The sequence below is a fragment of the Hyla sarda genome, chromosome 4, assembly GCF_029499605.1.
Source record: "Hyla sarda isolate aHylSar1 chromosome 4, aHylSar1.hap1, whole genome shotgun sequence".
Classification (NCBI taxonomy): Eukaryota; Metazoa; Chordata; class Amphibia; order Anura; family Hylidae; genus Hyla; species Hyla sarda.
Window position 1 is genome coordinate 57,109,837 of NC_079192.1, and position 122,513 is coordinate 57,232,349.

The window sequence follows — 122,513 nt, forward strand, 5'->3', positions numbered from 1 at the left end:
CTGTTACGCCGAGCGCTCCGGTTCCCTGCTCCTCCCCGGAGCGCTCGCGGCGTTCCTCTCTCTGCAGCGCCCCGGTCAGACCCGCTGACCGAGAGCACTGCACTGACACTGCACTGACATTGCCGGCGGGGATGCGATTCGCATAGCGGGACGCGTCCGCTCGCGAATCGCATCCCAAGTCACTTACCTGTCCCGGCCCCCGGCTGTCATGTCCTGGCGTGCGCGGCTCCGCTCCTTAGGGCGCGCGCACGCCAGCTCTCTAAGATTTAAAGGGCCGGTGCACCAATGATTGGTGCCTGGCCCAATCAGCCTAATTAGCTTCCACCTGCTCCCTGGTTATATTACCTCACTTCCCCTGCACTCCCTTGCCGGATCTTGTTGCCTTGTGCCAGTGAAAGCGTTTAGTGTTGTCCAAAGCCTGTGTTTCCAGATCTTCTGCTATCCATATTGACTACGAACCTTGCCGCCTGCCCCGACCTTCTGCTACGTCTGACCTTGTCTCTGCCTAGTCCTTTTGTCCCACGCCTTCTCAGCAGTCAGCAAAGTTGAGCAGTTGCCAGTGGATACGACCTGGTTGCTACCGCCGCAGCAAGACCATCCCGCTTTGCGGCGGGCTCTGGTGAATACCTGTAGCATCTTAGAACCGGTCCACTGGCACGGTCCACGCCAATCCCTCGCTGACACAGAGGATCCACAACCAGCAAGCCGAATCGTGACAATAGCCTTATACCTATCTCTATCTTATATGAAGGATAGCCTTATGCCTATCCCTATCTTATATGAAGGATAGTCTTATATCTAGCTCTATCTTATATGATGGATAACCGTATACCTATCTCTATCTTATATGAAGGATAGCCTTATGCCTATCTCTTTCTTATATGAAGGATAGCCTTATGCCTATCTCTATCTTATATGAAGTATAGCTGTTTACCTATCCCTATCTTATATGAAGGATAGCCTTATACCTATCTCTTTCTTATATGAAGGATAGCCTTATACGTATCCCTATCTTATATGAAAGATAGCCTTATACCTATCCCTATCTTATATGAAGGATAGCCTTATACCTATCCCTATTTTATATGAAGGATAGCCTTATACCTATCTCTATCTTATATAAAGGATAGCCTTATACGTATCACTATCTTATATGATGGATAGCCTTAGGCCGATCTCTATCTTATATGAAAGATAGCCTTATACCCATCTCTATCTTATATAAAGGGTAGCCTTATACCTATCTCTATCTTATATAAAGGATAGCCTTATACCTATCTCTATCTTATCTGTAGGATAGCCTTATACCTATCTCTATCTTATATGAAGGATAACCTTATACCTATCTCTATCTTATATGAAGGATAGCCTTATACCTATCTCTGTCTTATATGAAGGATAGCCTTATGTCTATCCCTATCTTATATGAAGGATAGCCTTATACCAATCCTTCATAGCATTTGCAGCAACCACTTCATTAGAAGGCTATGCCATTCATCTGCTAATACATCTGTTTGATATTAAAAGACCCCATCACCAACCGGCTCTCACCACCGGTCTCCTGCAAATAGTATTTTACAAAAAAATAAATACATTTACAGAAGTATTTCGTACTGTGTTTGCAAATTCCCTTATAATAGCACCCTTTATTTTACCATATAATAACTTGCCCAAAAAAATAAATATATTTGCAGATGTTTTTTTTACTGTGTTTGCACATTCTCTTATAATAGCATCTTTTATTTTACCATATAATATATTGCAAATAAATACATACATAAATTTACAGATGTTTTTTTTACAGTGTTTGCACATTCTCTTATAATAGCACTCTTTATTTTACCATATTATACATTTCCAAAAAATACATTTACAGATGTATCTCTTTTTTTTATTTTTGCTGTGTTTGCTCATTCTCTTACAATAGCACCCTTTATTTTCGTATATAATATATTGCAAATAAATAAATACATACATTTACAGATGTATTTTTTATTGTGTTCTATTAAAAACCCTTCTTTTTTTACCATATAATATATTGCAAATAAATAAATAATGAATTAATTCTGAACTGGCACTACATTATTTCTTCCATGTCAAAACTCAGTGTAAAGATAATGGATCATGGTAGGCACGATAAAGTAAGACCTATGTGGAGGTGCTAAAGGCTGCAGTAGGAATACTCCAAACATGACGATGCACATACCATCAGTGCTTTATTTGAATGTCCATCCATGGGGGTACATACAACAAGTGCTTCAGACATGAGCGAGCAACACGTTTCACGCTAATAGCACATGTCGCTCACTCATGTCTGAAGCACTCGTTGTATGTACCCCCATGGATGGACATTCAAATAAAACGCTGATGGACTATGGTGGTGAGTGCGGCCTTATTTTTTCTCTGTGTGCATTGAAATAAATAAATATATGTACAGATGTATATTTTTTACTGTGTTTGTACATTCTCTTATAATAGCACCCTTTATTTTACCATATAATATATTGCAAAAAATTATAATAACAATAAATTATTAGGGTTTCATTATGTTTTCTGACATTATATTACATGTATTTCCTTTCCTTTATTTTGTGAGTCAGTACAATTACCGGAATACCAAATTTATATAATATTTTTAGTGTATTACTACGTTTAAAAAACAAAGTCCATTCAGCTCTTATTTATTTTATTTTTTTGTGGTGATCCGACCCAGGACGGATCGGAGCACAGCTGACACTGCCCGGTCCTGACGGGTCCCATTGACGTGAAAAGGGGTTGTGGGTGTGCGGTATTTCACAGGAGCGACAAAGCTACCTTTAGCAGAGCATACTGTTAATGTAAATCAGCCCTTAAGCTGCAGTTTTTTATTGATACCATTTTGGGGTACATATGACTTTTTCTTTTTTTTGGTAGGTGATGTGACCAAAAAACTGCAATTGTGGCAATGTTTTTTTTGTTGTTTCTTCACCGTGCATGATATACAACTTTACATTTTAATAGTTTGGACATTTCCACATATATATTTTGTAGTTTACATGTTTTTATTTGAAAAAAACAGGAAAAAGTGAATGCTTTAAAATTGTGAATATAAGGAATTTTTGGGGTGTAATAGGAGCACAATCATGGGAGACCTGGAAGTCTTCCAGAAGCCCTGGCTTGCATGGCAACTTAATGGTACCCCTTGATCATGTCACTGGGGGATTTTTGTGTGGTGCACAGGGCCCCCTCTAACCATTCAGATGCTGGAATGGCTATTCAATAGCCAAGAGTTATCTTTGATTCCAGCTGCTAACTCTGGGTGTTCACCGTTACATGCACGCCTCGCCTTGCCACGACTCCAGCACTGTCTCTGTCCCATTGTCTCTCATGAGTTACATAACCAGCCAGGCAATTAGGAGGTGGTGGTGCCAGGCTCATTAGGTTTGGCAATGGAAATCACATCTCCCGGAGGTGGGATGTCATGAATGTGTCACATAGGGCATGGAAGAGTGAGCCATGAGCCTCCCCAGAACCCATTTCCCTGCCTATACCCTAGCCACCCTGACCTGTGGCTCTACAATTTAGAGACAGTCCATGCACTAATTAAGGGGCAGGGGCATCATGGTCAAAGCAATAAACAGAACAGTACAAGGTCAAGGACAAGTCAGGATACAAGAGGTTAAAAAACTATAACCAACTTACAGGGAACCAGAATACTAAATAACGACAGGAATGCAAAGTAGTATAAAAACAGATATCAGGGTAACAAAGCAGCAGGTATATAGCGTACAGACAACAGAACAAGAACCAAAGCAAGATTAAATGGAAATATAGATCAAGGATATGTAAATACTGGATAACAAGTATAGATACAAAAATGCACAAAGACCAAAAGGTCTGAACACGCGTCAAGATACTAAACCGATCATGATTCACTAGAACTTTATACACACTAGAAACAAAAACTAAACTGCTTGTTTGTTGCTAACCTGGATTGTCTGACTATTCTGATTAATCTGATGCCCTTGCACGTAGTCCAGTGTAGGGACCGTCGTCCAGTTGGTGACTGCCATTTTGGGGCAGATCCTCCTAGTAGGTAGAGACAGGGGTTTGGGCAAGTGTCAGTCTGCACTCCTCCCTAGCCCAGATGTGACATTAAAGGGGTACTCCGCTGCTCAACAATCTGTTCCGAACGCTGGAGCGGGCACTGGAAGCTTGTGATGTCATAGCCCCGCCCCTCATGACATCACGCCCCCTCAATGCAAGTTTATGGGAGGGAGGTCCGCAGGTTGAAGACCACTGGCATAGGAGGTAATACTCCCGTGGCCCCGCCGCTCCGGACCCGTCACCGCTCATCACCACTGCCCTGGATGTCGCCCTCCATCGCTGTAGCCGCGTCCCTGGGGTGTCCCCCGTCGCACCGGAACGTCTCTGATCCTCGCTCTCCGTCGCCGCCATCACATCGCTACGCACGCTGCTCCTAGTGGATGACGGGACGGCGTCCGCGACGACGTGATGACGACGAAGGAGAGTGCCGGCCATGCAAGGAGCAATCATTCGCCGATCGGACACCGAGGAGGCAGGTAAGGACCCTCTTAGTGTCCTGTAAGCTGTTCGGGACGCCGCGGTGAAAACTGAGCAGCCGGGTTAGTGTCACTTTTGCTTCAGACGCGGCGGTCAGCTTTGATCGCCGCGTCTAAAGGGTTAATACAGGGCATCACCGCGATCGGTGATGTCCTGTATTAGCCACGGGTCCCGGCCGTTGATAGGACAGGGTTTTAATGTGTATTCGCCATAGAAGACGCACCAACTCTTCCCCCCCATGTTTTGGGGAAGAAAAAGTGCGTCTTATACAACGAAAAATACGGTATATATATATGTCACGCCCCATCCCATAGACTTGCATTGAGGGGGCATGACATCATGTGGGGGTGGGGCTATAGCATCACGAGCTCCCGGCGCGGCTCCAGTTCGGAACAGTTTGTTCCAAACGCGGAGCAACGGAGTACCCCCTTTAACTTTAGTAAATAGCCAGCAACCGCCACCGTCGGTCAAAGCTAAGCACCTAAGCCTGCTGCATACTCCTTTCCCAACATCTTGACATAATAGTACTCCATAGTACAAATGTCCCTTGGGTTATGTTTTCACAGATCAGGGATGTTACAGACAATAATGAAGAGATCTTAAATGAAGCATGTGACAGTCTTGGAGTAAAGAACTCATCCCACACGTGTTTACAATTACTCACATTGTTATTGTTGCCTTTTTTGCTTCATCGCGACCTCCGCACCAGAATTTCAGATCAGTATCTATGTTATGATGGTTTCGATGGTATAATAAGCCTTTAGAGAGATTCAACCACTTACATGGTAATCATTTACATGTCTCTACCCACAATCCCTTGCTGCTTGCCCTTCGTCCTATTTTATCTGGATCCGTGCGGATGGACTGATCTTGGCGCTGTCTCAGAACGTACTAAATATATTCTTTACTTGCGAAGATTTTGTAAACAAAACTAATTATTTATGCTATAAAACACAGAAATTGGCAAACAAATGGACTTTCTGTCATTGCGAAATACAATGAAGTCTGTTAATGGAAGAAGATAAATACGGTGATTGTACTTTCAGGGACACAACATGGAAAATATATTACAAATGAAAAGCCAAATATTGGGAGAAAACTTGACATTGTTATTAGAGGTTCTCATGGATGTGGTTGGGTAAAAGTCAACGGTTGATAGAACCATGGATGTGTTCAGACCATGTCGACATCAATATTAAAAGAACATAATGTAGGTTAACCTCTTAAGGACCCAGGACGTATGGTGACCCCGCATCATATTCGCGGCGGGCCCGGCGCCATAGTGAAGCCGAGACCCGCCTCTAATAGCGCTCGGCACTGATCGCGGTGCCGCATGCTATTAACCCTTTAGCCGCGCGCTCAAAGCTGAGCCACGCAAAATAAAAGTGCCCGGCTAGCTCAGGGAGCTGTTCGGGATCGCCGCGGTATAATCGCGGCATCCCGAACAGCTGTAGCATAGGAGGAGGTCTTCTTACCTTCTCCTGCGCTGTCTGATCGCCGAATGAATGCTTCAAGCCTGAGATCCAGGCTTGAGAATTCAATCGCCGAAAACACTGATTGATCCATTCCTATGGAGATGGATCAATCAGTCTAAAAGATCAGTTAACGCAATGTTATAGCCCCCTATAGGAGCTATAATATTGCCTAAGAAAAGTGTAAAAAAATCATTAACCCTTTCAATTATCCCTTGCCCTAATTAAAGTTTGAATCACCCGGCATTTCCAAGAATAAAAAAAACATTATGTAAATAATAATAAACATATGTGGTATTGCCCCGTGCAGAAATGTCTGAATTATAAAAATATACTGCTTTTTAAACCGCACGTTCAATGGCATATGCGCAAAAAAATAAAAAAATAAAAAGTGATCAAAAAGTCTGATCAGAACAAAAGTAGTACCGTTAAAAACTTCAGATCACGGCGCAAAAAATGAGTCCTCATAGCGCCCTGAACAGAGAAAAATTAAAAAGTTATAGGGGTCAGAAGATGACCATTTTAAACGTATACATTTTCCTGCATGTATTTATGATTTTTTTCTGAAGTGATACAAAATCAAACCTATACAAGTAGGGTATCATTTTAACCGTATGGACCTACAGAATAAAGATAAGGTATCATTTTTGCCGAAAAATGTACTGCATTAAAACGGAAGCCCTCAAAACTTACAAAATAGTGTTTTTTCATCAATTTTGTCGCACATTGATTTTTTTTCCCGTTTCACCGTAAATTTTTGGATAAAATTACTAATGTCATTACAAAGTAGAATTAGTGAAGCAAAAAATAATCCATCATATAGAATTGTAGGTGAAAATTTTAAAGAGTTATGATTTTTTAAAAGTAAGGAGGAAAAATTGAAAATGAAAAAACGGAAAAAGCCCGGGTCCTTAAGGGGTTAAAGAGAAATAGGGGAAATAGAAAAGAGTATTACTGATGAATCAGACTACAAAGGGTTTGTTTGTAGTCTGTAACCATGGAAAAATATAGAGGTGCATACAAGCTACAGACACTAAATTGTTGGAGATTTTTAATAAAAACTATTTGCAAAGTTGCCTTATTTATTTATTTATTTTTATTCACAGACAAATATTTTACCATGCAATTAGAAATATTCACAGGAGGGCACAACCTTAAAATATAAAATTTTAATAGAAACACATTAAAAAGGAAACTCTGGAATTCAAACAAAGTCAAGACGACAACAAGCAAGACCTCGTGATAATCAGGGCCTACAGGTAACTGGCAAAATAAAGTGCCATAAGACGAAATAAATGTACCGTATTTTTCGCCATATAAGACGCTCCGGCATATAAGACGCACCCAATTTTAAAGGAGGAAAATCTAGAAAAAAAAAAGATTCTGAACCAAATGCAATGTAAAGTATAGGACAGTGACCTTCAACCTGCGGACCTTCAGATGTTGCAAAACTACAACTCCTGGCATGCCCGGACAGCCGTTGGCTGTCCGGGCATGCCAGGAGTTGTAGTTTTGCAACATCTGGAGGTCCGCAGGTTGAAGACCACTTGCATGGGAGGTAATACTCACGTGTCCCCACCGCTCCGGACCCGTCACCGCTCGTCACCGCTGCCCTGGATGTCGCCCTCCATCGCTGTAGCCGCGTCCCCGGGGTGTCTCCGTCTGATCCTCACTCTCCGTCGCCGCCATCACATCACTACGCACGCTGCTCCTAGTGGATGACGGGACGGCGTCCGTGACGACGTGATGACGACGAAGGAGAGCGCCGACCATGCAGGGGATCCCGGCAAGGAGCAATCATTCGCCGATCGGACACCGAGGAGGCAGGTAAGGTCCCTCCCAGTGTCCTGTAAGCTGTTCGGGACGCCGTGGTGAAAACTGAGCAGCCGGATTAATGTCACTTTCGCTTCAGACGCGGCGGTCAGCTTTGATCGCCGCGTCTGAAGGGTTAATACAGGGCATGACCGCGATCGGTGATGTCCTGTATTAGCCGCGGGTCCCGGCCATTGATAGGACAGGGTTTTAATGTGTATTCGCCATAGAAGACGCACCAACTTTCCCCCCCAAGTTTTGGGGAAGAAAAAGTGCGTCTTATACGGCGAAAAATACGGTCTATATTGCACTTCCGGTCTGTAGGCCTGGGTTATTTACATTACATATTCTCCCAGGCTTACAGACCGGAAGTGCAATATATACATTTATTTCATCTTATGGCACTTTATTTTGCCAGCTACCTGTAGGTCCTGATTATCACTAGGTCTTACTTGTTGTCGTCTTTGTTTGAATTCCAGAGTGGGGAATTGTTCCCTTTTTAAGGTGTTTCTATTAAAAGATATATTTTAAGGTTGTACCCTCCTGAAAAATACATATATATATATATATATATATATATATATATATATTTAGATGCATCAAAACTATTCAAAGTAAAACTGAAATAGGACAATAATTCAAGGACTAGTCTTGACTTCTAAATAGCCTTGTCCCAGTACTGCCTTATTGTATCGTGGGTTTGAAGTAAGCTGCCTGTGGTCAATGACTTCTTAAAGAGGTACTCCGGTGAATTTTATTTATTTATTTATTTTTTTTAAACTGGTGCCAGAAAGTTAAACAGATTTGTAAATGAAAAAAAAAATCTATATGTATCTATACAACTATTTACACTATTCTTGAAGGTCCGGGCAAATTTTTTGTTTGTATTTTATATTTTTGCAACTGGGGTATAGTTGCATGCCCTGTGTTGATCTCGGTTAGTGATATATAATAATTGTGAGCTGCACTTGCACATTTTTTTTCCTCTTTAGATTTGTAAATGACTTCTATGTAAAAATCTTAATCCTTCCAGTACTTATCAGCTGCAATTTGCTCCACAGGGAGTTCTTTTATTTATGAATTTATTTTCTGTCTGACCACAGTGCTCTCTGCTGGCACCTCTGTCCATGTCAGGAATTGTCCAGAGCAGGAGCAAATCCCCATAGCAAACCTGTGCCGCTTTGGACAGTTCCTGAGACAGACAGAGGTGTCAGCAGAGAGCACTGTGGTCAGACAGAAAATAAATTAAAAAAGAAAAGAACTTCCTCTGGAGCATACAGTAGCTGATAAGTACTGGAAGTATTAAGATTTTTAAATAGAAGTAATTTACAAATCTGTTTAATGTTCTGGCACCGGCTGATTTAAAAAAAAAATTGTTTTTCACAGAAGTACCCCTTTAATAAGGTATAACAACAATATGAAATCCACATTACCCATGACAGCTCTCCCTAGAGCTCTGCTGGGCTTTGTCTGGATGTTACATTGTTGGCCAATGACGGACGCACCATACAGTCACCAATTGGACATGTCTTAAAGGGGTGCTCCGCTGCTCAGTGTTTGGAACAAACTGTTCCGAACACTGGAGCCGTCGCCGGGTAATTGTGACGTCATAGTCTTGCCCCCCTCATGACGTCACGTCCTGCCCCCCTCAATGCAAGTCTATGGGAGGGGGCGTGACAGCCGCCATACCCCCTTCCATAGACTTGCATTGAGGGGGCGGGGCATGACATCAGGAGGGGGCGGGGCTATAATGTCACGAGCTTCCGACACCGGTTCCAGCGTTTGGATTCTTATAATGCAAATGATCATCATATCTTCTCCTTTTTTCTAGGTCTTTCTAGCCCCTTAACTACGAAGGACGTATATGTACGTCCTCCACCGGCTCCCGCGATATACCACAGGGCCACACGGTGTCCCCGCGGCATATCGGGTCGGTCCTGGCGGCCATCAACGGCCGTGACCCGCGACTAATACAGGACATCACCGATCGCGGTGATGCCCTGTATTAACCCTTCAGAAGCGGCGATCAAAGCTGACCGCCGCGTCTAAAGTGAAAGTAACCCGGCTGCTCAGTCGGGCTGTTCGGGACCGCCGCGGTGAAATCGCGGCATCCCGAACTGCTTGCCGGACACCGGGAGGGCCCTTACCTGCCTCCTCGGTGTCCGATCAACGAATGACTGCTCCGTTCCTGAGATCCAGGCAGGAGCAGACAAGCGCCGATAACACTGATCACAGGTGTGTTAATACACGCCAGTGATCAGCATAGGAGATCAGTGTGTGCAGTGTTATAGGTCCCTATGGGACCTATGACACTGCAAAAAAAAAAAGTTACAAAAAAGTGTTAATAAAGGTCATTTAACCCCTTCCCTAATAAAAGTTTGAATCACCCCGCTTTTCCCATAAAAAAAAATAAAACAGTGTAAATAAAAATAAACATATGTGGTATCACCGCGTGCGTAAATGTCCGAACTATAAAATATATCGTTAATTAAACCGCTCGGTCAATGGCGTACACGTAAAAAAGTTCCAAAGTCCAAAAAAACGTATTTTTGGTCACTTTTTATACCATAAAAAAATTTATCAAAAAGTCCAATCAAAACAAAAATGGTACAGATAAAAATAGTCCACTCTTAGTCAATTGTGTTTGGTCCCTATTGTACATGAACCTGTCATTGCGATTGTAAGATCAAAGAATAGTGCAATGTTCTATACAGAAGTGTGGAGATGGTGTTCGTCCATTCAGATGATTTTGATTGACAATGGCTTATGGGCCTCATTTCCTCCCATGGAGGACGGGACCCCCAGGAGCAATATAAATACAGAACAGTAAAACAATTCACGTTGGATGGTAGTGTTATGAAGAGTTGGCCACGTGGATACCACAAATGATCTGTAGCAAAAGTGGAAATAGTTTATAGTTATTTAACCCTTTGGTGCCACATGCCATAAATACATGGTGCTGGGAGCCAGTACTTAGTGTCCAGTTTTGAACATTTACAGTGCTGTCATTGTGGGCCAAACCATCAGGAATCATACACAGGGGGTCCTATGATTGACAGCCAATCCATGACAATGGCTGGGATTTGAGAAATTTCTGATCCTGGCTGTTTAACCTTTGTGATGCCATAATCAATGTTTTTGGAGTCCTTCCCCTGCAGTTTTTTTAGCCAAAGCCAGAAGTGTATTCATGAGTAAGGAGAAGTTTAAAGGGGTACTCCACCTCTAGACATCTAAGATGTCTGATCGTGGAGGTCCCGCCGCTGGGGACCCCCGCAATCTCCGTGCTGCACCCGGCGTTCGTTTAGTGCGTCAGGGTCCTGCGCCGCACTCCGCTCGTGATGTCATGGCCATGCCCCCTCAAAGCAAGTCTATGGGAGGGGGAGTGATGGTGGTCATAAGCCTCAGCCCCGCATCGCCAGTCATCCGGCATGGAGCGAAGTTCGCTCCGTACACTGGATGTCTGGGGTGCCGCAGCCGAGATCGCAGGGGTCCCCAGCGGCAGGACTCCCGCGATCAGACATCTTATCTCCTATCCAGGGGTGGACATATTGCCTGTGCAACCAGTTCAGCTGCACAGTGGCCCAGCACGACAGGGGGGGCCGCCGCCCTTTCCAGGGCTGGCCCCAGAGGTGGCTCCAGCATTAGGCCACATACCACCACATACGCCCCGACCACCGCAAGTTTGACAGCACCCAGACGGACGCTGCGTCCTACTAGCCCCTGTAGCACCTGCTATGGCAGTTTGCATTCTGCGCCGGCACGTCTGTTATGTTGCTGCTATTTAAAATCATGATTTATTTCTTCACATTAACAACATCTGGCTGACGGCAGCGAAGGATGAAAAAAACGCATCATCCGAGGCTGAGCAGGGTGAAGAAATAAAGAATGATTTTAAGTAGGTGAGTGCCAGCAACTATTTCTATTTTTTTACAGTACAGGGATAGTATATGCTCAGTGATGTCACAGTACAGGAATAATACACAGTGATGATGCTAGATGTAACTGTAATCAGTTATATGCTCTGCAGATCGCTTGAGTACCGCTGATATATACCATTATATGGTCAGTGTATGTGGGAATATTGGTGTTTGAATAGTAAATTTTATACAATAACGGTGTTGGTCATTAGTCAGTCAGTAGTCAGTTGCTATGGTCATGGTGTGACAGTATTATTTGTTCCTTGCTGGTAACACAACTAGCAGTGTGCACCTGTGCATGTATTTAATTTTGTCTGGAGTTGCAGACCATTTTTCTTTTTTTGTACTGGTATTATTGGTAATATCAGTCTCAGTATACAGGATTTGATCAGTAACAGTATGATGGTAATAAATGCGGTGATAATGGTGATAATATTCCTCCTTGTATACTGGTATAATTGGTAGTATTGGTATTCGTATACAGGATTTGGTCAGTAACAGTACGATGGTAATATGTAAGGTGTTAATATTCCTCTTTGTATACTGGTATTTTTGGTGACTGTGGTCTTGGTGTACTGTACAGAATTTGCCATGGGGCCCATGGGACACAAGATACATCCCTGATCCTACAGTGGGGATCAAAAGTTTACCCCAGGTAAAAGTTTGTATTAATGTGCATAAAGAAGCCAAGGAAAGATGGAAAAATCTCCAAAAGGCATCAAATTACAGATTAGACATTCTTATAATATGTCAACAAATGTTAGATTTTATTTCCATCATTTACACTTTCAAAATAACAGAAAACAAAAAAATGGCATCTGCAAAACTTTGGGCTCCCTGCAGAGTTCATATCTTGTACTGCCCCCTTTGGCAAGTATCACAGCTTGTAAACGCTTTTTGTAGCCAGCCAAGAGTCTTTCAATTCTTGTTTGAGGTATCTTTGCCCATTCTTCCTTACAAAAGTCTTCCAGTTCTTTGAGATTTCTGGGCTGTCTGTCACGCACTGCTCTTTTAAGGTCTATCCATAGATTTTCAATTATGTTGCGGTCAGGAGATTGTGAAGGCCATGGCAAAACCTTCAGCTTACGCCTCTTGATGTAATCCCCTGTGGATTTCGAGGTGTGTTTAGCATCATTATCCATTTGTAGAAGCCATCCTCTCTTTAACTTCTGCTTTTTGACAGATGACATCGAGTTAGCTTCCAAAATTTGCTGAAATTTTATTGAATCCATTTTTCCTTCTACTCGTGAGATGTTCCCTGTGCCACTGGCTGCAATACAAACCCAAAGCATGATTGATCCACCCCTATTCTTAACAGTTGGACAGAGGTTCTTTTCATTAAATTCTGCCCCCCCTTCTTCTCCAAACGTACCTTTGCTCATTCTTGCCAAAAAGTTCAATTTTAACCTCATCGGTCCACAGAACTTGTTCCTAAAATGCATCAGGCTTGTCTATATGTTCATTTGCAAAGTTCAAACGCTGATTTTTGTGGTGAGGACGTAGAAGAGGTTTTCTTCTGATGACTCTTCCATGAAGACCATATTTGTACAAGTATCTCTATATAGTGGAATAGTGTACCACTTCTCCAGTGTCTGCCAGATCTTTCTGGAGGGATTGTGCAGTCAAACGTGGGTTTTGAATTATTTTTCTCACAATCCTGCAAGCTGTTCTGTCTGATATTTTTCTTGGTCTTCCAGATCTTGCTTTAACTTCCACTGTTCCTGATGACTGCCATTTCTTAATTACATTCCGAACAGAGGATATTGACATCTGAAAATGTTTTGCTATCTTCTTATAGCCTTCTCCAGCTTTGTGAGCGTCAACTATTTTCAGTTTCAGATTTCTAGACAACTGCTTAGAAGAACCCATGGTGCTGATTGTTGAGGCAAGGTCAGATGAGTCTGGGCATTTAAAACCTTTGAGATTGACATCACCTGGTCTTCCCAGATGATGATTGAGAACAATCCATGACACTGGCAGGTCTCAGCTTTGCAAAGGGGACAGTGCATGCAATAAATTCTGCATGGTGCCCAAACTTTTGCAGACGCCATTTTTTTGTTTTCTGTTCATTTGAAAGTGTAATTGATGGAAATAAAATCTAACTTTTGTTGACATATTATAAGAATGTCTAATCTGTAATTTGATGCCTTTTGGAGATTTTTCCATCTTTCCTTGGCTTCTTTATGCACACGAATACAAATTTTTACCTGGGGTGCCCAAACTTTTGATCCCCACTGTATATATCTGCCCTTTTTCCACTTGAGATTGGTGTTGCCGTGATGTACCACCATGTAAATCAGGCAGAAAATCAGGGCCTCATGTTCAAGTTTTGCCTAAGGCCTCACAAAATTTAGACCTTTGGCCGGCCCTACCATGGGACCCAGTGGGAGCATTGGTCCAGACGGCACTTTTTTTGTGTCTAGTAGGTTCATGGTAGGGCCGGCCCTGCCGCTGCGCTGCTGCTTCTCACTGTTCTAAAGCGGCTGTGGCACATAACAGCGCAGCAGGCAGTTTAGATAGTGAGTCTGCCGCCAACCGGGGTCTGACAAGGGATGTCAAGGGATATCGGTGACATTACTCCTCAGACCGCCGCCGGAGAGAAGTGCTGTGCAGGCCAGGTAAGTGTCTCGGTGCGTGTGTGTCTGTCTGTGTGTTTGGGGGGGGGGGGGGCTATGCTACCTAATGTGGGGAAACTATGCTATCTAATTTGAGGAAACTATGCTACTTAATGTGGGGGGGCCTGAGTGAGCTGCGGAATATGGGGGGCCTTAATAAATAATTAACAACTGAATTAGGGAGGTCCTCCTGAGCAACTGATATGGGTGGGTGGGGCCCCCCTGAGCAAGTGACATATGGGGGTCCACCTGAGTAAGTGACATATGAAGGGGAGGGGGGTTCCTGAACAATTAATGTATGGGGGGGGGGGGAGGGGGCAGGCATATTCTTTGCACAGGGTCCCTCTGCTTTCTATGTCATCCCCTGCCCCTATCCTTAGGATAGGGGATAAGATGTCTAGGGGTGGAGTACCCCTTTAACTCCTTTCTTTATATTTCCCATTCCTTTTAGATCCACTTCTGGATTTGACTCAATAACTGCTGTGGTAGTTTTCCAAAACACTGCCAAGTGGAAAAATAGCTTTACAGAGATCTTACCATTGAGTACCCATATTGCAGACCTTGACCAATACTACCATCTACTTAGAAGATATGAAAGATTTTTGGGGTGTTCTTTAGGGCCTCAACGCTAGTGGCAATTTTCTTGGCTCTGTATAGACTAATTCCTTCAGTGGGTCTCAAAATCCAGGGTATGCAAACCCCCAGAGACAAAACTTGTAGCTTTTGGACCCAGTGCAAAACAGGAGCCCATCTGTAACAGGAGCCCCCTGTCTACCATGTGCCATTCATAATACTGGTGTTTTCTTATGGAGCAGAGATGTCTTCTGGCACCCTTAGGCACGAAGGCCCCAATGTGACTGTTTCCTCTGCACCCCCTATAGATACGCCCCTACGCATTTCCCTATCTACTCCATCTATATAATGCTACTTTTGCTATTGCCGTGAAATGGAACCAAAACAAAGCATATTTGGGCTTATCTGACCCCATCCATCGTATGCAAGGCCGCCATGCTACATTGGTGCAACGTTAACCATAACTTAACAAAAGGCTCCACAACCAAAAAAGAAGCACTAAATTGAAAATGGCGAACAAGAGCACCGCCCCGCGAAAACCAAGACTGGGGCAGCAGCACGGCTAATACCAGCAGTCCACAACCCATCGGAGGGCACGAGCCCCAACGAGTAACCAGACTAACAAACAAACAAATTCCTGACATAACATAATGTAACAGCAGTATGCATGAATACACACAGCCCGGAGGGCAAAGTACGTCACCACAGTGCATCGTCTTACAGAGACATCTTGTATACTGTATTCTAGAAATTATGTAAGTAAGATCAGATCTGAATCTGGCTCATATCCAGGGGATGTAAAACGTAGTGAAGTGTATACGGCAGACAAGACCGTATTGTTTAAGTAGTAATATTACAGTGTCATCGTGTGTTACATGTTCAGTATTATGCGGCATGAATCATGTGTCATGTTATGAGAGAAAAATGCCCTAACTGTAAGTAATAGCGTATGTGTCTATGTATAGGTGGATCCACATGCATTATATATACATATAGAGGGATCGGAGAGCACAGAGTATGCAAGAAAGCCGGATGTTACACGTAGACATAAAAGATTTATTACTCAGAAACAAACAGTTCAATAGACAGATGAATATTGTACATTATCCTCCCTGGAGATGGGGGAGAGATGAAGGCAATGCCTGGCAGCAGTGTGGTGGGGGTGAAGACATAACAGGTTGCCACAATGGAGAAATTATTTAGCATTAACCTCTCCCATAATCCCTCACCTGTCAAATAGTACCGAGCAGTGACTTCATCTCTGCAGCACATCGCTGTAGTGAACATTGCTCTGCAGAAGAAGTATCATACACTGCAAATGTAACCACACATGTATAGGACGCTTCTATAGGGGGTGCAGGATAGGGCATAGGTGTCTCATTGCAGGAGGTAGGACCACTAAGACCCCCAGCAATCTCCAGAACAGGACCCTGACTCTCACCGCTCCATGGAGCAATGGGGTCGGCACATGCTTCATGCACTGTCTATGTTGGCTATGGGAGATAGACAAGTAAAGCACTGCATGTTGACCCTACTGCCCCATGCACAGAGAGAGCCAGGGTTTTGTTTTTGGGATTGCTGTGGGTCAGGTCTCAGTGGTCGGACCCCCTGCGATTTCCAGAATGGGGCCCTGTTGAACAAGGCGGGCTTCTGGTTCAGGAATTCATCGGCGCTGACCGGAAGAAGGACACCAGACAGGTAAGATACCTTCACAGAGGGTTTTATTGTGGATAATGCAACGCGTTTCACCACGCATGCGTTGCTTCATCAGGCATGATGAAGCCACGCATGCGTGGTGAAACGCGTTGCATTATCAACAATAAAACCCTCTGTGAAGGTATCTTACCTGTCTGGTGTCCTTCTCCCGGTCAGCGCAGATGAATTCCTGAACCAGAAGCCCGCCTTATTCACTGTTGTCCTACATCAGGAAGGCTGCAGATCCGGATTATTTATCTACGTGATCACTATTGTTGTGTATGGGCTACACAACTATGTCAGGTGAGTGGTGATTTTCCCCCCTACCCTCCCCCTACATTTTAGTGATTTTACTCCACAAGGAGCGCCTCCGTCTCTTTTCTTTCCTCTACAGAATGGGACCGTGACTCACTCGGTGCATGGAGCGGTGGAGCGCTGTACTCCTGATAACCTGACCTGATAATAAGTGGATATGCCCACCCAAAACACATAGGCTCTGATTTACTATTGTAAACCCAACATGTTTTGTCGGGTTGTGCGCCAGATTCTGTCGTATTGCGCCAGAAATTCTGTCTGTGCCAGAATTTGCACCAGAATTGAAAAAACCCGACAAACTCTCCATTTTATGCAGAAAAGGGGCGTGGTCGTTGGGAAAAGGGGGTGTGGCATCAGAAAAGGGGCTTGTCCCAGACATTTTTACAAAATGAACCCCTTAAGGACCAGGGTTTTTCCAGTTTTTGCACTTTCGTTTTTTTCTCATCACCTTCTAAAATCATAACGCTTTCAATTTTGCACCTACAGACTCATATTAGGGCTTATTTTTTGAGTCACCAATTGTACTTTGTAATGACATCAGTCATTTCACCACACAATTTACAGCAAACCCAGAAAAAAATATATTTGTGGGGCAAAGTTGGGAAAAAAATGTAATTTTGTGACTTTTGGGGTCTTCCAATTCTACACAGTGCACTTTTTGGTAAAAAAAATGACACCATATATTTATTCTGTAGGCCCATACGGTTACCCAATTGATGATACCCAATTTATATAGGTTTTTGTTTATTTCACTCCTTTAAAAAAAATGATAACTACATGCACCAAAATTAGTATGTTTAAAATTGTCCTCTTCTGACAGCGGCGATCTAAAGGGTTAATAGCCGCCCACGGCGATTGCCGCATGTCGGCTATTAACGCCGGCCCTCAGCTACAAGAATCAGCTGGGGGCCTGCCAGTATGATGCGGGCTCGAGTCGGGAGCCCACGTCATACAACGGTTAACAGCACATGGACGGGTATACACGTCCATGGTCGTTAACCAGTTAAAACCCACTAAGAGAACTACACTCCACTCTTAGTAAATCAGGGCTATAGTCTGTAACATAAATAGAGCTAACATGTTTTTCATCCTCCTGGGGCCGTTCCTTTACTTCTGATGTGCTGCTGATAGGCACCTCTACAAGTATCCATTTTCCAGTCTCCATCGGCACCCCCTGGATGTACATATTTTCTACATACAAGTGTTGCTTTTAGTGTGTAACACTTCCATTCCAGGTGAGTGCATAATACACCTTACACACTGGCCCTGATTTAAGAGTGTTGTGTAGTTTTCGTTGTGAGTTTTAATTCCCTACAATTTTTCCCCCACAGTATTTACTAAGGTTTCCCAACATTTTGCACTTTTCCCTACATTTTGCTTTTTTTTTTACACATGCTCTGATCTGTCGGGTTTTCCTCAGCTCAAATCTACATTTTCTGTGGAAACCTTAGTAACTTTGTTGGGCTTTTGTGAAAATGTTGGGGACACGCCCCCTTTTGGTGACCACACCCCCTCCCCCCCCCCCCCAGCGGCCATGCCCCTTTTTGGGGTTTTCTCACTAAAATGAAGAGTTAGTTGGGTGTTTTTCAATTCTGACGCAAATTCTGGCACAGACAGAATTTCTGGCGCAATGCGCCCGAATCTGGCACACTCCCCAACAAAACATGTCGGGTTTACAATAGTAAATCAAGGTCATTATCTGCCATGGGATAACTGCACTTAGAGCGCCGATATGTTCCTTTTCTTTATCTCCACAAATATATATACATATATATATATATATATATATAAATATCAGGATTAATGCCAAGCCAGAACTCTTTCCTTCTGGAGAGAGAGTTCTGGCTTGGCATTAATCCCGATTAGCTTTTTATATTCCGTAACTGGAGCTAAGCTGATACCAGGGAACATCGCCTGAAAACGTGATGTAATGAGCTGATTTGCATATTCCCCAAACCAGAATGCCTGCGGAGTGCTTAGTGGCCCTTGAAAGCTCTGTCACACCAGGAGTGGTGAACTCTCCCTGAATTAAATACTCATCCCATTTAGTCTAAGGCCCCTCATCTCAGCCAAGCCAGATTACCCTGCTCTGTACTGACGAGGGGCAAGTACCCCGAAACAGCAGTCTGCAGATGGGTGCTCTTTCCTTCTGGAGAGAGAGTTCTGGCTTGGCATTAATCCCGATTAGCTTTTTATATTCCGTAACTGGAGATAAGCTGATACCAGGGAACATCGCCTGAAAAGGTGATGTAATGAGCTGATTTGCATATTCCCATATATATATATATACACACATATAAATAAATAAATATATATATAGACTACTTTCACACAGCACTAGTTTAGCTTTAGTATTTGTAAGGGGGAAACTAGGAAAAACTATGATGGAAAGGTTTCTACCTTGTATGTGTTTTGGACCCACTCCTGGCTTACAAATACTGTGTATTACTTTTTACAGTATTTTTGGGGGGAGAATTTATGGTATCATATATGTTTGGTGTTGTGCTCTCACAAAATATTTTCTTGCATTACATCATGAAATCGACATTGAGCCCCCTTTTTTTTTACAATGCCCATCTTTTTTTGTATACTTTTTGGGCAATGTTAGGTTGCAACTCCTACACAGTTACTGATTTAGTATACAGTGGTCCCTCAAGTTACAGTATTAATTGGTTCCAGGACGACCATTGTATGTTGAAACCATTGTATGTTGAGACCATGGGGGGTATTTATCAAAGGATTTATGTGTCTTTTTTAACGTAACTTTGGCGCAATACTTTGGCGCAGTGTCTTTTTGCCCCAAAGTTTGGCGCATCTTCTCCACTGTCATTTTTAGAACTTTCTCAAGATCACACGGTCCTGTGTGTGATTTTAACTTTAGTCAGCAATTCATCATTTGCGCCAATCGATCTTTGGTGCAATTTTGGCGCAAATCCCGTTTTTTTTGGCGCCAAATCACCGCCAAGAAATTTTGCACATGGAAAACACACACATACCAATGTCTGTAAATGTAAAGGCATCAAAATACATTAAAAAGGGCTGCTCATAGTTGTCTCTGAGGAACCTTCACATTCCGTTGAGCCAGCATTGGACATGGCCACACAGGTTCAGGAAAGGTAAAGCACTAAAGTAGTGGTCTCCAACCTGCGGACCTCCAGATGTTGCAAAACTACAACTCCCAGCATGCCCGGACAGCCAACGGCTGTCCGGGCATGCTGGGAATTGTAGTTTTGCAACATCTGGAGGTCCGCAGGTTGAAGACCACTGCATTATAGTAACTAATAAATAAAAAAAAAGACTCAAGTTGAAAATAAAATCCATTTCACATGGTGGCTATAAACCCCACAAAAGAAAATAACTCACGTCGCTTGCTGATATACTGCAGGAGGGACTCCGAAATGGCTGCGCTACAGGGTAAAATACGCGTCCTCTGTGGGGGTCAGTTCTGTGTAAAAGGCAATGTGAACAGCTGATTTCAACATTTGAGCAAAAATTACCAACAACTTGCACCAAATCATAAATTTGGAACATGTCCATGAAAACCAAAGTGAAAAAAAAAAGGGTAAAAAGAAACTGTCAACAGGCAAAATTGATAAATACCCCCCCATAACTCTATGGAAACCTGGTAATTGGTTCTGAAGCCCCAAAATGTCATCCAAAAATAGGAAAAAGTGAGGATTAAAGAAAAATAAGTAGATAACTAATATAGATAAAGTAAATCCTTACATATAAAAGTAAGAAAGATCTGCAGAGAGCTGTAATCACTGTCTATGTAGAGGACAGGAGCTTCTTCAGGGTCCTGTATAGTACACAGTGTCCTATAAAAGTAACATGGAGCCGCCCTCACCTGGTGTCCAGGAGCAGCTAATCCTGGTACAGGTAAAGAGCAGTACAGAACATGTAATACCTCCCTGTACTGTAGGGGGCGCTACCAGACACCAGTCAGTGCATACACTTCAGTAATACAGATGTTTTACCAGTGAATGTCCATTCTGATTGGTCAGTTCTTTCATCCATTGACACGTTTCACAGATCTGGACTGTCTGTACATTGTATGTTGAGTTTGGTTTCATGTTACAATGTTCCAGAAAAGACCATTGTATGATGAAACTATTGTATGTTGAGGCCATTGTTAGTTGAGGGATCACTGTATTGGGTGATACCTCCAAGTAATGTATACATTTTAAATCAGGGGATAGAGAATAAAGGTCTGACAGCTTTAAAGGGTACCTTTCATCAACAAAAACTTTTGATATATTATAGATTAATGTATGCAGAATAACTTTCCAATAGCATGTTATTAAAAAATATGCTTCTTTCTTTTTAATTTTTCACTTTGAAAAAATGACCACTAGGGGTCTCCCTACCAGTCCTTTTTTTTTTATTTATTTTTTTATAGATTTCAGACTCATGCAAGAGTCCTAAATCTCAGACTGCATCCGGGACACAGACAAGCTCAGCACTGCTCCCTGGCAGTGAGCAGGTGAGTTTGTCTGTGTCCCGGATGCAGTCTGAGATTTAGGACTCCTGCATGAGTCTGAAATCTATAAAAAAAAAAAGGACTGGTAGGGAGACCCCTAGTGGTCATTTTTTCAAAGTGGAAAATTAAAAAGAAAGAAGCATATTTTTTAATAACATGCTATTGGAAAGTTATTCTGCATACATTAATCTATAATATATCAAAAAAAATTTTTGATGAAAGGTACCCTTTAAAAAAAAATCAATAGAGATGAGTAAAGAGATGAAGGCTGCCCAAAACCGGTACTAACAGATCGGTTGTCAATTGGTTTAGTCTACAAAAATAAATGCCACTTTCAAAGTGCTCTGGATGCCTGGAAAGATGGATAAATCCTCAGACTGTCATCATTTGAGTACATGTGTTCTGTACTATATTTCCATTTGGGGAGACAAACCTTCTGTGGGGCTGTTATAAAGTATCTGGTGACACATGCTACATAAAGATAATGGGGGAGATTTATCAAAACCTGTCCAGAGGGAAAGTTGCTGAGTTGCCCATAGCAACCAATCAGATCACTTCTTTCATTTTGCAGAGGCGTTGTTAAAAATGAAAGAAGCGATCTGATTGGTTGCTATGGGCAACTCAGCAACTTTTCCTCTGGACAGGTTTTGATAAATCTCCCTCAATACGAGCTATAAACACCTCTGTCACGTCACATTGGCTTTGTATTCTTCACCTACTCCACATGGACATAATGTGCAGCCGAGAATGAGGGCTCACAGGAGCAGCTGGTTTATAAAGCAAACATTGAATTTATCGTATTCCGAATTCTTTTTGTAATCTGACTTCTTTTCATGAAGGAAAAACCTTTTTCTTGGCTTATGGAGTACAGTGGTCCCTCAAGTTACAATATTAATTGGTTCCGGGACGACCATTGTATGGTGAAACCATTGTATGTTGAGACCATCACTCTATGGAAACCTGGTAATTGGTTCTGAAGCCACCAAAATGTCATCCAAAAATTGGAAAAAGTGAGGATTAAAGAAAAATAAGTAGAAAACTAATATAGATAAAGCAAATCCTTACATATAAAAGTAAGAAAGATCTGCTGGGAGATGTAAATCACTGTCTATGTCAGTGTTTTCCAAGCAGGGAGCCTCCAGCTGTTGCAAAACTACAACTCCCAGCATGCCCGGACAGCCAAAGGCTGTCCGGGCATGCTGGGAGTTGTAGTTTTGCAACAGCTGGGGGCACCCTGCTTGGGAAACACTGGTCTATGTAGAGGACAAGAGCTTCTTCAGGGTCCTGTACAGTACACAGTGTCCTAAAAAGTAACATGGAGCCGCCCTCACCTGGTGTCCAAAGGAGCAGCTAACCCTAGTACAGATAAAGAGTACAGAACATGTAATACCTCCCTGTACTGTAGGGGGCGCTACCAGGCATCAGTCAGTGCATACGCTTCAGTAATACAGGGGTTTTACCAGTGAATGCCCATTCTAATTGGTCAGTTCTTCCAGCCATTGACACGTTTCACAGATCTGGACTGTCTGTAGCATTGTATGTTGAGTCTGGTTTCAACTTACAATGGTCCAGAAAAGACCATTGTATGTTGAAAATATTGTATGTTGAGGCCATTGTAAGTTGAGGGATGACTGTACTTGAGATTTTACTTGTTTTTATGCAGTTGGATTGTTAGTTCCTCTATTATGATGTGACCTTTGTAGAAGAAAAATTCTGTCTGCGTTCTGAATTTCTTGTTACTGAAGGAGAACAATCCTGGGATGAAGGAAATTAGAGTTACACCCCATTGCGGGTATCAGAACAGATTGATTTTGTCTCAGACAGATTGATAAATCTGGGCCTTTGTGTCAACAGGTAAAGGGAACAGTCGGTTGGTTTTCTTAGCTATTTTATGGATGAAGATGCCCCTGCTGAAGGGACACTGTATGTTGGGATTTATTGAGCGCCATGTGGTGGTACTAATTTAGGAATTGTCATGGTAGATTATTCTTGCACTGTACAGCATTATTATAATGGTGAACTGGCTTCAGAAATAACAGTCTTGATCAATTGAAATTCTATACTGATCCTTGGCCAGTACAGCGATGCAAAACACAATTTGATGCAACAGAGTGGTCTGACCCTTGGTTTGGGAGAGTGGTCTGACCCTTGGTTTGGGAGAGTGGTTTGACCCTTGGTTTGGGAGAGTGGTCTGACCCTTGGTTTGGGAGAGTGGTCTGACCCTTGGTTTGGGAGAGTGGTCTGACCATTGGTTTGGGAGAGTGGTCTGACCCTTGGTTTGGGAGAGTGGTCTGACCCTTGGTTTGGGAGAGTGGTCTGACCCTTGGTTTGGGAGAGTGGTCTGACCCTTGGTTTGGGAGAGTGGTCTGACCCTTGGTTTGGGAGAGTGGTCTGACCCTTGGTTTGGGAGAGTGGTTTGACCCTTGGTTTGGGAGAGTGGTCTGACCCTTGGTTTGGGAGAGTGGTCTGACCCTTGGTTTGGGAGAGTGGTCTGACCATTGGTTTGGGAGAGTGGTCTGACCCTTGGTTTGGGAGAGTGGTCTGACCCTTGGTTTGGGAGAGTGGTCTGACCCTTGGTTTGGGAGAGTGGTCTGACCCTTGGTTTGGGAGAGTGGTCTGACCCTTGGTTTGGGAGAGTGGTCTGACCCTTGGTTTGGGAATCCCTCCTAGGAAGTAAATGTACCTGACCTGGCATGGAAGGTCACTAGGGTTGCCACCTTTCTTGCCCAAAAATATTGGTCATACTAATTTGCATAATCCATTATATTTGCATGACATTACTGGATACACATATGCAGGGGAAATTTTGCCCTTTTCTGACCCCTCTAACTTTTTTTTATTTCTCCTTATAGGGGTCTGTATAAGGGCTAATTTTTTGCGCCTCGATCTGTAGTTTTTAACAGTACCTTTTTTTTGTTTTGATGTGAATTTTTCATCACTTTTTATTAACCCCTTAACGATCCATGACATAAATGTACGTCCTGGTGCGGTGGTACTTAACACACCAGGACGTACATTTAAGTTCTGTATATGACCGCAAGCATCGGAGCGATGCTCGGGTCATGCGCAGCAGGTCCCGGCTGCTGATAGCAGCCAGGGACCCGCCGATAATGGGTGACATCAGTGATAGCGCGGATGTCCACCATTAACCCCTCAGATGCCATGATCAATACAGATCACGGCATCTGCAGCACTGCGGTCACTAAAATGGATGATCGGATCACCCGCAGCACTGCCGCTGGGATCCACTCATCCATAATGGCAGACAGAGGTCCCCTCACCAGCCTCCGTCCGTTTCCTGCTCTGGTCTGAGATTGAGCAGACCAGAGCAGAAGATCACCGATAATACTGATCAGTGCTATGCCTTAAGCATAGCAGTGAACAGTATTAGCAATCAAATGATTGCTATAAATAGTCCCCTATGGGGACTATTAAAGTGTAAAAATAAAAGTAAAAAAATAAAAAAAAATTAAAATTCCCTCCCCCCCAATAAAAATAAAAATTGTCCCTTTTTCACCATTTTACCTCCCCCACCCCAAAAAAAAATTGATAAAAAGTGTATAAAAAGTTTTAGATATGCAAATGTGGTATCAATAAAAAGTACAGATCACAACGCAAAAAAATGAGCCCTCATACCACCCCTTATACGGAAAAATGAAAAAGTTATTAAAAAGCAAAATTTTTAACGTACTAATTTGGTTAAAAAGTTTGCGATTTTTTTTAAAGCGGTACAATAATAGAAAAGTATATTATCATGGGTATCATTTTAATCATAGTGACCCACAGAATAAAGAACACATGTAATTTTTACCATAAATTGTACAGAATGAAAACAAAACCTTACAAAATTTGCTAAATTGCTATTTTCTTATCAATTTCCCCACAAAAATAAATAAATAAATAAATAAAATATCGGCCAGGTGGCAACCCTAAAGGTCACCAAGTGGCCACCTCCTAGGGACACAGTGGGTTGCTTCCCACTACCTATCGTGAAATCCCCAAAACTTGGCTGCAGCAAGAGGTCAGAATTATAGGATGTTGGTAGCTATTTCTTCTTTCATCAACAGGCGTTGACCTAGGGTTCAGCTGGCTTGCCTAGCATCACTTGTTTGAGAAGCATATTGGAACAAGAAGTATTTCAGTCCAAAGTCTTTATAGTCGCTGTCACACCATTAAGGATACATTCACATCTGCTTTAAGGCATGGTCAAGGCCTCCGTCACAGAATGTGTTCAAATAACTGGACAAAAATAAACCCTGCATGCAGTAGTATTACAGGCATCAGCGCAAAATTTGAAGGACCCCATTGAGCTCTATTGATATGCATCATGCAGCAGAACGGCCGCCTCTGTTTTTTGGCCCTAAACAGAGACCCTGAAGAGTGCCTCCACGGCTCCGCCACAGATGTGAACCTGGCTTAAGACCACTTGGTCTTGGCAGCATGTACAAAGTTTGCACAGCTGGCTTTACAGATTTTAACTTTACAACTCTCTTGTCAGTAGACACTTATTAAAAAAGGTTTACACCATGACCATATGTTGGACAGCCAGAAAGCAGACAGATAAAAATGTGCAGGAAAACTACTCCCCGCCACACTGGTGTAAAGTTCTCTCTCTACTCTCTAAATGCTCTTTCTAGTTGTCAGAAGGCTTCTCTATAGGGGTCCCATGGGAAATAGCACTTTCTTATACATAACTGGCCACAAGTAAGACCATAATGGACCCTTTCCTGGCACTACAATCGGTCTCTGCCACATACTCCTAACTTCCTTTTTCACAGCTCTATTTATAGTCTATATATTGAGACGTCTAGTGGCACCAACACTTCAAGTATAAATTCACTGCACAGAATCACATACAAATTATGTAAACCATATTACAAGTCATTGATAACCAGTGCAATGTCATCACGAACAGTCTTTCTCAGTCCACACATGACAATAAAGATTGAAATGTTGCTGGTGCAGGTACCTACAGTTCACATATATCAAAGAGTTATTTGGTTACCATAAGGGACTGTTACTTGGGTCATGCAGTATATTATACTGTTTAACGCCCATACACCTTCAATACCTGTTAAAGAGAACCAAATTTGATGCCAAAAAGCTAAAATAGGTTTACAATAGTAACATTAAAAAACGTGACCTATAAACTTCCAGAATTACACATCCGACTGATTTTATAGCTACCACTCTTCTAATGACCTATTGGTCTCTATTATAACAACAACAAAATAAAGTTTGTGTAGTCTGATCCTGCAGTCATATTCCCCTCTATATCGCTCTACTTCTTTCTCCACTACATTCAGTCGAAAAGCAAAAATGAGCAAATACATAAAAGGGTTCACTGCAGTATCCGACCACACAGGGTTTGTTTGTTGTCTGTTACCATAGAGACACATAGGTCTCTTTTTTCCATGCATTAGAGCAATGCAAAAAAATACTTGCATAGGTGCACATAGCCTTTAGGTCAACAAATCAGTTAATACTGTACTTGTTTGTAGGGAATTATAGGAGTTTTTTGGCTCTATCTTTTCCAGAATACCAAAAGTTCCACCCTTCCTATCCAAAAATTGAAACGGAAGTACCTTCGCATACCAGTAGCATATACAGTAGATTTTTTGCTATACATTTGTTTCCAGACTCCCAGAGGTGTCTGTCTGGCCCTATATTCATCTCCTATCTCTACATTATGCAGTATGGTGAGGTTTAGTGCTCTGTGGTATTTGTGGTCTTGTGTTTTAAGTTAATATGTGTTTTTGGACGACTGCCAATAGGAGCGCTTGAATAAAAAATGTAAAAGTGCATGAGCTTACTAACCTTACTGGGAAAACACCCTCTTAGAGGTGTCTGTTATTTATTTATATTAAGTTCATGTTAAGTGATGCATTTAACATGAGTATCTCTCCATTGCTGTGATCTGCTGCATTTAGGCCTTGTTCACACTTGTGTTTTCTTAGCCAAAAAAAAAAAGTTCCAGTAAAAGCTCATTCATTTGTCAAATTTTGGATCACTCTAATATTGCCATGTATTTAGCATTTTTCCATAGACTTTAAAAGGGTAGTAGTTCATAATATAGTGTCTGTACCTGTGTTTGATTGATGGTCTTACAATTCTTATGTGATCTTTGCCCTGATATTTATTTTTAACAGCATACAAAATGAGTGTCGTCTCAGGTTTTCCCAGGTTTCTCTGAAGCCGTGACATTACATCACTAGTAAGGTGTTCAAAGGGAGCCTGTCTGCTTCAATGGGTGGAGCAATGGGTGGAAGGCTGCATGGAATTGTCCCCAGGTGTGCTTAAATTGGTGGTGGGGTGGCTGATGTGTGGAAGGGAGAAAAGTGAGGGAGGGAAGTTCAAAAAAAAATTTTTTTCACACAAAGTAATCAGCAGCATTATGGTAGACTGACAACACAGCCATTTAGCCCCAAGACAAGCACGGATCGTTCCTAAGCATGTCCATTACTGTCTGGCAGGTACACACTAAAATCACCTTATGGTGGAGAAACCCTTTAAATGGTTGTTTTCTTTCTTTCAATTTATCTTTGAATTTTATGCAATTCACTATGCAATATAAATACATTGTAATCTTTATACTACAGCCAATTACAATTCCATATAGGGACATACATGCCAAAATTGGGACATATAAGCCCTGCCCGGTAAAACCTGACAATGTTGTTGCCCCCACCCATTGAGGTAGAGTTTGCTGGGTTGTCTAGTTTTACTAAATCATTTGGTATTTGGTTTTCTAGCTTCACTGAAGAAAAGAGGTTTATTTTATTACTTTGGGGAATTGAAGCTGCACACACACCTAGTTTTCCTTAATTGCCCCACTGACCCCCAATGGATCCGCCACTGAAAGCCGTCCCACTCGTCTGTTTTGAAAATCTGGGCCACCTACGGTTGCTGTATCCAGATAGGGTGGGAACTGGGAGCCCTCTCTTAAGGTAGTACAATCAACAATGTAGCATGAAGACTGTAAATAACAGCTCTCCATTACTGCACCAAAATAATCCACAAAATGTCCCAGGTGTTCAGTAGGTCCTTTGGTGCTTCATTGATGCACTATGTTGTCACGTTGCTTCAAAGGGAATGTATTTTAATAATATATCATACAAAAGATCATGTTACCATCTTTGACCCTTTATGGACGGACTATTGTAGCCAGTTTATGGTTCCACATATCCTATAATATAATGACAGAGCTCAGTAAAACTAAGAATACTTCAAAGAAGCTATAAAAAAAATTCCCAGACTCTGAATATTATTCATTTGGCACATTATCAAGATGCTAAGATGAAAAGAAAGTGGAGGAGATTGTGGTTGGTGTTGGGCTAGGGTCAATGCCACAATGAGCTGGCACCAGGTCTATTCCTTTAGTAATTGAGTGCTGTTAACTTTGGGTGACCCAACTATAATCACATGTTGTATCCTGAAATTCTTGGCTTTTGACAGGTTAAGACAAGAAAACCTTAAAGCTGAGCCAAAATTCATTGATAACCCAAAGTGTGAGGGTAAAGGTTCAGCTGAGGAGTGTTATTTAGGGCATGTGGGTTCTTAATGGAGCAATCCAGTATAAATGATCTTCTCTAAAGAATCTGATGATCTCTTATAATTCTGGGAATGTTCTAAGAACATTCTTTGCTAAGAGATTGTTCATGAACGAAAGATCTTTTGTCCAACTTATCGCAGACGTCCGACTTCTTTCCACATGAAGACAGTCTGCCATCAGTTCTTTGTTGAATTTCACTTGTGGTGGCCCAGTACAGCATTTCCAGCTGCTACCCATAGGAGTGGTCGGGTGGCTAAGAAATAAAGGTTTGCTGGATGCCTAAGGCGTCTATTAAGGGCCAGATAGAATTGCAAAAGTGTTTATCAGCATTGCACAGATGACTGTCTGCATTGGGAATCTTGCACCACAAGTCTAATGCATACACTGAGTTTTACAGTGGGCAGAGGATTAACTTTTTTGTCATTGCTATGCATAGCATGCACAGTTGATAGGTTGATTTGGTCACCTAAATCAGTTCTACAGTAGTCTATGTCTGGATTTTGGTCAAACATACTTTAGCTAGCTCCAATCAGTACTACATGTATACAAAAGTCACTGTCCATAATTCTAGTTCAGTCTACCTTGTGAGGATTCATCATCTTCATTGTCCTCAGTCTCCAGGGGAGAATTGCCCAGGAAGGAGAAGTTGTGCAAGGACTTTTCTGAATTTCATTTACTTATCTTGAGCATATGGTCGGACTAGTGCCCGCCTGTCTGCCAAGTCAGGGAGGACCTCTATGAGTATTGTTTCACAGATTGCCACCTAAAAACAGTAAATAAGGCAGAGTTCCTAAATCAATAAAACCATGGTTTACATTCCATAAAGATCCTCGTCCAGTAGTTTTTGTAATTTTGGACTTAAATACTGTAGAGTCAGAAAATCTTAGAATCTTGCACAACCATACTTGCAGAAGAATTTTTTTTTTTTTATTAAGGAACAGGTACGAAAGCACTCAAAGATCTCTAACATCCAGCCAAGCTGCTAAGAAAGCACCATTTTAGGAGCAGCGACTGAATCTAAATTCTTTTCACCAAGCAGTACTATCCAAAGTAATTTTCAAAAGAATGTATTTTTTCTAAAATGGCAAAAAAAGTTCTGTAAAGTTTACAAGCTGTTTACCAGAATTTTTAGATGACTTATCCTGGGCTTTGTATGTGGGAACAGCTTTATGTAAAAAAAATAAAAAAGAGATTTGCGAAGTCTGCAATCTCAGCCGGACACTGATTTTCTGAATTAGAGGACTTTGTTCATGATATTTTATCCAAATTCTAAGCACCCCCTCAATGAGTTGAATGACCCTTTTCTTCTAGTTAGACTGAACATACATAGATTAATGTGTATAGGGACTTCCGTACTCTTTTCTGATAGCAGGTGTTGGAGAATAGAAAGACTCGAAAATGTGTCTGGTAGCTGCACAAGGCCCCTGTACACATAAAAAGTCAGCCCAACTCTCCCAAGACAGGTGATGTCTGGGGAACGAAGGATTGGCCATGTTGATTTTCAACTTTCTATTTTGTTCTTGGTCGCGCTAATCATTCATGTCTATGGTGGGATCGGAGAGATAGCTTTTGGCCACACAGCTAATGCATTTGCAAGGCTACCTTTACTTCTCTCTTCCTAATCAGGACATATGAATCGCCAAGTGATCACCTATAAATGTTGGCCGAACCTATCAATTTTGGCAGGACAGGCTGACCTAATGTGTATGGCAGCTACCAGACCTCACATAACAGCAGGTGTATGGGAAATAAGGATCAGCTAGTTGTATTTCACCTGTTTGATTCAATTGTTCTCTCGCCATATTGCAGTGGCTTACTCCTTATCTTTCTATTGAAAACAACTTGACCAAGAACGCATGTTTATGGGGTTATTGGCTGAGTCAATGAGGTCATCCAGCTATCCATAGGATAAGGCATAATTGTCTGAACGCGGGGCGTTCGACCTTTAGGATCCCCTGCAATCTCCAGAACAAGGCTCAACTCTTCACACTAAGCGCTCCTGCCCCCACTTTCTGAGACGTACTGGTCTCGACAGTGACAGCTCAATCAGCCAATCACAGACTGAAGCAGGACACCGCTGCGGCCAGAGATTGACTAACAGAGTGGACCCCCGATCAGACACCGATCCCCTATCCTATGGATAGGTGATACATTTTTTTAAAGCTGGATAACCCTTTAACTGTCAGTCAAACTGCTATCTAAAGTGTGCGGCCAGCTTTGGTCAGCTGAATTATTTGTCCCAAAGCCCATCGGCACCCTACAACCCATAAGGTTGGAATCCTTAACCACTTTACCATAAAAAAAGTTGTGCAATGTTTTACGCCTGCTGGGGAAGTCCTGCAACTATCCTATGCTTACTGTAAGGCCATGTTCACACAATCAAACTTTCGAGTGGAATCTGGTGAAAAAAATTCAGCTCAGCATCCCATTGTTTTCAAAAATCTACCAAGGAAATCCAGATTGCAGCCGCTCCCGAAACAATTAACGTGTCAATTCTTTTGGTGGAATCCACTCGGAAATGCATTACCGAGCGGTCCCAGCTCTGGCATATTCTGCCGGGGCCCGCTATTTGCGGAATGTCTGCACCGCGTAAACATAGCCTAAGGGTACGTTCACACGTGCGGATTTTCAGCGGATTTTACGCTGCAGATCCGCTGGCGAAGACCCGCTCTATGCTGGCTTTACATGTGCCTGCTCGTAGTGGCAATACACCGCTACCAGCAGACACACTGCGATGTGCGAGTCGCAGTATACTCGCACATCGCGGGAGCTCTCTGCCTAGCTCAGAGCTGCAGTGTGTCTGCACCAGTGGATGCGCAGCTAAATCCGCTGCGAAAATCAGCGCGTGCGAACGTATCCTAATAGAGACAGCTTTTGGAGTTTCTGCCCTGTCTAACCAGTCATGGAAGCCAGGTTGGGAAATACTTTTATGAGGTTTTTGTTTTTTTATCGTGTTTGAAAAAAAAATTTTTAGGGACTGTCCCTTTAAATCTCTGGCTGCAGGCGGTTATAATATAAGGAGTAAAGTAGATAATGTCAATGTGTGGGATGTTAGGCAAGGACCAAGAAGAAAGGCTGAACATCGACTGAAGTGCTAAGCCGAAATGGCCATTTGATGTAAGTAATTGCTTTCTCTCATTCATTACAGTTACAGGCAGGTTTGCAGAAATCCGTACACTAAGCGAATAAATAAATCTGCTATATTTGGTCGACAGCTAATATTCTATTAATTACCTGTCACCATGTGAGTCACAATAAGACACATGGAGGTCAATTTCACATATGGAAAGAAAACAAACATTCGATAAGATTTAGAGGGAGAAAGTATTCAGTATAATATTGATACCTACCTCCAGGAAAATCCTTTGAGGATACCCCTTAATGCAGTGTTTCCCAACCAGGGTGCCTCCAGCTGTTGCAAAACTACAACTCCTAGCATGCCTGGACAGCCATCGGCATAGGGCATAAAACAGTGCAGTACGAATGTGTACTGCATTGTTTTATGTGTGGGCAGATCCGAACTATTCGTCTGATCTAGTCTGCCCAATATGAATACTATCAATAGTCCCTGGTCCTACCATATACCTATCTCTATCTTATATGAAGGATAGTCTTATACCTATCTCTATCTTATATGAAGGATAACCTTATACCTATCCCTATCTTATATGAAGGATAGCCTTATACCTATCTCTATCTTATATAAAGGATAGCCTTATACCTATCTCTATCTTATATGAAGGATAGCCTTATACCTATCTCTATCTTATATAAAGGATAGTCTTATACCTATCTCTATCTTATATGAAGGATAGCCTTATACCTATCTCTATCTTATATGAAGGATAGCCTTATACCTATCCCTATCTTATATGAAGGATAGCCTTATACCTATCTCTATCTTATATGAAGGATAGCATTATACCTATCTCTATCTTATATGAAGGATAACCTTATACCTATCTCTATCTTATATGAAGGATAGCCTTATGCCTATCCCTATCTTATATAAAGGATAGCGTTATACCTATCTCTATCTTATATGAAGGACAGCCTTATACCTATACCTATCTTATATGAAGGATAGCCTTATACCTATCTCTATCTTATATGAAGGATAGCCTTATACCTATCCCTATCTTATATGAAGGATAGCCTTATACCTATCTCTATCTTATATGAAGGATAGCATTATACCTATCTCTATCTTATATGAAGGATAGCCTTATGCCTATCCCTATCTTATATAAAGGATAGCCTTATGCTTATCCCTATCTTATATGAAGGATAGCCTTATGCTTATCCCATACATGCTTAAACTCCTTCACTTTATTTGCAGCGACCTTTTCTGAAGGAAGGCTATTCCATGCATCCACTACTCTCTCAGTAAAGTAATACTTCCTTATATTACTGCAGAAACCTTTGCCCCTCTGATATAAAACTATGTCCTCTTGTGGTAGTTTTTCTTCTGTTAAATCTCCTCTCCTCCTTTACCGTGTTGATTCCCTTTATGTATATAAAAGTTGCTATTATATCCCCTCTGTCTCATCTTTCTTCTATACATGTTAAGGTCCTTAAACCTTTCCTGGTAAGTTTTATTTAGTAGCTCTTCTCTGAACTCTTTCCAAAGTATCTATATCCTTCTGGAGATACTGTCTCTCTGCAAAATACTCCAAGTACTGCACATAATACTCCATGTGAGGTCTCACCAGTGTTCTGTACAGCCACATGAGCACTTCCCTTTCTCTACCGCTAATAGCTCTCCCTATACACCCATGAGCACTTCCCTCTCTCTACTGCTAATAACTCTCCCTATACACCCATGAGCACTTCCCTCTCTCTTCTGCTAATACCTCTCCCTATACACCCATGAGCACTTCCCTCTTTCTACTGCTAATACATCTCCCCGTACACCCTTAAGCACTTCCCTCTCTACTGCCAATACCTCTCCCTATACATCCAAGCATTCTGCTAGCATTTTTTTTTTTGCTGCTTCAGGAAATTATATGCCTACCTTTAAGTCTTCTGAAATAACGACCCCTAAATCCTTTTCCTCAGATACTGGGGTATATACAGTTCATATACAAATTTATGGGGGAGATTTATCAAAGCATTTAGGCTAAGTTTCCACTTTTTCCACGTTTTTTTTTCTGGCAGTTTTTGGAGTCCTGCCACTGCAATTTTTGAGCCAAAGTCAGAAGTGGATCCATAAGGGAGGAGAAGTTTAAGTAATTCCTTTATATGTCCTATTTCTTTCGAATACACTTCTGGCTTTGGCTCAAAAACTGCCAGAAAAAAAAAAACAAGTGGAAACTTTCTGTCTAAATTTGTCGCACAGAAAGTCGCAGTCTAAATATGTGCGACTTTTTTGCGACTTTTGCTTTAGAGGATTTTCAGAACATGATGCATTCTAGTCTATTTTTGATGGGAAAAGCATTGGTGCTGAAGTTATCAAAAGCGACTTTCAGCGACAAGTCACATCGGCTGAAAGCTGAAATGTCAGACCATGCTGGAGCAGGTTTAAATACAGTCTAAAGCATAGATCACGAAGTCCATGCGCAGAATTTATCAAGAGCCGTGCACCTTTTGATAAATTAGGCGCACAATAGACCGGCCTAACCCCCTATAGTTTGGTCTATATTTATGCGGGACATTGACAACTTTGATAAATCTGCCCCTATGTGTCTCTCTAGTAACAGACTACAAACAAACCTTGTGTCGTCTGATCCTGCTGTCATATTGTATTCAATCAAACCCCTACTTCTTGGTCCTTTACCATATTTAAGTACAGTAGGGGGTGATGTAGGAAATTATTACTACAGGATCAGACAGCACAGTAATAATGGGTCACAATGCTACCACCTATTATGGAAACCCATGACACTTGCCAGTACCTCCTACTACTACTGCAAGCTGCCATCCATGAGACTCCTTTTGCTCTAGAGAACCCATACATTTCATAAAAAGCCCATTGATTTAATGGAAATTGTGGAGAAATTGAACATTTCAGTTTGTCAGGTATTATAATGGATTACTAAAGGTCCCAGCAATGGGATATGATGACCATCTGGGTAGGCTTCAACAGAGGAAACAATTCTTGCAACAATCGCAAAAATGCCAACACCAGACGATAGGAAACATATGTGAGCTCAATTCACACAGCGGTAAAAACGAATATGGAAAGATTAGGCAGATAATTGTTTCCATTCATTTTAAAGCTGCATCTTCTTCATGTCATCCTACTGGACCAACTTTCTAGCTTTTTAACATGGAGTTTCCAAATGTCACCATTTCTTCGAACAGCTGTAGAGGTTAGATGATAATATTCTGTCTGTCTGCAACCACCACTAGGGGGAGCTTACTGAATACTTATTTATAAAACTCCCATTCAACTCCTTGTTTTAAAACTTTTGTGGTGCTGGGGTGTTGCAATGGTGTAGCAGGGTCTGGTGGTATTAACCCAGTGGGGTAAGGTGTTATTAACCTGATTATTCGTGACGCCAGGATGTGGTTGTTTCGGTATAAGGCCCTGCCGACAACCAACCCAGAAACGGCAGGCAATAAAGGAATGTCCACTGCAGGAATTGTGAAAATAACTGGAACTTTTACTTTGAATTCTTATTAAACAGTCTTTACAGTTATGCAGTTTGTCTAGAGGCAACCGGAATGCAGGATACCTCATAGGCTTGCTGGGACTTGTAGTATTGAGATGATTTATGCAGGCCACTGTGCTACTAATTATATGCTTGAGTTGAGTAGTAGTCACTAGAATTGTAGATAGAGCTTGATAACTTACATTTTGAAATGGCTGCAGGTTCTTTAGGCTTTGGCCTAGCGGAGATGAATTTAGATAGTACAGGTATTGTGTTTGGCTGAAATCCAGGAATCAAGAGAGAGAGCTAAGCCTGTGGTTCCTGTGCCCATGGCACTCTAGGTAGTGTCACATGACAGTGGTTCACATGGCTAACTTCTATTTGTACAACTTTATGTATAATGAACAATATGTACACAACAAATTTACAATGCATTAACAGAAGGTGAGCAAGGGGTGAGCCCTGCAGGAGAGCCCTATGGACTGCAGGGACTCTTCCGGAGGGGACCTAGAGATGGTACAGGACCAAGTCCTGTACAGGGACACCACACTTTGTATAAGGAACAAGGAACTGTGACCATGCATAAAAGTATATGGTGAAGTGGAGGTCTGTGGGTACCAAATGCTTTGGTCCGTCTAAACCATCTACAGCTTTGCACCAAAATAAACGTTATGGGGGTACTAGCCTCTATAATCCCTAAACTGATTTACTATTAAACACACAGACTACCAACTTGGATGATAAAAGGCCACAGTTCTTTATGAAGAATGAGAATAAATAAATAAATATTTCCCTCACAAAAACATTTAATAATAAATAGCTTTCAAACCTGTCCCCCAGCATAGCTAGATGACACCCCCTCTATTAAAGGATCTTGATAGAGTATAAGGGAGGGGGTGGGTAACTCTTCTTTAGCGCTTGATCCCTCTGTATAGTGAAGGGCTTTTACCAACCATTTTCCGCCACTGGACACATCCACCAATCAGAGCCCAGATACCTGCAGAATAACTAACCCATCCTAATCCCACTTATAGGAGTGAGGACTAAACTGAATAGCAACAATACATACATTAAATTGACCCTAACTAGACCAGCCCTATGAAAAGTAGAGTAGAACCCTCAAAACTTTGGAACAAACTGTTCAGAATGCTGGAGCCGGCACCGAGAGCTCGTGACATCATAGCCCCACCCTCTCATGACATCACGTCACGCCCCCTCAATGCAAGTCTATGGGAGGGGGCGTGACAGCCGTCACGCTCCCCTCACAGACTTGCATTGAGGGGGCGCAGCGAGACATCATGAGGGGGGCGGGGCTATGACGTCACGAACTCCCGTTGCTGGCTCCAGCGTTCTGAACAGTTTGTTCCAAACGCTGGGCAGTGGAGTACCCCTTTAAGGCATTTCCTGATGCGCTCTATGAAACTCAATGCCTTGGACACCCATAACATCCTAGGGATGGTTTCCAAAAAACAATCAGTTCAGGAGGGAAAAAACACATTTAAAAGTGGCAAAGAAAAACTTGAATTCTGCAAAAAAAAAAGACTAAAGTATTAAAAGGGTACTCCGGATAACATAAATTATTCATATTTTCTTTCCTCATGGCCAGACCAACTGTATTGTAATATACACTTAGGGGAGATTTATCAAAACCTGTGCAGATGAAAAGTTACCCAGTTACCTATAGCAACCAATCAGATCACTTCTTTCATTTTGCAGAGGCCTTGTTAAAAATGAAAGAAGCAATCTGATTGGTTGCTATAGGCAACTTTTCCTCTGCATTGGTTTTGATAAATCTTCCCCTTAGTACCTGTACAGGGCCATTTTCCCAGTTGAATATACTGTGACAGGCAGGAACTGAAGGAAAACCTGCCATCCTCTGTCCACTTTGTCTCCTCTGTCCCCCCCCAACAGAGACAGAGATCATGTGACCCTTTGTACTGGCTTTCAGTGTCCTTGCCTTGTAAGCCATGCCCTTTCTGTCATCATACTGACAAACCACGCCTATTTCTAAACTTATCCAACCAAGCCACCCCCTCTCTATCATAGCTCATGAAGCCACGCCTCCTTCTGACATCATCCTTTTCCAATGGTCTTAGCAGTGAGGACTGCTGGGAAATGTAGTTTTAATAGGGTGTGCTGGACGAAGGAGCAGAGAGAAAATGGAGCATTGGGCAGAGGAGGACGGTACTCAAGATCTCCCAGGGAAACAGTGATAGAAACTAAACATATCATTAATCTGATTGGATAGAGGATAAGTAGCTGATAAGTAGCTGACCACTGGGGGTGTGACCATTAGGGCCCCCCGCGATCACTAGGATGGGACCCCGGCGTTCCCAGTGAGGAGCCCTTGTTGTCTACCGGTAGACGGCACGCGCTTCATTCATGGGAGCGCCAATGATGTCCAAGAGCTGGTCTTTTCGGCACTCCCATAGGAATATGGTCCCGTCCCGGTGGTCGCGGGGAGCCCCAGTGGTCGCACCCCCAGCAATCAGCTACTTACTATCCTGTGCATAGGGAATAAGCTATTTTTCCCCGGAGATCTTCTTTAAACCTAAGCTCCATGTATATACCCTTCTAGAAGCATGTCCTTCTGCCCAGCCCACAAGTGACTGGCCCGGTATCCAGACCACTCGGCAAACGGCACCTGAAATAAATCCGAAATTCAAGAGGTTAGGATGAACATAACTCAGATACCTGGCGGAAGCCCACCTGCCCACCCCTATTATTGTTCTGGATTTAACCCCCTTAATGAAGCCTTGGTGGCTGCACCTATTCTAAATGAATGTGAACTAATGTAATACATACATTTAATTAACCAGCCCCAATGAAAGAGAAGGGGGAGTTTTGGGATTCGGAGGTGGCTCTCATGTGGCCCCCACTAAGGCTTTAGGCCTGGGGGATTCTTCATACAACTAATAAAAAGTAATGTCAGAGGAAAAGAAATATAAAAGTACAACATGACAATGAGAAGAGCGGGTGACACTTTTACTGACATGTGAAGCTTAGTAATGGAGAATAAGTCACAGTGTGACACCCGTAGGGTGAGGAAAGGTCGCCCAGACACACAGTGGTGACACAGGTCTTACAGACAGAAGAACCTGTGTTTGTTCCAGATCATTCCTCCTCCTTCTTCTTCCATCTCACAGGAAGATGCGGATCAGTCAAACCACAAAGTACCATGGAGCCCGCTGTGATTCACTATGGACGTCAAAGAGCCCTTTGTGTCACTTGTCCCCAGAGAGGCAGCCGTCCTGCCAGCATGAGGGATTCCTTCAAGAACAATCCAGATATGTTTTAGTTTATGTGCTGGACCCCTACTTTAATGTAGTCATACAACTTACATCTGTCTATTTATCTCTCTCCTCCATCTTGCTATCACATATCTATCTATATGTCTATTTTATCTATCTATACATCTGTCTCATCTATCAGTCATCTACAAATCTTATTCTATCTATCTATCTATCTACAGGAGAATACAGCAGCACACTGCTAGCACAAAGATATAGATAAAACATGAGTATATAGATAGAACATGAAAAGCTATACAGCTGTAATGCAATAAATGAAGATATGAAACTATGAAATTATGAGGTACTTAGCTTGCATGCTAAGTACCTCACAATTTCATAGTTTCATATCTTCATTTATTGCATTACAGCTGTATAGCTTTTCATGTTCTATCTATATACTCATGTATACTCATGTTTTATCTATATCTTTGTGCTAGCAGTGAGCTGCTGTATTCTCCTGTTGCTGTATATTTAGCCCAGCAGCCTGCACCTGTAAGCCAGGTCTTTACAATAGTTTGGAATTAATAGTGCTGGCCAACTTATTCTTTGGTTGTATCTATCTATCTATCTATCTATCTATCTATCTATCTATCTCATATCTATCTATTTCATATCTATCTATCTATCATATATCTATCTCATATCTATCTATCTCATTTCTATCTCATATCTATGTATCTATCTCTCTCATATATATCTATCTATCTATCTATCTATCTATCTATCTATCTATCTCATATCTATCTATCTATCTATCTATCTATCTATCTGTCTATCTCATATCTATCTATCTATCTATCTATCTATCTATCTATCTATCTCATATCTATCTATTATCTATCTATCTCATATCTATCTATCTATCTATCTCATATCTATATCGATCTATCTCATATCTATCTATCTATCTATCTATCTATCTCATATCTATCTATCTATCTATCTATCTCATATCTATCTATCTATCTATCTCATATCTATCTATCTATCTATCTATCTGTCTATCTCATATCTATCTATTATCTATCTATCTCATATCTATCTATCTATCTATCTATCTATCTATCTATCTATCTCATATCTATATCTATCTATCTCATATCTATCTATCTATCTATCTATCTCATATCTTTATCTATCTATCTATCTATCTATCTATCTCATATCTATCTCATATCTATCTATCTATCATATATCTATCTCATATCTATCTATCTCATTTCTATCTCATATCTATGTATCTATCTCTCTCATATCTATCTATCTATCTATCTATCTATCTCATATCTATCTATCTATCTATCTATCTATTTATCTATCTGTCTATCTCATATCTATCTATCTATCTATCTCATATCTATCTATTATCTATCTATCTCATATCTATCTATCTATCTATCTCATATCTATATCGATCTATCTCATATCTATCTATCTATCTATCTATCTATCTCATATCTATCTATCTATCTATCTATCTATCTATCTATCTCATATCTATCTATCTATCTATCTATCTCATATCTATCTATCTATCTATCTGTCTATCTCATATCTATCTATTATCTATCTATCTCATATCTATCTATCTATCTATCTATCTATCTCATATCTATCTATCTATCTATCTATCTATCTATCTCATATCTTTATCTATCTATCTGATATGGGTGGAATATAATACCCGGGTGAAATGTATTGTCTGATGAGATCATTTTATCTTTAATAGGAGTCAGACCAGCTATTGGAAATGCCAATCATTGGCAGAGACCTGTCCCAGTTGTGCCCACAGTCGGCATTTACTTCCATTTCTTGTGAGTCAAGATGGGACCGGGAAGTGGAGATCAGCGGAGATCTAGTGATCCTCAGAATGGCGGCGGCCAGGGATCTGTGTGATCAGTCTGTTTTTTTTTTTCTAATTTGTTTCCTTTTTTTTTCCATATTAAAAATAAAATGATCCCCCAAATAACCCTGTTTACTGCAGTGATGCCTGAAATCTAGTTGTCCTACCCCCTCCTCACTTTCTCCTTTAGCCCCTTTCATCTTCTTATTTAACAGCCCCCGTCTCCATACAACAGTGTTTCCCAATCAGGGTGCCTCCAGCTGTGGCAAAACTACAACTCCCAGCATGCCCGGACAGCCGAAGGCTGTCCGGGCATGCTGGGAGTTGTAGTTTTGCCACAGCTGGAGGCACCCTGATTGGGAAACACTGCCATACAACGTTCTCCTCCCTCTGCTATATCTTCTCCTGGAAAGAACAATAGAACATTGAGTTGTTTTCCTTCACTTTCCCATTGTTCTCAATGAGGGCACAGAGCGGCGGTGTTAGTGTACAGCGCACGTAAATGCTGCTGATCCGCTGAGAGCGGCGTGTCAGCGCGCTCTTACCCATCAATCTCCTGTGTACTTCTTCCCTATCCGCATTGTTATTCTCCATCCTCCCCTGGACCCTCATTCATGCTCTGTGAACAGCGCCCTACAGTGATGCACCTGGTAGCCACTTTTGAGCTCCAATTATTGACATTAAAATTGCCTTTCGGGGGGGAATGGCACTGCGTCCCTGCCTGTCTGATCACTCGCCATACTCGCTGGCAGCTGCCACTAAAGGGAACCTGCTGCAAATGTCCTCTATATACTTCAGTGAGAGCCATGGGAATACAGGCTGTGATGGTGGGAAGGGAAGCACCTTGTGGGCAGTATTGTTTATTGGGTACAGCCTGCTGGCAGTATAGTTTATTATTTTATACCAGTGTTTCCCAACCAGGGTGCCTCCAGCTGTTGCAAAACTACAACTCCCAGCATGCCTGGACAGCCTTCGGCTGTCCAGGCATGCTGGGAGTTGTAGTTTTGCAGCAGCTGGAGGCACCCTGGTTGGGAAACACTGTATTATATATACTATGTTGACTAGTACAGTGACCCCCCGACCTACGATGGCCCCGACATACGATCATTTCAACATGCGATGGCCTCTCAGAGGCCATCGCATGTTGAAGGCAGCATCAACATATGATGCTTTTGTATGTCGGGGCCATCGCATAAACGGCTATCCGGCAGCGCTGACTGCTTCAGCTACCACCGGATAGCCGTTTACGGTGCCCCGTGTGGGTGTCGCTCACCTGTACCGGCACTCCGGACCGTCCTCTTCGGGATCCCCTGCGCTCTCCTTCGTTGTCATCACGTCATCGCGCACGCTGTCCGGTCATCCAATAGGAGCGGCGTGCGCAGCGACGTGATGAAGGCGATGAAGAGACGCAGCAGTGACAGTCCGGTCACAGCGATGGAGGGCGACATCAAGGGCAGCGGTGAGCGGCAGGGACAGGTGAGTACTGTATACTAGTGGTCTTCAACCTGCGGACCTCCAGATGTTGCAAAACTACAACTCCCAGCATGCCCGGACAGCCGTTGGCTGTCCGGGCATGCTGGGAGTTGTAGTTTTGCAACATCTGGAGGTCCGCAGGTTGGAGACCACTCTCCTATACTTTACATTGCACGGATCCCTCAACATACGATGGTTTCAACAAACGATCGTTCATTTGGAACGGATTACCATCGTATGTTGAGGGACCATTGTAATACATTGGCATTAGAATATTTTATTGTAGCTATAATGGCGATGCATTAAAGGGGTACTCCGGTGGAAACCATTTATTTATTTTTTTTAAATCAACTGGTGCCAGAAAGTTAAACAGATTTCTAAATTACTTCTATTAAAAAATCTTTACCCTTTCAGTACTTATTATCAGCTCTATGCAACAGAGGAAATTCATTTCTTTTTTGTCTTGTCCCCAGTGCTCTCTGCTGACACCTGAGGCCTGTATCAGGAACTGTCCAGAGCAGGAGAAAATCCCCATAGCAAACCTATGCTGATCTGGACAGTTCCTGACAGGGACAGAGGTGGACAAGAAAAAAAAAAGAAATTCAAAAAGAAAATAATTTCCTCTGTAGAATACAGCTGCTAATAAGTACTGAAAGGATTGAGATTTTTTTTTTTAAATAGAAGTCATTTACAAATCTGTTTAACTTTCTGGCACCAGTTTATAAAAAAAAAAACTAATAATAAAAAAAAAGTTTTCCACCAGAGTACCCCTTTAATAGAGACATTCTACTAGCAATATTGTATTTATAAGTTGTTATTCAGGGACTGTTTAACACCAAGTCCCACCAGGATGACCCGTCTTTAAAATGCGTACCCAGGGGGCAGTCAGTATAGGTCGCTTCAGAGGAAATGTTATAGTACATGACATACATTTAAATCAGTGTTTTCCCAGCCAGGGTGCCTCCAGCTGTTGCATAACTACAACTCCAAGCACAGCCAATGGCATGTTGTGATTTGTAGTTTTGCAACAGCTGGAGGAACCCTGTATGGAAAACACTTATTTAGATGAATGGGTAACCAAGTAATACATAATGTCATCAATGTCATAAGATGAGCTCAGGAAGGACAGAAACCTCCTGTGGAGCAAAACCCCTCTGCCCCTGCAGTACCCCTCTGCCAGGCTAAAACCGGAGGGTGCACACTCCCAAAAATATACCCATGCCCCAACATGGCATATAACTTCATACAAGTTAATGGTGGTGTGGTGTCCCGGTATCGCATCCTATCCGGTACCTGTGTATATAGGTCCCCATAGCCAGAGTCCCTAGGACGTCGGGGTCCTTTTTGTCTAGTCTGCCCCCTGTCACCTCTCATCTAGATAGTCATTAAGCTAATAGTTTATTCAGGATTTATGTAAATATAATAGCATTAATGTATATAACTAGTTAATTACCTGTACGGAGCGTAGCAGGACCTGCGGGTCACGTGATCAGGCAAACTCTATGGTTTTTACTTAAGGACCTTTGGAGGTCCCTGTGACATATTGCACCCATCATTCTTTGTTACGGTGAGTGACAGATATTCGGACCAATCAGAATAGCCCCGCCCCTGCCCATGTAAGGGAGCGGCGGCCATTGCTCTCTCTCTTGTTCCCGGGCTGTCAAACGAGCAGGATCTGCGCAACTCTCTTCCGCAGTGAGTTAGGCCCGGCTGATCTATTCAGAATCGTGAGTGTATCAATCCCTAAACACTCTGCAAGATCACCGGACCTTATCTATCCCCTAAATCCAGACGGATCTTCGCAAATTACCCTAAATTCAGAGACTTGTATTACAATTCAAGGTCCGCAACAACTGTCAGTCACTGAACTATATAGAGACTGTTTGCATGAGACTGTTATTGTGCATTGGATGTACCGCAAGCCTTTCAGTAAAGTTTATCCAAGTTCAAGTACCTTGTGGACCTTCAGTCATTTTGTGCATGCACCTATCATTACTGGGAAGGGGGGCGATAGGCCGGAGAATTACCTCAGCATACTAGCCCTCAGCCTGGCGTCACGAACAATAGGGTTAACATTAACCCCTCATCTACCGAAACAACACCCCAACTACCATACACCCCCCAAGGGCTACCACAGTGGAGAAGTATGTTTACCATGATGTAGACCAGGCACTATGCTATATAGCAGTGGTCTTCTACCTTCGGACCTCCAGATCTTGCAAAACTACAACTCCCAGCATGCCCGGACAGCCGTTGGCTGTCCGGGCATGTTGGGAATTGTAGTTCTGCAACATCTGGAGGGCCACAGGTTGGAGACCACTGGTATATAGGGTTTAGGCCCCTTTCACACTATAACAGATGAAAAAAAAACGGATGCAACAACTGGTAATAACGGATGATAACTGATGACCATCATCAGTTATTTTTAATGTTTTTTTTTCTTAAAAAACCTGATGTTGTTCGTCCGTAATCATCCATTATTACCAGTTACTTCCTTTTTTTCCTTCAGGTTTTTAACTCTTTTTTTGTAAAGCTGTACTGAACATGCTCAGTACAATAAACGGATGTGAAAAAAACTGACAATAACTGATGATAACGGATGGGTTTTTTGAACATCCATTTCCCATAGACTTCAGTGTTAAATTTTAACGTCCGTTTTTTGTCGGACCAAAAATTAGTGCATGCACCGTCTTTTGTGCCGGCAAAAAGAACTGACATTAGTAAAAACGGACGTACCTGATGCAAAAGGATGTTCAAAAAATCCCATTGACATGAATGGGATTTTTTTGACGGCCGTTTTCAGGGCTTTTTGCCAGGAGTAATAACGGAGGTTTTTTTTACAGGATGATACCTGTAGTGTGAAAGGGGGCTTAGTGCACAGGTACAAAATACTGATGAACAGCTACTCACATGCCTACTATTCACAAGAAGGGTAGCTGCTTAGTATTAGGGTTCGGTCACACTGCGGACATTCAGCTGGCGGGTAACTGCTTGCAACGGGCACCTCCAAAGCCATCGGTTGTAGGACCACGCGGACGTGCGCCATCTTATAGGCGGCAATGCAGTGTGGACATTAATTAAAGGTGTACTCCACTGGAAAACATTTTTTTTTTAATCAACTGGTGCCAGAAAGTTAAACAGATTTGTAAATGACTTCTATTTAAAAATCTTAATCCTTCCAGTACTTATCAGCTGCTGTAAACTACAGAGGAATTTTAGGAACTGTCCAGAGCAGGAGCAAACCCCCATGACAAACCTCCCCTGCTCTGACATGGACAGCATTACACAATGTTGTCTGCAGCCATACATTAGGTGGAGCTCACTGCATACGGATTTATGCAATCCTGTAGAACTCATTAAATTGGTATGCATTGAGCTCCCCCTAGTGGTGGCTGAGGGCAAACAAGATTTTATCATTTCACTTAGTGCTGCAACCCCTCTCCCCATATGCCCTATAGCAGTGGTCTCCAACCTGCGGACCCCCAGAGGTTGCAAAACTACAACTCCCAGCATGCCCGGACAGCCAACGGCTGTCCGGGCATGCTGGGAGTTGTAGTTTTGCAACCTCTGGAGGTCCGCAGGTTGGAGACCACTTCTATATAGCATTGACCTGATATGTCTCTATGGTAGGTCTTAGGGCAGACACAAACAACTGATGGCCCTTGTGCTAGAACAATGTCTGGGCCCCTTCTCATCTGCAGAATGATAACTGATATACATCATCCATAATGCATTATTAATTCCTCAATATGTGAACTTGGTAATTTTTTAAACTTAGAGGTGATCTATGGTAGTTTGGTAATAAGAACCCCCATGGTAGTCCAAGGCAGTGAAGGAATGATAAGAACATCTCTAGTATCCTATGGCAGTAAAGGCATTGTTAAGAATATCCCTGGTGGTTTGGGGGCAATAAAGAGGTTGTTTAGAACATCATTGGTTATGCAGGTTAGTGAAGTGGTTGATAAGAACATCCCTGGTGGTCTAGGGTAATGAAGGGCTTTAAAAAATAAAAGAAATCTCTCCTCATATGGGACAGTGAAGGGATTAATATGAACATCCCTGGTGGTCTAGGGTAATGAAGGGCTTTAAAAAATAAAAGAAATCTCTCCTCATATGGGACAGTGAAGGGATTAATAAGAACATCCCTGGTGGTCTAGGGTAATGAAGGGCTTTAAAAAATAAAATAAATCTCTCGTCATATGGGACAGTGAAGGGATTAATAAGAACATTCCTGGTGGTGTAAAGCAGTAAAGTAGTTGCTGAAAAACATCCCTGAAGGGGTTGTTAAGATATCCCTGGTGGTCTATTACAGTTAGGGAATTGATAAGAACATTTTTGGTGGTACAGGGCAGTAAGGGTGTTGATAAGAGCAGCCCTGGTGGTCTAGGGCAGTGAAAGGGTTGATAACTTACCTAGTGGTCTAAGACAGAGGAAGGGTTCAAAAGAACATCCCTGGTGGTATAGTGGAGAGAAGAGGTTTATAAGAACATCCTTGATGTCTAGGTTAGAGAAGGAATTGATTAAATATATATATATATATATATATATATATATATATATATATATATATATATATATCCCTGGTGGTTTAGGGCAGTGAAGAGGTTGATAACAACATTCCTGGTGGTCAAGGGCAATATAATGGTTGATAAAATACCTAGTGTATACCAAAAGGGTGTCTATGACATATACAGGACCAGTGACATTCCTTTTAATTTCACTGCATAGGAAAGAAGATTCTACTGCATTGTCCTATACAGAGAAAAAGTATTAAAAAAAACATATACAATTCAAAGTCATTTTTTTATGTAATGAATGGTTAAAGGGGTATTCCAGGAATTTATATATATATATTTATGTATATATATATATATATATATATATATATCAACTGGCTTCAGAAAGTTAAACAGATCTGTAAATTACTTCTATTAAAAAATCTTAATCCTTTCAGTACTTATGAGCTTCTGAAGTTAAAGGGGTATTCCAGGCAAAAACTTTTTTTTATATATCAACTGGCTCCGGAAAGTTAAACAGATTTGTAAATTAAACATGTGAGAGAGCATAGAAAATGAGCGGCACTCACCACGAACAGCTAGCGACAACTTCTTTATTTCTTAGACGTGCAGTTAGGACATACAGGTGCAGGAAGACAGGAACGCCGGATTCCCCGGCGTTCCTGTCTCCCTGCACCTGTATGTCCTAACTGCACATCTAAGAAATAAAGAAGTTGTCGCTAGCTGTTCGTGGTGAGTGCCGCTCGTTTTCTATGCTCTCTCACATGTTTGATTCATGACTCTGTCCCGGCCGAGCACCCCACAAGCAGCGACCCACATACACACCTGTTCCACCAAGAGCGATTATCAGGCTGCACGGCTGGCTGTGCCGAACGCTGTTTCTCACTGCAAGCATAGATTTGTAAATTACTTCTATTAAAAAATCTTAATCCTTCCAATAGTTATTAGCTTCTGAAGTTAAGTTGCTGTTTTCTGTCTAACTGCTTTCTGATGACTCACGTCCCGGGAGCTGTCCAGCTCCTATGGGGATATTCTCCCATCATGCAAGGGATATTCTCCCATCATGCAAGGGATATTCTCCCATCATGCACAGCTCCCGTGACGTGACATCATCATTGAGCAGTTAGACAGAAAACTTCAGAAGCTAATAACTATTGGAAGGATTAAGATTTTTTTTAATAGAAGTAATTTACAAATCTGTTTAACGTTCCGGAGCCAGTTGATATATAAAAAAAAGTTTTTGCCTGGAATACCCCTTTAAGGTTGTTCTTTTCTGTCTAAATCCTCTCTGATGACACGTGTCTCGGGAACCGCCCAGTTTAGAAGAGGTTTGCTATGGGGATTTGCTTCTAAACTGGGGGGTTCCCGAGACAGGTGTCATCAGAGAACACTTATCGGAAAAGAACAACCTAAACTTCAGAAGCTCATAAGTACTGAAAGGATTAAGATTTTTTAATAGAAGTAATTTACTAATCTGTTTAACTTTCTGGAGCCAGTTGATATATATATATATACAAAAAGTTTTTTCTGGCAGGAAGACTCCCAACATCTAACTCCAACATGGCTACAAAATGAAATTTGAGATTTCTCCCAGCACATTCATAGCACCTCCTGCTGGACACTTTTCTCTTCTCTTTACTTCCTCTTATCCTATTCCTCAAACCCACCAGGGATACTGCGGGCTGCAAAATGATAAATTGTAGTCGTTTTGCAACATCTGGAGGCCCGCAGTTTGGACACCACTGCTTTATATCCTATTCTGTTCCCTTTTACCTCTGCATCGCTCCTCAATCTCTGGACCACCATAAAGGATCTCATATTCATTTTTTCAACTAGAGGTGATCTAGGGTAGTTTGGTAATAACAACCCCCATGGTAGTCCAAGGCAGTGAAGGAATGATAAGAACATCTCTAGTAGCCTAGGGCAGTGGTCTCCAACCTGCGGACCTCCAGATGTTGCAAAACTACAACTCCCAGCATGCCCGGACAGCCAACGGCTGTCCGGGCATGCTGGGAGTTGTAGTTTTGCAACATCTGGAGGTCCGCAGGTTGGAGACCACTGGCCTAGGGCATTCTTTGTTCTCTGCTGTTAATTTCAGTAGCTTTCTAAATGCCTATACTTTAATTTAAAGGGGTTATCCAGGAAAAACTTTTTTTTTTATATATCAACTGGCTCCAGAAAGTTAAACAGATTTGTAAATTACTTCTATTAAAAAATCTTAATCCTTTCAGTACTTATGAGCTTCTGAAGTTAAGGTTGCTCTTATCTGTCTAAATCCTCTCTGATGACACCTGTCTCGGGAAGTCTCGGGAAACACCCAGTTTAGAAGCAAATCCCCATAGCAAACCTCTTCTAAACTGGGCGTTTCCCGAGACAGGTGTCATCAGAGAGGATTTAGACAGATAAGACAACCTTAACTTCAGAAGCTCATAAGTACTGAAAGGATTAAGATTTTTTAATAGAAGTAATTTACAAATCTGTTTAACTTTCCGGAGCCAGTTGATATATATATATATAAAAAAAAAGTTTTTGCCTGGAATACCCCTTTAACTTCAGAAGCTCATAAGTACTGAAAGGATTAAGATTTTTTAATAGAAGTAATTTACAAATCTGTTTAACTTTCTGGAGCCAGTTGATATATATAAAAAAGTTTTTCCTGGAATACCCCTTTAATGCTGTGTAGACCCAATAATGACCAAATGGTAACCTCACTTCCACTACCCCTCTCAATATGTAGGAGAGCTGACTTTGTCAAAAATGATTATTGCTATGTGAATCATATTCTGGACAAATCCACAGAAACAACATATGAACAATTTGCATAATTTTGCACCATCCTGAGTTTGCCAGGAGTCTACATAAACCTCTATATAACACCATTAGGTATGAGCTAATCGAATCTGATGAATCCGAATTTGTTACGAATTTCAGGAAAAATTTGATTTGCAACGAATGCGAATATCGCCGCGATTCGATCGTGTGAATCGCTTCATTAAACTCCATTTAGTGAGATCCAGGCTCCAGGGCATCTAAAATGGTAGATCCACATGTGAGGACATGGGGCAAGGAATCCTGGGAAGGCGGGAACAAGAGTTGGTGGGATGACCCTGAATCACATGCAGCATGCAGCCTATCAGCAGCCAGTCACCCCTGTGATGTCACAGCCCTATATAATCGGCAGCCAGCTTGCGGCCAGTCACATCAGTGTTCTATTACAGAGAGAGAGGGACAGAGAGCAGTGTGTGTTGCACAGAAAAGCTTTTTTACAGCAGCGATTCACCTCAAGCCCAAATCCAGCCTAGAAGCACTGATAGGGAAGGGAGAGAGATTAAGAGAGAAAGTGCAATTTTGGGTGTAGTACACAGCAACTGTGTGCTGCAGCACTGGTGTGTACAACTGAAAAGCTAATAGTAGCCAGCCAGTTAGGGTGAGCAGAGCACTAAAAGCATATTGTCCTATATATAACCTTTGTGTAAATCTAAGTGGTGTACCATTTTGTTCCTGTTAAGATCTTAAGGAAATAGATACTGGGAAAGGCCAGGCAAAAGTACACACCTGCTGGTGTTGTAGACAAATACAGTTTTAAGCGTAGTGGAGCGCATTGTCCTCCCCTCATAAGTGCATACCACATAAGTACATCTAAGTGGTGTACCATTTTGTTCCTGTTAAAGTCTTAAGGGCTCTTTACTCCTCTCATATACGCACTAAGTATGTCAGGCAGAGTAGTTCCAGGACGTGCACAAAGGAGTGGCAGAAGCCTAAATTCATCAGGCAGAGGTCGCAGCAGACTAGGGGCAAGTGGCAGCAGGAGTCGCAGCGAGATCCCTGAGCTCCTATATCAGCTAGCGGTCGTGTCTCGATCAGCAACCTATCTGCCATCATCGATTGGTCAACACAGTCATCCATTTCATCACAAGTGACATCTGACACCCCCAGTTAACAGTCGGTGGGTTCCTCAGACACAACCCTCAGTTGGCATGGCCCTTTCCTCCCATTGCCTCTGTCCTATGCTGTTCCCTCCCACACAGAAGTATCTTATGCTGTGGGTTCAGCTCCACTATTTAGTGAGGACGATCTACTAGAGGACAGTCAGCAGCTACTGCCCAACCAAGAAGAGGAAGAGACATCCGCCGCTTCCTCCGCTAGGTGGGCAAGTAGTGATGAGGAGAGTGGCGTGGGAGGTGTGTTGCGAGCATTCAGGCTCCTGGAGCAGACACTGTTGAGGAACCTGAGGACGACATCGGTGATGTACAGACACAACTCGATGATGATGAAGCCGATTGCACTTGGGAGCCGGGTGCAGAAGGGGCTTTATCATCATCAGGAGCAGAGGGTTGCAGGTTGCCCATGAGGCAGCAGCTGAGCCAGAAAGGTGGTAGCATGGTTGGCAGTCAGCAGAAGTGGAAAGTCTGGAGTAAAATGTGCCTGGGGTAGACCACTTGCTTCGGGGCAGCCTACTCGGTAGGTAGTGGAACAGGGGTTCCTGGAGTTGGTGGCAGTAGCAGTCAATCAGTGCGGTCTGTTGATGGGAAAATCAGTTACTAGGCAGTGTGGCAGTTTTTCATCAAGCATCTGGAGGATGATAAACTGGCCACATGCAAGATGTATCAGCAAAAGGTGAAGTGTGGCCAGGGTCCCAATGTTGGCACCATGGCCCTGCGTCAACATATGCAGCGTCATCATAAAACGGCCTGGGAGAACCGTGGCTCCAATGTGGTGGTCCAGACTGCTGCATCACCCAGTGGCACGCCGCTCCCTGTTTCAGCCAACCAAGGCTCCACCATCTCAGCCGAAGGGAGCTGTGTGTCATACCCATCTTCTGTCACTCCAGATGCTCCTGCTCCTCCTCCTTCGAGTCAGTCATTCCGCCAGCAATCCATCAGCGAAGCCATGTCCAAGAGACAACAGTATGCGCCCACTCATCCAACGGCGCAGAAGTTTAATTTGCTCTTGTCCAAGTTGCTGGTGTTGCAGTCCCTCCCTTTTCAAGTGGTGGACTCTGCACTTGTGCCGAGCCTAGGTGGAGAGTCCCAAGCCGTCATTTCTTTGCGAAGAAGGCAGTACCAGCCCTGCACAATTTTGTGGAAAAGAAGGTGGGCCAGTCCTTGAGCCTGTCGGTGTGACCAAAGTGCACGGCAGCGCCGACGTGTGGAGCTGTAACTACGGTCAGGGACAATACATGTCCTTTACGGCCCACTGAGTTAATGTGGTTCCTGCACAGCCACAACAGCAACTTGGACCGGTCACGCTGTGGTGGCCACGGGTGAGGTCCGCAGCTACCGCTACGTTGGGGTTAGCTACTTGGTTCTTGGGGGGGGGGGGGTTATGAACCCAGGGTCGGATGGTATTAACCCTTAATGTCACGTGATACCACTGTAGTCTTGGTATCTCCCGGGGTACTACAGGTCCGGGGAACTCCGTCTCCCCACAGGCTAGCAAGGAAAGAATTGACTCCACACTAGGTTGCAGTTTAACAGAGGCTTTACTAACTTGAAGATAGGTGGAACAATCTTCACAGCGCTCAACCAAAGTCTCCCAAAGGTTTAACAGACAGTCTCTAGAGGACCACACAGCTTGCAGTGCCTGGACTTGATATTGCATATATGCTTGGCTCTTACGGTCGGACTAGGAGTTTTAGGTCTGTGCTATATTAGGCTTGAGATTAAAGTCACTTACTGATGTGCCGGTAGATTTGTGGCTTTTCGCCGGAAGATAATGAATTGTCCTTTAGGAATTCTCTGATCAAGGCTGAAGTAAAGGCTGGATATTTCTCCACTCTGTACTCTGAACTGAAATGAGTTGCTGTTTCTTCACTCTGAACTCCTCTCCACTCAGTTTCTCTCCACACCTGAACTCCGAACCCTTCTGCCCTCCACCTCTGAACTCTACCTCTGAACTGAACTACACAGGAAATGCCACCCCTTATCAGGGAAGGCTAAACTAAAGCCCATTGGTCAGGCAGCTGTGGATCATAGAGTTGTCTGTATCCCCTTTAGGTGTTACCCTGTTCTTCACATGTTTACCTTGGCGAACAGAGTCACACAGAGGAGGAAATGCTAAAAGTCATTCATCAAGAAATCGAATCATTGCTTACTCCACAAAAACTGGAAATGGGAACCATGGTGACTGACAACGGGAAGAACAAATTGTCTGCGCTGCGACAAGGAAGCCTGAGACATGCGCCCTGCATTGCACACGTGTTCAATCTGGTTGTCAAGCAGTTGGAATTCCACCCTTCATATGTTGGACCTATACGAACAGACAAAAGCCATCACTGATTTCTTGATGATCCAAGTGGATAGGGGGACTCCCCTGTGTAACTTCAATGTGAACCAGTGGCAGCTCATACGTGACACCTGCCGTTTGCTCAGGCCCTTTGAGGAAGCCGCATTATTAGTCAGTCGCCAGGATTATGGGATGAACAACGTCATTCCACTGCTCCATCTACTACAACACGTGTTGGAAACAATGGCTGGAGACGTGACGCCTACATCTCATGGCCACATGAGCCCTGTGGGGGCTGAACTGGAGGGGGAGGGGCTCAGTTTAGGTTTCACGAGGGCAGTTTTTCTAATCATCTGACAGGAGAGGAGGAGCAGGAGCAGCTAAAGGAGCTAGAGGGTTATGAGGAAGGCGAGACAGAGGACCCAGACACACTGTGGCAATATGCATTGGAGATGGAGGCAGGGAGTCCCTCTGAGTCACTTGCACAAATGGCACGATCACTTGCTTGGTAGTGACCGCCGAATTGTCACCATTCGGCAGCGGGATGACTTCTGTCTCTCCACCTTATTGGTCCTCCGCCTACCTGCTACTATTCTGAAGAAATATAAAATCCCATCCCTTCCCCAATATCGCACCACACCCCTACCCTTCAATTCCCTGGTTGAACTTGATGGACATATGTCTTTTTTCGACCGTACTAACTATGGAACTATGATCCTGCCACCCGCCTGATGCCACACATCTGATGCCAAGTTCTCCTTTTTTCACCCACCTTTGTCACCGGGCTCTGGTATTGCCACCCACCGCACCACTCTGTCACCGGGTCACTTTCAGTACTCCTAAATCTGCTGCTGCCACCTCCAGGCTGTCTCATTCTGCCACCATATGTTCTTCTCATGCAGATGCAAGCTCCAAGTTATCTCATACTGCCACCATATGCTCTCCTCATGCTCCCGCCAACTCCAGGCTGTGTCATTCAGCCACTATATGGTCTCCTCATGCTTCCACCACCTCCAGGCTGTGTCATTCAGCCACTATATGTTCTCCTCCTGTTGCCACCAACTCCACGTTGCTTCATTCAGGCACTATATATGTTCTCCTCATGCTGCCGCAACATCCACGCTGTGTCATTCAGGCACTATATGGTCTCCTCATGCTGCCGCCACCTCCAGGCTGTGTTATTCAGCCACTATACGTTCTACTCATGCCACCACATCCACGCTGTGTCATTCATGCACTATATGGTCTCCTCATGCTGCCGCCACCTCCACGCTGTGTCATTCAGGCACTATATGGTCTCCTCATGCTGCCACCACCAGGCTCTGTCATTGTGCTGCTCTGCGACAGTGACTCCAATAGCGACACCTCTGATCGGCATGTCATACTGAATAACAGTATTATTTCACTAACCCATCACACACCCTATGCATGTTACAGCAAGTCAAAGTGTTCTACACCCCTATTGAGGCTCTCTGTAGGCCAGAAATAGTCGTTTTGTAATAGCGATTCACCGCGAATAAATTCGGACGAAACACATTTTTTCAAAAATTCGCTCATCTCTAAACACCATGAAGGAGATTTATACAGCTCTGTAGTAGATTTTTTTTGCGCACATGCGACTATACATGCTGCGAATTTTTGAATTTTGCTTATTCCAAGGCACATTTCTGAAATCTGCACACGTAGTAATCTTTTTATTTTCTTTTTTTTTTTTACTTTGCAGTGCTCGTGTATTTATCAAATGTAATAGTTGCTATTTATGAAGAAAAAAAGTTGCATCCCCATTTAAAAGCCGCATATGTATTCCAGGTCCAACCTGGCTTACAGAAAGTGCATATGTCTGCAGAAAAGGACATTAACACCCACTTTAACAACTGTTCTTGTTCTGTATCATGAGACAAAGCTACTACATTAACGTTAATGTTAATTATAGAAAAAATTTATGATACAACTAATAACTTAATTTTAAGGTTGAAAATACACACTGCACACCTTGTTAATTTTAGGACACGTACATGCTGGCGTACCCCCTACATTTTAAAATTAATGTTGTGTTAAAATAGAATAAGGCACAAAATTACAGACTACGTAAATAATCCATATGTGGCACTAAAATTTTTCCTTAAAAAAAAAAAAAAAAAAAAAAAAACAACATCCAGAGTAATACAGCTACATGCTACCTATTTTGGGGTAGGTAACATCCCAAGCCGTTTTGCAGCCTGTTGGTGCTGCGCTGTCTTCCTTTCTGATGTAAACTCCGGCCTCAGCGCAGCGATGCAAGACTCCGCCCACCAATGTCACAAAAGACGGGCTCAAAATGAAACAAAAAAGCCTCCAGAGTACGGATATTCATGGTGTGGCATAGTATGTTTTTAATATTTTTTGAATTTCTGAGGAGGGTGGATGGGTTGTTGTGGGATAGTGCAGGCCGGCCATTCAGGGTGTCACCCGATGCGGTACGCCCGACAACCCCCTAGTCACCCCCCCCCCCCCCATCACTCTCTAGCAACACTACTGGTAATAAAGGGTAGATAGAGAACTTCGGCTATTAACATAAGGGAAAACTTTTCTGCTTTAAAAAATGCCTTTGTAAGGGGGTTTCCAGGGTTTTTCTAACGTGTGATTTATTTATCAAGGTCGTGCGGCTATTTGATAAATAGGTCGCATGTGAGCAAAAGTAAGTTAAAAAAATTGTCATATAAAAGGCATAGGTGTGAAAAGAATGATAAATCCCCTCCCATGTGATTGGACTAGGACAGATGACAAGCTCAGCTCTGCTGCATGTATAGTGGTCATCTCCTCAGCACTCCTCTCCCTCCTCTATCACTCTCCCATCCCTCCTCCTCTCCAGCGCTCAGCACCTCTGGACTTCCTCCCATCTCACACAAACTCTTCCCTGTTCCTCTTCTTCTTTCAGGAGCTAAATCCCTGCACTCAGCATCTCTCCTGCTCCTGGATTTCCTGCCATCAGCTCTTTTACCCTGTAAAGGATGTCAGAAATAAGATCCAGCACATAGAGGGTGCACTGCAGTGGGAGCTGGAGAAGGACTGCCGTCTGGGATATTAGGGTTCCTGGCACTAGGATCTGGTCCATGGGAGACATCAAGATGCTGCTGGCCACTCACCTCCCCTACAGCCTCCTCTTCTTAGGTGAGTACCCACAGTACAGCCAAACTTCATGGGGGTATATAGAACTTAGATGGCACTGCCAGTGGAAGAATATAACTATCTATCTATCTATATCATATCTATTGTCATGTCTTATCTTATCTATCTAATATCTATATATCTATCGGTGTATAAATATGTATATATATATATATATATATATATATATATATATATCATATCTATCTATCTCATATCTATCTATCTCATATCTATCTATCTCATATCTATCTATCTATCTCATATCTATCTATCTCATATCTATCTATCTATCTATCTCATATCTATCTATCTCATATCTATCTATCTCATATCTATCTATCTCATATCTATCTATCTATCTAATATCTATCCTCTTATATCTATCTATCCTACATAGTACGTTAGTTCTGTTTATCTAAAACTTTATTCTATATACAGCAGGGATGAACTGTATCTAAAATGCATATAATATATATTTTAATATTGGATAGAAAATTGTATCTTTATTTATCTACCTATACTTATATGCATCTGCTTAATATCTATCTATCCTTACATCTATCTTACTATTCTATATCCAAACTTTTTACTCCATTTATCCCCTGTATTTCTCATATCTATCTATCTATCTATCTATCTATCTCATATCTATCTTTCTATCTCATATCTATCTATCTCACATCTATCTATCTATCTATCTCATATCTATCTCATATCTATCTATCTCATATCTATCTGTCTCCTATCATATATCTATCTATCAATCTATCTATCTTTCTCATATCTATCTATCTATTCTATCTCATATCTATCTATCTCATATCTATCTATCTCCTATCACATATCTATCTATCTATCAATCTATCTATCTTTCTCATATCTGTCTATCTATTCTATCTCATATCTATCTATCTATTATCTATCTATCTCATATCTATCTTTTTATCTATCTCATATCTATCTATCCATCTCATATCTATATATATTTTTCTATCTATCTATCTCATATCTATCTTTCTATCTATCTCATATCTATCTATCTATCTCATATCTATCTATCTATCTATCTCATATCTATCTATCTATCTCTTATATATCTCATATCTATCTATCTATCTCATATCTATCTATCTATCTCATATCTATATATTATTCTATCTATCTATCTATCTCATATCTATCTATCTATCCATTTGATCTCAAAACTCTTATCTTCATCATGTGTCTGTGTCTCTAGTATAATTTTCTCTATCTAGCCAACCATCTATTCTTCTCTCTCAACTATCTAGAACATGTGCCTGGAGTATATATAAGGAGTATAGAACTTTGTGTGTTTTGTACAGTACAAGATTGTATACTATAGTGTGACCTTTGTATAATTGTAATGGTAGCTTGTGTGCCAACAATTTCTGCACTTAGCCCAGGGGGATGTATAAAAATAGAGCGGCCGCGGGAATGTACAATATTTTATATTCTTTTTATTTGTTTATCATTTGGAGATTTGGATGCAAAATGACAAAAATTCTAGCCAATCCAATGTACAACTAGAATTACAGACTACGACTAACACTATCGTCTACCACAGACTGCTTTATTGTTCCCTAATGTGTATGAGATATACTGTAGTGCGGATGGATCATATCATTACAGCTATCAAAATAATCCATACATTGAATTATCTTATATCTATAAATCCCTCATATCCCCTATCTATCTATCTATCTATCTCATATCTATCTATCTATCTATCTCATATCTATCTATCTCATATCTATCTATCTATCTCATATCCATCTATCTATCTCATATCTATCTATCTATCTATCTATCTCATATCTATCCATCTATCTATCTCATATCTATCTATCTATCTATCTATCTATCTCATATCCATCTATCTATCTCATATCTATCTATCTCATATCTATCTATCTATCTCATATCCATCTATCTATCTATCTATCTCATATCTATCTATCTATCTCATATCTATCTATCTCATATCCATCTATCTATCTATCTATCTATCTATCGCATATCCATCTATCTATTTATCTCATTTCTATCTATCCATCTATATATCTTTCTATCTATCTCATATCTATTTATCTCATTTCTATCTATCCATCTATATATCTTTCTATCTATCTCATATCTATCTATCTCATATCTATCTATCTATCTATCTATCTATCTCATATCTATCCATCTATCTATCTCATATCTATCTCTCTATCTCATTTCTATCTATCCATCTATATATCTTTCTATCTATCTCATATCTATCTATCTATCTATCTATCTCATATTGTCACGATGCCGGCTGGCAGGTAGTGGATCCTCTGTGCCAGAGAGGGATTGGCGTGGACCGTGCTAGAGGATCGGTTCTAAGTCACTACTGGTTTTCACCAGAGCCCGCCGCAAAGCGGGATGGTCTTGCTGCGGCGGTAGTGACCAGGTCGTATCCCCTAGCAACGGCTCAACCTCTCTGGCTGCTGAAGATAGGCGCGGTACAAGGGAGTAGACAGAAGCAAGGTCGGACGTAGCAGAAGGTCGGGGCAGGCAGCAAGGATCGTAGTCAGGGGCAACGGCAGAAGGTCTGGAATCACAGGCAAGGAACACACAAGGAACGCTTTCACTGGCACTAGGGCAACAAGATCCGGCGAGGGAGTGAAGGGGAAGTGAGGTGATATAGGGAAGTGCACAGGTGTAAACACTAATTGGAACCACTGCACCAATCAGCGGTGCAGTGGCCCTTTAAATCGCAAAGACCCGGCGCGCGCGCGCCCTAGGGAGCGGGGCCGCGCGCGCCGGGACAGAACTGACGGGGAGCGAGTAAGGTACGGGAGCCGGGGTGCGCATCGCGAGCGGGCGCTACCCGCATCGCGAATCGCATCCCGGCCGGAGGTGGTAACGCAGCGCCCCGGGTCCGTGGAACCGACCGGGGCGCTGCAGTGAGGGAAGTGTAGCGAGCGCTCCGGGGAGGAGCGGGGACCCGGAGCGCTCGGCGTAACAGTACCCCCCCCCTTGGGTCTCCCCCTCTTCTTGGGGCCTGAGAACCTGAGGATCAGACTTTTGTCCAGGATATTGTCCTCAGGTTCCCAGGACCTCTCTTCTGGACCACAACCCTCCCAATCCACTAAAAAAAAAGTTCTTCCCCTGACCTTTTTAGAGGCCAAAATCTCTTTGACAGAGAAGATGTCCGAGGAGCCGGAAACAGGAGTGGGAGGAACAGATTTAGGAGAAAAACGGTTGAGGATGAGAGGTTTAAGAAGAGAGACGTGAAAGGCATTAGGGATACGAAGAGAAGGAGGAAGAAGAAGTTTGTAAGAGACAGGATTAATTTGACACAAAACTTTAAAAGGACCAAGATAGCGTGGTCCCAACTTATAGCTCGGGACACGGAAACGGACATATTTAGCGGAGAGCCATACCTTGTCTCCAGGGGAAAAAATGGGAGGAGCTCTTCTTTTCTTATCTGCGAATCTCTTCATGCGAGAAGAAGCCTGTAAGAGAGAATTTTGGGTCTCTTTCCATATGGTGGAAAGATCACGAGAAATTTCATCCACAGCGGGCAGACCAGAGGGCAAGGGGGTAGGGAGGGGGGGAAGAGGGTGACGGCCGTACACCACGAAAAACGGAGATTTGGAGGAAGATTCAGAGATTCTGAAATTATACGAGAATTCGGCCCAAGGTAGAAGATCTGCCCAGTCATCCTGGCGGGAGGAAACAAAATGTCGTAAATAGTCACCCAAGATCTGGTTAATTCTCTCTACTTGTCCATTGGATTGAGGATGGTATGCAGAAGAAAAATTTAATTTAATCTTGAGTTGTTTACAGAGAGCCCTCCAGAATTTAGACACAAATTGGACGCCTCTATCCGAGACGATCTGTGTAGGCAACCCGTGAAGACGAAAAATGTGTACAAAAAATTGTTTAGCCAACTGAGGCGCTGAAGGAAGGCCAGGAAGAGGGATGAAATGTGCCATTTTGGAGAATCGATCAACGACCACCCAAATAACAGTGTTGCCATGGGATGGGGGTAAGTCAGTAATAAAATCCATACCAATCAGAGACCAAGGTTGTTCGGGGACAGGTAGAGGATGAAGAAAACCAGCGGGCTTCTGGCGAGGAGTCTTATCCCGGGCACAGATAGTGCAGGCTCGCACAAAGTCCACCACATCAGTCTCTAGAGTCGGCCACCAATAGAAGCGAGAGATGAGTTGCACAGATTTCTTGATGCCCGCATGACCTGCGAGATGGGAGGAGTGACCCCATTTGAGGATCCCAAGGCGTTGGCGTGGAGAAACAAAGGTCTTTCCTGGAGGAGTTTGCCTGATGGAGGCTGGAGAAGTGGAAATCAGGCAGTCAGGAGGAATGATGTGTTGAGGAGAGAGTTCAATTTCAGAGGCATCTGAGGAACGAGAGAGAGCATCGGCCCTAATGTTTTTATCAGCAGGCCGAAAGTGAATTTCAAAATTAAATCGGGCAAAGAACAGAGACCACCTGGCCTGACGAGGATTCAGCCGTTGGGCAGACTGGAGGTAGGAGAGGTTCTTGTGATCGGTGTAAATAATAACTGGAAATCTTGATCCCTCCAGCAGATGCCTCCATTCCTCAAGTGCTAATTTAATGGCTAGAAGCTCTCGATCCCCGATGGAGTAGTTCCTCTCCGCCGGAGAGAAGGTCCTGGAAAAAAAACCACAAGTAACAGCATGCCCGGAAGAGTTTTTTTGTAGAAGGACAGCTCCAGCTCCCACTGAGGAGGCATCAACCTCCAATAGGAAGGGTTTAGATGGGTCAGGTCTGGAGAGCACGGGAGCCGAAGAAAAGGCAGACTTGAGTCGTTTAAAGGCGTCTTCCGCTTGAGGAGGCCAGGACTTGGGATCGGCATTTTTTTTTGTTAAAGCCACAATAGGAGCCACAATGGTAGAAAAATGTGGAATAAATTGCCTGTAATAATTGGCGAACCCCAAAAAACGTTGGATGGCACGGAGTCCGGAGGGGCGTGGCCAATCTAAGACGGCAGAGAGTTTATCTGGGTCCATTTGTAGTCCCTGGCCAGAGACCAAGTATCCTAGAAAAGGAAGAGATTGGCATTCAAACAGACATTTCTCTATTTTGGCATAGAGTTGATTATCACGAAGTCTCTGAAGAACCATACGGACATGCTGGCGGTGTTCTTCTAGATTGGCAGAAAAAATCAGGATATCGTCCAGATATACAACAACACAGGAGTATAGTAGATCACGAAAAATTTCATTAACAAAGTCTTGGAAGACGGCAGGGGCGTTGCATAGACCAAAGGGCATGACCAGATACTCAAAGTGTCCATCTCTGGTGTTAAATGCCGTTTTCCATTCATCCCCCTCTCTGATGCGGATGAGATTATAAGCACCTCTTAAGTCCAGTTTGGTAAAAATATGGGCACCTTGGAGACGATCAAAGAGTTCAGAGATGAGGGGTAGGGGGTAGCGGTTCTTAACCGTGATTTTATTAAGACCGCGGTAGTCAATGCAAGGACGTAGAGAGCCATCTTTTTTGGACACAAAGAAAAATCCGGCTCCGGCAGGAGAGGAGGATTTACGGATAAAGCCCTTTTTTAAATTTTCTTGGACGTATTCAGACATGGCAAGAGTCTCTGGGACGGACAGAGGATAGATTCTGCCCCGGGGTGGAGTAGTGCCCGGGAGGAGGTCAATGGGACAATCATAAGGCCTGTGAGGAGGTAGAGTCTCAGCTTGTTTTTTGCAAAAAACGTCCGCAAAGTCCATATAGGCCTTAGGGAGACCGGTTACATGAGGAAGCACAGGGACACGGCAAGGTTTACTGGGAACCGGTTTTAAGCAGTCCTTGGAACAAGAGGGCCCCCAACTCTTGATCTCCCCAGTGGACCAATCCAGGATTGGGGAATGGAGTTGAAGCCAGGGAAGTCCAAGAAGGATTTCAGAAGTGCAATTGGGGAGGACCAACAGTTCAATCCTCTCGTGATGAGATCCGATGCACATTAGAAGGGGCTCCGTGCGGAAACGTATAGTACAGTCCAATCTTTCATTGTTTACACAATTGATGTAGAGGGGTCTGGCGAGACTGGTCACCGGGATGTTGAACTTGTTGACGAGAGAGGCTAAGATGAAATTTCCTGCAGATCCAGAGTCCAAGAAGGCCACAGCAGAGAAGGAGAAGGCAGAGGCAGACATCCGCACAGGCACAGTAAGACGTGGAGAAGCAGAGTAGACATCAAGGACTGTCTCACCTTTGTGCGGAGTCAGCGGACGTCTTTCCAGGCGGGGAGGACGGATAGGACAATCCTTCAGGAAGTGTTCGGTACTAGCACAGTACAGGCAGAGATTCTCCATGCGGCGTCGTGTCCTCTCTTGGGGTGTCAGGCGAGACCGGTCGACCTGCATAGCCTCCACGGCGGGAGGCACAGGAACAGATTGCAGGGGACCAGAGGAGAGAGGAGCCAGGGAGAAGAAACGCCTCGTGCGAACAGAGTCCATATCCTGGCGGAGCTCCTGACGCCGTTCGGAAAAACGCATGTCAATGCGAGTGGCAAGATGGATGAGTTCATGTAGGTTAGCAGGGATTTCTCGTGCGGCCAGAACATCTTTAATGTTGCTGGATAGGCCTTTTTTAAAGGTCGCGCAGAGTGCCTCATTATTCCAGGACAATTCTGAAGCAAGGGTACGGAACTGTACGGCATACTCGCCAACGGAAGAATTACCCTGGACCAGGTTCAACAGGGCAGTCTCAGCAGAAGAGGCTCGGGCAGGTTCCTCAAAGACACTTCGAATTTCCGAGAAGAAGGAGTGTACAGAGGCAGTGACGGGGTCATTGCGGTCCCAGAGCGGTGTGGCCCAAGCCAGGGCTTTTCCAGACAGCAGGCTGACTACGAAAGCCACCTTAGACCTTTCAGTGGGGAACTGGTCCGACATCATCTCCAAGTGTAATGAACATTGGGAAAGAAAGCCACGGCAAAACTTAGAGTCCCCATCAAATTTATCCGGCAAGGATAGTCGTATTCCAGAAGCGGCCACTCGCTGCGGAGGAGGTACAGGAGCTGGCGGAGGAGATGATTGCTGGAGCTGTGGTAGTAACTGTTGTAGCATAACAGTCAGTTGAGACAGCTGTTGGCCTTGTTGCGCAATCTGTTGTGACTGCTGGGCGACCACCGTGGTGAGGTCAGCGACAACTGGCAGAGGAACTTCAGCGGGATCCATGGCCGGATCTACTGTCACGATGCCGGCTGGCAGGTAGTGGATCCTCTGTGCCAGAGAGGGATTGGCGTGGACCGTGCTAGAGGATCGGTTCTAAGTCACTACTGGTTTTCACCAGAGCCCGCCGCAAAGCGGGATGGTCTTGCTGCGGCGGTAGTGACCAGGTCGTATCCCCTAGCAACGGCTCAACCTCTCTGGCTGCTGAAGATAGGCGCGGTACAAGGGAGTAGACAGAAGCAAGGTCGGACGTAGCAGAAGGTCGGGGCAGGCAGCAAGGATCGTAGTCAGGGGCAACGGCAGAAGGTCTGGAATCACAGGCAAGGAACACACAAGGAACGCTTTCACTGGCACTAGGGCAACAAGATCCGGCGAGGGAGTGAAGGGGAAGTGAGGTGATATAGGGAAGTGCACAGGTGTAAACACTAATTGGAACCACTGCACCAATCAGCGGTGCAGTGGCCCTTTAAATCGCAAAGACCCGGCGCGCGCGCGCCCTAGGGAGCGGGGCCGCGCGCGCCGGGACAGAACTGACGGGGAGCGAGTAAGGTACGGGAGCCGGGGTGCGCATCGCGAGCGGGCGCTACCCGCATCGCGAATCGCATCCCGGCCGGAGGTGGTAACGCAGCGCCCCGGGTCCGTGGAACCGACCGGGGCGCTGCAGTGAGGGAAGTGTAGCGAGCGCTCCGGGGAGGAGCGGGGACCCGGAGCGCTCGGCGTAACACATATCTATCTATTTATCTATCTCATATCTATCTATCTATCTCATATCTATCCATCTATCTATCTATCTATCTATCTAGCTATCTATGTCATATCTATCTATCTCATATCTATCTATCTCATATCTATCTATCCATCTATCTCATATCTATCTATCTATCTATCTCATATCTATCCATCTATCTCATATCTATCTATCTATCTATCTATCTATCTCATATATATCTCATATCTATCTATCTATCTCATATCTATCCATCTATCTCATATCTATCTATCTATCTATCTATCTATCTATCTCATATCTATCTCATATCTATCCATCTATCTATCTATCTATCTCATATCTATCTTTCTATCTATCTCATATCTATCTATCTATCTATCTATCTCATATCTATCTATCTTTCTATCTATCTCATATCTTAGATGGGTGTCTCTCACACACTTTCTCACATAGTCGCACATACAATACACTAGATGGAGAATATACAACTGAAACAGAAATATATACTGGGCAATAATTTATAAAATAGTTAGTAAAGAAATTGTAGAAATAGTTAAGTATATACAGTGCTTGAGATATATATATATAATGCAGACAAGTGGAGCCGTTACCCATAGCACCCACCTATATAGTCCTGTGCCACTTGTTGCTCTGGGTTGTACCTGCTATAGAAGCTTCAGCCTGGAGTATTACTGTTTGTTGGTATCAAATATTCATTAGTCAGTGGGATCCACTGGGATCCGCCTGTGTGATCTGCGGCTTTAGGAGATTGTAAAACCCATAATGTCCTTCCCTGGGGTCTGCTGAACCAGACTTAGATCACCATAGGATCCTACAATAGGGGGGTCTGGTGTTTGTGCCTGTAATATGGATTCTAAAATACACCAATATTACAGACGTCTGAACATGTCCTAGCACCAGTATTTGTTGACCTCCAAAATCAGAGTTCAAGGACAAACACTAAGTGGTCACATTATTAGGTACACCTGTTCAATTCTTAAACAGCTAATCAGCTCAATGCATTTAGGCATGTAGATGTGGTCAAGTTAACTTGCTGATGTTTCAAGAATAGGGAAGAAAGTGGATGTAAGTGACTTTTAACCTGGCATGGTTGTTGGTGCCGGACGGGCTGGTCTGAGAAACCACTGCCCTACTGGGATTTTTACACATAACCATCCCTAGGGTTTACAGAGAATTGTCAGATAAAGAGAAACTCAACAGTAAGGGCAACAGTAACTCAATTAGCCACTCGTTACAACTAAGGTCTCTAAATGTACAACACATTCATCCTTAAAGCCATGGGCTACAGAAAGTGAAGATCACATGTCATCATGTCCATATGTAACAACTGTGTGATGTCATCATGTCCATATGTAACAACTGTGTGATGTCATCATGTCCATATGTAACAACTGTGTGATGTCATCATGTCCATATGTAACAACTGTGTGATGTCATCATGTCCATATGTAACAACTGTGTGATGTCATCATGTCCATATGGAGGAACTGTGTGATGTCATCATGTCCATATGGAACAACTGTGTGATGTCATCATGTCCATATGGAACAACTGTGTGATGTCATCATGTCCATATGTAACAACTGTGTGATGTCATCATGTCCATATGGAGGAACTGTGTGATGTCATCATGTCCATATGTAACAACTGTGTGATGTCATCATGTCCATATGTAACAACTGTGTGATGTCATCATGTCCATATGTAACAACTGTGTGATGTCATCATGTCCATATGGAGGAACTGTGTGATGTCATCATGTCCATATGGAACAACTGTGTGATGTCATCATGTCCATATGGAGGAACTGTGTGATGTCATCATGTCCATATGGAGGAACTGTGTGATGTCATCATGTCCATATGGAAGAACTGTGTGATGTCATCATGTCCATATGGAGGAACTGTGTGATGTCATCATGTCCATATGTAACAAATGTGTGATATCATCATGTCCGTATGTAACAACTGTGTGATGTCATCATGTCCATATGTAACAACTGTGTGATGTCATCATGTCCATATGGAGGAACTGTGTGATGTCATCATGTCCATATGTAACAACTGTGTGATGTCATCATGTCCATATGTAACAACTGTGTGATGTCATCATGTCCATATGGAACAACTGTGTGATGTCATCATGTCCATATGGAACAACTGTGTGATGTCATCATGTCCATATGTAACAACTGTGTGATGTCATCATGTCCATATGGAACAACTGTGTGATGTCATCATGTCCATATGGAACAACTGTGTGATGTCATCATGTCCATATGGAGGAACTGTGTGATGTCATCAAGTCCATATGGAGGAACTGTGTGATGTCATCAAGTCCATATGGAGGAACTGTGCAATGTCATCATGTCCATATGGAGGAACTGTGTGATGCCATCATGTCCGTATGGAACCATTGTGTGATGTCATCATGTCCATATGGAGGAACTGTGTGATGTCATCATGTCCATATGGAACCATTGTGTGATGTCATCATGTCCATATGGAGGAACTGTGTGATGTCATCATGTCCATATGGAACAACTGTGTGATGTCATCATGTCCATATAGAAGAACTGTGTGATGTCATTATGTCCATATGGAACAACTGTGTGATGTCATCATGTCCATATGGAACAACTGTGTGATGTCATCATGTCCATATGGAACAACTGTGTGATGTCATCTGGAGGGGCAAGCTGTGCATAACTAGCTTGCCCCCTGACTGGTGAGCAGTTAAGGGGTTAAGAAATATACAGGCAAGGTTTTTAGCCCCCTCCCCCGTCTGTAAAAACTTGTTGGTAACTATAGTGGTATGTCCCATGGGTGGGGGGGAAGGAGTGCACCAATCAGTGGTGTAATAGTTTCCCGGGCTTTCAGGGGCCCTCCCCTGGGTATTTATAGCTGTGGTGCCTCCCTTCCCCCCTCAATCTGCCCAGGACCCGGAGTTTTGCCCTCCCTCCCTCCCTTTTTGTATCTCTGTTTATTGTAAGTCACAGCTTGGCGGTAAGAAGACGGTGAAAGCGGGGTCAACCCGGGGTAGACCTCCACACAGGACAGTGTGGCAGCACCTCTCGGGTTGGCAAGAAGCCAATCGGTGTCTTTGTTACAGTTAAATTGTTATTTATATAAGTAATTTTATAAATAAAGCTGTGGCCGATCCCCACCCATAAAAAGTTGAATTGTTGTTGTGTCAGTTATTATTTAATTAATTATTGTAATAAGGGGGAGGGGTAGTTATAGCCTGCTAGGAGCTAATTGGGTCTCAACAGTCATGTCCATATAGAGGAACTGTGTGATGTCATCATGTCCATATGGAACAACTGTGTGATGTCATCATGTCCATATAGAGGAACTGTGTGATGTCATCATGTCCATATGGAACAACAGTGTGATGTCATCATGTCCATATGGAACAACAGTGTGATGTCATCATGTCCATATGGAACAACAGTGTGATGTCATCATGTCCATATGGAGGAACTGTTTGATGTCATCATGTCCATATAGAGGAACTGTGTGATGTCATCATGTCCATATGGAATAACTGTGTGATGTCATCATGTCCATATAAAGGAACTGTGTGATGTCATCATGTCCATATGGAGGAACTGTGTGATGTCATCAAGTCCATATGGACCGAAAGCTTTGAGGAATGTGTCCAGGACCTTGTAAAAAGTATGCCATGGAGAATGAAGTCAAAAGGGGGTCCGACCCGGGACTAGCAAGGTGTACCTAATAAAGTGGCCAGTGAGTGTAGATGGCTCAATGAAAACTTTATGGTTGTTGCTTCAGACCAGTGTTTCCCAACTGGTGTGCCTCCAGCTGTTGCAAAACTACAACTCCCAGCATGTCCGGACAGCCGAAGGCTGTCCGGGCATGCTGGGAGTTGTAGTTTTGCAACAACTGGCAGCACACTGGTTGAGAAACATGGCTTCAGACAATGAGGATGTTTTTGATATATTGCACACTGTCTATTAGGAGATTATATACACTGTAGGTATATTTGTAAAAAAAAAACTATAGAATCCTTCAAGGGCATATGCACCATAAAACTGCACCTTCTATGGGGACCCTGGAGAATGGGACCCCCACAGGCCGACTGCACGTGAAAAGTGCGAACCTGATAGTCATCCAAGTATAGGGGATGAACCCAAGGAGGTCGCAGATGTGTTAAGAAGAACCATAAGGGGGGGGGGGGGGGTGTACCCTTCTCCTCTCGTCCTGCTTTAATGGATCCTGAAGAGGTTCTCATACACAAAATAACGTTTGCTGAATTGAGGACACCTGGTCCATGATGTAATGTTACATTTCCCATGGTATTGTCCATAGTGTAAGCTACAATGTATTCTCCTCCTCTAGAGTCCAGGGATAAATTATTCATCCGCTCACTATGATCCGCTTGTTTTCTGCCGCTTTATGAGCTGTCTACTGTATATATATATATATATATATATATATATATATATATATATGGACGTAATATCCTCTCTGTAGGTCTGCGGTGGATGTAATCTGCTTCTTGTATAATATCAGGTCTCTTACAAATTTTTTTTTTTATCATGTAGCTCCTCTTATTTGATGTTTGTACCTACTTTAGGTTTAACATCCCATGATTGATATACACACATTTCTATCTTTATAGTGTTCGGTTTGTTAAAGGAGTAGTCCAGTGGTGAACCCAGTGGTGAACAACTTATCCCCTATCCTAAGGATAGGGGATAAGTTTGAGATCGCGGGGGGTCCGACCGCTGGGGCCCCCTGCGATCTCCTGTACGGGGCCCCGACAGCCCGCGGGAAGGGGGCGTGTCGACCTCCGCACGAAGCCGTGGCCAACACGCCCCCTCAATACAACTCTATGCCAGAGCCGGAGCGCTGCCTTCGGCAATCTCCGGCTCTGCCATAGAGATGTATTGAGGGGGCGTGTCGGCCGCCGCTTCGTGCGGGGGTCGACACCCGCTATCTGGCCGGAGAGCCGGGGCCCTGTACAGAGAGATTGCAGGGGGCCCCAGCGGTCGGACCCCCCGCGATCTCAAACTTATCCCCTATCCTTAGGATAGCGGATACGTTTTTCACCACTGGACTACTCCTTTAATTCTTCCGATACAATGCTCCAAATCCCCTGCATATACGAACAGTGTAAACCAAACATTCTTACTACCTCCGGTCAACAATAGTAGAGACTAGTAATGAGTGGCAGGGGCCATATTCGAATTTGCGATATTTAGGGAATATATGGAGGAATATTCGTCATATGTTCGCGAAATTCCCACATTCACTATGTTCGCTTATTTTTTTCAAGCGAAAATTCGGAATGATATTCATATAGTGCACATGCCCAATTATATCTCACCTAAAAGAAGGGAGGGATCAGTGTCCAGTCTGAAAGTGCCGATATTTGCATAAATATTTGCATAAATATTCGCATAAAATAAAAAATAAAAAAGGCGAATATTCGTCATTACGAAGATATATCACTATATTCTAAATACTCGCCAAATCGCGAAGTGCCGATATTCACGGTAAAAATTAGCATTTCGCATATTTGCGCTAAACACTAGTAGAGACCATCAGAGTTTAGAAAATATATATATATATATATATATATATATTTTTTTTTTTTTTTTTAAATGCTGTGTGTGACACTATCCATAGGGTTATCTCACAGTCAGTGGTAACCCACTGGGATGATGTATGGATTGATGCTGAGGGTAGTAGTCCCTGGCTAAGTAGTGTAACCCAAGGTCTGCAAATGATGCTGTTCCCTGGAATGAGACTTCTGACAGCCAAGGAATTCAGTGAACAACAAAAACTTTACTTCACTCCTGATGCAGATCAATACAGCACATAAACTTGATATGTAGCTTAGAGAAGTACAGCTTAATGATACAACTTTAGACCCAGGAGAAGCAGATTTTAGTCACATTTGCAGACTATGCTTTTAGCAGAAAATACTACTTTCGGGCTTTCGCGTGGTAATCTGAGAATGTCTAATGCAGATGTACTACAAAAAAGACAAAGAGGAGCGCTCCATGGTGCAATAAATAACAAATGTGGAAACGCTACTGGTGATAGAGCGCTTACCAATGTAAGTTGTGCAGATGCCAGCACAACTTGGATGATAGCATGAAGCAGATCCCTCTGCTGCCACTCCACAATAAAAGCAATGAAAACCAACGACATCCAGACCAGTGGATAGTAGGGCGCTGAGGGACCAGGCAACAGTTGAAGCAAACAGCTTTATTCCCAACATGCAACGCGTTTCGCGCTAGTGCGCTTCATCAGGCATGATGAAGCGCACTAGCGCGAAACGCGTTGCCTGGTCCCTCAGCACCCTACTATCCACTGGTCTGGAGGTCGTTGGTTTTTAATGCATTTGTAGACAGATGTAAGTGACTCACTAAGGCACAAGCTTAAAGGGGTAGCCAGCTAATAAAACTTATCCCCGTCCACAGTCAAATCGCTGGGAGTCTCAGCAATCTCCAGAACAGGGCCAGTTTTCCTCCGCTCATCAGTGACAGGCGGCTAAGCCAATGAGCAGTCGCAGCAGTGTCCTGCCTCATACAGAGATTGGCTGTCCGTGCCTTCACTGAGGAGCCAGATCTCAGAAGCTGGTGGCCAGATCGCTCAGTGGTAAGAGAAGATCACAGGGGGTCCCAGCTGTCGGACTTGTGGCAAAAAAACTTTAGAACACCACTCCACTTACTTCTATGGCAAACTGTGTCACAACACTCTGAGAAGCCTATCCAGGTAAAGACTTAACAGGTGGACACTGGTCCAACCAAAGGCAAAACAATATCCAGTGTAGACAATGAAGTCCTTGTGCAACTTAACTTCACTAAACCCCTTAAAAACTATGCTGAAGAGATGAATAATCCTTAGAGCAGGGCACAAGCATGATGTTAATTGCAGATCAAATTAGTGAGAATGTGGCCTATACGTTGGAGGTATGCCTGACTTTAGCTATACCTAGGCTCACTGACTTTTGGTGTTCGCATGAAATGTGACAGGAGTGAAAAGCAACAAATACAGTACTGACCAAAGTCAGACTAGACTAGACTAGAACTCTATTCCCAGGCTAGAAGATGGAGTCAACTCCTACATTATTTGTCTAGGAGTCTTAAATGAGACTAAATTCTACTTTCTGCTGTACAAAAAATACTTTTGCAAACGCAAAATAAGATGTGCCTTTGTTTTTAAACATAGTCTATCACATTTTTTTTTTTATTCATCCCGATATCCACCAAAATTGGCAGTCTTGGCTAATACTCATTTAATGTGTATGGCAATCTTACGTCTGTGCAGGGGATATGGAGCTATGTATCAGACAAAAAAAGCTCTGCTATTAACAATATCAGTTTAGGAAATTAATATTATAGACTAAATATTCTCTTTAGAGGCTTTGTCCACTAGACCAGAAAACACACCCAGAGATAAGGTAGACTGGAAATACCTGACTTGTGGAAACTTGGTGATAAAACATTACACTGCTCTCCTTTATTGAGGTATTGCGGAAAACTTTTTTCTATTTTCAGTGGGGCAAAAAAGTATTTAGTCAGCCACCAATTGTGCAAGTTCTCCCACTTAAAAAGATGAGAGGCCTGTAATTTTCCTCATAGATATACCTCAACTATGAGAGATAGAATGAGAAAAAAAAATCCATAAAATCACATTGTCTGATTTTTAAAGAATTTATTTGCAAACTATGGTGGAAATCAAGTATTTGGTCAATAAGAAAACTTCATCTCAATACTTTGATATTTACCCTTTGTTGGCAGTGACAGAGGTCAAACGTTTTCTGTAAGTCTTCACAAGGTTTTCACACACTGTTCCTGGTATTTTGGCCCATTCCTACATGCAGATCTCCTCTAGAGCAGTGATGTTTTGGGGCTGTTGCTGGGCAACACAGACTTTCAACTCCCTCCAAAGGTTTTCTATGGGGTTGAGATCTGGAGACTGGCTAGGCCACTCCAGGACATTGAAATGCTTCTTACAAAGCCACTCCTTCATTGCCAGGGCAGTGTGTTTGGCATCATTGTCATTCTGAAAGACCCAGCAACGTTTCATCTTCAATACCCTTGCTGATGGAAGGAGGTTTTTACTCAAAATCTCATGATACATGGCCCCATTCATTCTTTCCTTTACATGTATCAGTTGTCCTGTTCAAAGGAATGCAAGTCAGCATTCTTTCTCCTCCAAACATGACGAGTTGAGTTTTTACCAAAAAGTTCTACTTTTTTAATATGACCATATGACATTCTCCCAATACTCTTCTGGATCATCCAAACACTTTCTAGAAAACCTCAGACGGGCCCAAACATGTACTGGCTTAAGCAGGGGGACATGTCTAGCACTGCATGATTTGAGTCCCTGGCGGCGTAGTGTGTTACTGATGGTAGCCTTTGTTACTTTGGTCCCAGTTCTCTGCAGGTCATTCACTAGGTGTGTCGTCCCCCAAAACCCTCCCCCCAACCCCCCCCGCCGTGTGGTTCTGGGATTTTTGCTCACCGTTCTTGTGATCATTTTGACACCTGACACCACGGGGTGAGATCTTGCGTTGAGCCCCAGAACAAGGGAGATTATCAGTGGTCTTGTATGTCTTCCATTTTATAATAATTGATCCCACAGTTTATTTCTTCACATCAAGCTGCCTGCAGGTCTAAAATTTTGTTTCTGGTGTCCTTTGACAGCTCTTTGGTCTTGGCCATAGTGGAGTTTGGAGTGTGACTGTTTGAGGTTGTGGACAGGTGTCTTTTATACTGATAACAAGTTCAAACAGGAGCCATTAATACAGGTAACATGTGGAGGACAGAGGAGACTCTTAAAGAAGAAGTTACAGGTCTGTGAGAGCCAGAAATCTTGCTTGTTTGTAGGTGACCAAATACTTATTTTCCACCATAATTTGCAAATAAATTCTTTAAAAATCAGACAATGTGATTTTTCTAGATTTTTTTTTCTCATAATGGCTCTCATAGTTGAGGTATAACTATGATGAAAATTACAGGCCTCTCTCATCTTTTTAAGTGGGAGAACTTGCACAATTGGTGGCTGACTAAATACTTTTTTGCCCCACTGTAACTCAGAGCACAGTTAAATCTGAAACAGGAAAAGCAGAATACCCCTTTAAAAAGGTTATGTGAGACAAAAAAGAAATCTCATCAGAAAAATTATCTATAGTTTAAAATTAACAAAAAAAAAAACATAAATTATATTATCATTATGATGTTTTTTTTCTAGTTTAGCATTTTGCTATCTTATTATAAAATAATTCAGAAATGTTGCAGTTTTCATTCTGATCACTAAGCTAAGCTGTGACTTCCTATTCTGTACAGATCACTTTTCAGCAATCTCCTCTTTAGCATCACAGAAACAGTAGAAGGTGATACCAGAAGATAGGAAAGACAGGATCTTCACAATAGGAGATTAGAACTCAGTCTCCTCCCTGTAGAATGACCTCTGTGCAGGTCACATAGCATATCCAGAACACTTTCCCATTTATATGAATAGTGTCCTCAGTCTATTGTGGCCTGTGTCTATGTCTTGCTGTAAAGCATATATCTAAATGCTGTTAAAATTACCCCAGAAAATATATCTGTCCCAATAATAATGTACAAAAAAGTTAAGTTTGATCTTGTGGATCCTAGTCCAGTGCTCCTAGTAAAGGGATAAAACTAGAGATGTCAATGAGAATGACAGTGGTACCTGATGGCATGGTCAGTGTTTTTCAGAGCACAATGTAGAGCAGGGGTCTCAAACTGGTGGCCCTCCAGATGTTGCAAAACTTCAACTCCCAGCATGCCTGGACATGCCAGACAGCCATTTGCTGCAGCTAATCGCTGTCAGGAATGCTGGGAGTTTTGCAACATCTGGAGGGCCATCAGTTTGAAACCCCTGATGTAGACGCAATGGAATAGGTTGCAGTACCAGTCACAGCCATTGGAGGAGTGCTACAGTGACCCCAATATCTCGATTGGGGAGGGTTCGAAGGCCACATTTAGAGATGAGCGAACTTACAGTAAATTTGATTCGTCACGAACTTCTCGGCTCGGCAGTTGATAACTTATCCTGCGTTAATTAGTTCAGCCTTCAGGTGCTCCGGTGGGCTGGAAAAGGTGGATACATTCCTAGGAAAGAGTCTCCGAGGACTGTATCCACCTTTTCCAGCCCATCGGAGCAGCTGAACTGAAAGCTGAACTAATTTATGCAGGAAAAGTTATCAACTGCCGAGCCGAGAAGTTCGTGACGAATCAAATTTACTGTAAGTTTGCTCATCTCTAGCCACATTCAAACCCCCTTATATCAATAGGCTGTGTATGTAATGCACAGACATGACTCTGATCCCAGTAGGATACATGATACAATACAGACTGCCTATACTATATTCTACTTACAATGGCGGTAAACACCAGCACTTGTAAAATAGACTATTGGAAAGATTTATCAAGGGCAAAATAGCGAATATTCAGTGGAAAAACATGGTAACTCACTGGAATTGAAAATTCACTACATTTCTGAGCCGTTTTATCTAGCGGATATTCCGTTTGCATTCAATGAGCAATGAATATTATCTCTTCTTCGGGACATGGTTTAAGATTTGCATGATCTATTAAATGCAAGATTTATAAAAACTGCCTAAAAATTTTCGCATCAGTACTGCACCTTTGACCAGGTTCTGTTTTTATACACTCAACCCAAAGGTAAACAGGTGAATTTTTTGAAAAATCAAAACGTATAAAAAAATTTGAGTTTTGGGCAAAAACTGCCTGCACAACAACAGTGAGAAAAAGCTAAAAAAAAGAGAACAACAACAAAGGGAACGCAAATGATATATCTACCCCTATGTCTCTTAATAGGCTTCATGGAAGGTATGGGGAATTTATTTTGCTTGTAGCTCCCATGTGCTTCAATGATAGATGTTATTGGACTTTTGCTAATGTTAGTTCACGTAGTTGAATGAGAATTATGAAGTCACATAGTATACGGCACTTAATATGTGAAGCCTTCAGTAAGGCCTCTATGGATGTAACATTACTAATGGCTATGACCCATTGACCCACAATTTGTCTATGGAAAGCAGATAATAAGCCTAATGTAGACACTAACTGAAGAGCATTGACAAAGAGAAGAGCTGTCTATGGACGGGGCAAAGACATGATAATTCGAGCCCTGTTAGTGATGAACTCCTATATACACAGAGAATATGCTCATACACTGACATTATATATGACAGGCCATTCGGGGGCAACATATGTTGTGTTAGGGAACGATCAGACAGAACTGCTAAGTATATTGATATGGGATGCTTGTCTAACATTCAAAACATTTCTATTCGATCATGAAGTTTGTAATAGCAAAATTCCACAATGAAGCCACTTTAAAGATTTTATGAGGATTGTGCATTAAAGCCTGTTCCCATATTCAAAGCATACTTGCGGGGTTCTGGAAGCTAAGATTTGGGAAGCTGTTTGCAGGGTTTGCTTTGTTGCCTTGCAGCGCAGGGGTCCTGGTTTTAAATCTGAGCAATGACAACAACAGCATGGAAATTTTATGTTCTCCACATGTTTGTGTAGGTTTCCTCAAGGTACTGCCGTTTCCCTCAGGTACTGCTGTTTCCTCCAGGTACTGCTGTTTCCTCCCTCAATCCAAAAGCATTATGATTAGTTAATTTGGAATGACAGGGACTGATATGAAAGCTGACAATCTCTGTACAGTGCTTTAGAAAAATAAAGAAACGACTGAAGATGATTAAAATCAGGAGTTGAAAAAAAAAAAAATGCTCCAGGTTTACTTTCTAACTTGTAATGGTCCTGTCCGTGTGCTTAATTCCTGGTTTTCATCCCTTTCATCCCTTCATCCTAATTCCCTTGTTTATGTTGCTAATGCAGCATGCAGTTTACTGAGGAGGAGGGGGAATTCCCTTGCTTGCCCTCACATCTCATGAGGGAACTTACTACCTCTTTAGAGATGACAACTGGCTTCTCTGTGCACTGAGGCTCTGTGACACCCCCCCCCCCCCCAACTCATATAGCAGGCTGATGGACAAGCCAGGAGCTTACACTGAGCCCTGTCTTAGCACAGCTAATGTGAACTTTGACCTTTTTGTAGATAGTACGTTATTCATAGTGTCCTAAGTCTATAGAAAATCTACCACAATCCTACACTATCCTCTTCATTTGGAATAAGCATGAGGTATTAGCATAATGTACAAGTTATCAATACCCTAAATCTTCTCACTAGTTAGGCTACATGCTAATGTTATTGACTCCCGCAGCGTTCCCTTCTCTGAGCTTTCTGTCTTCGTAAATGCTTGCAAGGCAGGGAGAATTCTAAGATAGACCCGAGGCTAAGGGTCTATTCACATGGAGGAATTTTTCTGCTTGTGGAATTCCGCCTCAGATTAAAGCCCCTAGACTTCTATGGGATTCCGCACTCCCATTCACACTTCTGAAATTCTGCTTGCGGAATTCCGCTAGCGGAATTCCGCAAGCAGAATTTCAGGAGTGTGAATGGGAGTGCAGAATCCCATAGAAGTCTATAGGCTTTAATTTGAGGGGGAATTCCACAAGCGGAAATTCCGTCGTGTGAATAGACCCTAAGAATGATATACTACTTTATGGCCACATAAGTACATTGTGCCAGGGAAGTTACATGTGTCCACTAGAATTTAGTTCTAAAGGAAAAAAGGTTAATTCAATGTATATCACATTATGCATTTGAATAGGAGATATCATGATGATAATGATTGGCTTGATTACAATTGTGATCATATCTAATTAGGAATAGTAGTGAAACCACTGTGTGAGGAGGGGGTCTTTTATGCTAGAACTTTCTAAAGAACCAGTAATCATCAAAAAATGGTAGATCAGACCATAACAATGGAGGCCATGTCTGAGGGGTGGGGGTGTTGGGGGGGTTATGAAATCTCAGGCTTGTGGTGAGTGTCATCTGCGGGAATGGGATAGAAAGATGGTGCCAGGAAAAAGGTGACCAGGGACCAAAATGGTCCCAACTGGCAGGGGGAGGATGATGTTGACCTGGGACCAATATGGTCTCAGCTGGCAGTGAGAGAAAGATGGAGACCAGGAACCAAGATGGTCACATCTGCCACAGAGAGGAAGATTATGGACAGGGTCCAACATAATTCATTCTGCTAGAGAGAGGAAGAGAATGAACAGGGGCCAAGATGATTTCATCTGCCAAAGAGAGGGAGATGGTGACCAAGAGCCAAGATGGTCCCATCTGCCAGCGAGAGGACGAAGATAAACAGGGTTGAAGATGGACCCATCTGTCCGGAAAAAGTTGATGGCGAACATGGCCCAAAATGGTCCCAATGTCAGGGAGGGGAAGACTTTGTAAAGGGACCAAAATGGTCCCAAGTGACAGGGAGTGAAAAGAGACCAGGTTGTTCTCATCTGCTAAGGAGAGAAAAATGGACAGGGCCCAAAATGGAGAGAAATATTGAGACTATGGACCAAGATGTTTTCATTTGCCAGTAAGGAAAACATGATGCATTGATCCCAAGATTGACCCATCCATCAGGTAGAGGATTGTTACCAGGGATCAAAATGTTCTCATCTGTTTGGGAGAGGAAGATACTTACCAGGGACCAAGATGTTTTCATCTACCAGGAAGACGGTTAACAATGTAGCGTACTTTGCTTTTATTGTTATGTATTTTATTCTAATAACATGCCAAATACTTCTGCCTCTCAGTCCTATAATTGACTTAACTTGTAAAAAAAAGATCACACCACAAATCCTTCTCAATGTTTTTTTTTTTCCTATCTAGGTCAAGGGCTTTGTATTTTTACTCATTGGCTCATCTGTCCTAAAAATTCAGCATGGGACTTATCAAAGTAAAGACGTGTTTGTATTCGCTTCAGTCTCGTATATTTAGATTTAGGTTTTACAAGGTCGCGGTGCACATTATGCAAATATGAGCGCCACCTTAGTTAACAGCATGTGTGTCTGAAATAACATGGTAACTGTAAGGTTTGTGGATTCTGTATTAACTGTTCACACTGCTAAACCATGAAACCGAACGAATGTGATGGAATTTAGAGGATAGATCCAATGTATGAGGTAATCTAGGATTAAATAAGGGCATACCTATAAGGGATGAAGAGGTAATGGATGTACTCTGGCACAGGGCTGCCATTAGATATTTTGGGATCAAGGCCTCTCTATCATGGTCATCAGCATACCAAGTGTCAACACTGTTAAATAAAATAATATATACAGAACAATTATTATAAGACTTGACAACACACTGTAATACTTCTTCCCTCCTGCGGAGGCAGTGCAGAGAATTGAACACTTGTTGGCTTGTTCACTTATACATTACAAATGATTTCTGTGGGTTCCCACAGCAAATGATCAACCTATTTTTGGGGAATTGTACAACGGAAGAAACCCATTAAAAGCCTAAAAGGGAACCTGTCACCTCCTTCAAGCTCCCTGAATCATGAGTCATGGGGGTGGTACCCAGTAACACCACTCTGCTGGTATTGATTGATAGATCTCTCCCTAAACTCAAATATACAGGGAAAGATCTATCAGTCAAGGCTGGTGGGGCAGGGAGAAGCTGCTGGTGACCCATGCCTTATGGTTCAGGCAGAGTAAAAGTGGTGAAAGGTTCCCTTTTAGTTTGTAAAGTGGTTGCTTCCTTTTTACAATTTCCCAAAATTAAGCTGATTATTCACTGCTGGAACCCACAAGAATCAGTTGTAATCTACAAGTGAACAAAGCAGCAAGTGTTCGATTTCCTGCACTGCCTCCACAGGAGGGAAGAAGTATTACAGTGTGTTGTCAAGTCTTATAATAATTGTGTTGTAATTATTATTTTATTCATCAGTGTTGTGTTAGTGATGGCACTTGGTATTTTGATGACCATAACAGAGAACAATTACAAACTTAATCCAGAGAGTATTATAAAACTTAATTTGATGAGGTCTTTTGTGCTGTGATGGCATGGGCTTAGCTCAGGGGTGCAACAAAATGGTGGGGGTGTTACAGTTGACTCATGTATTTGTCTGGATATTATACACATGTGCAGAGACTTATGTAGTTTGGGCTATGTTCACATTGCCATTCTGTTTTCAGTTTGGGGTTTCCATCAAGGTTTCTATCAGTTTTGACAGCAAGAATGATGGAGTCAGTGAATCTCCCGCACAACAGATCCAACAGGGTGTTGTGTATAAGTGCTAGTGATATACAAAAGTATTTGATCCTTAGCCAGACAACTAGTCTTTCTGTGGCATCTCCCTCGCTATTGGCATACAACAGTGTCTGCATTTGCACATGCAGGGGGCATATACGGTAGTCACAGGTACCTACCAAAGCCCCTGGACATTTTCTAGCCATACCCTAAAATACAGTATAAGCTAGGATCTTCACAGGACTTAACTAATAATGGTATAAATAATACTGAATGCTTTAACCCATTCTTGGAATTTTGGCATATAGTAAATAGTCAAAGGCCGGGTTCACGTGTGGCGCCTTTGCTGCAAATTTTCTGCTTGGATGACCACATTTAGGTTTGCCGCTGTAGGCTTTCCTCGGGAAATGCAGTTCATTTTTCACTGTGCATTTCCGTCCCGAAGGATTGTAAGTAATTCTGTTTATAGTGACCCCCTCAGATTCATAATTCTGCTCCTGGAAGGACTTTTCCCTCTTTATTCATTAAAAATAAATGTGAACCGCAGCATAGCTACAGGGGTTGCGGAGGATGCATTTGCTGCCTGAGGAAGGCCAGAGGGACATCTAAAACATAAAAGAACAGCGGTGCTATGAACAGCAAATAACTGTTTGGGGGGACTTGTTTTACTTGGGGATGCCCAGGAGCTTTACGCTTCACCCTGGAAATAAAAACAACAACAGCAAAAGTCAAATAGAAATTTAAAGCTGAATTTGAAACTTTTTGTACCTAGGATTCCATTTGCTTACATGCAAAACCAACCAATATATGGAATTTGGTGCAAAAATCAAAACACAACAAAGAATAGTTTTCATACAGTGCCATAACTTAAAGGGATACTCCGTCGAAAAACATCTTATTTTCTATCCAAAGGAGCGGCATCCACAACAGGGAAGCTTGGAGCGTCAGTGTTTGTGATGTCATGCCACGCCCCCTCCATTCATGTCTATGGGAAGGGGCGTGACGGCTACTAAGTAGCCGTCACGCCTCCTTCCATAGACACGAATGGAGGGGGCGTGGCGGCTGTAGTCGTCAGTCATCCAGCATGGAGCGGAGTTCTCTCTGTGCATGGATGACTAGGGTGCCACACAGGAAATCTCGCGGGGGTCCCCAGCGGCGGGACCCCCGCGATCAGACATCTTATGCCTTATCCTTTGTATAGGGGGATAAGATATCTATCGCCGGATTACCCCTTTAAAGCTCCTAGGCCCCAATGCAACCTTTGCTATAGGACCCACCCTACTATGTGCCACCCATAATCTTGTTGTCTTATTACCAACAGGAATGTGCCATTAGGGTATGGTCACATGTGCTGTATTTTGCTGCGCATTTCTGCACCTGGTTTTGCTACCCATTGACATCAGTAGGAAAATACACAGCAAAATAGAGCACAAGTGACCTTAGCGTCACAGGGGTTGTATAAGATTAGAAAAACATGGCTACTTTCCTGTCCACAGGGTTGGTCTGGTGTAACAGCTCAGCGGTGTTAGGGTACGTTTATACGAGTGGGTTACCAACAAATTTCCTGCTGCAGGTTGGAGAGGTGGCAGGTGTTTCTGTGACAGATTTTTTGTGGCAGAATTTCCACCGTGGTAAATCCAAAATAAATTACATTGATCTGAATAGGAAACCTGCAGCGGGTAACCCTCCTGTGTGAATGTACCCTTTGGATGGGTCCACATTACAGAATCTCTGATCCGGTCACTCGGCTCTCGGACCGCTCGGATATACGCCGAATCTGTTGACCGCAAGGCATTTCCTAAGCAGATTCCAGAGAAAGAATGAACTTGATCAGAGTCCAGAATTAGAATTTCTAACCTGAATACTAAACACTACTAAGGGAAGATTTATCAAAACCTGTGCAAATGAAACGTTGCCCATAACAACCAATCAGATCGCTTCTTTTATTTTGCAGAGGCCTTGTTAAAAATGAAAGAAGCGATCTGATGGGCAACTAGGCAACTTTTCCTCTGGACACGTTTTGATAAATCTCCCCCTACGTGTAGATAGCTGTGACACTGTATTTGGAAGAAAGCAGCCATAGTTTTTGTAATCCTAGATAACATCTTTAGGTTTAGAAACATAGAATGTGTCGGCAGATAAGAACCATTCGGCCCATCTAGTCTTCTTAATATCCTGAATACTATGAATAGTCCCTGGCCCTATCTTAAATTAAAGGGGTATCACCTAGTGCCAGAAGGTTACTGTCCTAAGCAGGAGAGGTTTGCTATGGGGATTTGCTCCTGCTCTAGACAGTTACTGACATGGACAGAGGTGTCAGCAGAGAGCACTGTGGTCAGACTGGAAAGAACTACACCACTTCCTCTGGAGCATACAGCTTCTGATAAGTATTGGAAGGATTAAGATTTTTTAATAGAAGTAATTTACAAATCTGTTTAACTTTCTGGAGCCACTTGTTATGAAAAAATGTGTTTTCCACCAGAGTGCCCCTTTAAGGATAGCCTTATGCCTATCTCTATCTTATATGAAGGATAACCTTATGCCTATCCCATGCATGCAGAAACTCCTTCGCTGTATTTGCAGCTGCCACTTTTACAGGAAGGCTATTCCATGCATCCACTACTCTCTCAGTATGTAATGCTTCCTGATATTCAGAAACCATTCTCCTCTAATCTAAAACTATGTCCTCTTGTGGTAATTTTTCTTTTTACATATACTCTGCTCCTTTACTGTGTTGATTCCCTTCATGTATATAAAAGTCTCTATCATATCCCCTCTGTCTCTTCTTTCTTCCATGCTATTCATGTTAAGGTCCTTTAACCTTTCCTGGTAAGTTTTATCCTGCAGTCCATGTACTAGTTTAGTACCTTCTCTGAACTCTCTCCAATGTATCTATATCCTTCTGGAGATACGGTCTCCAGTACTGCGCACAATACTCCAAGTAAGGACTCAACAGTGCTCTGTATAGCGGCATGAGCACTTCCCTCCCTACTGCTAATACCTTTCCCTATACACCCTTGAGCACTTCCCTCTCTACTGCTGATACATCTCCCTATACACCCATGAACACTTCCCTCTTTACTGCTAATATCTCTCCCTATACATCAAAGAGCACTTCCCTCTCTACTGTTGATACCCCACCCTATACATCCATGAGCACTTCCCTCTCTACTGCTGATACCTCTCCCTATACATCAATGAGCACTTCTCTCTCTACTGCTGATACCCCACTCTATACATCCATGAGCACTTTCCTCTCTACTGATGATACTTCTCCCTATACACCCATGAGCACTTCCCTCTTTCTACTGCTAATATCTCTCCTTATACATCCATGAGCACTTTCCTCTCTACTGATGATACTTCTCCCTATACACCCATGAGCACTTTCCTCTCTTTCTACTGCTAATATCTCTCCCTATACACCCATGAGCACTTCCCTCTTTCTACTGCTAATATCTCTCCCTATACATCCATGAGCACTTCCCTCTCTACTGCTGATACTTCTTCCTATACACCCATGAGCACTTCCCTCTTTCTACTGCTAATATCTCTCCCTATACATCCATGAGCACTTCCCCCTTTACTGCTAATATCTCTCCCTATACATCCATGAGCACTTTCCTCTCTACTGCTAATACAGCTCCCTGAACACCCATGAGCATTTCCCTCCCTACTGCTAATATCTTTCCCTATACATCCACGAGCACTTCCCTCTTTACTGCTAATATCTCTCCCTATACATCCATGAGCACTTCCCTCTCTACTGCTGATACCTCACCATGTACACTCATGAGCACTTCCTTCCCTACTGCTAATACCTCTCCCTATACACCAATGAGCACTTTCCTCTCTACTACTAATACCTCTCCCTATATACCCATGAGCACTTCCCTCTAGTGCTAATACCTCACCCTATACACCCAAGCATTTTGCTAGCATTTCCTGCTGCTCTTTAACATTGTTTGTCTACTTTTGAGTATTCTGTAATAATGACCCCTAGATCCCTTTCCTCAGATACTGAGGTTAGGACTGTATCACATATTCTATATTCTGCCCAAGGTGTTTTCTTAACGCCCAAGGTGCATTATCTTGCTGCCTATGCACATACATTTTTGTAAAAAAAAATACCCCAAAAAGTGCCATACTTGCTGCATGGCATTTTTGGACCAAAAACTCTGCAGCCAGATGTAAGCTAGAAGTCAATAGGAAAATATGAAACACCAGACCCGCATAACATGGTTTTTGGAATTTTTTTCACCGTTTTAGGTACTGTGGCAGTTTTCCAAAACCGAAGCATGGTGAGGTTATGGCATTTTTTTACAAAATCTTGACTTTTATGGTATGAGAAAAAATAAAAAAAACGATAGAAAAAACTTTGTATATAATAATTCTGGTATTTTTCCCCCTAATTCTTCCATTGAAATCCATGAGTCACATAAGGAAACAATCACATGGCTTGCAATGAAAAAGAGGAAAAAATCCCAAAGGAAAACCGCTGTACTAATACACACTATTTTGTACAAAATGTTGGGAGTGTAATATGAGGGGGTGTTTTTTTCTGTCCAAAGAAAGGCCAAAGAAAAGTTGTGAATAATCTTAAAGGGGTTAACCAGCCTTATCAAATTGACAGTCTATCCTTAGTATAGGCCATTAGGCCATTAACCCCTTAAGGACCAGGCCATTTTACACCTTAGGACCGGAGCGTTTTTTGAACATCTGACCACTGTCACTTTAAACATTAATAACTCTGGAATGCTTTTACCTATCATTCTGATTCCGAGATTGTTTTTTCGTGACATATTCTACTTTATGTTATTGGTAAAATTTTGTCGATACTTGCATCGTTTCTTAGTGAAAAATTCCAAAATTTGCTGAAAAAATTGAAAATTTTGCATTTTTCTAACTTTGAAGCTCTCTGCTTGTAAGGAAAATGGATATTCCAAATAAAAAAAAAATTATTCACAAATAAAATATGTCTACTTTATGTTTGCATCATAAAATTGACGTATTTTTACTTTTGGAAGACACCAGAGGGCTTCAAAGTTAAGCAGCAATTTTCCAATTTTTCACAAAATTTTCAAACTCACTATTTTTCAGGGACCAGTTCAGGTTTGAAGTGGATTTGAAGGGTCTTCATATTAGAAATACCCCACAAATGACCCCATTATAAAAACTGCACCCCCAAAGTATTCAAAATGACATTCAGTCAGCGTTTTAACCCTTTAGGTGTTTCACAGGAATAGCAGCAAAGTGAAGGAGAAAATTCACCATCTTCATTTTTTACACTCGCATGTTCTTGTAGACCCAATTTTTGAATTTTTACAAGGGGTAAAAGGAGAAAATGTATACATATATTTGTAGCCCAATTTCTCTCGAGTAAGGACATACCTCATATGTCCATGAAAAGTGTTCAGCGGGCGCAGTAGAGGGCTCAGAAGCGAAGGAGCGACAAGGGGATTTTGGAGAGTATGTTTTTCTGAAATGGTTTTTGGGGGACATGTTGCATTTAGGAAGCCCCTATGGTACCAGAACAGCAAAAAATCCCCACATGGCATACCATTTTGGAAACTAGACCCCTTGGGGAACATAACAAGGGGTAAAGTGAACCTTAATACCCCACAGGTGTTTCACGACTTTTGCATATGTAAAAAAATATATATATTTTTTCACTAAAATGTGTGTTTCCCCCCAAATTTCACATTTTTGCAAGGGTTAATAGCAGAAAATACCCCTCAAAATTTGTAACCCCATCTCTTCTGAGTATGAAGGTACCCCATAAGTGGACCTGAAGTGCACTACGGGCGAACTACAATGCTCAGAAGAGAAGGAGTCATATTTGGCTTTTGGAGAGCAAATTTTGGTCGGGGGGCATGTCGCATTTAGGAAGCCCCTATGGTGCCACAACAGCAAAAAACCCTCATATGGCATACCATTTTGGAAACTAGATCCCTTGAGGAACGTAACAAGGAATAAATTGAGCCTTAATACCCCACAGGGGTTTCACGACTTTTGCATATGTAAAAAAATATATATATTTTTTCACTAAAATGTGTGTTTCCCCCCAAATTTCACATTTTTGCAAGGGTTAATAGCAGAAAATACCCCCCAAAATTTGTAACCCCATCTCTTCTGAGTATGAAGGTACGCCATAAGTGGACCTGAAGTGCACTATTTGCACAGCCCACTGTTCCAAAGATCTGTCAGACACCAGAGGGGTGTAAATTCTCACTGCACCCCTCATTACATTCCGTGAAGGGTGTAGTTTCCGAAATGGGGTCACATGTGGTTTTTGTTTTTTTTGTGTTTGTCAAAACCGCTGTAACAATCAGCCACTCCTGTGCAAATCACCTCAAATGTACATGGTGCACTCTCCCTTCTGGGCCTTGTTGTGCGCCCCCAGAGCACTTTGTGCCCACTTATGGGGTATCTCCGTAGTCGGGAGAAATTGCATTACAAATTTTGGGGGGCGTGTTTCCCTTTTACCTCTTGTCAAAATGAAAAGTATAGGGCAACACCAGCGTGTTAGTGTAAAAAATTTATTTTTTTACACTAACTTGCTGTTGTAGACCCCAACTTCACCTTTTCATAAGGGGTTAAAGGAGAAAAAGCCCCCAAAATTTGTAACACAATTTCTCCCGAGTACGGCGATACCCCGTATGTGACCCTAAACTGTTGCCTTGAAATACGACAGGGCTCCAAAGTGAGAGCGCCATGCGCATTTGAGGCCTGAATTAGGGATTTGCATAGGGGTGGACATAGGGGTATTCTACGCCAGTGATTCCCAAACAGGGTGCCTCCAGCTGTTGCAAAACTCCCAGCATGCTTGGACAGTCAACGGCTGTCCGGCAATACTGGGAGTTGTTGTTTTGCAACAGCTGGAGGCTCCATTTTGGAAACAGTGGCATACCGGACGTTTTTCATTTTTATTGGGGAGGGAGGGGGGCTGTGTAGGGGTATGTGTATATGTAGTGTTTTTTTTACTCTTTATTTTATTTTGTGTTAGTGTAGTGTAGTGTTTTTAGGGTACAGTCACACGGGCGGGGGATTACAGCGAGTTCCTTGCAGCCTGATACTCACTGTAAGCCCCCTGCCCATGTGAATGTACCCTGTGCATTCACAGGGGGGAGGGGACCTCCAGCTGTTACAAAACTACAACTCCCAGCATGCACAGTTTATCAGTGCATGCTGGTAGTTATAGTTTTGCAACAGCTGGAGGCACACGGTTGGGAAACACTGAGTTAAGAAACAGACAATGTTTCCCAACCAGTGTGCCTCCTGTTGTTGCAAAACCGCAACTCCCAGCATTCTCAGGCATGCTGGGAGTAGTAGTTCGGCAACATCTTTAGAGCCAGATGTTGCCGAACTACAACTCCCAGCATGCTGGGAGTTGTAGTTTTGCAACATCTGGAGGACTACAGTTTGCAGACCACTAATACAGTGGTTCCCAATCTGTGCCCTTCCAGATGTTGCAAAACTACAACTCCCAGTATGCCAAAACTGTCCAGGCATGCTGGGAGTTGTAGTTCTGCAACATCTGAAGGGCCAGATGTTACAGAACTACAACTCCCAGCATGCCTGGACTGTAAGGGCATGCTGAGGATGTGTAGTTTTGCAACATCTGGAAGGGCACAGTGGTCTCCAAACTGTGGACCTCCAGATGTTGCAAAACTGCAGCTCCCAGCATGCCCAGATGCCAAGGGCTGTCTGGGCATGCTGGGAGTTGTAGTTTACAGGGTCCTATTACAGCAATGCATGTCGCTTTACGGCAACGTGCATTGCTGTAAAGGGCCCGACCGCGGCTGAAGATCTACTCACCTGTCGCCGCCGCCGCCATCTTCCTCGCCGGGATCCGGGTCTTCAGGGACGAGGTAAGTACCGGGGCTGGTCCCCAGCAGTCCCCCGTCCCCCGCTGCGTCCTCCGGTCTTCCTCCCGTCCTCTCCGGACTTCCAGGGGCCGGGCAGGGCGGGAGGAAGTAACCGCCCCCCCCCCTTGCGATTGGTCGGTTAGTTAACCGACAGATCGCAGGGTATAGGAGGAGGTGGCAGGCTTGCCACCTCGCTCCTATACGTTAGCATGGTCCTGGCTGTCTGTGACAGCCGGGATCATGCGAAATTACCGGGCGGTTGGGTCCCAGAGACCAGATCAGCCCGGTATCGCCGCAGATCGCAAGGGCGATTTCCCTTGCGATTTGCGGCGATCACCGACATGGGGGGCCTACATGGCCCCCCTCGGCGTTTGCCCTGGATGCCTGCTGAAGCATTTCAGCAGGCATCCAGTTCCGATCTCTGCCCGGCGAGCGGCAGAGATCGGAAATACCACAGGACGTTCTCTAACGTCCTTGGGCATTAAAGCCCAGGTAGTGAGGACGTTAGAGAACGTCCTATGTCCTTAACAGGTTAATATTAGACTGGTATTACAGTGTTGTTCTATTTAAGCCGGATTCACAATACGGAATCTCCAGACGGAATTTCTCCCGGAGATCCCGCGGGTGGCGCTAGGGCCACGTGGACTGCATTGCCATTCCCATAGATGGCAATGCATTTCTGAGCGGATCTTCCAAAAGATCTGCTCAGAAATGCATTGCCATCTGTCAGGACGGCAATTCAGTCCACGCAGTCCTGGCAGCACCTGTGGAATCTCCAACAGAAATTTGGAGTGTGAACCAAGCCTTAAAGGGTTTTAGCATCCAGCGTTCTGAACATTTTATTTTCATTTTTATTCTGAACACTTGGAGCGGGCGGCGGGGTTCGTGACATCACGGCCACGTCCCTTGTGATGTCACGCCACCTCAATGCAAGTCTATGGGAGGCATGGCGGCCGAATGCCGGGTGCTGCACAGAGTTTCAGCGGTCCCAGCTGCGGGCACCCCCCCGTAATCAGACATCTTATCCCCAATCCTTTGGGTAGGAGATAAGATGTCTAGGGGCGGAGTTGCCCTTTAAGGGAATGGGACAATGATGGTGGCCAGACTACAAGCTGTGTAAGGGGCCCCAACATGGCAGCCCTGCCCCTCTGGATCTGATATTAATGACCTATCCTGAGAATAGGTCATCAATTATATACAGCTAGATGACTCCTTTAAAGTCAAGGTAAGTGCACAGCTGCACGTACTGGAATAGCCCCCCCCCTTCTGTAGTTTTCTTCTACAGTCTGTAGGGGTGTCCTTGCCAAGATGGGAAATTTGGCAGCTTATCGCCTTTTCACCCTTGGTGGCTTGGCAGTGGCAAGCTTTGGTTATGGTGGCAAAGAAAAATCTCTTCACTGCTATACAACAACCCCAGCTTCCATAGAATTGTGTGTCCATGTGGTTATTACTAGGATTGCGTATTATCCTGTATTAGCGCTTCAATAATTCTTTACGAGGACAATTGTCCGTCTCCCTGGGGTCTGTCTGTCCGCCTTCTACTACCTAACATGGAAAAATAACCCTGAGGAAGAATACAGACTCATTTGCTGTAGTGATATGAGAGTAAGTAGCTGTAATTGCCACTAAATCATCTTATAAATAAACAAGTGGATTATACAAGTTTTGGAAGGTACGTAGAAAACCCAGCCAGAAAACGACAGAATATATCAAGGCAAAGGGACCGAACAGTGACAGCCTGGATAGAGTTCAGAAAGTTAGAAAGAAATGATTTAATGACCTCGCACACATTAAAGGGGTTGTACAGGATTAGAAAACTTTGACTACATTCTTCAAAAACAGCACCGCACTTGTCTACAGGTTGTGTATGGCACTGCAGCTTGGTCCCATTCAGTTCCAAAAAGTGGAGATGCAGTTCCAGACACAATCTATTGACAGGAGTGGCGCTGTTTCTGAAAGAAGATGGGCAGGCTTTTATAATTCTGCATAAACCCTTAAGGCTATGTTCACACGATGGACTTCTGCACAGAGATGCCGCAACATCCCCATTGATATCAATAGGATTCTGCTGCACTGTTCGCATGGCAGAAATTCGCATTCCCAAGCGGTTCTAGAGCCGTCATGTTCTGCCCATGTTTACATAGCCTTAAAGGGGTACTCCGCCCTTGGACATCTTATCCTCTATCCAAAGGATAGGGGATGAGATGTCTGATCGCGGTCTTCGCTCTGTGGCGGAGGACTGGCGATGTAGGGCAGAGGTCACGCCCCGCTCGTGACGTCACGGCAGCCGTCATGCCCCCTCCCATAGACTTGCATTGAGGGGGCGTGGCTGTGACATCACAAGCCTCTGGCGCTGCACCCGGCGCTCTAAACAAACGCTGGGTGCAGCAGGGATAGCCGTCACGCCCCCTCCCATAGACTTGCATTGGGGGGGCGGGGCGTGACATCATGATGGGGGTGGGGCTGTGACATCACCAGCTCCCGGCGCTGGCACCAGGGTTCGGATTTGTTCCAAACGCTGAGCAGAGGAGTACCCCTTTAAGCAATGCCCCTTTATTGGGGCATGTCCCTTTTTTCGGATGCATCGGAAAAGTGTCTAAAATTCATAATAAACTTGGCACAAGTGGTGCAGATTCTACCAGCAATCTGACGAATTTGCAATAGTAAATATGTGTTTCTAATAGTGACAAAATACTCTCACATGACCAGAACTAGTATTCTACTCACTAAAAGGACTGAAGACCCTCATCCTTCTGATCAGCGGGTATTCCAATAGTCAGACCTCCATCAGATATAATGCTAATTCTTTAGCTTGTGGATAGAAGAACAGTTTTAACCCCTTCCATGTCAACAAGCTTTATTCTTTCAATCACACATTACCTTTATATTTTACATCTTCGTTTCTTTGTAACTCAAAGGCTTTTGCATTTATTTGATACAGACTTGGACCTTACTATACTATACTATACTTGACTTCTATATAAATGGTCAGAATCAATTTTCATTGACTCGTACCTGAACCATTATGTATAAATAGACAATACCTTTTTATTGTTGTCTAATCCTTGTGTTGTTGATTATAGTTCTAATTAATATCCCAATGACCTGTCAAATGTTTCTTAAAATGATAGTTACACTTTAAATGTTTGCCCTATTAGTCTATAAAGCCTGTCTTCTGCAATAAGTCAGAATGAGAGGCAAGCTGGGGAGTGAAGCGCACAGCCACGCACTTCTCTTTGCTGTATCAAGAGAACAGTGGGGGTCTCAGCACTGAGACACTGACTTCTTAACAGTTTTTTTTTTTTTTTTTTTTTAAATGACAGCAATGCTTTAAGACTTCATACAAGTTCCTAGATAGAGATGTGGTAGCGGGGTGTGATGAGGGTTGTTACCCTAAGGGCAGATTTATTTTATTTTATTTTATTTATTTATATAGCGCCTACAGATTTCACAGCGCTTACAATTATGGGGTACAAACAAAGACAAGTATCAGACATAAAATTACACAATAACTATTCAAACAAGAGGTGTGGGGATATATTGAGGATATGTTGGGGATATGTTGGGGATATGTTGGGGATATGTTGAGGATATGTTGGGGATATGTTGGGGATATGTTGGGGATATGTTGGGGATATGTTGGGGATATGTTGAGGATATGTTGGGGATATGTTGGGGATATGTTGGGGATATGTTGAGGATATGTTGGGGATATGTTGAGGCCAATTAGAGAATGTTATAGGCCTGTTTGAAGAGATGTGTTTTTAGGCCACGTTTGAAACTATGGATGTCGTTGTTGAGTCTGAGGGATAGCAGATGGCATTAACCCCTTGTATTTGTGATGCCAGGGCGTGGTTTAGCCTAAAACCACCAGAAGGTATATCGCTAGATCCTGGGCTAGGCACGGGGGGGGGGGGGGGGGCAATAAAGACTCCGACGCCAAGTTACGTACAACAGTAGCTTTACTGAGGGTAGACAGATGGTAAAGTCTATACAGTTCAGCCAGGGACCAAGGAGGTGACCAGTGACGCAGAGACCTTAAGGGCTTGCTAGGACTTGTAGTAGGACTGGACAATTGAATGCAGACCTCGCTGACTTGACAGATGACAGGGACTGACTTGACTTGACTCATAAAGCTGTGACTTTATCTTACTTGAATTGATGGTGGCTGCAGGACTGGACTTTGAGGTCTCCAACACTCTGGACACACACACTAGACGACTGCACTGGACCTCAGCAGAAGAGAGAGAGAGAAGAGAGAGAAGCTCCACCCAGGGCTTATATGGGGGAGACTAGCAGGGAGCCCATAGGTCACTCTTGGGATCACCTGGTCACTGGTACCTCCTGGGTAACAATCACATGACATATCACATGGTATAACTCTTAAAGCAACATTACATTTTATAACACTTTACATGGTAAAACATATTTACAATGAGGAAACAAGTGCAGGGGCCTTGGGGACACTGAAGAAGGCTGCCTGACAGGACAGCAGGAGCACGGGGCAACACCTCCCGTACTGGGACACCGCAGAGACGTAACATACATCTCAAGTTTCCCTCTTTTGAAGGGACCTGGGTTCCCCTGTCCCTCTATGCTTTTTAAAGGTTCCTTTTTTTTTTTTTAAATCTGGAAAAATAGTTTTGCATGAATAAACTGTCTCCTAACTAACTGTAATAAAATCCCCAACTTCCATTATGTGCAATCTGTATAAAAATTGTTATCGTCAGACGTAACATAAAAATGGAACAATCATGAAGTGAACTATAAGTGCCGTAGAGGTATTTGTCATAGTATGACTCCCATAGGAATATGAAATATAGGCAAGATGTGAAATAAGAGGACATTTCAAGGACTTTAGAGGAAAATATGAAAGATGTGTAGATTGAGCTGTGTTCTTTAGTTGTACATCTCTCAATGTAAAGGTAAGCAATACATCCCGAGCTGTCTCCTGCGTCTGGACGAGATGTGAGTCTGGGTAATAGTTAGTGAAAGTCACCTCTAAAGCCCAATCATCCTTCCCGTCCAATCCCATGGTCTGTCCCACATCTGTCCAGACTCTGCCCCCATTCTCTCTATCACAGCTCGGAGCCCCCACAGGACTTCATTAGAAGCCAGCGCAGAGCACAGGGGCCACGCTCTGCATAGCATTAATGAGAGGATTGTGGGGTCTGCAGGGAGGCACACTGTTCTGTAAGGATGAGAAGGGGATTCTGTGAACAATGCCTGACATAATAATACTGCCGAGAGGCAATAGCCTTCTGACCAGTCAAGGGAAGACAAAAGAGGTCTGAGTGCTTACAGACTAACCCCCTCACTCCCAGACTCCTCACTGGACTTAGCTATAGTTTAAAGGGCCAGTAACCAAGCCCTACAACCTACTTGGCAGCCACATGACTGATAGGAGCTATGTTAGGGGCTTTGGCTATATGTTGGCCTTATACGTTAAAATGTGTAAAAAAAACTATTGACTAAAATGCTTAACTTACCCATAAACTTTAATAAAAAAAAAATTTTGACTACACTTTCCGCATAAGTAGCATAGCATACCACTCTTTTATGTCCTTTTGAAAAACAGAAGCATTTTTGTACTTAAAGGGGTTCTCCGGTGCTTAGACATCTTATCCCCTATCCAAAGGATAGGGGATAACATGCCTGATCGCGGCACCCTGTTTGTAATCAGTTCCCGGAGTGTGTTCGCTCCGGGTCTGATTACTGTCGATCACGGGGCCGGCAGTGTGTGACGTCACGCCTCCGTCCCCGTGTGACCTCACGCTCCGCCCCTCAATGCAAGTCTATGGGAGGGGGCGTGACAGCTATCACACCCCCTCCCTGTAGGCTTGCATTGAGGGGCGGAGCGTGACGTCACACGGGGGCGGAGGCGTGACATCACACGGGGGCGGAGGCGTGACGTGGTCGCGGGTAATCAGACCCGGAGCGAACACGCTCTGGGGACTGATTACAAACGGGGTGCCGTGTGCAAGATCACGGGGGTCCCCAGCAGCGGGACTCCCGCGATCAGGCATCTTATCCCCTATCCTTTGGATAGGGGATTAGATGTCTAAGCACCGGAGTACCCCTTTAAGAATCAATGGGATTCCACATGTCCAGAGGAAAAGTTTCCCAGTTGCCCATAGCAACCAATCAGATCGCTTCTTTCATTTTTAACAAGGCCTCTGCAAAATTAAAGAAGCGATCTGATTGGTTGCTATGGGCAACTTTTCCTCTGAACAGGTTTTGATAAATCTCCCCCATAGTGCGCAGGCTCCTGACTCGAGCCCGCTCCATACCCGGAGCCTTCCCAGATGATCTCAGTAGCCATGGGCCTCTGCTAATATCCAGCGTGCGCCATTCACCACAACTGGATATAAACCCTATACACGCAACAGCTGAAGGCACAATTGTTGGGGAAAAACAAGGTTATTGTATCCATTCTCTGTTTTCATGCTTAGCAGCAGGATTAAAATTCCTTAACATTACGTAAAGAAATATATTTAGAGCAAAACAAGCATATAGCTACAAATGTAACGTATACGTAAAAAAAAGGACGTAGACTTATGAATAAAGTTGCACACATTTATCTACATTTTTCACTCATACATTTCATGTATACGTTAAAGGTGATTAAAAATCCTGACAGCCCATTAGATAGATCATATTGCTTTAAAGGGGTACTCCACCCCTGGACATCTTATGGATAGGAGATAAGATGTCCAGGGGCAGAGTACCCCTTTAAAGCAGTACTTCTGGATCAATAAAATCTCACATAACAGTGCTAAATAGCAGAAAGCCACCAGTGCCGTTGTCCTTAAAGGACAAGTATCCTGAAACAAAAACATATCCAAAGGATATGGAATAAGTTTTAGATTGCGCCCCCCCCCCCCCCCCCGTGATCTTCTGTTTAGAGCCCCGTCACGCCCCCTCCCCCTCCATATAGCTCTATGGGAGAGCCATTTGGCAATCTTCGGCTCTCCTATAGAACTATATAGAGGGGGCGTGACGGCTCCCGCTTCGGGCAGGGGATGTGACGCACAATTGTAAAGGAGAGCCGGGGCTCTAAACAGGAGATAGCAGGGGGCCCCAATATTGGATCCCATGCAATCTAAAAGTTTTTTTTTTACATGATACTTGTCCTTTATTGTAGACAGGGTTCTCATCATGTTCATGGAGGAGACGTATTAAAAAGAAGCAAATCTTCTTTGTTGCTATTGCCGAATTCTACACTTTGCATTTGTACCAGTTCATCTCTCTCCCATAGTCTATAAAGTAGTTATGGAATCTGTTTTTTTTTAGAAGCACTTCCACTGTTGCCCATGGACTATGGTTGGTATTACAGTCTTTGTTTAAGGTCATGTAGGTCCAAGAGGAGGATAGGCAGCTGACTAGTGCAAAATGGTTGGATGAGTAATTGCCTTTACCACCATGGACACCTATCTCCATTCATAGCATAGGGGCTAGGTATATGATTGCAGGGGGTCAGACCAGTGGGACCCCCTGCAATCTTGTGAACTGTGCTTCCCAGCATAACTCTGAATGGGGCGTCAATGAACCATTCATTTCCAATAGGAGTGTTGAAGATAGCCAAATAAGTGTCAACAGACATAACATGCATGCTCAGTAGAGCCCAATATGCACGTCCGTGAATACATTTGGGCTGCTGACTCGTTGACTGTCCACCAAGAATGGAGAGGGGGGTATATCTAAATTTACAAAAAATAAAGTAAATGTATATATGTTGCTTAGGATACATTCACATCACGATTTTGCCATACTGTTTAGAATCTTTTTTTTTTAAACGTATTCCAAAAACTGACCAAACTGAATGCAATCTTGTGCTCATAGTTTGCATTGACAACAATGTAATAAAAACTGTATACTTTTTTTTATTATAAAGGACACCAAACCCTTTGTTTACAAAAAAAAAAACAGGACAGAACAGGATACAAAACTGTGGTAGACTACAGTTTTGTGCACAGGGAAAAAAATGCAGAAAAACTGATAAGTACAAAAACTTACACAACCTGATACATTTGTAAGTTTTTATATGGGTGGTCAATGTATAAGGCAAGCAATATGGTTGTATACTGTTTCCAGATTCAAAAACTGATTCAAAACAGCATGGCAAAATGGTGATGTGAATGCAAAGGGAAACTGACAGATGCCTCAACCCCATTAACCTGAATATACAGGTGGTTAGTGTTAGAGATCCTGAGTTAGGCCATGTTTAGATGTCAGAATTTCCGTGCTGGATTCCACATCGGAATATGACACAGAGATTCCGCTGCAGCAGAGTCCCATTCAATTCAACGGGATTCTGCTGCACTGTGCACACGGCAGAATTTCCGTGCCAGATGTTTCCAGCACGGAAATTCTGTTTTCCGTGTCTGCAGAATGAGTGAACGAACACGTTAATTCTTTCTGCGGACTCTGCAAGGAATGCATAGCAGTCTATGAGACTGCGCATTCCTGTGCTGGTGCCCACAGAATGTCTGCACAAACAATCTGCATGCGGACATTCCGTCATGTGAACATAGCCTAAAATTATGTTTTCTTTACCCCAATCCATTCAGCCATTCCTGAGATACAGCACAATTAACAATTGCAAATGAACTCTTAAAGGAGAACTATCGTGCAGAAAAATGTATCCCCTATCCAAAGGATAGGGGATAAGTTTTAGATTGCGGGGTTTGACTGCTGGGACCCCCCTGCAATCTCCTGCATGGGACCCCGGCTCTCCTGGGGAACGTAGCGCGTTGATCCCCGCATGATGCAGTAGCCGAAACGCCCCCTCCATGTATCCCTATGGAAGAGCCAGAGATAGCAAAATGCTGGGACCCCCGCGATCAAAAACTTATCTCTTCTTCTTTGGATAGGCGATAAGTTGTCCTGCACAATATTTCTCCTTAAACTGCATTTGGAGGCGGGTTTGAAGACCCCCTTGCATGCTACAACCAACACCACCCACAATCCCCCCCGCGCTCATCAATTTTTAACTACTTCTTCTGAGGCCAGTTGTGGTGCTATTTTTGAAAGAAGGAAGCTAAGTTTTCTAACCCTAACCCTGGACAACTCCTTTAAAGGAAAACTGTCAGCAAGTTCACCCACACTAAACCCAATCAATTGGGTTGTATTGTGGGTGAACAGGAGTCTGTAACGTGCTCACTTAGTAAAGTTTTGTTTTGGCCAAATTTGCTTACTCTAAAGTGTAGGCCATCTATCTCAGTTTTGCGCGCAGCAGGCGGGTCCCCCTCCGGCAATCTTACTTTGTGTTTCGGAGGCGGGTGCCTGAAGCCTGCCCCCCTTGTTGCATATTCATTTTTAGCTTCCCTACATCCTATTTACATGGAGTTATCCGCCCCCTAAGCGCTGCAATGTCTTCCGAGTGCATGCGCTGTTTTTCGGCGCAGAGCAGTTCTGAGGACGCACAACTCTCACGTCATCAGGACGGAGAGCTGGTTAAAAAAAAAAAAAGCTCATTCGCTCGGAAGAGAGATCGCAGCGCTTAGGGGGGCGGATAACTCCATGTCATTAGGATGTGGAGAAGAAAAAAATTTGAAAAGCAACAAGTTGGGCGGGCTTCGGGCACCTGCCTCCGGAACACAAAGTAAGATTGACGGCGGGGAACCCAGCTGCTTTGCACAAAACCGGGATGGATGGCGGACACTTTAGAGGATGCAAACTTGGCCAAAACAAAACTTTACTAAGTAAGGGAGCACGTTACAGACTCCTGTTCACCCACACTATATCCCAATGTATTGCGTTTAGTGTGGGTGAACTTCCTTTTGATTGAAATAGGTTTTTCTCCTCCACAAAATGCCTTTAAACATCCCTTTGAGTAAGGGAATCCTTAAATGTATTTTCCATGACCCTGAAATACTGCCGGAGGTTAGGAGAACCCTGATCACCCACACGAGTATATGAAGGAAGGGAAGTGACAACCGCTCCAAGCACATTGCTTGCTCGGAGCTATAGTTGGCATTTTTTTTAATCACCATTCCAGGTCATCTCTCCCCCCAGGGACCTGCCCGGTAGTTAACAATCCAGAATAATTTAGACCTTACTCTGCTATGATAAGAATCACACCCCCAACGCGTTTCATTCCTAACCCAGTGCTGCAATATCTTCCGTATCTTCTGTTATTCCACCACAGAGCCGCACATTCCCTCACACCCCCTCCTACTATCTGATGCTGCACAACTCTCCCCCGATGGTACGCTTCCCCTCTTCCCTGGGTAACTGATAAAGCACTTTTATAACTGCTGGATTAGCAAAGTTATCAAATTGAATTTTGTCCCCTCGGTGACTAAATAGCAAAAAGCCACCTCCACCGAGGGAAAGCGGTTAAAGGCGGAAAGCCACAGGCTCTTATAGAAGAGGAAAAATGCAACAGAGAAGAAAGGAAATCAAGAGAAACCATGAAACGGCAAAGCGGAAAATAGGACACGAGAGAGGACGAGGGGGAAGAAGTGTTGAATCCGTACATCAGGAAGGTGCAGCAATTACCTTGTATCTGTCTGGTGTCGGTCATAGCCGTAACTATAATCACCAACCCAACCGTAAGCAAGAATCGCTAATGATAATCATTATGTCCATGGCACTGAGACAATTGGTTATTTTCCCTTCTATGTGAATAACTATCCAACCTGCTTCAACATGTTTCTCGGTCGCTACAAATTAACCTCTTAATGACCAATGATGGGCATTTTCTTTTAATAGACTTTATTCTGCAGTGTCGTAAAAACCATGGTGCAGAATAATGGCAACATGGAGAATCGCCCAGGAGCAGAGACGGACAGAATCTTACTAAAGCAGAAGTGACGGCACTCTAGATCTTTGTATACACTTTGATCACTGTGAATACCTTCAGGTACCAGCACAGCCCTCTTTATGAAGGGGTAAAGTTTCTCCTTGATAAGAGTGTCAGAAGGTGTTTTGAGTCTTATAGGCCATGCAATGTTCCACTGGGAAAAGTATGCATTGTAGCCCTCCACATATTTCTCAGGTGCCACTTATTGAAGGTAGAATTCCTGCATTCAATGCTTGGCCCTTTGAAGAGCCTCAAAACGACACAGAAGATCATCAGGCAATCCAGAGTTTCTTCAAGAAGGAAGAGTAACTCAGGTATACCCAGGCACAGCTGTCTCCAAATGGGTAACTCTTCATTCTGGAGGAGAATCTGGCTTGGCTAATAACCCCGAGGCATACTTTAAAGGGGTACTCCGCCCTTCCCCTGCTGGGAAACCCCGGGATCTCTTCTGTGGCACCCCAGACATCTGGTGCACAGAGCAAACTTCAGATGACTGGCGATGTGGGGCGGAGGCTTGTGACATCACGGTCACACCCGCTCGTGATGTCACAGTCACACCCGCTCGTGATGTCACGGTCACACCAGTTCGTGACATCATGGTCATGCCCCCTCAATGCAAGTGTATGGGAGGGGGGCATGACATATTAAGGGGCGGAGTACCCCTTTGAGGCTCTACAGAGAGCCAAACATTGACTTTTGACTTGCAGAGGTATTACCTTCAAAAGGTGTGTGGAGTCTTATGCAATGCTCAACTGGGAATAAATATGCAATGTAGGCTTCCTTCTGAAGGGAACTTGTTCTCAGGTTCCATCTAGTGGAGGTTGAATCAATTTAAATCAATACTTGGCCCTTTTGAAAAGCCTTGAATCATGACTGGGGATCATCAGTTATTATCGGTTATTAGCAAAGACAGATTCTCCTCCAGAAGGATTACCCGTCTGTACCACAAAAAAAGCTGTATACAACTCTTTATCCTGAAAAAAACTCAGACGTGCCTCATAACCCCACCATCATATTTCAAGGCTCTACAAAGAGCCAAGCATTGGCTTGCAGGGATACTACCTTCAAAGGGCATGTGGAGTCCTATTGGGCATGCAATGCTTTACAGGAAAAATATGCAGGGTAGCTAATTCTCAGGTGCCACCTATTGGAGGTAGCATTTCTGTACGTCAATGCTGGGCTCTTTAAAGAGCCTTGAAACATGACCGGGGATCATCAGTCAATCCAGACTCTCCTCCAGAAGGAACAGTTACTGATCTCTACCACAAAGCAGAGGTCTACAACTAGCTTAGTTAAGCTGGTTAATAACCCCCAGTCCCCATTATTTCAAGGATCTACAAACAGCTCAGCAACACTAGCTTCAATAGGTGGAGCCAGAGAGTAAGCACTGGAGGGCTACATTGTATACTCCTTTAGGGTACGTTCACACGTACACAACCGGCTGCATATTTTTACTGCATATTTTATGCAGCTAATTTTGCTGCATTTGCTGCTCATTGAAGTTAATGGGTAGCAAAATCAGCTGCACAAAATATGCAGCAAAAATATGCAGCAGATCCTGTATGTGTTGACATACTCTTACCGGGGAATATTTGAAAGAAAAAATATAAAGGGGAATATAAAAACACTGTTAAAAAAATAAACTATAAAACATCCTTCAAATAATGCGCCATCCCTTTGTCCAAAGCCATAATTTAGTTGCAGTTCCTCTAACTAGAATATTGTATAGGTCAAAATAAACTTTATGTAATACGGAATACAAATTTTATTTTAAAGGTTTCTCTGCATGACAAAAAAAAAAAATAATCGTTTTACTATTTATTAGGATACAAGTCCAATATTTCAAAGAAGGGCTTATAGGATATATGTAAAAATCTTAAAAAGCCAAAGCCCTATCTGTCAAGAAAATCACTTTAATAGCGTAAAAAATACTATATTTTAGTATGGATTTTGCACAGAAGAGTTTGATCATTAAAGTCACAAGTATGAGGAATAGAAAAGGGTTAATCATCTATGAGATGTAGGAATACAAGAAGAGCAAACCATAAGAATGATCATAATATATAACACTTATACCAATGGAAAAATGTGCCCATCGTCTGAAACAAAAGTATGTTCCTTTAAAGGTGATGTTTGGTTTAGAAAACCCATTTTGAAATTCCATATTAGGATATTAGGACAGGACTGCAGTGCAGGATCCACATCTGTTTTCCAGTATAGAAAAGCTACAAAGAGGGTCTCTAGCTCTGGAGGTCTCAGTATACTTGGGCATTACAAGGGCAGCATATTGACTTCAATATTAACTGCGTAATATTTAACTTTACCCAAGGTGGCACCACAAGGGAAAGGACAGGCAGTAGAACTCGTGCTCCCAAACTAGACTTTATCCAAAGCGGACAACAGAGCGTCCTGCTGCTGCAGCCCCAGCGGTCAGTAACCTGGCAGCGAGTATTGAATTTCCCTGCAGTGCCCCCACAAGGAAATTTGTGTATTACATATATCTCATTGAATTCTATACGCTGACCTTGTAATAGATGGATTGGGCAAGTCCCTCGGAGAGGTGGAACCAATGCAAAATCTTATCTATAAGGGTGCATGCACACCACGTTTTAACTCTACGGGTGCCTGATCCGGCTGGGGGAAGGGAAAACCGTGCGCTCCTATACTCCAGCCGGACCCACGCCCTAATCTGTTGACTTTAATGAGCCGAACGGAGTCACCGTTTTACTCCAGTCGGCTAATTTTTGACCAGTATCCGGTTTTCTGACTGGACCTCAAAACGTAGTATACTACGTTTTGAGGTCCGGTCAGAAAACCGGATACAGGTCAAAAATTAGCCGACCGGAGTAAAACGGTGACTCCGTTCGGCTCATTAAAGTCAAGTGTGCATGCACCCTGCTACTGATATACTCTTGGGCTCCCTGTGTCTCAAGGGTCCAGGTGCAACTACCACCTCCTTTTGCTATGCCCTGGTGACTTGGTCTCTCTCTACTCTGGCTAGTAGGTGACGGTCCAGAATGATGGACTCCCCTGTATTAACTCAGAATGTCCCATAGTTTATATGCAGGGGTCAAGTCCTGGGAAAAAAGTGTGGAAAGTCACTCAAGATTTCCACTCAAGGGTTGGTCCTGCAGGACTCCTGGTAATGGGAACAGTGTCCCTGCTGTGGAAAAAGTACAGGAACTCCATTCCAATGCGTTCCTGCAGGACTTTAGCCCTGGTTATATGACAATGGATTTAAAGGAAATCTGTCATCAGAATCACCCGCACTTAACCTGTTACACAGGCTTGTAGTGCGGGTGATCCCAATTAAAACGCTTCTTACCTGGTTAAAAATGGTTCAGCGGTTCTTCAGATATCTTTATTTTTAGTTTTCTGTTATTCCCTGGCTTGGGACTCAGTGGGAGGTGTTATCATCTGGGACTCGGCCACATGTCATTCTAGCTGGGCGGAGCTGCCGCCCGGCTCATGAATATTCATGAACTGATCCTCGTAATCTAAATCCTTTTTCTAGGTCTGGTGGGGAGGGCCGCGCATGCGCCGCGTTCCGTACACCCGGAAGCGGTGTTCTCCCCCTGGCTTTTCACTCATGCAGCCCGTCTTCTTACTTGTATAGGGCCGCAGCTCGAGTGAAGCCGAGGAGAGAACGCCGCTTCCGGGTGTACGGAACGCGGCGCATGCGCGGCCCTCCCCACCAGACCTAGAAAAAGGAGTTAGACTACGAGGATAAGTTCATGAATATTCATGAGCCGGGCGGCAGCTCCGCCCAGCTAGAATGACGTGTGGCCGAGTCCCAGATGATAAGACCTCCCACTGAGTCCCAAGCCAGGGAATAACAGAAAACTAAAGATATAGATATCTGAAGAACCGCTGAACCATTTTTAACCAGATAAGAAGCGTTTTAATCAGGATCACCCGCACTACAAGCCTGTGTAACAGATTTAGTGCAGGTGATTCTGATGACAGATTTCCTTTAATATCCATATATCTACCTTTAAATCTAGCAAAAAAAATTCCATGTTCATGAGTTGTACTGAAGTGGAAATTTTGCACCTGAAGATAATAGTAGCAAATATCCATTAATATTAATATAACGGACAGGACCAAAATGAATTGCATCAGCATCTGTGCAAAGTGGAGAGTGAAGCAGATTTTACATGGAAACTAAGCAAAATAATAGTCTCCAATCTAGCTCATAAATCACATCTATTATCCACGTCTTTTGTGCTTGTACCCAGTTAGTCTTTTCTATGATATTGCGCTTGTTAACAGTTTGGTTTGCAGTTCTGGATGATCAGCCGCCATGTGTAGGTTCCCTTCTATATTACCCTGGGCTGCATGACAACTGTCATGGTCTCCTAATGGTTCATAGGGATCTACCAAACTGCACAACAGTGCCAGGTACATGTGACTTCAATGCTATTTAGTTGCATCTCTATGGGATTCTTCTAAGCTAAATTAGTCCTGGAAGCTATAAAAGAGAAGGTCAGGCATACATTTCGAATCCAAAAGTATCTGATTGATGGGGGTCCAACCTTTGGGGGATGGTGGGAATTGCCCCCGTCGCTACAGGACGGGCAAACACCGGCTCTGTTCAGGGCCCCGGGCCAGCTCGGTGCCCCAAGCAATTGCTTGGTTTGCCTGTCCTGTTGCGACCTCCCCCGCCGAACCCGCAAGACTGACTCACCGAACCCCTGGGGTTCGATCGAACCCAGGTTAAGAACCACTGAATTAAACTATGTTATAATGTTGGAAAAACTTTTTTAGGATAGCTGAATGGATGTTCAGCCAACAGATCTTTTTCCAGAACCCCCAAAAACATTTTCAACCCCTCCTTTTCTCTGATATCGGCCATTGGCAAATGGTTACGGTAGTTGGTTGATTCCATTACATTGGATAGTTGGTTGATTCCATTAAAGTGTCCCTGTCATTTGACAAAACTCTAGACATGTCCTAGAGACACATTAAAAGTTTTGGTAGGATGATCAATCAGGAAAAAAGACCATGGCTGTGCTCTGCACTCCTTGGCTTGCTGCGATCTCCATCCATTTGCAGGAGACAGGCTGCATTATAAGTCTATGGAGCCCATCTCATTCTAATGATTGGTGGGGGTCTGAATACCGACCAAAACTTTTGACATGTCTCTGTAACATGTTAGAAGTTTAGTAACATATTTTTATCTTCACTGTTTTATAGCTGTTATAGATAGCTGTAATACCACACACAACCCGAAGACAGGTGTGGCACTGTTTTCAGAAGGCAGCTTTGTTTCTATGGATAAACACTTAAGGTTATGCTGACATTTATCTAATGTGTATGGGTACATTTTGGGCCCCGCTGCTATCACCTTGCATGCACACTATGGATTTTAAGTGGTGGAGCTTTCTGCACACGCTGATAGAATGTTCATTCTTTTGCCAGAATGCGTTGGCAGCTATAGGGACCGGCAATGTCTGCACAATCGTAATGCTGACTAATTCGGTGCTGACCACCTTCAGGATCTCTGCCCAGAGTTTGTCCAGACAGAGATTCCATAGTGTGTATAGACCCTTAAAGGGGTACTCTGCCCTTAGACATCTTATCGGATAGAGGATAAGATGTCTGATCGCGGGGGTTCCGCCGCTGGAGACCCCCGCGATCTCCCGGCTGCACCCGGTGTTCGTTTAGAGCGTCTCGTGACGTCATGGCCATGCCCCCTCAATGCAAGTCTATGGGAGGGGGCGTGATGACCATCACGTCCCCTCCCATAGACTTGCATTGAGGGGGTGTGGCCATGACATCACAGGCGGGGCGTGACCGTAACGTCACGAGCCTCCGCCCTGCATGGCCAGTCATCCGGCATGGAGTGATGTCTGGGGTGCTGCAGCCCGGGTCGGGGGGGGGACCCCAGATCGGGGGGGATCCCATGATCAAACATCTTATTCCCTATGTTTTGGATAGGGGAAAAGATGTCTAGGGGCAGAGTACCCCTTTAAGGTATTGGTCATGAAACTCTCTTGTATGGACATAGTGCTGCAGTTTACCAGAATACTTTTATCCAGTAATCGGGTAACATACAGATTCTATTTCACGACTAGGTTCATGAGTGTCTTCTGCCATATTAAATCAGACATTGCGTGCTTCAGAACATATAGAAATAGGATTCTCTCCATAAGAACAGAGATGTAATGTGAATTCTCTTACAGAGCTGCTCTTTAATGTATGGCATGTTGGCTAATAGGGCAGCCATAGGAATGGCATTTCATTGTCAGCCTTGGGCTATACTGCCATAGGAATGCACTGAATTGTACAATGTATGTAACATAGTGTATCCATAATGACACGATGCCTACTGAAGGCTGAAGTAAACATTATACTGCTGCACAACAGTTCACAACAATAGAACTGGACGGATACACAACCGTCTTCTATTAAAATATGGTTCAAGAAAAAACTGTTCATTATATAACACGTCAAGTGTCTCTGTCATTTAGAAAAACTTTTGATATGTCACAGAGATGTGTCAAAAGTTTTGATCGGTCAGGGTCTCAGTGCTGAGATCCTCACCAATCAGAAGAATGAACTGTGAGAAGTGTGCTTCACTCCCTGGATGCAGCAATCTCTGTCCAGCTTCTCTGGACGGCCCCATTGCTTATAATAATTTAGCAATATGCCATCACTATATGAGATGAGAATACCCCTTTAACTGAATATTTTAATAGGCACTGTCAAAATCTAAAACTTTTTACATGTTGTACGTCTTGGCAAAACATTAACCTTTCTAATATACTTCCTAAAAAAATGATCTCAATTTTAATAGAAATCATGGCTTCTAAAAATGTGGTCCCGATACCATCCAGAATATAATCCTGTCACGGATGTAGCATCCTCTTTGTCCCAGCTAAAGCACAGGTTGAGACAAAGTCCAAGAACTGAGGGCAGGACTAGCACTCCTCTGTGCTCCCGCCTGTCCTGTCTATCAGACTCCTGCAAGAAAACAGAGAGGAGGGGGTTACCGAGCAGCCTGCAATGATTGGATGAAGAGACACAGCACAGCAGACTCAGGGAGGAAGTGAATGCATGGTGTGTGAGGGCGGGCTCAGTGCTTGCCTCAGACACACCCCTTCCAGAGCAGTGGATGTCAGAATGAGTGAGCAGAAGAACAGAGAGATCTGTAAGCCAAATACAGAAGCTAGACACATAAAAAAGACATGTAAAGAATCTGCATGACCTAGTGGGTAACATAGATAAGTGTTATTTTTTTCTGTGATATGAATTGTACGCCTTCAGCTAGTCTCTTTAGATGTATTATGGAATTAAATATCACTAATAAGGTAATTCTACTCCATCCTGTACAATATAGTGAGACTTTCAGCCACTAGCTGCTCTGTCGAGGTACTCATGTTATAAATAGAGGACATTGCCTTTGACTAACTAGTCGCTTCTTGTTTGGTATAGGATCTGATATACTACAGTTCACCCATATTGATGTAGGCCTGTTTCTTTCCAGCCCAGACCAGCCTCACTCTCTCTAGGACTTTAGCTGCCTCTTGGCCTCACACAGACTGTATCCAAGCCAATGAGCAATGCATTAGTGACCAGTCCTGCAGCTCCAGACTCCGTACACTGCGGCAGTGTCTAGCAGGAAGGGACCGTGATGTCCTCCTATCCAGCCAGGAATGCAAGACTGCTCTGGAGGTGCTTCAAGAGAGCGCCCTCTACATGTGTCGCTGTCGAAGAGGCATGAAGAAGGAGCTGCAATGTCTACAAGTATACTGGGGGATACATGCTGGCCTAACGGATGGTGAGAAGAATACACAATTCTTATGTCAACATTATGAACTGTGAAAGATCCAAACAGAGCAATAGGTGTTCTGTATGGACCACAAGAGTGGACCGGCCACCTGAGAATTAGGGCAGTGGACATGACCGATGGGGTTCCACTGCTCTTATTTCTGTTACAACATCCTTAAATGGGTACTCCACTGGCCAACGCTCGGAGCGAAATGTTCCGAATGCTGTTTTCGCGCTGTGGGGGTCGGCCACGCCCCTTCTGACATCACGGCCATGCCCCCTCAATGCAAGTCTATGCATTGAGGGGGCGTAACCATGACGTCACAAGGGGCTTGCCCCCCCCCAGTGCGAAAACAGCGTAAGGAACATTTTATTCCGAACGTTGGCCAGTGGAGTACCCATTTAATGGGATATTCTAGGCCACTGTTTTCCAAGCAGGGTGCCTCCAGTTGTTGCAAAACTACAACTCCTAGCATGCCAGGACAGCCGAAGGCTGTCCTGGCATGCTGGGAGTTGTAGTTTTGCAACAACTAGAGGCTCCCTTTTTGGGAAACACTGTTCTAGTAGCATTATGGGCTGCACATCTCATATTTGCACACCCAGCCAATAGTCAACCCATGCATAAAGGGGCCTTACCCAATTCAAACTCCTTTTTACCAAGGTTGGTTTGGGTATTGGTATGGGTGCAATTAATTTGTGCGTAATTTGTATTCCGGACGAATACCCCTTTATTGGGTTGTGCCAACAATAGCCATTTGTAACAGATACCTAGGATATGCCTTCAAGATTGATTTGGGCTTAAAGGGGTATTCCAGGAAAAAACTTTTTTTTATATATCAACTGGTTCCAGAAAGTTAAACAGATTTGTAAATTACTTCTATTAAAAAATCTTAATTCTTTCAGTACTTATGAGCTTCTGAAGTTTAGGTTGTTCTTTTCTGTCTAAGTAATCTCTGATGACACGTGTCTCGGGAACCGCCCAGTTTAGAAGAGGTTTGCTATGGGAATTTGCTTCTAAACTGGGCGTTTCCCGAGACAGGTGTCATCAGAGATTACTTAGACAGAAAAGAACAACCTTAACTTCAGAAGCTCATAAGTACTGAAAGGATTAAGATTTTTTAATAGAAGTAATTTACAAATCTGTTTAACTTTCTGGAGCCAGTTGATATATATTAAAAAACGTTTTTTCCTGGATAACCCCTTTAAAAATATAGAAAAGTACCTATATGTGGCAATGTGTTTATCCAGTGATATCACCATCGACCAGAACTTTCAGATGTAGTTATTTTAATGTTTCGTTTTTATTGTTTTCCCAGCTCTGTGCTGCACCTTTGATTTGATGTTGCCAGGGCCTGTTCTGGGTGGAATTATTAATGTGAAATAGTAAAGTTAACATGATTCTTCTGCCTCTCTTTTACAAGGTGTTAGGTAGTACTGTTATTATTCCTCGTCTTTACACAAAACAAACCTACTACTGAGAGAACTCTGCTGCCCAGCACGTAAAACACAATCCCTCCTGAGAAATAGTTGGGAATGCCCAGGAGCAGTGGAGGTTACAGTTAAGATGTGATATGTGACTTGACATTTTACAGGGAGGGAAAGCAGGGAAATTACTAAATTTTACAGGGAGGGGGGTGGGGGTGGGGAGATAACTACATGTTTAAAGTATGGGACATGAGAGAAGTAGGGGGTAAATACCAGGAACACTGTAATGTGACTATACCTGAGACTGCACTTAAGTCAGTAAGTCCAAAGTGATAGATCTGCATTTACACTATTTGAACATTATTTTCATAGACCAGAAAACCCTTTTAACTATAGAAATGTTGGAAGTGTCAATACAAAATGGAAGTCTATTGTTTCTACCATTCCCAGCAACTTTAGCTTTTCTATATCACTATTTGAATCATACTTCTAACTAGCAAAGAAGGAATACTGATAAATCTGTAGAAACCAGACACATACAATTAAGGGATAAAACCAAATCTACTACTGAGAGAACTCTGCTGCCCAGCACGTACAACACAATCACCCCAGAGACAGAGAGGGAGATGGGACTGCCTAGAAGCAGTGGAGGTAAAAGTTAAAATGTGATATGTGACTTGACATTTTACAGGGAGGGGAGTGAGGAGATAACTACATGTTTAAAGTATGGGACATGACAGAAACAGGTGATAAATACCAGGAGCACTGTAATGTCACTGTATCTGGGACTGAATTTCAGACAGTACACAGTTATAGATCTTACTGCATTTAAAGTATTTGCACATCATTTTTAAAGATGGGAAAACCCTTTTAACTATAGGAATATTGAAGGTTTCACCACAGAACGGGGGTCCATGGTTCTTACTAGAGATGAGCGAACTTCCAGTAATTAGATTTGTCACAAACTTCTCGGCTCGGCGGTTGATGACTTTTCCTGCATAAATGAGTTCAGCTTTCAGGTGCTCCGGTGGGCTGGAAAAGGTGGATACAGTCCTAGGAGAGTCTCCTAAGACTGTATCCACCTTTTCCAGCCCACTGGAGCACCTGAAAGCTGAACTCATTTATGCAGGCTAAGGTCAGCAACTGCCGAGCCGAGAAGTTCGTGACGAATCGAATTACTGTAAGTTCGCTCATCTCTAGTTCTTACCATGCCCTGCTACTTTAGCTTTTCTATATCACTATATCAATCATACTTCCAACTAGCAAATAAATAATACTGACAAATCTGTAGAAACCAGATAGATACAGTTAAGGGTTAAAAACAAATCTACTTCTGAGAGAACTCAGCTGCCCAGCACGTAAAACACAATCCCTCCTGAGACAGAGAGGGAGATGGGACTGCTTAGAAGCAGTGGAGGTATTAGATCTGTAGAAACCAGATGGATAAAATTAAAATATTAAAAATTATGATAATTTTTAGGAAAGGGGATTGTTTGGAAATCTATAGGGATAGAAAAAACCTGCAATAATTCTAATATGTCTCCCCAGGGGATGAGTTTTATGAGTCCTCTCCCTATGAACCGGTTGCCTCCCGTTTATCGGACATCTTCCGTCTGGCATCTATCAACTCCGGTGAGTCAGATGAAAGAAACTCATTGTATGATTCCTTGTATGAAAGATACTAAACCCATCTAATACAACATTTCATATTAAAGGAGTAGTCCAGTGCTGAAAAATGTATCCCCTATCCTAAGGATAGGGGATAAGTTTCAGATCGCGGGGGTCCGACCGCTGGGGCCCCCCACGATCTCCTGGTACCCTGGCAGCCTGTGGGAAGGGGAGGGTTGACCACTGCACGAAGAGGCGGGTGACACGCCCCCTCAATACAACTCTATGGCAAAGTCGGAGCGCTGCCTTCGGCAATTTCCAGCTCTGCCATAGCGCTGTATTGAGGGGGCGTGTCGGCTACCGCTTCTTGTGGTGGTCGACACCCGCTATCTGGCCAGCGATGCGAGGAGATCGCGGGGAGCCCCAGCAGTCGGACCCCCCGCGATCTAAAACTTATCCCCTATCTTTAGGATAGGGGATACGTTTTTCAGCACTGGACTACTGCTTTAAGTACTTAGAAGCTTATCAGGAATGATGCAAGATCTCTGCTTATGGTCATTGAATGAAAACTTTCATTATGTCATTTCAGAAGATAAAATTTAAATCAACTGGTGCCCGAAAGTTATACAGATTGGTAAATTATTTCTATTTAAAAATCTTAATCCTTTCAGTGCTTATCAGCTGCTGTATGCTCCAGAGGAAGTTGTGTAGTTATTTCTCCTTTCCAGTCTGACCACAGTGCTTTCTGCTGACACCTCTGTCTCTGCCAGGAACTGTCCAGAACAGGATAGGTTTTCTATGGGGATTTGCTTCTGCTCTGGACAGTTCCTGACACAAACAGAGGTGGCAGCAATGAGCACTGTGGTCAGACTGGAAAGAACTACACAACTTCCTCTGGAGCATACAGCAGCTGATAACTGCTGGAAGGATTAGGATTTCTATATAAACGTAATTGACAATCTGTATAACTTTCTGGCACCAGTTGATGGAACTTTTTTTTCCCCCCCTCCGGAGAACCCCTTTAAATATTCTAAAAGTATGCTGCTTTTCTTAAAGGGATCCAAGATTAAAAAAAATAAAGCTGATCTCTTTCAAAAAACAGTGCCACCTCTGTTCTCAGGTTGTATGGGGTATTGCAGCTAAGTTTCATTTATGTGAATCAGTGGTCTCCAAACTGTGGCCCTCGAGATGCTGCAAAACTACAAATCCCAGCATGCCCGGACAGCCGATGGCTGTCCGGGCATGCAGGGAATTGTAGTTTTGCCACATAATATTATAATATAATATGTAGTAATAATAAAAATAATAATAATATTACCACATGAAAGTTCAGCAGAAGACAACCCCAGAGGGATGATCACCAATAACCTTTCGATGAGACCTTTTGATGACATGTCCTTACCCCTCATATTCTGATCCGCAGGCACCGAAGCGACTGCTATTAAACAAAATGCCTGCCTGGACGCAGCGAAGTTCTGCAACGTGAATGACGCATGTAAGAAATTGCGCTCCACTTTCATCTCAGTCTGCACCTCAGGAGGCGAGGAGTCCTGTCCTCGTCGCAAGTGCCAGAAGAGCCTGCGCACCTTCTTGGAGCGTATTCCTTTAAATCTGACCTACCCCCTCCTCTTCTGTCCCTGTGGGGACAAGCCGTGTGCAGAGAGGCGCCGCCAAACCATAGTGCCCAGCTGCTCCTTTAATCTTCCCGAGGTTCCTAACTGCTTGGAGGTGTGGTCCTCCTGTAGACAGGACCCAGTTTGCAGGTAACGTAGTATATTGCACACAGTTAGCCGTTTCAATATTATTGCTCTTATCTCTTTCAATCTTCTTAAAGGGAACCTGTCATGTCAATTAATTTTTTAACATCATGTTATAGAGCAGGAAGAGCTGAGCAGATTGATATATCGTTTTGCGTAAAATAATTTAGTGTACCTTGTAATTTCTTGATCTAAATCCCTGGTCATTGTAGGCCTAGGAGTCCAGTGGGCGGTCCTACTCGGTGATTGTCATACAATGGCAGCTGTCAATCGCTCAGTAGGACCGACCACTCCCACAATGATCAATAAATTATAAGATATGTTGAATCTTTTTCCGCACAATCTGCTCAGCTTCTACTGTTCTATGGCAAGGTAGGTTCCCTTAAAGGAATAGTCCAGTGGTGAACCCAGTGGTGAACAACTTATCCCCTATCCTAAGGATAGGGGATAAGTTTGAGATCGCGGGGGGTCCGACCGCTGGGGCCCCCTGCGATCTCCTGTACGGAGCCCCGACAGCCCGCGGAAAGGGGGCGTGTCGACCTCCGCACGAAGTGGCGGCCGACACGCCCCCTCAATACAACTCTATGGCAGAGCCGAGGCGCTGCCTTCGGCAATCTCCGGCTCTGCCATAGAGATGTATTGAGGGGGCGTGTCGGCCGCCGCTTCGTGCGGAGGTCGACACCCGCTATCTGGCCGGAGAGCCTGGCCCCCGTACAGAGAGATTGCAGGGGGCCCCAGCGGTCGGACCCCCCCGCGATCTCAAACTTATCCCCTATCCTTAGGATAGGGGATACGTTTTTCACCACTGGACTACCCCTTTAAGTGAGTTGGAAGGTAGAACTTTCTAATAGAAAATAAAATCGTTCATACATGTATGTAAATATAGGTGTAGCTTGTGATTGGGTAAGGTGTACATAGTAGTAACTACAGTTGAGTGAGCCTTGGGGAATGTATACATTATACATCTATGTGTTTATATAATGTATACAGTGAAGAGAGTGATACTTACCATCTTGTTGCTGGTCCGGGCCTCTTCTTGTGTAGTTGTGCCCCCTAGTGACACCATCACCAGAGGCCCAGACCAGTGACGAGATGGTAAGTATCACCCTCTTCACTATATACATTATACAGCCATATAGGTGTATAATGTATACACTCCCAAAGAGGTAACTAGCGCTGCTCATCAGCGCTAATGAACTCCTTTCTTGCTGGGACGGTGCATAGCACTCAGCTTTAAACAGTGCTATTATATTAAAAAGTGGATTCACTGGTTTACTGTGACAAAAGAGTTAAGTTAACCCTTTCACTTCTTTATTTCTGTGACGTCTAGGTCTAGGTTGGCCGATTTTGTTACGAACTGTCAGAGTTCCCCTCAGTCTGCGAGCGGCTGTGTCCGGGATAACTATGCAGCCTGTCTGGGGGCATATGCTGGGCTGATCGGTAAGTATCTAGCGTCTTGCTTTTGTAGACAGTACCAATGTTCAGAATCCATCCATTGGTTTCTATTGTTCTCTTTCCCTTAGGATATGATGTGGCCCTGAACTTCCTGGACTCAGAACCCCATTCCCTTTCCATAGGACCCTGGTGCTCTTGCAGTAGCAGTGGTGCTCAGGAATCTATGTGTGAACTGTACTTGAAGGAGTTCACACAGAACCGCTGCCTACGTAAGTGACAGGGATATGGGTAAACCATAGAGGGTTGGAGAATGAAATATGGGACAGCATATTCTTTACTTACCTATCTAGGCTATATTCACTCTGGTGTCATGGCTCATTTTTCAAACTGCAAACTACGCATTTCGAAAGGAGACTCCTCTCTGCCAGGTTCTTAAAAAATAAATGTTCAAAAGAGTTTATATAACAGCGAGAGTTCTGTCAAGGTTCCGTCAGTTCTACACTGAGAATAACACTAATGGGAGATCATGGATCACTATTAGCTTAGGCTCCATTCACAGTTGCGGGGTACGTTTCAGGTATATGTATAGACATGACAGAAGTATTCCAAAATTTTATTTAAAAAAATAAAAAATAAAGTGTACATTAGGAAAATGTCATCACTAGTAAACTACATTTTGTCTACTAGAGTCAATGGACTCGCTGCCGGTATGCCCCTTTATATGTCGGGATACCTTTTTGTACGATGTACCCTGAAAGTGTGTTATAAATTAGGCCGATGATTTTCTCCTTTAAAGGGGTACTCTGGTGGAAAACACTTTTTTTTTTAATCAACTGGTGCCACAAAGTTAAACAGATTTGTAAATTATTTCTATTTAAAAATCTTAATCCTTCCAGTACTTATCAGCTGCTCTATGCTCCAGAGGAAGTTGGGCAGTTATTTTCAGTCTGACCACAGTGCTCTATGCCAATGGTTCTCAACCTGAGGTACAAGTACCTCCAGGGGTACTTAGCAGCTCTCCAGGGGGTACTTGAAAAAAATTCAGTAATGGCAGCCACAGCCACTAGTTACTGGTCTGGACCACGTTGAGAGAAATGGTAGGCTGACGTCACTGCACCGAGGAGCGGAGCAGGGGGACAGCAAAGGGGAAGCGCGGGCACTGGGCTGCTGTGGGCAGTAACTACCATCAGCTTTGTTGCTCCACTGCCCCTGCAGACCGGGGACTTACTGCTATGAGCCATAACAATAGGTCCCCAGACCAGAGGAGCAGTGGAGCACCAAAGAGGGACAGTATGGTGGCCTACAACTATATATGGAGGCAGTTTGGGGGCGTACAGCTATATTTGGGCCTAACAACTTTATGGAGACACAAAGCGGGTACTATTACTGTGTGTGACAATAAACATGGGGAGTTTGTAAATAGGTGGGTATTGTACTGCAGAAAGAAGCCTAAAATGTTTGTTTGTCTGGTTCTGTGGAAAAGTCTTGTATGGTAGAAATGGCGGTCTAGGCCAGATAGTGAAGAAAAGAAAACTACTCCGGTTAGAGAAGACGTCACCTGCAAACCGGGGGACTGGGGAGATAGGGAGAGGAACAGAGGGCCTGTTATAGAGGAAAGTAAAGCATATGAATTATACTATAATCATGGGGGTACAATTTTTTGGGAATGGGCTGTCAAGGGGTACTCAGGCACAAAAGGTTGAAAACCACTGCTCTATACTGACACCTCTGTCCATGTCAAGAACTGTCCGGAGCAGGAAAAGTTTGCTATATGGATATGCTTCCACTCTGGACAGTTCCTGACATGGACAGAGGTGTTAGCAGAGAGCACTGTGGTCAAACTGAAAAGAATTCCAGAAAGAAATACAACTTCCTGTGGAGCATGCAGCAGCTGATAAATACTGGAAGGATTAAGATGTTTAAATAGAAGTATTTTACAAATCTGTTTAACTTTCTGGCACCAGTTGATTTAAAAAAAAAAATGTTTTCCACCGGAGTACCCCTTTAAATGCAGAATCTCCATGTGGCACCAAGAAAGTATGAATATAATCCACACATCGGTGTATGTTCCTCTTGAATAAACAAACATTTTATACGTATGTCTCACATGCATTGGGATTGATCTAAGTAACATTGACCCTCATGATAATTCAATTGTGCGTACACACCAGCATTAGAAATGCATGAAAGAGCGCGGTCCGATAAAATGTGTTCGGGAATCCATGGTCTTTAGATTTGCTTCATGCAGATGATTAATTTACTATAGGGAAAAAGATGGATGGATCCTACAAAGAAGGCATATCAGGTGGATAGCTGAGGGCTGGATAATTCAATAGGAGCATATCTTAGCAGTGCAAGGTAGACATTACAGATAGATCGAGTCTAATATGTCTCCTTTATACCTTTAGGAAATGCAATTTATGCTTTTGGAAATGGTACAGATGTCGTCCACAAAGAGAGCGCCCCCCGACCTCCCCTCACTACCATCGCTCCACGGACTGAGAAGAGGCACGTGCTCCCAGATAACCAGAGTGACAGTAACACGTTGTATGAGATGAACCCCGACATCTGTGACGCAGTCCAGGTAAAGAGCCACATACTGGAATCTGGTGGTGAGGATATAGGTAATAGGGTAGAGAGTAAAATGTTGGCTCGTAATCCATGATGGTAATACTTGGAGAAGGATAAAAAACACAGGGGACGCTCCCTGATGAGGGGTATCTGCTGGTGTGTGCCCTTCACCACACCACAGTGAGATACCCACCTTGCACAACCAACGTGGGTTGGTTGGTGCGGCGATAAGCACGGGTAGGGTCGATGGCGTGAGTTGGCTGCTGCACTCCTACCGGTATCGGACCCCAATGGTGGGGGCCGATTATAATGGTAGACAGAAAAAAAGCCTGTTTTGCTGAGGCGCTGCACAAGAACATGAAGCGAGGACTCGAGCAGCACAGGATAATAAAATGCTTTTATTGGTTTAATGGGGACAACGCGTTTCGGCATGAACTCATGCCTTCCTCAGGTCCACTTACAGTGCCCAAGTAGTTGCTTGTTATGGTACTGTAGAGCTGGGTTGAGGTCCTGTGTGCGTCTGTGCTGCTGCCGACCGGCGGCAGCACAGACGCACACAGGACCTCAACCCAGCTCTACATTACCATAACAAGCAACTACTTGGGCACTGTAAGTGGACCTGAGGAAGGCATGAGTTCATGCCGAAACGCGCTGTCCCCATTATACCAATAAAAGCATTTTATTGTCCTCGCTTCATGTTCTTGTGCAGCGCCTCCGCAATACCGTTTTTTTTCTGTCTTATCTGTCTACCATGATGGTAATACGTGTCCTGCAGATGACGGATGCAATTTTTTTTTATTGTAGGACAAGAAGAATGACAGTTCACCCCACAATCGGATCTGTGTTTCTGAGGTATTGTGTCTTCCTCTTTACTATCTTTTCATCCACTAGTCGTGTTGCCTCTATTCTTTTGCTGTATACAGTGGTCCCTCAAGTTACAATATTAATTGGTTCCAGGACGACCATTATATGTTGAAACCATCGTATGTTGAGACCATAACTCTATGGACACCTGGTAATTGGTTCTGAATTGGCACCAAAATGTCATCCAAAAAATAGGAAAAAGTGAGGATTAAAGAAAAATAAGTAGATAACTAATACAGATAAAGTCCTTACATATAAAAGTAATAAAGATCTGCTGGGAGCTGTAAATCACTGTCTATTTCAGTGTTTCCCAACCAGGGTGCCTCCAGCTGTTGCAAAACTACAACTCCCAGCATGCCCGGACAGCCAAAGGCTGTCCGGGCATGCTGGGAGTTGTAGTTTTGCAAAAGCTGGAGGCACCCTCTTTGGGAAACACTGGTCTATGTAGAGGACAGAAGCTTCTTCAGGGTCCTGTACAGAACACGCAATGTCCTAAAAAAAAAAAAAGGAAAATGGAGCCACCCTCACCTGATGCCCAAAGGAGCAGCTAGCCCTGGCACAGGTAAAGAGTACAGAACATGTAATACCTCCCTGTACTGTAGGGGGCGCTACCAGACAGCCAGTCAGTGCATACACTTTAGGAATACACAGGTTTTACCAGTGAAATATCCATTCTGATTGGTTGGTTCTTCCAGCCATTGACACGTTTCGCAGATTCCATAGCATTGTATGTTGAGTCTGGTTTCAAGTTACAATGGTCCAGAAAAGACCATTGTATGTTGAAACTATTGTATGTTGAGGCCATTGTAAGTTGAGGGATCGCTGTACTTGTGACGGTTCCATCAATGTATAAAGTGTTCTGTTTACATCTACTCAGCCTCTGTCCTATAATCCATGTAGGTCCTAGTCAAGTTTAGTGTTCTATATAAAAAAAAACATAGCTCGTGTTTTTCTCGAAACAGCACCATACCTCTCTATAGGTTATGTGTGGTCCTGAAGCTCCGCTCCATTAAAAAGGACCTGTGGCCAATGCCAAAAACATGAGCACTGCCCTTTCGTTCCTGAGATATTAGGGTTTTTAGTTTGTCTGACTTCATTTTAAAAATGGGAGTGACAATCAGGTAATGGGCGGGGTTATACAGTCAGGGGGTGTTTATTAGACATACAAGCCCTTCAATGTACAACAATCACACCCCCTGACTGTATAACCCCACCCATAACTCCCGTTATTAAAATTAAAGGGGTATTCCAGGCCAAAACTTTTTTTTATATATCAACTGGCTCCGGAAAGTTAAACAGATTTGTAAATTACTTCTATCAAAAAATCTTAATCCTTCCAATAGTTATTAGCTTCTGAAGTTGAGTTGTTGTTTTGTGTCTAACTGCTCTCTGATGACTCACGTCCCAGGAGCTGTGCAGTTCCTATGGGGATATTCTCCCATCATGCACAGCTCCCGGGACGTGACATCATCATTGAGCAGTTAGACAGAAAACTTCAGAAGCTAATAACTATTGGAAGGATTAAGATTTTTTAATAGAAGTAATTTACAAATCTGTTTAACTTTCCGGAGCCAGTTGATATATATAAAAAAAAGGTTTTGCCCTGAATACCCCTTTAAGTTCCCGCCCATCTGACTCATTCCCTTAATTGTCAGACTAACTATAAACATTTATATCTCAGGAGGGGAAGGGTGTATCAAGAAACTGTAAAAAGGTGCATGATCAGTGCACCCCAAGCTATCAAATATTTTGGGATGGCCACCGGTCCTCCTCAAAGTGAATAGGGCTCAGCTCCCAAACCATATGTAACCCAAGGACAGGTATTTCACTGTTGCTAATAAAGGAAGCCATGTTTTAAAATCCCGAATAACTCTTTTATGCAGCTCTCATCCTATGTTCCATATAAATCTAGCACCTTTATTCATTGGTCACCTTCCTCCTCCAATGTTCTATAAACTCTTTGAGGGTTTAGTTCCCTATTTTAAGGCTAGTGACACTTATCCATTGCTGTGTAACCGTGGTCTGTAACCTATGGCTTTCCAGTTCCAGCAAAATGACCTCATCTAGCCTGTAAAGACAACTGGAGAGACGCCGTTCTAGAGGATCACCACGTGTCTCATCTTAGAGTTTTAGATATCTCTGCCAATTTCTCTTTCATCACTCGTCTTACATGTCATCTTTACAGACATGTGATGGCTTATCTCCCTTGAGAACAAAGGATTGGGCATCTTAAAATCCAATATGCCCAATTCTTTTTTGCCTTAACATCTGCACTTGGTAATGTTGGGACAGGAAGGCAAGCAGAGTATACCATGCCGCACTGCGCATGCCCACGGCAACAGTGCATCCATGACTACTGGAAGAGGCTGGTAGTGACATAGGGGGAGATTTATCAAAACATGTCCAGAGGTAAAGTTGCTGAGTTGCCCATAGCAACAATCAGATCACTTCTTTCATTTTTTAAAGAGGCCTGTGAAAAATGAAAGAAGTGATCTGATTGGTTGCTATGGGCAACTGCACCACTCTTCCACAACACAGGTTTTGATAAATCTCCCCCATAGAGTGGCCAGGGATATGTCAATCATGTGCAGGTTTGGAGACTGGACTGCATGACCTTTCAGGATAGCGGCACTGCCCCATGACTTCCCCATTGGTATACATATCAACAGTTATATAAGCAATAAGGGGGAAGCATGCACGCCACAGTACGACATCTGGGCTACTAAAGAGCCACAACCTGACTCTTCTGAATGTATGCCTCTGGGGCAGTAGTCTCAAAATGTGCCCTCCAGATGTTGCAAAACTTCAACTCCCAGCAGGCCCGGACAGCCGTTGGCTGTCCGGGCATGCTGGGAGTTGAAGTTTAGCAACATCTGGAAGGCCGTAGTTTGAGATCACTGCTCAAGAGTGAGGTACATGATCACCCCAACAGACATCCCTGTGATTGGCTTCCATTCTTTTTTAATTAACTTTTCCATGGCCTTGAAGTCATGCAGCACCATACTCACACAGAATGGTGCCCACAAGAATGACTCACATAGAATGGTGCCCAGAAGAATGAATCACACAGCATGGTCCCCACGAGAATGACTCACATAGCATGGTGCCCACGAGAATGACTCACATAGCATGGTGCCCACGAGAATGACTCCCATAGCATGGTGCCCAGAAGAATGACTCACATAGCATGGTGCCCACGAGAATGACTCACATAGCATGGTGCCCAGAAGAATGACTCACATAGCATGGTGCTCACAAGAATGACTCACATAGCATGGTGCCCACAAGAATGATTCACATAGCATGGTGCCCACAAGAATGACTCACATAGCATGGTGCCCACAATTATGACTCACATAGCATGGTGCCCACAAGAATGACTCACATAGCATGGTGCCCACAAGAATTACTCACATAGCATGGTGCCCACTAGAATGACTCACATAGCATGGTGCCTACAAGAATGATTCACATAGCATGGTTCCCACAAGAATTACTCACATAGCATGGTGCCCACAATTATGACTCACATAGCATGGTGCCCACAAGAATGACTCACATAGCATGGTGCCCACAAGAATGACTCACATTGAATGGTGCCCAGAAGAATGACTCACATAGAATGGTGCCCAGAAGAATGAATCACACAGCATGGTGCCCACGAGAATGACTCACATAGCATGATGCCTACAAGAATGACTCACATAGCATGGTGCCCACAAGAATGACTCACATAGCATGGTGCCCACGAGAATGACTCACATAGCATGGTGCCCAGAAGAATGACTCACATAGTATGGTGCCCAGAAGAATGACTCACATAACATGGTGCCCAGAAGAATGACTCACATAGCATGGTGCCCACGAGAATGACTCACATAGCATGGTGCCCAGAAGAATGACTCACATAGCATGGTGCCCAGAAGAATGACTCACATAGCATGATGCCTACAAGAATGACTCACATAGCATGGTGCCCACAATTATGACTCACATAGCATGGTGCCCACAAGAATGACTCACATAGCATGGTGCCCACAATTATGACTCACATAGCATGGTGCCCACAAGAATGACTCACATAGTATGATGCCTACAAGAATGACTCACATAGCATGGTGCCCACAATTATGACTCACATAGCATGGTGCCCACAAGAATGACTCACATAGCATGGTGCCCACAATTATGACTCACATAGCATGGTGCCCACAAGAATGACTCACATAGCAATCCATACTATTCATTTATGGAACGCGACTCTTGGATTTGCAGCATGCTCCCTTCTGCCAGTGTCCTTGTGGTTTCCAGATTAAATTCACACTTCAGTCGCTGCCATTCTGTCACGTCGCAATATCAGGAAGACAACCTAAGTGTGATGAGTAGTTGTGTCACCTTACAGCTCTAGATGCTAAAGTGGGTTAACCCTGAGCCGACTTGTTCCATATGACTCTGCGCCTTCTATGGGGCTATCGCACCTATGTTCTAAATTCTATTCTATTTTCCAGTCACAGCTCAATCCAAACCTTGCACCGGACTTAAGGATAGATGAACACAACGCCGGGATATCTCAGCACCATGCCAGCATGCTGTCCATAGTCATTGCTCTGTACCTGGCCACCCCGTTTTGAGACGCCCCCCCCCTGGCTCAACGATGACATGAACTGAAAACTTGTAAATAATAACTCAACCAAATCTTCCGTAAAGGGGTACAAACCAGCAAACACGTGACGACCAGATAAAGAAAAGTCGTGCTGGTCCGTTTATTAGCCAAGAAAGAGACAGAAGAGAAATAGGGTTGTAGGTATGTAGCACAATTAAAAGCTACCGTAATACCCCCTATATAAGTAAAGCCTATTAGTATAAGGTGAGCTCCCAACAAACTACAAAACCGAAAAAAGCTACAATGGAGTCACTTAATTATAATAAAAACAAAGCTAATGTTATTGGTATACATTAAAACCAAACACATACATGGGAGGAGGAAAAACATCAAACAATGCGGCATTACCGGACACCCTGCATGAAGTAGGATGGTAATCAGAGGACATGACTCGTGCTGAGTATACAAAGCTAAATTAATGCAGACAACGGCATGTAATGTGCATAAGCGCATAAAGGTGCAAGACAAGTAAAGTGCCATGTGCTGATTATAACAAAGAGTGACAGGAAAGTACAAAGTAGCAAATGATACCCACAAGTCCAATACTGAACAGTACACTGCAGGGGCAAGGATGACGCCACTCCAACATGCGTTTCGGCACACTGACCGGCCCCTGCATTGAACTGTTCAGTATTGGCCTTGTGGGTATCATTTCTCCCGGACGAAGGTCAGCGTGCCTAATGGCCGTTGAAGTGGCGTCATCCCAGCCCCTGCTTTGTACTGTTCAGTATTGGACTTGTGGGATGACTCCACTCCAACGCGCGTTTCGGCACGCTGACCTTCGTCTGGGAGTTCTCCCGGACGAAGGTCAGCCTGTCGAAACGAGCGTTAGCTTGGCGTCATCCCGGCCCCTGCACAGTACTGTTTAGTATTGGACTTGTGGGTATTATTTCTCCCGGACGAAGGTCAGCGTGCCGAAACGCACGTTGGAGTGGCATCATCCCGGCCCCTGCATTGCACTGTTCAGTATTGGACTTGTGGGTATCATTTGCTACTTTGTACATTCCTGTCACTCTTCGTTATTATCAGCACACGGCACTTTACTTGTCTTGCACCTTTATGCGCTTATGCACATTACATGCCGTTGTATACATTCATTTAGCTTTGTATACTCAGCATGAGTCATGTCCACTGGTGATGCCAAATTTTTTTTATGTTTTTTCCTCCTCTTATATATGTGTTTGGTTTTACTGTATACCAATAACATTTGCTTTGTTTTTATTATCATTAAGTGACTTCATTGTAGCGTTTCGGTTTGATAATATACCGTGTATAGTCACCCGCTGGGTGTTCACCCATCACAGCTGCCTCTAGATACATAAATTATTGGTGGGGTAGACACGACTATGTGAGTCTCATATATGTATAAATAGTATAACAATGAATGGGGGGAGATAATGAGCATAATGTGGGAGAGATGCTCTGCAGATTCATAGGTGGGATGATACTCTGCAAAGTCCTAATGGTGAATAATCCTTTAAAAAAGACTGATACCGAGCAGATTTGTGTCACTTGGAAAAAAATAAAAATATTACAATCTTATTGACTGGTGCTGACCACAGCAATAGAAAAGCAAATAACGAGAATATAAAGGAGGGATCCTGCGCAGAAGAAAGTAAAACAGCCTCTATGGTGAAGATGGCGGGCGATGAGCAGCGGGAAGATCTGTAGCTGTAGCTCGCTGTATATAAATATCTTTATACTCTGCAATTCTGCATTTTTCTTCATTTAACGAATTAAAATGTATTGACCCAAAGTCTCATTCATTGTATTATTGAACTAGAAAAGAAGCAGTTCGACATGTGCCAAGGGAAGATGGAGGAGGAGGGGGTTGTGGGTAGACGGAAAGAGACTGCGGAGAGACACATATCTTCAGATGTAATTAACGGCACTGGACATTTATTGATCAGGAAGGACGGACGTATCGTGGCTGTAAACCGTACAGCTGCTATGGGGCCCTAGGAATGTAGGGGCCTGGTCTAAATGCCCCTATATGGGCTGATTATTGCTCAATTTAAAAGACCCTGAGATCAACTGACAAATGTGCAAACGCTCAATTGTCAGCTGAATGTTCAGAAGTGCAGCCCTATAGATCATCATTTGTCGCCAGCTTTGTGCTGCGTGGCCACATTAATGGAAGTGAGCGATTGTATGAACAACCCTGTGATTGCTTGTGCGGCCCTTCACTTCCAATAATTGGGCTATGTAGGGGATACATGTAGGGTGCACATCGATTTGATCAGCGCTCGCATCGAGCCGTCACTTGCCCATGTTAAAAGGAGCCATAGTTGTTACAATCCCCTTTCTACTATGAAGAACAACCTCTCCAGAAGTAAACTGCATTAGTTGGAATTTGACCCAAGGGCAAATGTGACATTCCATCATTGGTAGCCCCAGGATAAAGTGTGTGAAGGAGAAGACAAGCTAGTGATGTACTCTATGATGTCTTCCACCCTCACTAAATGTCTTCTAACCTCACATGGGTGGACAGTGGGAAACACTGGAGAGTGTCCTGGTCACAACAATGACAATGGGATAGGATTGGATTATTGCTTCTTCCCAATACACTGT

General features: G+C 43.3%; 1 protein-coding gene across 1 annotated transcript; it reads left to right on the plus strand.

Annotated features, from left to right (window-relative positions):
* The first annotated feature begins 51,313 nt into the window (after positions 1-51,313).
* Positions 51,314-120,241, plus strand: GFRA2 (GDNF family receptor alpha 2). Its single transcript, XM_056571108.1, has 10 exons — positions 51,314-51,330; positions 55,856-56,088; positions 105,376-105,669; positions 108,633-108,716; positions 110,116-110,455; positions 111,780-111,889; positions 111,973-112,113; positions 114,253-114,428; positions 115,220-115,267; positions 119,788-120,241. Exons 2-10 carry the CDS (start codon positions 56,031-56,033, stop codon positions 119,908-119,910), a joined length of 1,374 nt encoding a protein of 457 aa, XP_056427083.1. The 5' UTR covers positions 51,314-51,330; positions 55,856-56,030; the 3' UTR covers positions 119,911-120,241.
* Positions 120,242-122,513: the final 2,272 nt, after the last annotated feature.

What these genes read in the sequence shown, in the direction of transcription:
- GFRA2 (XM_056571108.1), top strand. Translation starts at nt 56,031, where the DNA reads ATGGGAGACATCAAGATGCTGCTGGCCACTCACCTCCCCTACAGCCTC. An exon ending in AGACAGGACCCAGTTTGCAG is followed by an intron (nt 110,456 to 111,779) that starts GTAACGTAGTAT and finishes TGTGACGTCTAG; the next exon opens with GTCTAGGTTGGCCGATTTTG. An exon ending in CACACAGAACCGCTGCCTAC is followed by an intron (nt 112,114 to 114,252) that starts GTAAGTGACAGG and finishes TTATACCTTTAG; the next exon opens with GAAATGCAATTTATGCTTTT.